Raw genomic sequence first — 144,179 nt, 5'->3', positions numbered from 1 at the left:
GAATCTGCAAGGTCTGGATTCAAATCCCACCTCAGACACTTACTAGCTGTGTGAGCTTGGACTTGTCACTCTCTGAAATTCAGAGGCTCTGCTGGTTCTTCTCTGCCTGAGGATTCAAAGGCACTTGAGAATAAAGGAAGCAGAAAGCATGAAAGAAAATAAGATGAGTTCCAGGGCAAAGTATACAAAAAGAAAAAAGATGAGAGTAAATGACAAACGTGATGAATGATAATAGTTTATGTTTATATAGGAATTTGCGGCTTATCAAGCACATGGTATAATGGATAGACAGCCAGCCCTGGAGTCAGTCAGAAAAACCTGAGTTCAAATTCTGCCTCTAACACACTGATTTGTTCATGTCTGGGACTCAGGGGAATGGCTGCTGTGAAAGATAATGAGTTCTCCATCACTGCTTGTCTTCAAGGGATGTCCGGATGACTTTGTTGAAAATATTTTCAGGGAGAGCCTAGCTCAGCCACAGGTCAGATCAGAAGATCTCAGAGCCCCCTGCCAGCTGGAAGGTGCCACCAATCTGTGCTTCTGTAAATGGAACAAGTTGGCCTCCCTCTTTCCTCCCTCCTTCCCTCCCAGGCCTGAGGTTCTTCTCTGGTGCCAAGAAGGAGGCACAAGTTAAGCGCTCTGGGCGCCGGTTTGTCCGGCAGCTGTTGTCACCGCCAAACCGTCTCCAACATGATTAGCGGGGTTCCAGGAAGGGGCTGAAATGAACAAGCCCATCAATTGAGTCAAGAGTGTGAGGAGGCAGCTAAGAAAGCTAATGAGGGAAATAGGGGCCAGCCCCAGGGAGGTGGGAGTTGCCACGTCCTCTGCATTCCCCTGACTGCTTATGGAAGTCAGGTCTAGGAGAACAAACCAGGACGATGTAGAGCCTGGACAGCATTCCCTGTGAGGATCCATGGATGTTTAGCCTGGAATAGTGTGACAGAGGACTGGACTGGGGATCCCAGAGTCAGGAGTTCAAATCCTGATTCAGATACTTATTTAGTTGTGTGTTCCTGGGAAAGTCACCTAATCTCCTTCAGCCTCAGCTTCCTTGTCTGTAAAATGGGGATAATAATAGCACATACCGCCCAAGGTTGTCAACAGATCAGCAGAGAACAAATGAAATAATATATGTTAAGCAAACAAATATATACAATGCAGCCTCTATGCAGGATAAGTAGGAAATAATTAACAGAGGGAGGGCACTGGAATAAAGAGGGGTTGATGAAGCCTTCCAGTAGGAGGTGGATTATTAATCATTATTATTATCTGCTTCTCTGTAATTTCTACCCATTCATTACTCTGAGTTTTGTTCTCTAATGTCAATCAGAAGAGGCCTCACTCTCATTCATATGACAGTCCTTTAGATCCTTTGAAACAGCTGTCATGTGTGAGATACAAAGGTAGCGAGGTATCTCTGTGGATAGAGAGGAGGGCCCAGAATCAGGAAGACCTGAACTCAAACCTGGCCTCAAACACTTAAATGCTGTGTGACCCTGGGCAAATCACTTCACCTGTGTCTGCCTCAGTTTCCTCATCTGTAAAATGGAGATAATGACCTCACCTGCACCCCAGGATTGTTGTGAAGATTCAACGAGATATTTGAGGTTTTAGAAATAATATTTTATTTTTCCCAATGAATATAAAAACAAGTCATAACATTCTCTTTTTAAAGTTTTGAGTTCCCAATTATCTTCCTTCTTCTTATCTTCCCTCCTTTCCTCTGACTCACCTTTCCTTTATTGTCTCTGAGATGGTCATCAATCTAAAATAGATTTTATATATACAATCATGTGAAACATTTTTCTATATCAATCATTTTGTGGAAGAGATTTCAAATGAAAAAAGAAGAAAGAAAATGAAATTTAGCATGTTTCAGTCTGCATTCAGACTCCATCAGTTCTTTCTTGGAGGGCGCATGGCATTTTTCATGGTGGGTCTCCAGGGTTGTCTTGGATCACAGCATGGCTGAGAATAACTAGATCATTCACAGTTGTTCATTAAAAAATATTGCTAGGGGGCAGCTGGGTGGCTCAGTGGGTTGAGAGCCAGGAACGGGAGGTCCTGGGTTCTAATCTGGTCTCAGACACTTCTTAGCTGTGTGACCCTGGACAAGCCACTTAACCCCCATTGTCTAGCCCTTACCACTCTTCTGCCTTGGAGCCAATACACAGTATTGATTCTAAGATGGAAGGGTTTAAAAATAAAAATATTGCTGCCTTGGTTCTGCTCATTTCACTTGTATCAGTTCATGTAAGTCTACTAAATGAGAATATTTGTAAAGAGCTTAGCAATGTCTGACACATAGTGGGTAGTGTATATTTCTTCTCATAACTACTATTTATACAGCACTTTAAGTTTTTGTAAAGTATCTTACATAAGTTATTGCTTCCCCTCCCCCACTGTAATTTTGTGAAGTATGTTATTATTATTCCCATTTTACAGATTAGGTGACTTGCCCAAAGACATGTATCTGAGACAATTGAGCTTTCTATCCTTCTCCAGTTAAGTTCTGGGCCCAAATTATTGTCCATTTACAGCATCTGCCAGGATTCACATATTGATGGTTGAGCACAAGAGGTTGTCCATCGAGCCACATCTCATAATCTGTATAGGATGCATTCTTCATCCACTTGGTTTTTCCTATGGGGATAGTGAGACCAGATACTTTGCAGTGATTATGGTTCTCCCATTGCAATTTTCCCCTCAGTGGTCTGAGGCTGGATGGATTCAATAGAATGGCATCTGCCATTAGAGGCATCAGGAGGAGCACACTATCTTTAGGAAATCCTTTCAACACAGATCTCCTCTATGACAGTGGTGTTTACCACATAATATGATTATTTGGAGCTCCATGAGAGCAGAGGCCATATCTTATCTCAACTTTGAATCTCACCCAGAACCTAGCATAACGCTAGGCATTTAACAATTATTTGATGACTGGTTGAGCTGGTCCAGAAGTTCACAGGATTTCCATCAATGGGGGGAGGGGCTGATTTTGATTATTGTACAGTAAATTTGTCCATTGAGTATTGAAAGTCCATGAAGAATCAGCTTTGAGGGAGAATAGCGCTTATTGGAGTTAGGAAGAGCGGAGTTCAAATTTAGCCTCAGACCCTTACTAGTTGTGTGACCCTGAGCTTTAAAGGATGGGTCAGTGTGGATAGGTCTGGGAATATTGATCCTAGGGAAAGAACATTTTAGGAAAAGAATATCATGGTAAAAATCCTTTTGGGAGCAGGAGTCGGGTGGCCAGTATCATTACAATGAAAGAACTGTTTTTTCTTCATTCTTGCTTTTTAGTCAAAGCTAGGAATTTTTTGTTCCCTTCCCAGTTAGTGCTAATTTTTTAATGTAGTCAAGGCTCCAGAAAATAGGAGAGACTTTTTCTGAGCTCTCCAGTGGTCACTCCCGCCCCTAGATTCATTGCTATGCACCCTCCCCACCCACCCCATCCCAGGGGGCTCATTTGTACAACCTAAGGGGCTTCCGGCAGCCCGCAGCACTTTGTCCTAGCCAACAAAGGACTTTGGGAATTTATTTTTTCAGGAAACCAGGGCCAAATTTTCAGGGTAAAAAATTCCTCTTCTCTTCTCTTTTTTCCTCTTTTCATTTTTCTCTTCTCACCTTCCTGCTTTTATTTCTTTTTTATCTATCTTTTCCTCCCTTCCTCCCTCCCTCCCCCCTTCCTTCCCAGAAGCTCTTTTCCAACCATCTTTTTAAGGTATGAAATCCTGTGAAATCTGTGAAACTATCTTTAACTCAATCATGAAGCATGATATTGACATCTGTAGGGATTTGTATGCCAAAACTCTACCACCAAGTCACCAGGCATTGCTGACAAAATATAGAGGGAGATTGAAGCCCTAGTCCCCAGCACAATGAAAATCAAGATCATTGTCCCACCTTGAGAGTAAATTCTCCGGATTCAAATTTCCACACTGGCCTTCATCTCTGCCTTTTACCAGTTGTGGATCAGTAAGTGGGAGTATGGCAAATCAGGGTCCTCCATTATCTACCATAAATGCCTCCAAATGGACCGTTTTTTTGTTTTTGTTTTTGTTTTTTGGTCAAAGGGCACTGTGACAGAATAATTACTCTCACACAAAAAAAGAGATGAGATAACCATGGCTCTATCTCTCCATCTATCTCTCTATCTCTCCATCTATCTATCTATCTTTCCATCCCTCTATCTCTCTATCTCTCCATCCCTCTATCTATCTCTCTATCTCTCCATCTATCTATCTATCTATCTATCTATCTATCTATCTATCTATCTATCTATCTATCCATCTATCTATCTCTCCATCTATCCATCTATCTATCTATCTATCTATCCATCTATCCATCTATCTATCTCTCCATCTATCCATCCATCTATCTATCTATCTATCTATCTATCTATCTATCTATCTATCTCTCCATCTATCTATCTATTGGTCTATTTAATTATTTTGGTGCTTGACTCAGGAGCAATCTAGAGGAAGATACACCCAAAATTCTACAGTGGGTCTTTAGGACTCTGATAATACATTTATTTCATTCCAAATATTGTATGATGCATTGTTACAATTACTTGTCTTTATGAAGGCTGTTCTGCTTTACCCAAAGGAACATTTTAACATAAATCTAGACCAGGTGGAAGAGGAGAGAAGGAGAGAGTAGAATTGCTATATGTGTACATTATGTAATCCTTAAAAAATTCAAACTTTTTTGCATCTTCTGCCTAACTACTTGTTCCTTTTTAAAAAAATTGTCAGAGCCATAATTGCCTCTAAATATCCCTTCCTCTTCCCAACGTCGATGTGAATGAAGACTTTATGCCCCCCCCCCCAGAAGCTTTACCTGTAGACTGACAGGACCATTTCAAATAAAATTATTCAAGTTAAAGAAAAACATTTTAAATGGGTCACTAGATTGGTAGGTCATTTTATAGACAGTTTTGCCTAGATTTTAGCAAAGCACTTAACAAAGTTGCTCCTAATACTTTTATAGAAAACATGGAAAAGGTAACCTAGATTATAATATAGTTAAACAGATTCAGAACTGACGGAAAGACTAGACTCAAAGTTCATTGTTAATTGTTTAATGGAAACATGGTGGGAGTTTCCAGGTATCAGGTCTTGACTTGAGAAATGCATGTTTATCCAGTTTGTAGATAACTCAAAGCCGAGTGATAGCTAATAGCATAGATCAGTGATGGCAAACCATTTAGAAATGGATGCCGGGTCCCACTCCCACCCCACTCCTAAAACCAAGTGCTATGTTTGTCCCCCTAGACCAGATGCCATGCCCCCCTCAAGTGCCATGTGTACCCTGACCCTCCCCCTTACCTCACACAGGGGAGGAAGGAAGCACTCCCATTGGGCTATTGGGTGGAGGGGCAGGTGAACTGAGGAATATCCTTAGTGAGTGTAGAGATGGGGAGGAGAGTGGCCCTGCTCTCTTCTCCCCTCCAGCTCTGTCACCTATGAGCTGCCCATCTTACCCCACGCGTAGTCCCATTGGGCTGCTGGACAGAGGGGAGGGGGATGTGAACAAATGTCATCAGGCACAGTGGAGTGGAGGAGGGGAGCAGTTCAGTCAGAGTCCCTCTGCCTTTCTGGTAATAAACTGGGGGTGGGGGGAAGTGGCCACATGCCCACAGAGTGTTCTAGGTGCCATCTTTGGCACACATGCCATAGATTTGTCATCACTGGTATAGATGAATAAATGGATAGATTTGGCTATTTGTTGGGACACCTAGTTAAAAATTTAAATAATTAATATCTTTATATATCTCACACATATATTATATATTAATAATATTAATTATTAATAAAATTAAATGTTAATAATACATATTAACTAATATAATGCAAATGTGTTATATTAATTTAATAGCTTAGAAGTTTATATAGTTAATTGCCTGAGATCAGATATTAATCTGACAGCAGAGGTAAGAACATTCCAAACTTCAAGTCCTTACCTCTGTCTGCAAATTATTCATTTGAAAATCAAGAACTGATAACACATTGCTAACACCTTGATTTGGTACTTAGTACCAACTGAGCGACTCTTCACCATAAGTAATCTGTCCCATGCTGGGTGCCAGTTAGAATATCCTAACTGTAGGGCACACTGTTAGACACGCTAATGTCTCATATTTCATTGAGATGCTAGGAGAGTCTAGCTTCTTAGCTGGTTTGTAGGAAAATAGCATACAGTACTGAAAGGTCCTCCCTCTCTCTCTCTCTCTCCCTCTTTCCTTCCTGCCTTCCTTCCTTCCTTTCATTACTCTCTGCTTGGAATCATCCTAAGTATCAGTTCTTCTCTCAGACCTCTCACATCCAGGTCTGGTTCTCTATCCACTTAGCTATCTTGCTGCTCTTGAAAGGTGCTTTCAAGGTCCTCTAAATCCAATCCCTTCATTTTAAAGATAAAGATAAAGATAAGACCCTCCTCCTCAGACCAGTCATCTCCAGGCTAAACAACCTCAGTTTCTTCAGACAGTTTCCAGATGATATGAAACCAAGGCTTCTCAACATTCTACTTTTCTCTTCTCCGATTTGCCCAAGGTCAGAGAGCTAGCTTGTGATGTGGCCAGTTGGAATGCCCAGGTCTTCAGTCATCCAAGCTACTGTGGCAGTCTCCCAGCTGATATACTCTTCCTACTACACTCCATTCCAACAGACTACCACTACACTGATTTTCCGAAAACCCAGTTTTCCTCATATTACTCCTCTCTCCCCTATTTAGAACCTTTGGTGGCTGCCATCTTCCTACAGGATAAAATCCTCCAACTAATTGCAGTTTGTGCCTTTTGGTCCCACCCTCTATATAGCCCTAGCCTGATGTTTAGTTCCTGATTCAAAGAATTATAGCTCTACAACTGGGAAGCTATCCAGTTCAACCCTCTCATTTAACAGATGAGGAAACTGAGACACACAGAGATCAAGCAATTTGCCCATGTTCACACAGTTAGTAGTATCTGAGGCAGAATTTGAACTCGGATCTTCTTGACTTCAAGTCAAGAAATGTATCTCCATCACTTTTTGAAGTCTCCTCAATGTATGCTTACACTCTCATCATTTTCACTCTACTGGAAATTTGGTTTTTCCTTAACTCCAATAGGCAAGTTTTTTGCCTAATTTTGTTGGGGACCAGGAATCCATCACAATTTTCTGCAGTCTCCTCATCACATCTCTCTCCCCTCTTTCTAATTCCCTTTTAGATATTGTCCTCCTCCATTAGTAAGTTCCTTAATGTCAGGCAGTCTCTCTTGCTAGAATTTGTATCCCTGAGACCCAGCACAGTGCCTACTATACAGTAAGTGCTCAATAAAGGCTTCATCTATCTACCCTAATCTAGTACTCTATCCCTCTATCAACTAGTCAAATTCCTTTATTGTATAGAGGAGGAAAATGAGTAATTGAGAAGTTAGAAGATTGCCTCAAGGATCTGTGGGAATCTATTGTTTTGTTATTTGTTATTCAGTCATTTCAGTTGTGTCCAGCTCTTCATGGCCCCATTTGGGGTTTTTTTTGGCAAAGACCCTGGAGTGGTTTGCCATTTCCTTCTCCAGTTCATTTTATAGATGGACAAACTGAGGCAAACAGGGTTAAGTGACTTGCCTAGGTCACACAGAAAGTAAACATCTGAGATTAGATTTGAACTCAGGAAGATAAGTCTTGCTTCCAGGACTGGCACTCTATTCATTATGCCTCTATGTGGATTTGCTCCCAGGATCCTCAGTGGGAACTAAACCTCATTTTACCATCTTGTCTGTTGAACTTAGCCTTGCCTCAGATCATTTTTTTTTTTTGGAGTGGATGGGTCGAGTTTGTAGGGTCTTCGCAAATCATCCCATTCCTGCTCAGAGCATTTTATACTTCTTTCCTAAAGGTCCCAACTCCAGTGCTTAGCATGGTGCCTGCACATGGTAGGTACTTCATAAATATTTATTGATCTATTTCTCTGGGACAGGTGACATCAGGGTTCCCCTCAGGCTCTGACAGAGCTCATCCTGTTCTATGTATCCCTCCTCTGAAACCTTCCCAGGGCTCACTTTCCACAAAGGATGGGGACCCACCAAAAAACTCCTGTTGGGGAAAAAACTGGTAGTCCCAAGCAGCTGCAGAGCAGCCCTTCTTGAGACTCCCCAACGCATTTCCCCTCCTCCTCCTCTGCCCTCTGTGCCCCCATCCCCCCATTTCTTTAACCCACAAAGATGCTGGTGGAGTTAGTAAGTGATTAGCATTCAGGAGATTGTCCTTAGGCTCCAGTTCACTGCTCTCTTGTTGGCCCATTGTGACTCCCAGCCCATTTGTCCCCATGAACCATTCATTCCCCCCTAATTGGATGGGATTGGATTTCACTGCCATTGTGGGAGGCATTCAAAGCTCCCAGGGGGGATAAGACCAAGGTCGGGGAGGTTTCCCTGGAGCCCAAAGTTTAGATTCTTGTCAAAGAAGCTTGTATCTTTCTACAGAAGCCCCTTACTGTTGGACCCACTTAAACCTCATTTGCAAGTCTGTCCTGCGTCTTGAAGATGCTGAGAAGGCTGCTTGGCCTATGGACTGCTGCTCCAATGGGGAGCTTGCCCTTTGCAGACTTCTGGATAGATGGATGTCTGACTGGTTTTGTCTCACAATAACTCCAGAGTTTATCTGGGTGCCTCTCTGTTCTCTGGTAGCCTTCCCTTAGACAATCTCTTCTTCCATGGCCACCATTCATTCTCTCAAACAAGTACTTACTATGCCCCTGATGTTGACACAACTGGAGGTGTACCTAAGACAGGAGATGAGGGCTTGGCACCAGGGTGCCTGATTTAGTGGGTGCCAGTAGGACTTGCAGATCGTTGGCATACTGGATTCAGTATTTTCTCTGCCTGTCCCTATTCTTTCTACAGCAGTGGCCTCAAGCCAGGGTCCTAGGGTCTCTTTCTCCTTTCTACACAGGGCAGGGTTGCAGCTGGCACTCAGCTGAGAGGGGGGGCTAGGGTTGTGTTGTTTGCCTTCTGTGTAATTTATGGCATTTGCCCCAGCCTCAAAAATTCCCAGTGATAGCCCTGGGAACAGCATTGGATAAGTCCCCCAAAGGGATAGTCACTCAGTTACTGCCTTTGAGTGGCAGAGGTAATCTTTAAGTTTTTTTTTCTTGCTCTCAAAATTCTTTAAAAATTTTTCTTCTTAATTATATGTACCATATTTTTAAACATTTGTTTTTTTAAAATTGTGAGTTCCAAATTTTTTATTTCCCTTCTCTTCCCCCACCTTGAGTAGGCAAGAAATTTGATAGATTATACATGAGAAGTCATATAAAGCATAATTCCATATTAGGCATGTTGCTAAAGAAAATAGACACCCCCAATAAATAAATAAAGTATGCTTCAATCTGCATCAAGTGTGCTTTATTTACTTATCATCATGAGTCCTTTGGAACTGTCTTGAGTCATTGCACTGCTGAGAAGAGCCAAGCCATTCACACTTGATCATTGTACGGTATTGCTGTTGCTGTGTATACAGCCAGGTTCTGCTCACTTCTGTTTGCATCAGTTTCATGGAGGTCTTCCCAGCTTTTATTGAAAGAATCCCGCTTGTCATTCCTTATAGCACAACAGTGTTCCATCACAATCATCTACCACAACTTGTTCAGCCATTCCCCAATTGATGGACATCCCTTCAATTTCCAATTCTTTGCCACTACAGAAAGAACTTCTATTAAGATGTTTGTACATATGGGACCTTTTCCTTTTTCTTTGATCTCTTGGAGATTCCCCTTCTAAATTTTAAAGGCATAGAATCTATCATAGATTACCTAGTTCATTCCTCCCATTTTTACAAACAGATGATGGAAATGAAACCCATTTTCATTGGAAGCCACACAGGTAACACTAACAGCTGATTAAAGGTTTGTAAAGCATATATACATGATCTTATTTCATCTTCACAATAGCCCTTTGAGGTAAGTACCATAGAGCCCATTTATCCCCAATGTACAGATAGTAAAACTGAGGCTGAGAGATTATTGTCTTGCACAGAGTCACAGAGCTAGTGCCTTAAGTGGGAACTGAATCCAATGGGCATTTTCTGAGCTACATCACCTAGGAGGTAGTAGAATATTTTTCTAAACCCTCATCTTTTGTCTAAGAATTAATAAATACTGGTTGCAAAGCAGAAAAGCAGTAGGGACTAGGCAACTGGAGTTAAATAACTTGTCCAGGGGCACACAGCTAGAAATTTTCTGAGGTTAAATTTGAACCCAAGACCTACCTTCACCAGACCTGGCACTCTATCCACTGAGCCACTTAGCTACTTCTGTAGTAGAGTATTTGAATCCCAAGCTTTAGATTTGAAATCCTGGGTTCCTTCCATTATACAGGAGATCTTTTACTATATTATAATACCTCAAAGTCAATTATCATTTTTAATTTTCACCTCTGATACAGTCAGGTACTACACTGTCCTCCTCCCCTTTCTATATCCCATTTTCCCTTGCTCCTAGAAGGCTTTGTCATGTCTGTTCTTAACCTGCTGGCTGAAACTGGGTTTCAGTTTTCTCATCTGCAATTATAAGGAGATTGAAACAAATGTTCACTGAAGTCTCTTCTATTTCTGATCATTCGGATAGTTTAGTATTTTATGATATTAGTCTCCTGACATCTCTCACCTGGACTATAATGTCTCCTAACTGGTCTCTGGGTCTCTCTAGTCTCTCCCCTCTCTATTCCACTTTCCACAGAGCTGCCCAAGTAACCTCCCTCAGGCACAGATCTAACTATGTCATTCTTCTGCTCAAGAAACTTCAAGGGATCCCTATTATCCCTAGGATAAAATGCAAAGCCCAAGCCTGGCATTTCAGGTTATGCCCAGCTTGGCTCTAGCCCTCCTTGCCAATCTGACTTCATATTACTTACTCCCTTTCATCACTCCATGTGCCAGTCAAATTGAGCTGTCAGAAAGTACCTTGAGCTCATCCTGTGTTAGTCATGCATCCCCACAGGCTTTTCTCAGTGCTTACAGTGCTCTTCCTTTTCATCTCTGCTTGGTGAATCCCTCTCCTTCTGGATCCACTTGCTTTTGTCTGGCTGGCCCATCTCTGCCCCACGCTCAAAGGGCCCTCTCATCATATTATCCTTGTCTAGTTTCTGTCTCTTTCTTTGTCCTCAGCACATTCTATTGTAATGGCATGCAGAAAACCATGTTCTGGCTAGCAGGTAGGTTGTTCAACGTTCACTACAGGCAGCTGGAGAATCACTCCTTTTGGGACTGAATTCCAAGATTAATGAGTACTCTGGGCAGCCTGGGATCTTCCTGGGTTCAAATTCAGTCTCAGATACTGTGTGACCATCAGAAAATCAACTTGATCCTTTTTGCCTCAGTTTCTTCATCTGTAAAATGAGCTGAAGAAGGAAATGGCAAACCATTCCAGTATCTTTGCCAAGAAAACCCTAAATGGGGTCATAAAAGGTAGACATGACTGAAATGAGTGAATGACCACAACCATGCAGCACTTTAAGGTTGGCAAAGCACTTTGTGAACCAATAGTATTCTCAAAACAACTCTGGGAGCATTAGTCATATATGTATTAGCTAAATTGCTTCTTTTTCCAATCCTTTTTTATTTTTTATTCCAATTTTTTTATTTTCCTTATTTTTTAAAAAAAGTTTTCTCTTTCTGGAGTGAGCATGGAAAGGTATATATTAATAAATAAAGATAAAGTAAAAACAAAAACCAAAAAAAAAAAGAAAGAAACCAACTCTGGGATCACCATTTCACAGATAAGAAAATTAGAGAAGAAGTTAAGTGACTTGTCTAGGGCCACATAGTTATGTCTCTGAGGGAGGATTTGAATTTAGATTTTGCCTGATTCTAGGTCCAATGCTCTGTCTACTGCACCCACTAGCTAACTTGAATCCTTTCATCTTTTGCCCCTTTCTCCACTTTGCCCATTCCTGAGTAACTGTTACCATATAAATTCCGAGTTATTAGTAGAGAGTCATTACTGAAAAGAAATCCCTTGTCTTCATCGTTGTCCTCCTCCTCCTTCTAGTGATTTCATTGGCATTGGGTGCTCCTGGTGAGAAAACACCCTCAATCAGTGCAACAATTGATGATCTTAGAGAGTTGCCAAGATCCCTGAGAGGCTAAATTACTTGTCCAGGGTAACTGAAGGGCAGGACTTGACCCCAGGACTTCCTACACCCTCAGCTCTTTATTCACTATCTTGGGTCTGAATCCTAGACAATCAGAGTTAAGTGACTTCCCCAGGGTCACAAATATAAGAAGTATCTGAGGTCAAATTTTTAAAAGTTCATAATTAATTCAGACTATTTTTCCATGGTTACATGATTTATGTTCTTTTCCTCCCCTCCTCAAACTCTCCTCCCATAGCCAACATGCACTTCCAATGAGTTTTACACATGTCATTGATCAGGACCCATTTCCATATTATTGATATTTGCACCAGGGTGATCTTTTAGTCTACATCCCCAATCATATCCTCATCGACTCATGTGATCCAGCAGTTGTTTTTCTTCTGTGTTTCTACTCCCACAGTTCTTCCTCTGGATGTGGATAGTGTTCTTTCTTGTAAATCCCTCAGAGTTATTCAGGATCATTGCATTGCTGCTAGTAGAGAAGTCCATTACATTCAATTGTACCACAGTGCATCAGTCTCTGTGTACAAGGTTTTCCTGGTACTGCCCCTCTCACTCTGCATCACTTCCTGGAGGTTGTTCCAGTCTCCATGGAATTCTTCCACTTTATTATTCCTTTGAGCACAGTAGTATTCCATCACCAACATAGACCACAATTTGTTCAGCCATTCCCCAATCGAAGGCATCCCCTCATTTCCCAATTTTTGGCCACCACAAAGAGTGCAGCTATGAATATTCTTGTACAAGTCTTTTTCCTTATTATCTCTTTGGGGTAGAAACCCAGCAGTGCTATAGCTGGGTCAAAGGGCAGACAGGTTTTATCACCCTTTGGGCATAGTTCCAAATTGCCCTCCAGAATGGTTGAATCAATTCACAACTCCACCAGCAATGCATTTGTGTCCCAATTTTGCTACATCCCCTCCAGAATTCATTACTTTCCTTTGCTGTCATGTTAGCCAATCTGCTAGGTGTGAGGTGGTAATGTGAGGTCAAATTTGAAAACACACCCTCCAAATCCAAGGCCTGGTCACTCTACCCATTGATCTACCTAGTTGCCCCTCAATTTCTTCTCTTAAGTTCTGTTCCATTGTTGTGGTGGAGGGACCAACTTAACATAGGAGCTTTGAGTGAAGCTCTCTAAATAGCAAGTGGGAATGGGGAGTAAAATTGCCTTTGGCTGTTCTGCATTCTCAGCAGCATATTCCATCAATTCCCACTGGGAAGGAAGGGTGACTTCTTGCTTTCCAACTTCCATAGTCCACGTCTGATATTTGCTGAATCCTAGATGAAGGAGAAGCTAATTTACAAGCTAATTCTCAGAAGTCTCTAAAAACAAGTTTGCAAAGATGTCACCAAATTGTTGAACTCTTGGACAGAAGCCATTCACCATTTCTGAAGCCTGATATCTCTGTGGCAGGCAGAATTCTTTGGGCAGGAATCTGGGGGCTAAGAGCTATGTAGTGATGGACAATCTAAAAATAGTATGGCTCTTAGTCATCTCTGTTTCCTTTGCCACCATCCTACCTCTGTCACCACAGAAGAAAGAGAGGATTGTATAGCAGGGCTTGGGACACTTCCGTTTTTAGGTTGCCGTGATCAAAGATTTCTCACTGAATGGACAACCTCCTTATGATGAGCTCCCTATATTTGGATATACATAATCTGTGGCTGGGACCTTGGATGAAGCTGTAAATTAATGCTAATCTACAGAGTTTTGGTTTGTTTCAGTGGAACGAATTTCCGCATTGATGAAATGGTGTTGTCTTATTCTTTTGGGAATGCTCTAAGGTTGTGAGTCATGGAATACTATAGTCTCCAAAGGATGAAAAGTGCCGATCATTGAATGTTCTTGTCTCAGACCTTGAGAAGTTTAGCTGCCACATGTGTAAATGCCACTCACCTTCAGATCCTGGATACTCTTTCCACTCTAGGTTTTGTGCGAAGGCTGTTTCTTAGTTCTCTTGAGATCATTCCTCCCTCAACCTCCTTCCTTGGTTGCTCATCCATACTGCATCCTGTAGTCATGCCCTCCAAGGCTCTGTCTTAAATCCCCTTCTATCCTCTCGCTACACTCCTTCTCTTGATGACTTCATCAATTTCTATGGATTTACTAATAATTGCTCTGCAGATGATTCCCTAATCTTTGTATTTAGACCTGGCCTCTTTTTTTTTAGCTCCAGACCCTCAGCATTAACAGACTTTGGGAGATTTTCTTCTAGATGGAGACATCTCAAACTCAACATATCTCAAATAGAACTCATGCCTCCTACTAAACTTTCTTTTCTGAATTTCCCATTACCTTTTGGAGAATAGCAATTTTCCTTATCATCCAGTTTGCCACCTCAGGATCATCCTCAACTTTTCTTTCTCTCACCGCACATATCTTATCATTTGCCAGATCTTCTCACATCTAAGCATGTGTGACCTCTCCTCTCCTATAGCACTCAGACCTCTCATTTAGACTATAGCCTCCTAATTGGAACCCTGCCTACTCCAATTCAATATTCGGATTCATCTTCCACAGAGAGCCCCCAAATAATCTTCTTTGGGCACAATTTTGATTATGTCAATCTCTTGCTTACTCTTCTTTGAAAATATTACTGCCATAGAACATCGAAGATGACAAAATAAGAGAGATTTCACTTGGGGGAGTTGAGTTTTTAAGAAAAATTTAAAACAAGGCACAAGTTACTACCTACATATTTTGTATGGAAATGATGGTCATAATTGAACAATTCAACAAGCATTTATAAAGTGCCTGCAATGTGCAAGGTCTTCTGTTAAATGCTGGGGCTATAAAGACATATGAATCAATCCTTACTCTTAAGGACCTTCCATTCTATTGAGGTTTTCATTCTTTCATCCATCCAACAAGCATTTATTAAGCACCTACTATGTGTCACAGGTCCTTGATGTATTCAAGTTGCTTATCAAACTCAGTTCTCTTCTTTATTGTATCATCTGAGGACTAGACATGTACCCCAGTTCCTCGCTGGGGCATGATCAGGATCTTGGGTCCTGGAGGGCTTTGCTGCTGAAGTGTAAGTCCTTCCAGGCCCCCCCAAGCTGGGAAGAGTCTTGAAGTAAGGACCCAATGATGAATGAAGGACCAGCTCAGCTAAGTATGGACCGTTTTATCACTGGGTTGGCTGTAAGAGAATGGTTTTTATTGATTTTTTGGCAACAGCACAGTCTCCAAGACCATGTACTTGGTCACGGAGAGGCTCTGATGTGCATCTAGGAGAGGTCCTGCAACAATGACATTATAAATCTTCAAAATCATCAGAGCATCATTCTTATTCATTGTCTGAGTCTTAGGATCATGGGAGGATAACTTTTAAAGCTTAGACGCCCTTGAGTCAATGCCTCGATTTTATAGATCAGGAAATGGAGATAACTGAGATTATTTAGTGATGAGATCTAGTCACCCAGCTAATAAATGTCTCCTGTGGACAAGGATGTTTTAAAGTCTACTTGAACTGGCTCATGAGAGTTGACTAGAAATAATAACAAAGGCTATAAAACAGAGGTGCTTTATTGTTCTGCTGATTAATTAAGTTTTTTAAAAAGTGATGGAGAGAATGTTAATAAAGCAAATTAAATTTCAAAGTATGTTGCCTGTCCTATTTTTTGAGGGGGGGGGGGCTGTTTGTTAAACATTTCTTAATCCACTCTTGAAGAAGAGATTAGAACCCAGGTCCTCCTGACTCAAATGCAGCACTCCATCTACTACTTTATTAGACTGTAAACTTAAAGGCAGGTATCCAATCTTATCCTTTTCTGTATTCCCCTGTGGTGCCTAATATAGCAGGTAGGGGTTGGAGTGAATAGAACACTGATTCTGGAGTCAGGAAGTCCTGAGTTTTCAAATCTGGCCAGACACCTTCTAGCTATGTGACCTTGGGCAAATCATTTAACCTCAATTGCCTAGCTCTTATCACACTTATTCCTTGAAATCCATACTTAGTTTTGATTCTAAAACAGAAAATAAGTTTTTTTTTTTTTAAGGAAGACCTGAGTTCAAATTCAGATTTGGAAACAGTATCTGTGTGACCTTTGGCAAGTCATTTAGCTCAATTTGCCTCAGTTTCCTCATATGTAAAATGAGTTGGAGAAGGAAATGGCAAACCACTTCAGCTTCTTTGCTAACAAAACCCCCAAAGGGGTCACAAAGAGTTGGAAAATGAAAAAATGACTAACCAACATTATTCTCCTGGTTATAATTATTGTACTTTGTATTAGTTCATGTGAGCCTTCCCTTGCATCTCTGCATTTGTCCTATCATTTCTTATGCCCCAATAATATTTCATAATACTCATGTGGACCACAATGTGTTTTACCATTCTCCAATTGTTGGGCGATGCCTTGATTTTTATAGAAAGCCTTTAGATAGATACTAATAATAATGTCACATACCTACAGGACTTGGGTTTTTAAAAATCTGAGTTATTCATTTATTATCATGCAAAACATATTTCCATACTGGTCATTGTTATAAAAGAATACTCTTATATAAAAGAAAAACTCCAAAATAAAAATACAAATAAACTAAAGTAAAAAATAGTATGCTTTGATCTGCATTCCAACTCCAACAGTTTTTTCTCTGGAGAAGCATAGCATTCTTTGTCATACATAATTCCCTCAAAACTGTCCTGGATCATTGTATTGCTGAGAAGAACTAAGCCATTTACAGTTGCTTGCTGTATATTTCTGTTCCTGTGTACAGTGTCTTCCTGGTTCTGCTTATTTCACTCTGCATCAGTTCCAGCTTTTTCTAAAGTTCTTCTACTCTTCATTTCTTATAGCATGATAGTATTCCATCACCATCATATACTATAATTTGTTCATTCCCTCATTTTCCAATTCTTTGCCACCACAAGAAAGTTGCTATAAATATATTTGTATAAGTAGGTCCTTTCTTCTCTCTCTCTTTTAAAAAATCTCTTTAGGATACAAATCTAGTAGTGGCATTACTGGATCAAAGGGTATGTAGCTTCATAACCCTTTGGGCATAGTTCCAAATTGCCCTCCAAAATGACTGGACCAGTTCACAGATCCACCAACAATGTATTAATGTTCCAATTTTGCCACATCCTCTCCAACATTTGTCATTTTCGGTGTGTGGTGATACCTCATAGTTGTTTTAATTTGCATTTCTCCAATCAAGAGAGATTTAGACCATTTTTAAATATAATTGATAGCTTTAATTTCTTCATCTGAAAATTGCTTGTTCTTATCCTTTGACCATTTGTCAATTGGAGAAATGGCTTGTATGCTTATAAATTTAACTTATTGAGAAACTAGATATTTATCGGAGAAATTTGTTTTACAAATTTTCCCCAGTTTGTTGTTTTCCTTCTGACCTTGGTTACTTTAGCTTTGCTTGTTCAAAGCCTTTTAAATTTAATATAATAAAAATTATTCATCTTACATATTGTAATGTTCTCTGTCTCTTGTTTGATTATAAATTCTTCTCTTCTCCATAGATCTGTCAGATAAACTATTCTATGTCCCCCTAATTTGCTTATGGCATCACCCTTTATGTCTAATTCATATGCTCATCTTATCTTGGTATAGGGTGTGAAATACTGGTCTAAACCTAATTTCTGCCGTACTGTTTTCTAGTTGTCCCAACAGTTTTTGTTAAATTGTTTTCTTATCCCTGGGATAAGCTGGGATCATTGAGTTTATCAAACACTCGTTTTCTATGGTCATTTACCCCTATATAAGGTGTGTCTCATCTATTCCATTGATCCATCATTCTATTTCTTAGCCAGGTCAAGACTTATTTTGATGATGACTGCTTTATAGTATAGTTTTAGATATGGTGCTGCTAGGTCACCTTCCTTCACATTTCCCCCATTAATTCCCTTCATATTCTTGACCTTTTGTTCTTCCAGATGAATTTTGCTATTATTTTTTCTAGTTCTATAAAATAATTTTTTGGTTATTTCATTAGTATGGCACTGAGTAAGTAAATCAATTTAAAGAGAATTGTCATTTTTATCATATTTAGCTCAGTATACTCATGAGTAATTAATACTTTTCTAGTTATTTAGATCTGACTTTAGTTGTATGCTTTGTAATTGTGTTCCTATAATTCTTGTGTTTGTCTCGGCAAGTAGACTCTCAGAGGATTTGGGAGTTTATAAAGCATCTTTCTTAAAACATCCCTGTGAAGCAAATAGTCGCAGCATCATTATCCCTTTATGGAGGGATAATGGAGTCTCAAGGTGATGGAGGGACTTTCCAGTCACACAGATTTGAAGTGTCAGTTCTGGGAGTTCAAATGCCCCTTGGGGCAGTCAGTTGGATGAAGCCTATACACCCCTTCTAGAAGCATGTTCTTAAACCTATAAAAGAAAACCCATGGGATTATGAAGGAAGTCAAAGGTTGGTAAAAAGAAGAATGTGACTTTTTTTCCTATCTAAATTCATGGGTCTCTTGAAAATTTTCTAAGAATATAATTTCCCCAGAGCAGCTAGATGGCTTAGTGGATTGAGAGTTAGAGACAGGAGGTCCTGGGTTCAAATTTGATCTCAGACCCTTCCTAGCTATATGACCCTGGACAAGTCATTTAACTGCCATTGCCTAGTATAAGGGTTAAAATTAGTTGGACTAAATTTATGAGAAATGTGGTCACCTAAATTAATCACTCAAGTCAGAAGAATTGTTTATGGTGATTTATTTATAAAAAGAGAAGGAGTGAAAGTAAGGGTAATGAGAGAGAGTAGAGTAGATAATTACTCTGGCCCTGTTCAAACTAGGCAGGGCTTCTGAGGCCCCAGCAAAGGGGGAGGGGAGAGGTCCAAAGGTAAACTAAGCAAGGGTTCCAGCCATGAGGCCTTCTCCAAAATAGGGGCCTCTCTGGAGGCTTGTCTCTCCAGAAAGTCAGGAAAGAAGTTAGTCTTTTCACTCACCCACGTGGTAGTTCAAAGGGTGAAATTCAAGAACACCCTCACCAATCCCAGGTCCACAAAGCAGATCCTTCATCAGCCTCCAACTGGAGCTCCAACTGCAACTTGAACTCCGAACTCTGAAGAAGTCCCCCTCACAGGAAGCTGCAACTGCTTTTAAAGACACTTCTTTATGTCACTTCCCTGTGCATTCCTTCCACTTTATGTGGACCAATTGTAGCTTTGGATTTGCTTAGGACTGCCCAGGAAGCAGTCAGTCATTTCTGATTCGTCACCCACTTTAGCACACATGGGTCACAGACCTCTCCAACTTAAGAATAAAATGGGGCATATATACTTCTGGTGATTAAATCTAAAAATAGGTAGGGGAGAGTTAATTTCATCTCCACAATACTCCCTGGGATCCTTTGGGAGACTAGACTCCCCAATGGATCATTTGATATAATCATCTTGTACCCCTAAAAATCTTCTAACTACCAGTGCATACAACATTGTACCTTTTAAGAGGAAACTATAATAGTTAGAGATCAGAGGGAAATAGAAGAGAGAGAGAGCAAAACCAATGTTTGCTAGGTGCATTGACAATCAGGGGGAAGTCCCCTTTGGCATAAGAGATTACATTCAGAATAACTGTGTTCAAACCCCTTTTCAGTTCAATCAATTGCAACCCAAAGTTCGTTCTGGATCTTCTTGATGCAGTGTAAGTTTCTGCAATCATCTTTCTCCAAACAGTTCATTTTCTGGATTCAAGGAGTTAGCAAGCTTCTTTCCCTAAAATTTTTCTCAAACAAAATTTTCAATCTTGGATTTTTATGAAAATATATACACTGACCCTTACTGTTCTTCTGCCTTGGAACCAATACACAGTATTGATTCTAAGATAGAATGTAAGGATTAAAAAGAAAAAGAATATGATGCCCCCTAGATCTCTGACTGAGAATCTCTAGACTAGATGCTATCTATGACCCCTTTCAGTTCTTTATCCTATGAAAGTCTGCTCAGGATTGAATTTTTCCTTTCACATCAGGTGGGGAGCAAATGCCACAGGTGGTTCGCTGTCATCATTCTTCCTGGAAAGGAAGATGGTGCTATTTGGATGGGGAGCCAGAGAAACTACCAGGGAGCCTGCGAGTAGGTGTGGGTTAAGTCCATGGACACTTCTTGTGGGTTTGAGGGTGTAACCAAACTGACTGATGATGTCAGAACCCAAAAGGACCCTTGGTCATCTAGCTTACTCCCACCACCCCACCACCCCCAATTTGATTCACAAAAATGCTAGGTGCCAGGAAAGAAAAGTAACTTGTCCAATGCCATGCTGCAAAGCTAAATCTCCATTCTAGAACTCCTGGATAAGGGCTCCTCATTCCTGATATTCATCCCTAGTGCCCTTATCTCCTCCCAATGACCAACCATCACATTAAGAACACTCGATAGAGTCAAGAAACTGGTGCTCAAATCTCAGCTTTTTCTTCGCATGTGACCTTGGGCAAATGCCTTAACCCCTCTCTAAAATGAAGGGATTGGCCTAGAGGATCTCTAAGCTCTTCTATGTCTAAAATCTTATGAACCTATGAGGGCAGGAAATGTGGGGGAATCAGTTGCCATGTCCTGCCATCACCCACCAGGGCAGCACCCTCTCCATCTCTCTTGCCTCTCCAGCATTGAAGGGGGGGGGGCTGGGCCACTGTCACAGATTTGCCAGGATGGGCTTTTGTTGTCTCCTCTTGGCTGTGAACACCCCCTTCCCCCTGCCCCCACCTTGTCTGCGGTCACTTTTGCTCATTTCTCTTGGGATCTGTCTGGAAAGAGGAGAAGAAAGGCTTCCCCTGTGGGGCCCATCTCTTTTCAGCCAGCCTTTATTGAATTTGACCTCCATTTTCCCCCCCTTCTCCAAACAGGAGAACACCATTTATCTTGGGCTCGAAGTTACAGAGGAGGCCTTGGAGGGGGTTTCCTTTTCTCTTTTCCCAGCTGCATTAGTTGACACACGGTCCATCTGCTTTTGGCCTCCTTGCCGGTCTTCTCCCCCAGCAGGCCATAAAGTATCCACAGCTGTGTCCTTTATTACCCTTCCCATTCTAAGCTCCACAAGAGGAAGCCTGAAATATATTACAGCCATTACCTTTGTCAAAAAGGGGACAATTTTAAAACATTTTAGCTTTTCACTGGGAAAGCCAACAGAACAAAGGACGTGCTATCATTTTATTGTAAATGCTTTTAAAATGTGGGTCACTTGGCCATTATTAGTCCAAAGGATGGAATGGTTCAAAGCCCGAAGATGGGGTTTGGCCAATGGCTGATTTTCTTTTTCTTTTTCGAAGTTCATCTTTTAAAATATGCTAATTGGTCCCAAATTGAAGGACAGAGAAACAACAACCTCCTGAAGCCACTGACCACCAATCAATAGCGACGAAGTTACAAGATAGGAGTAGCAGAACTGGAACTAGGATAGGGCAACTAGGGCTGCATCCCAGGACATGGAAATTTAGAGAGGGTCTGACAGTGCTTGCATTCCTTCAGAAATGGTTGGGACTAGTGTTAAGGTAGGAGGAATGGTCAGTTAAAATAGGAAGCTACCAGATGATGCATTTCCTCTTGGGACAGCTATACTTCAAGTTAGTTCCCTCTTCTGAATTTCCTCAAGTGTCCTTGATCTGGTCTTTCCTCTAACTCACTAAATCAATAAACATTTACTCATTTCATGACAGACCCCAAAGCGTGGTTTTATGGCGTTCGCCCAGGGCAGCAGAACTGATAGGTATGGCTCTGGTCAGCAGCATGCCTGATCAATTCTAGCTTTTACTTAGTAGCTGTATGACCTGGAACAAGTCCCTTCATCCCAGTATTCCAAGCAGCACAATGAGGGGCTTGGACGGGATCATCTCTGAGTTTCTGTCCAGCTCTTCTTCTATCATTCTACTTGGGGATGCATATAGGGGAGCCCTTCACCCTCCACTTAAAACCAGGCACCGGTACCTCCAACTTTCATTGGTTATGGAGCCATAGCTCTGTGGCTACATTAGAGCCCTCCACTTTCTGCTGGTCTTGAGATATAAGGATGACCCTGAGGCACAAGCCCATAGCTTCCTAGGCAAGCAAGAATGGGGCTATCTCCCATTTGAAACTCTTTGGCTTTGTGAGATCTGAAAAGGCTACGGCTATCTTCCCCTCTTCTGGGCACCTGAATGTTAAAGTAGTGGCTACCAGAACACTTAGAGCCATAACAGTGACCTAGGTGGACGGTCCACCGGGGGCAGAGTTGCCCACTGGAAATGAGACCACCCTACTCAAAGAAGAGCCACCTAGCATCAATAGGGCTGTATGGACTTAATGAAGGTGAAATGTAAATGAGCCAATGAGCAACCCTACTGCAAATACTAGCCTTGTGACTGATGCAATCATTCTGTGATTCTTTATTGCTGCCTGTTCTGAACCTGATTTGTGTTTGTGCTCTGGTTATCTCTTTTTCCCTTCTACTGGCTCCCATATTTTTTCCATCCTCATTTGGGAGAACTCCTTATACCAGGGTCAACAAACAGAATTGTTCCTTAGAAATCTGATGAGGAATTGAGGCACCAGTTGCATTGTCAAGGAGACAGGCAACATTTAAAAATTTGGAGTAGCTAGGGAGCTCAATGGATATGGAGCTGGACCTGGAGTTGGGAAATCCAGGGTTCAAATATGGTCTCAGACATTTACTAGTTGTGTGACCCTGGGCAAGTCACTTAACCCCAATTGCCTGCCCCTTATTGCTCTTCTGCCTTGAAACTGATACTTAGTATTGATTATAAGGCAGAAGGCAAGGGTCTTTAAAAATAAGATAAAAATAAAAGCAATAAACCTCAAGGGTAGGTTGAAAAAGGGCAGAGATTGGTAAAAGACACCAGCCCTTATGGCTGGTGATTCTGTGGATAGTGCTGGGCCTGGAGCCAGGAAGACCAGTTCAGATCTAAAATCAGACATTTAGTAGTTGTGTGACCCTGGGCATCTAAACTTCTGTCTGTCTCAGTTTCTTCAACTGCAAAATAGGTTAACAATAGCACCTACAAAAGAGATGTTTGTAAAGTGCTTAGCACAGTCCTTCAAACATAGAAGGCACTTATTAAGTTCTTCCTCCCTCCCTTCTTTCTTTCTTTCCTTACTCCCTCTCTCCCTTCTTTCCTTCCTTCCCTCCTTGTTTCCCTCCTCCCTTCCTTCCTTCCTTCCTTGATGCCTCAGTCCAACATCTGGCCATCCCCCAAACTAGACTAAGAAGTCTTTTTTTCAAAGTCTTCTCTGTGGTTGATGCCGTAGGCTTGCCAGCTTGCATTGAGCTGAGTTTTTAAAGCACATTGTCTAGCACACATTGTCTTGCTTGTGCATTGCCTCATTTACCCACATGAGGTTGAAAGTTCTTAAGTAAGGACAGGAAGTGCTTCTTCTCTTTGTACACCAAGCATCGATCTCAAGTGGGCCAAACTGCCTGCTTAATCAATATTTTATTGAATGGCAAATGGCGATGGATTCATCAACTCGAAGTGAAGAGAGAAAAGCACATAACCAGATTATTTATGGTCTATTCAAGATCTAATAAGTGCATTTTCCCCCTTCCATGAGCCTGGACCACCAACTGTACTTTTTCTTTCTATAAGAAGAGAAATCAAAAGCAACCGAAAGTTCTACTAGGCAGGCTAGACTTTGATCTGACCCAGAATAGAATGTCTTTCTTTTTTTTTTTAAACCCTCACCTTCCATCTTCGAATCAACACTGTGTATTGGTACCGAGGCAGAAGAGTTTAAGAGCTAGGCAAGGGGGTTCAGTGACTTGCACAGGCCAGATTTGAGCCCAAGTTCTCTGTCTTTAGACCTGGCTCTCAAGCCACTGAGTCACCTAGTCGTCCCGTACTTTCTTTTAAAACAAATTTATTTTAGAAAATTTTCAGTTCCCCAAACTCTCCCTCTCCCACCCATTGAGAAGGCACGCAATATAATAACCTATTAGCCACATGAAGTCATGCCAAACATATTTCCATATTCCCTGCATCAGCATGGACTTTCTCATGGTGATTGGTGCTGCCTGAGCAATCATCTAGTATATGTTAAACACCAACCATGTAGCCAGTCAAGCGGTGTAGTGGATAGAGTGCTGGGTCTGGAGTTAGGAAGATAGGAGTTCAAATCCGGCCTCAGACACTCCCTAGCTGTGGGACTGCGGGCAAGTCACTTCACCCTGTTGGCCTCAGTTTCCTTATCTATCAATGAGCTGGAGAAGGAAATGGCAAACCCCTCTAGGATCTTTGCTAAGAAAAAGCCAAAGGGAGTTATGGCTGAAAGGACTTAACTACAGGACGTGCCCTGTCCCAGATGCTGGGAACAGAAAGACAAAAATAAGACTCCCGCCTCCAAAACAACCACCTTTCTTTCTCAGAGGTCCTTCCAGTTTGGACAGCTTAGGCGCGGGTCCAGAAAGGGGTCTCTGTAGCGGCCACCTCTCTGTAAGCTCTGGATTCTCGGCTCTATCAGATTCAACTCTTTCATCTCTAACTTGGATGATGAAATACTCCCCAAATTGGTGGATGACACCTACCTGGGAGGAAGTCAGGACCCTAGACGAGTTTGGATCTAAAAAGCTCATCTCAGTAGGTCAGAACCAACCAGCTGAAACTTTATAGGACTAAATGAATAGTGGTCTATTTTCTCCCGGTGTCTTGAAACTCCTGGCTCCATTCAAACCTGGGTTCAAGTCCAAGCTCCTACCAGAGATCCTGATTCCTGATTCCCCTTGGAATTAGTTCCACTCCCATCGCCACTTTTTAATCTATCAACCAATTAATAGCATATATCGTTAGAGCATATGTCTAATATAATATGTACTCTATATTACGATATATAAAATCATATATATGTAATAGATTGCATATATTAATTTATCTATTTTTTCGATCGATATTGCATACATCCTATATTCACTCATCTCTGAACATGTTTTATGCTCCTTTGGGGCAGGAACCACTTCACTTTTGTCTCTGTATCTCTTGCACCTATTCTAGTTATATTAAGTACACAGAAGGTACTTAAATAAGCTTAAATGCCATTTTCACTTACATGTTAAAAAAAGGAATTACAAAAGGAGAGGCAGGTGATGTGGGCAAACTTTGAGATTTTAGCTGTTAACTCAATATGAATGCATTAAATGGCAGGTCCCTGGCCTTCCCTCTTCTCCCAGAAGGGACGAGGCATTCAGAGAACAGCAACCTTCAGAACAAAGGAAGAGATGGCAGCTCCCCTCTACCCGGCCCTTCAGGCTGGGTTTTCTTGGCGTCGTGTTCCCAGGTTAGAGCTCCTGCAGAGGAAAGTGACCCAGATGCTGATGGATCTTGACAGCATGCCATATGAGGAATGGGGAAAGGAGATTTAACCTGAAAAAGAGAATACTGGGAGGAACATAATGATTTTCTTCAAATATTTGTAGGGCTGCCATGCAGAAGAGGATTAGATTGATACTGGGTTGAACTGGATCCCGCTGGTAGTCAGGAGGTCAATTTCAGCTTGGTACAATCCAATGGGTCTCCATTTTCGAGAAGTCCTCCTTTTCTGTCAAATATTTTTGAGGATACAACAATCTCCAATATGCTTATGTATGCCAATTTATAAATTAAGACTGCGTACTACTGTACTATTAATTGTAATTATAAAATTTGCACAAAAATGGAAAGGATGGTGTGACCTTGGGCAAGTCACTTGTTCCAATTGCACAGCCTTTACCACTCTTCAGTCTTGGAACCTATACTTTGCATTGATTCTAAGACCAAAGGTGAGGGTTTAAATAAAAAGAAAGGAGATGAAGCTGGACTGTTTGACCCTAGAAGCAATAGAGCCCCTGGAGCTTATTGAGGGGATCGACGTGGTCATGGGGGAATGACCAGGCATTTTAGGAGAATCGCTTTGGCAGCTAAGTGGAGGATGGAGTGAGATGGAGGGGAACTAGAAGATTGCAATAGTCTAGAGAGACGATCAGGGTCTGAACTATGGCAATGATCATTAGAGTAGCGAAGGGGACTGAAGCGAGAGGATGGGAAGGGAGAATTGATCAAATTGTTGGCTGACTAGATGAGGTGACGGAGGGCGGCTTGATGACATTGGGGTTGAGAACCTGGGGGTTTGGAGGCTGTGGGGGCAATTGAAGAATTCTGGAGGAGAGGTGACTTGGGGGAAAAGACAATGTAATGAGAACCAAGACCCAGACTACAATCCAACTATCGAGTCATTGTCTCATCCAAAATTAAGGGGGGCTCACTTATTGATCGAGGCAAAACTCTCCAATAGTTATCTATTGCCGTCTTTCATAAGGTGATCTAGACAGAATTTTTCCATTACTATCTGCACTACTCCAATAGCTAACTTAGGTTTGATCAACATCAGGCTTAGGAAGGGGTGGGGGGAGTTTGCACATCAATGGCTGTCAGAGGGTGAGCTTGTATGGCAGTGATGGCAAACCTTTTTGAAGTCCAAGTTCCCAAACTGCAACCCTCACATCCCCTACCTTACTCTAGTCAGGGGAGGGAAGCAGCGCTCCCACTGGGCTGCTGGGCAGAGAGGTAGGTCCTGTGAGAAATGTTCTCAAACATGCCTGGAGAGGGGGAAGGAAGCAGTCCCTCTGGCATGTGTGCTATAGGTTCGTTCACCAACATGGTGGTAAGGGCAGGTGTGGTTGTGTTGGAGACAAGATCTACCTATACTTGGCCAGCAGGACAGAAGTATAGAACATATCACCTTGTAAAATGGGGGGCCCTGTGCATTAGAGGGGTTCAAGCTGGAATGCAAGCCCTTCTGCAGGAGGCTGTAGGTGGGATTCGGGGAGGTGGCAGCAGATAGGACTCCATGATCCCTTGCGGACCCTTCCAAGCTTAAGAACTTTTGGCTTTAGTGCACGAGTACGGACTATAGTTATCCATAAAGAAAAACACCAACGGCCAAGCTGAATCAACCCCAGTATTTTATTTGATTTAAAGTTTTAAAAGGCAGTGGTTAAGCACATTATCTATATATGTATAAAAAGAAAACCAAACTCCATTTGACTTGATCTAAGCAGGCCTCTCATTCTATGACATGATTCATTTTCTACCCTTCAGTCCTAAAATCCCGACACTAAAAATAAAAATGAACATCCCTAATAAAATTAGCAGTAACCAACAACTGTGTGGTCTTATTCTTTTTGTTTTTTAAATATATAAAGTTACCATTAACAACCTGATTATGTACGGTAATGAATGGATCTCTAGACACATAGACACACAGAGGTGGCCCCCAACCGACAAAGATACCATGTAGACCCCGGCCCTTGGCTTCCTCAGTCCCCGAAGTCGGTCTCTTACCCGCCCCACCCCCTTGAGCAGTTGTCATTGCCAGAGACCCCCGCCCTGCAGCCTCCTGATTTGGAACTCAGAATGCACATTCCCCATAGGGGCAATACTATAGATCTCAGCTAGAAACTATTCTATGATTATGTACAATACATCAGGGACACTGTAGGTTAAATAGATTTGGGGGATTAAATAGGGGTTTTTTTAGGCTGATGGAGGAACCTAACCACCATGCATAATGACCAGGCTATGGGAAATTGCATTCTGAGTTACAAACAAAGGGCTTAGAGGAGAATGCACGCTGGGGGCTGTGTCTGTGTGCAAGCTGCGTGCATGTGTGTATACATATATTCATATGATAAGATTTAAATAGAATTGAGACTTGATAAGTGGTGAGATGGGACTGGGGTCATGGAGCAGTTTCTCTGGCTTCGCCTAGTCAGTCATGATCTAACACATGTAACATGATTCAGTCATCTGATGCCATCTTCCAGAGGAGCATGGGAGGTGGAAGGGGGCACTTGTCCAACCGCATGGATGGACGCCACCATCTTTTTTTTTTTTAACTAGGGGGTGTCAGCAGACTGAATGTCCTGGGGCAGCCGTCAGTCCCAGCCTGATGAAACACAATGACTTTTTTTGTCCCTAAACATCAACCCCCACCCCCACCCCCACCCCCACCCCTACCAGCCCCTGGGAAAGCTGCCCTCCATTGACATTCAGTCCCCAAGCCTCAGTTTCAATATTGCAAATTCCCCCAGAATCATCCCTTTTAGTATCCCAACGCTGAAGAAGTAAACCAGTTAATGTGCTTCCAGCCAAAGCAAGGGCCTAGATGTTGGAGAGAAAAGATTCCCCCTGGGGCTACAGAGAAAGATGCTGATAAAAGCGATATTGAGAGTGAAGCAGGTGATTCTTTCAGTCTGAGTCAGAGCAGTCCTCCTCAGTGACGTGGTACTGGCAAAGGGTTTCCTCCAAAGGAGCCATTGTTCCATCTGGCCTCACACCCATTGGTTTAATCACCTCCTCTCTGGAAGAAGGAAAGAAAAGAAAGAGGGGGAAAAAGCATTCACCAGCATCTCCTGCTTGCTTTCGCGTGGGCGCACACCCATACACGCACCCCCCCCCCCAAATCCACATCCTTTCAAAAAAGAAAAAATCTTTAAAACCAAAGTGTTTCCTGAAGCTCTCTCTGTGTGTTTGGAACAAGAAAGATGAAAGGGGAGCTGGAAGGGGGGGAAAGGGGAGGGAGATAAAAGGCTTCATTCACAGAGGCCAAACCTCCTAAGCCAATTAAGAGGCATGAAAAGTCAGGGCCTAAATGGGCTCTGGACAAGGGGCAGGTCTCTTCTATTTGGAGTAAAAAGCCATCTCCATTTTCCCTTTTGTCGTTGTTTTGTTTCAGGGTAGGGGAAAAGGTGGGGGGGTGGGGAGAGCGCTCTTAAAAGTTTCACCTGTCCCTCAAGAACCAAGCACACCATTAAGTGGGGGCAATAGAAACATTTATTCATTCAGTGAGATACATCAGCATTTCCCTCTGTCCAGCCTCTTGTGGTGCTGAAGTACCTGTTGAATTAGCCCCCTTTCCCCTGCTTACTGGGTCTTTTCACCCTCCTCCTCCTTTTTTTTTCCTCCTTTAAACAAGATTGCTTTTATTTGTGGCAGTTTAATTATGGGATTGACAGCCATTTTAATCTCTTCAAAGCTCCCCAGTGGCCTCTTCAGGGCTAATCCAATTATATCTACTCCACAAGTTACAGCCTCATCTAAAGATGATTAATTATTGATTAAGCCAATCAAAAAGTATTAGGAAAGATTTATTTAATCCCTTCATATACTCTTATTTATTACACGGAGATTATGGCAAAGAGAGTGCTGAGCTAACCAATTCAGATTCTTTCTCTACTTAGAAAATCAGTAGCATTTCCTACAATTCCCTTCAAATGCCTGAAAGCTGCTGAACACCCAGCCAAAAACCCCAAATCCCAAACCAACCCAAAAAACCAATCAACCAAAAAACCCCAAACCATGTTTATAACCAGGAACTGCATGGTAGCGGCTGAAATGAGGAGGAAAGATTTAGAATGGAAAGGAAGGAACCTCGCAAGAAGCTTCCCTTGGCCCAATCGTGCTTGTCTTGAGATTGGACAAGAGGAAGGTTCCCACTTGGCTAAGCACTGGCTGGTGGAATGATGTGGTGCAGACACAGCAGGAGCCCAGTCCATCATCAAGTTACCCCCTGCTTGTCAGCTGTCAGCTACCCCAACAGAAATGTCACAAGGCCCAGAGGCTGACTCTATAAATCTGAAAAGCAACTTGACCAATAGCGAAGTCCAGCTAGGTTAGAGGCTCTGACCACATGGGACATTTTAACAACTGCTCAAAACAAGATTCCCGGGGGAGGCAGAGGGACTAGGCAGGAGATGATTAAGGGGGGAGCAAGACGGGACGAGTGCGTCCTAGATCTGGTCTAGTGAGCATTCTTGTTCCGACACTACACTTGATCTTAGCTAAAAGGCCAAGAAGCGATGGACATTCTTATTCAGGGTTTGGCGAGTCTGAAAAGATTTCCCTTTATTCATCCTTGTGGCCACTCATCCACTCTGCCACAGCCAACTGGCGGCCATCCTCTTCTGGCTGCTTCCTCTTCTCTGGGTTCTCAAGATCCTGTTCTGTTTTCCTCGTTGGACTGATCTTTCTCGGGCTCTTTGGAGAATCGCTCTTTCTCTGTACAAGCGTGCCCAAGCACTGTCATGGGCCTTCTCTTCTCACTGCGCTCTCTGAGGGCTACTCTCAGCTTCCATGGAGTCCACTATTAGCTGCGCTGGTGACTCCCAAGCTCCTAAACGCCACTCCTGCGTCTCCAACGATCAGATCAGGGAGGCAGCTCTCCTTCAAAGTCCCAGAGGCACTTCAAACCCAACACACCTAAAATAAAGTTCTTTATTCCCCTTCTTCCAAATGTCCCTATTTCTTTCAAGGGCACCCCCATTCTTCTAGCACTCAGATGCATCCTTTCTTCTCTATTCCCTCTCGGGTGTCTCTTCCACCAAATCCAATCTGTTCTGCTTTCCTCAACATTTCCCCCACACCCATCTCTCCACAGCAAACTGTGACCATCCTAGTTCAGGCCTTCATTGCCTCTGGACTGGACTACTGCAATAGCCTGCCAGCTGGTATCACGGCCTTGTCTTTTCCTATCCCATTTCCTACTCTGTGCTTCCACCAAAGCAACAGGAGCAAGGTGGTGCAGCAGATAATGTGCTGGAACCAGAGTCTAGAAGGCCCAAATTAAAATCATGCCTCACACATACTAGATGTGCGACTGTGAACAAGTTACTTTACTCCACTTGCCTCAGTTCCTCATCTGTAAAATGGGGATAAAAATAGCATCTGCTTCCCATAATTGCCATGAGGTTAACAGATATTTGTAAAATGTTTTACAAATTTTAAATTGCCAAATAAATGCTATAGCTAATACTATTTCCTAAAAGTACTTGTCTGCCCTCTTGCCTCTAGGATAACTACAACTCTTCCATCTGGTATTGGGCATCCTTTCCAATATGGCTCCAGACGAGCTTTCCACAGCCTGACTTTGCACGACTTCCCGCCCCTCTCATTCTAGACTCCAACCAACCTGGCAAATTCCTTGGAGGAAGCAAGTGGTACTTGCTCCCTATCCCCTACCACACACAGGTGCTTGTGCTGGGGCTGGGTCTCCCCTCCTTCTCTTGGAATCTCTTAAGTGCCATCTCTTTGGAGAGGCCTTCTTATTCCTCAAGTCGTCCCCTTCTTTGAAGAGCATTCTTTCTGCACACAAAGGCATGTGACGTGTAGTGGCTGGTCTCAAAAGCAACGAAGTGATGGGATCATGGCCCACCTTTGACACATACTGGCTGTGATGCTGGGCAAGTCACTTCACTGCTCATCGATGAAGGCAGCTGAGACTATAAATTGTAGAACAGGTGCCAACCTAGATTGGCCAATTCCCTTGCCAAGGAAACTGCAGGTCTAACCCCTATCATTCTCCCATATTTGTTCACCCGTGAGCAGGATAGATGCCTCCCTAGTAAAATGTAAGCTTCTTGGGGACAGGAACTGCCTTCCTCTTGGATTTATATTCCTAGCACCTGGCACACAGAAGGTACTTGATCGTCACTGTTTGGTGAATAATGGAACTGCACAGTGATTAGGCAGGAATACGGATTTGCTTTGTGGCACACTAAAAGTCCAGGTACTTAAGCCCGGGTTCCTTCATCAGAACAGGCAGATCCCCAGGAATTGGACCTGGGTTCAAATCGGATCTCAGATATTTTCTAGTTGCATGACCTGGCCAAGTCACTCTTCTGCCTTGGAATTGATACTTAGTACTAGACTGAAGGTCGGGGTTTTAAAAATAAAGAATTCTGCCTATTGGATGACATTCACATGAAGAACAGTCACGTCCTCTCACAGCTGATGATGGTGGGGGCTTGCTCGAGACCAACCCCTCCCACATTGTGAGCATCGGGGCAAGCAAGCATAAGAAACACATTATGGGCAAGGGGCGTCTGACAAGGCTAAATCGCTACTGAGAATACAGCAAAATTTATTCTCATGATTAAGATCTCCACATATTGATAACTGTCTCATCCAATCAATAACTTGCAAGCAAAGTTAAGGGAAGAGCTCTCCCAAGGCCTCCCTTTTATGAATTAATCACAAAGGAAATGCCTGCCATTTGGGTGCTCATTCCTTGAGCTTCCCTCACCTGGCCAGGGGACACAGGAACCAGAGAATGGGATAGAAATGCACAACTGTTCGTATCGTTAGACGGTGTCCTTGACCAGGCTTGGCTGACCGCCTTGGAGGAGAGAAGCCATGGGATCATGGGCTTAAAGCTGGAAGAAACCTTGGAGGCCGTCTAGTCCAACTCTCATTTTACAGAAGAGGAAACGGAGGCAGAGAAGGAAAGGAACATATCCCAAATGGCATCTGAGTTATAAGCGGCAGAGCCAGGGTTGAGCTACTCGTTCCAAAAATCTCTTCTCAGGAATCCTCAGAAAAGTCCAAGAAATGTATTCCTAGCAATCCAGGGCAGGGGAAAAAAGGGACACCTCTTCCATGCTCGTTTTCTGCCCTCAGATTTTGAGATACTTTCCCTTAAGCAACCTTGCCTTTTTAAAAACCCTTACTTTTGGTCTTAGTAACAACTCTAAGATAGAAGGGGCAAGCAACTGGGGTTAAATGACTTGCCTAGGGCCACACAGTTAGGAAGTGTCTGAGGTAAAATCTTAACCCAAGTCCTCTCGACTCCAGGCCTGGCTACTCACTGAACCATCTACCTACCACCCCTTCTCGAGCATCTTCTCCCTAGCCTCGAAGGCCTCTAAGGTCCCCTCCAGCTCTACAGCTACGATCTTGGGATTCTTAGGTCTGATGAGCCCCAGAATTTCTGCCAATCCCGACATTTGGTCTTGAGATCAATGAGAAAGCGGAAGTCATCATCTGGCTGCCATCCATCCAAACCGATTTTAACTTGTAATCATTTCGGTATAAATCAACAGGAGCACGCTGGCTCATCTCGTGCAGATGTGGGGCCCCCCTTTGTTCATCCCAGATCCCGTCCAACAGACAGGCCAGCATCGTGCTTCGCAAACACCTTACTTGACCCAGAGCCAGAGAACAACCTTGCCTGCGGCCCATGTTTTCTGCACCACAAACAAAACAGTCGATTCAAGCACACTTGTTAGAAAACAGGCCACAATGAAGTGGCTGGTAATAGGCATTCCTGGTCCTCACTTGCAGGTCTCCTGAGAGTCCCCTTCGAATTTACCTATCGAAGGCCGAGCTTCTTGCTGGCCATTTAGCTTGATAACGACTCCAAACCGGCTCCCTCGTTTTCAAGGGGGGCTCCTTTCTTGTCTGCACCGTGAACGCCCGGGCAGGATCAACACACAGACTTAATGATGGGGCCATAACGAGCCGGCAGTCATGCAAACACCAGCCTGGGCTTTTGACAAAGAAGCATGTTAGAGACCTATTCACCTCCCTCTAATTGACTGCCGAAGAATAGTTCCGATCCTTTTATGTAACATGATTTTGTTCTATGATTAGAAAAGAAGAAAAGAGAAGGGGTGGGGAGTGGAGGGAGAGAAAACTCCCCGGCACCATCGCTTCCTTCAATCGCCCCCTGATTAATTCTGTGTTTTTAATGAGCAGGGTTGCTATTTAGCCAGGTTCGGTTACATCCTTGTTTTGTTGACTTCTGTTCAATGTCTAACAAAACCTGAGGTGGGATAATTGGGAATCATTTCATTGGCAATGGGATTCTTGCTATTAATATAAGGTTGGCTTGGAAAAAGAGCTCTGACATTTTTAAATTAGGCATTTAATATTTAATTCTTCCTAGCATTTGTAAGACGGGAAGTTAGTATATAAATAAAACATTTTAATTAATGCCGAGCTTCTTTTCAACAACGTCCCATAAAAAAATGAGGCCTCCATTGAATCCAGAAGGAACAGTGTTGTCTATGCTTTGGTTGAAATATGCTCAGGCTTGAGAATGATGAGCTTATTCTGAGAATTGAGTCCGGGGGCCATTTAAAAAATGAGGACTGAAATACGCACATTTACAGAATCACAGGAATACCTTTACCAACCTCTGAGGAATGATGCTACTGGCAACAGCTGGGATGCTGCTTTTCAGTTCCCATCTAGAAATTAAAGAGACTTTGTGACCAATTCATATTTTCTAAAGTCCAACAATCTGTAAAGTACGGTGTTAAGGCAGCTAGTTGGGCCTGGGTGCCACAACATGGTTTTCTAATCAAATCTAATATACATGTATTGAGTGCCTATTATGTACATGTCACTGTGCTAGGAACATGAAACCAAAATCAAAATGGTGCCTGTCCTCAAGAAGCTGACCTTCTGTAGAGGATATAAAACGCCAACAGAACCATCTACTTGGGTGAAAATTCCATCTCAGATGCTCAGTAGTTGGGGGACCCTGGACAAGTTATTCATTGGCCCTCTGTGCACTTCAGTTTTCTCTTCTATAAAATGAGGAGGTTAGACATGAATTCTCCCAGGGTTCTTTCTGGTTCTAAATAGATGACCCTGCCATCTAGAAGGGAAGAGCACTAAGAGTCAAAGAGATCAGGAGAAACTTCTAATGGCTGTGGTCCTCAAGGAAAGATGCTAAGACCAGGGGGTAGGAGAGGGAAAGAGAAGGAGGAGAGAAACCAGTAGCTCCCACTGGCATGCATGGACATTTTCACAGAAGACTTTAAGTTCCAGACTAGCTTCCCTTCCCAGGCTTCAAGTCTCTTCTCTTTCTTGACCATTACTTATCATGGCTTTTAGGAATTCAAATGATCCTTCAAACGTTGACCTTTGTCTTCTTCTTCCTTCTACAGTGGAAAGAGGTGCTACATACTCATGGTGATTTGTCCCACTACAAACCAAGGACACATTTTTTCTCAAGGAGCTGCTGAAGCCATTGTCAGTTCTGCTTTCAGAGGCTGGGAATCTCCATCTGCAGCCAGACTGGTCCTCAGGTGTCAGACACACCATCTGTTGCCTGGCCTCTATTTGAGAGCACACCAGCTTAGTGGGGCTGGTCACCCATTGCACAACTGTCAATGCCTTTCCAGAACCCAGAATCGCTGCCACATGAAGCCTCGATTCTTTGAGTTTGGGTCTCCCTGGAGCTTGGCTCTACACCCTGGGAAGTGAAGAGAGGAATGCAAATACATGCTCAGAGGGAGGTGGGGATACAGAAATGGCTGATGTAACGACATCGATATAACATGAAAAAACAAAAGGGAAAAAATTAAAATCAGCATACCCGTTGGCACCTGGGAATAAGGCAATGGCAGTACTGACCACACTCTTACCCTGATGAGGGAGACTTAGGAGATGAAGAAGGAAAGCAACCAAGTGAGCAAATATCCAGCGCAGATTATCTCCTTTGAAGTTTCTCTACTGCTGAGAGAGCTCTTCCAGTTGAAGAAATCAGAAGCTCATGGCAGCCAGGGAATGCATCGTGGTGGGTGGCACAAAGGGTCCAGGGCACCCAACTTACTGAACTCCAACAACATAGGGTTGGCAGAGACCTTCAAGGTCATCCCATCCAAACCCCTCATTTGACATACAAACAAGGAATGCCTAAAATCACACAGGGAGTAGTGGCAGGGCCAGAACCAGAGGCCCAGGCTTCCAGATTATTATTCCAACACCCTTTCCACCGCACACAATGTCTCAGGGACCCCGGAGATCATCTAGTCCAATTCCCTCATTTTGCAGAGGAGGAAATTTAGAGACCTCTAGTTGGTAGAAATCAATAGCTAAACCAACAAGTCTTTACTAAATACCTACTAGGTGCCAGGCACTGTGTAGGTGGTGAGGATACAGAGATAAAGAATGAGGCAATTCCTATTCTCCAAGCTCACATTCTAAAAGGAAATTATATATTACAAACTAATGACATGCAAAGACCAATTCCCTCTCAAACTAATTCTCCTTCCCAAGCAATCTTCATATCTAAGAAAATTACTCAGCCTATCACTAGCTTTCTCTTTAAAATCTAACTCTGAATTTTTAAAAGTTGCTATAAATATTGTAATCCTTTCTATTATTTTCATCTAAATAAGTTTTTACGGTGAACTTTAAACATATCAAGTAACATGTTTTCATATACAGAAGAGAAAAAAGAGGATTGCCAATGAAACCATGAATCAAATTGCAAGGGCCAGCACTAATCCTGTGTTTCCTCCTTGTCTGTGTTCTTTTTTGAAGTCCCTCAAGGCTCACTTTACAATCTCACATTCTCCTGGCCTGATTTGATGTCATTTGCTGTAATAATTCTGGTCTAGAAGCTCTCCTCTCTAGAATGGATTCCGTTAAGTAAAGAATGTTTAAACCCACTAGATGGATGGGGGGTGGGTGGGGAGGAGGGGGCGTTTCTACATGCACCTGAGAAGTGTTTGCTGCCCCATCTTTGAGTCTGAACATGGTCACAGAGTTGGAAACTGAACCTCAGAAAGATGGAGAAACTTGCCCAAAGTTCCCACAGCTAGTCAGTGTCAGAGCTGGGATACGAACCCAGGCCGTCAGAGTCCAGCGTGATATAGTGCAGAGAGCATCTGTTTTCAACAGAAAGGATAGATTTTACTGAAAGAATAAAATGCTGAAGATCAACCCATACAACCCTCAATAAGTCCTTGACCCGCATGTAAGGAGGAGGGGAGTTTCTGCAGGAATTGGGGGATGGCAGGGAGGGGGGCGTCATTGTCAACGGAGGAAGTTGCCCCCAAACATTACAAGGTGCCTGGCAGAAGAGCTCCAGGAGATGACAGGGTCAGGATGGAGGCAAGCAGGGACGGGAAGCCAATAAATCTCTGTTGGTGGGGATGGTGGGCATTTTGGAACGAAGATTTTGACAGTACAATGTGTTAATGAGTCCACCTTGACTTAACTTTGTGGCTCCTCTAGTTCCCAGGACAGTGTTCTGCACACAGAAGGTGCCTCGTAAATGTCTGTCCTGTTTGGTTCATTTTAATACAATGATTGAAGCATTTATTAAGTGCCTGCTGTGTCCTAGGCACTGTGCCATACACTAGGGCTACAAAGGCCAAATTAAAACAGTCCCTGCCTTTGAGGAGCCTACATTCTACTGGGCTAAAAGCATTTATGTGTAAGGCCCTGGGATTGACACCTCTGATGGGCATACAACATGCACTTACCCAAAATGAAGGCAAAAACAGAGGGGAAAAGGACTATGTGGGGGACAGTTATTATTGCCAGGCCAAATGGTGACCCCTGGCTGGGATGATAAAATGGCACAGCACTTTCAAGATGAAAAAGAGAGAGGGTAAAAAGAAAACACTTAAAAGAGACCCTCAGAAAGGCCAATGGCTTTCCTTTTGGTTCATTTACTTTGGAAGCCCATTGGTCTCACCATTTTTTTTCCTGTAGGAGGTGGACAGGAAGCAGAGTTAAGGGTTGTGGTCAAAGCAAATACAATTAGATTAGCCACACTGGCTTTGCTGTCATCCCACATCAACCTTGTTCCTGATCAAGCTGTAGGTGGCCTTTTAATCGCTTGGCTTTGGAAAGGGCAAGAGTTATTGAGACAGAAGGCCTCCCCTCCCTTTTGTACCTGGACCATCTTAGCTAAGAGAGAAAGCACCTAATGACTTGGTTTGTTGGTGTCTTCTCCTTCAGGCCTTGAGATGGTAAACAGAGTGACTGCAAATCTGTCTAATAAGAGACACGCACGGCAAGGATCAAAGGAGCCATTCATTGGATAAGAGTCTGTAGGCAGAGAAATAGTTTCCCCTTCCCTCCACAAAGAAAACTTATGAGGGCTTTTGGATCTCCAACCTGCCTAGAATGTTTTTATAGGGGAACACCATGATCTCCAACTTGGGGGATTAGCCCATTAATATCCATTAATTCATGGGGTATGTGGCATTCTTGGTGTGATGAGATTTACAGAGTACATGCTAGATCACTGGCTTTCAGGCGTGCCCAGCCCCTCTGCCTTGCCTGACTCCCTATGTCTTAAGATTGATTACCTTGGCACCCAGAAAGTTATGAGAATGGCTAACTTGCAAGGGGAGGGAGGTAAACACGGGCCTTGCTTTCTGCAACATCTTGGGAACTCAGTGGAGGAGGAGACTAAAGCGTCATGAGGGCAGCATCTAGACCTAGGAAGAAAGGCACTATTGCTTATTGCCAACTTTTGCTCTTTCCAGCTTGGAGTCTCCAATCTTTAAACAAGAGGCAGGATCGATAATTCTCTTTGTGCAGAGTCCACAGGAGTTCCGTGGCCATCTTTTTGATCAGTGCTTTAGGAAATACTCAGTGTCCCTGGAAGGCACAACATCCCAGTGAAATCCAACCTTTCTCTGCCTCCCTTTTCCCATCTAGAAAACCAAGATGGCAGTAGCTGGCTCAAAGGGCCAACCTGCTCTAATAGGCCAATGAAAGTAATGAGGATGTCATCAGAACACCTTGGGAGAAAGACACCAGAGTTCAACAGTCAGGGGGCTGCTGATTAGGTAGCAGAAACTCCATTCTACTCAAGCTTGAAATCATTTCTCTATAGCTATACTTGCATTCAGAGCACCAACACTGAAGACCTCTAAACCTAAGGAATACAGCAGAAACTAGCTCCTTGGTGATCTTTCCAAACAATATCCCCTGTAGTTGATCCCACTGTGTGCATGATTATTCCTGGGTTGTTTTTCCCATTGTTCATCTTTTTAGTTCTGAGGGCAACTGATGAATAACTACTCAAAACAGACTCTATATGGATCCTGTGATGAGCCATCAGAGAGTCGGTACACTAGTACTAACCTCTAGGTCACTTCTACCTTTATGTCCCCAACTTTATAGGACCCACCAAGTGATGATGCCTGTGTCCTGGTTCCCACGGGGTGTTCTGAGTTGCAGCACTCTCAGGGCCACTGACTCCATGAATAACCTTATCTGAAATCTCAACCTCATGATGACTCTGGATCCTTCAAGGCTCAGCTCCCCCAGCATAGCCTCTAGAAGGTCCTATGCTAAGGTGCCAAGGCATTGAGTCATAAGCAGGTGACTGTGTGTCTGACACTGGCAGACCAGATTCACTAAGGTGGGAGAAAGTCATCACCAGAAAGCTGTCCACCAGGTCATGGATTTCTTTGGCCACAGCAACTCACAAAAGCTATTTACTAAAGCACAGAAAAGTTGAAATCTGTACAAGTGGAGAAAATGCTGATAAACCCAGAGATCCCTGAAGTATTTAGAGTTAGTATCCTCTAAGGAAGATCCTTTAGTGGTCATAGTCTCAACATCAGATGTAAAAAATGAAAATTAAATGTTATGATTGGAGGGGGGGGAGGGGAACTACTAATTATTAGCAAAAGCATTGGCTCCAACGTTGGCTACTTCTGAAAACTGACAGGCTCAGATCAGTGAATGCTCCATTAAGCCAGTGGCCACCTTCACACATCAAATAAAAGTGGCAAGAAGGTATATCCACTATAGGCAGGGAATGGGAAGCCTTGTCCAATTTCATTAGTTATTTGGGCTCTCTCCCTCTTTTTCCAATGGTTGTGTAAATCAGGGGTTTTTAATATGGGTGGGGGGCTCAGAGGGAATCAGTGAGTTAGCATGGGGAAAAAATGACCTCTTTATTTCAACATCATTGGTTATATTCCTTTGCGTTTTATTTTATGCATTGAAAAACATGGTTCTGAGAAGAGGTCCTTAAGTCTCCACAGACTGACTACCCAAGAGGTTCAGGACCTAAAAAAAGGTTAAGAACTCTAGGTTTCTGATCATCTATTTATGTATGTTGTATCCATGATGTAGAATGTAAGCACCTTGAGGGCAGGGGCTGGTTTTTTTTCCCCCACTTTTAAAAAATAAACCCAATGCACAGCAGGGGCTTAATAAATGCTTGTTGGATCAGCTTGGATCCAGCAATAGCAGGTCTGAAAAGCCACAAGGGCCAAGAGAGACATGGCTACCTTGTTCCCATTCAACATGGAAGACTTTGGGAATCCCAAGGGCACTCTCAAGAGACAAAGAAATAGACGAATTAAAAAACAAAAAAAGCAAAAACAACCCCGGTGGGAAAACAAGCCCAGATGGGAATACAATACCTGGAAAGTTTATCAAGCATGTTGACAAGCTTCATGGCTTCGTATTCCTTTTGTTCTTCCGTCATTTCATCTATGGGGTTTGGCATGGGTTCCTCTAAGTGACCAGTGATAAGATTAATGCTATGAAAAGAAAAAAAGGTTATGCTGTATGCTTCCAAAGAATGCTCTTTCAATACTTTCTCTGGGCCATGTGGTGAAAGTTGAATTTTTATAAGAAAGAGTAATAGCTAAAGAATATGGAAGTGATTCCCATGTCAACTCCAGGAGCCATTTCAGGATGACACTTGAGATAGGGCCATGCTCTCTCTAGGAGAGCTTAAAACAAAACCAAAATACCTCCTGTACAGGAGTTGGCAAGTGAGTTTCCATGACTGGATGAGAAAAATCAAGACTGACTGGTCTCTAAGGGTGGAAATTGTGTGGCTATTTGCTAAGGCACACATTGTGATAGAATTGGGACCATTATAAAATATCATCATGGATGCACAAGTCTTGCTCCTAAGGAGACAATTCATCTCACAGAAGGGAGAAAGGAGGTTGGGTTTTGTGATACAACATAAAATATAAACATTGAGAAGCACACTGGAAATTAGAAGGGAAGCAACAACTTGGGAAAAAAATCTTTAAAACAAAAACCTCTGACAAAGGCCTAATTATTCAACTTTAAAAGGAACTAAATCAATTGTATTAAAAAAAAAAGCAAGCCATTCCCCAATAGGGACATGAATAGGCAATTTTCAGATCAATAAGCACATGAAAAAGTGCTCTAAATCTCTTATAATCAAGAGAAATGCAAATTAAAACAACTCTGAGGTATCACCTCACACTTAGCAGATTGACTAATATGACAGCAAAGGAAAGTAATAAATGTTGGAGGGGATGTGGCAAAGTTGGGACACGAATGCATTGCTGATGGAGTTGGGAAGTGATCCAACTATTCTGGATGGCAATTTGAGGGCTTTAAATGAATGCCTGCCCTTTGATCCAGTCATAGCACTGCTGGGTTTGTACCCCAAAGAGATAATAAGGAAAAAGACTTGTACAAGAATATTCATAGCTGTGCTCTTTCTGATGGTAAAAATTGGAAAATGAGGGGATGCCCTTCAATTGGGGAATGGCTAAACAAACCGTGGTATATGTTGGTGATGGAATACTATTGTGCTCAAAGGAATAATAAAGTGGAGAAATTCCATGTGAACTGGAATGACCTTCAGGAATTGATGCAGAGTGAAAGGAGCAAAACCAGGAGAATATTGTACACAGAGACTGATACACTGTGGTAAAATCCAATGTAATGGACTTATCTACTAGCAGCAATGCAATGACCCAGGATAATTCTGAGGGACTTATGAGAGAGATGCTATCCACATCCAGAGAAAGAACTGTGGGAGCAGAAACACAGAAGAAAAATAACTGCCTCATTACATGGGTCAATGGGGATATTTGGGGATGTAGACTCTATAAACAATCAGGCTCGTGTAAATAGTAATAATAGGAAAATAGGTCCTGATCAATGATACATGTAAAATCCAGTGCAATTGCTTATTGGCTATGGAAGTGGGGTAGGAGGAGGGAAGGGGAAAGAACATGAATCATGTAACCATGGGAAAAATATGCTAAATTAATTAAACTTACACACACACACACACACACACACACACACACACACACACACACACACACACCCTCCCTCCCTCTCTGGAAAATGACAACAGAGTCCACAATCAGGAAATGAGAGAATGCCAACTTGTCACCCCAGAGGATAAATTCATTAACTCTATCACTTCAAAGTAAAGCAGAGAGCAATCAGTATTTAGTACCAGAAAAAAAAAAGCAGTTTTTAGTATGTTTAATTGAAATCAGGGGAAAGAGAATAGCATACACTTTCTCAAGAGGCAGGTCAAATATTCAAGTTTTGGAGGTATCATTTAGGCTTGGATATAGGGATTTTGTAAGGTAGTGTTAGAGAAGCAGTCAACTTCTACAATGGAAAAATGTGACTGCCATCTTCCTAATATCTGCTTAAACATACATGATATCAGCAGAAAAGCTTCTCTCACTGGATGAAAAGTCAAATGGGACAAATAATTCTCTTTAGAACCAGAGAACCTAGAATTGGAAGGGGTCTTCCAGACGATGTAGTTCAATCCCCTCATTTTACAAAGGAAGAAATTGAGGCTCCGAAAGGGGAAGGATCAAGCATATAGAATTATAGGTCTAGAGCAAAGAGGGGCCTTGGAGAAGAGTCAAAAGAATTGACTCAGGAGGACCCTGTCTCTGTCACCATCCCTGAATTCTCTCTGAAGTCCTTTGACTTCAAGTCAAGCTCACTCGGATACAGCCCATTCTCAGGCTGTGCCCAGCAGTGGGTAGGAGAATGAAGAAGTGAGGCCTTATGGAGGAAAAGTAGAGGAGTTGCAATGTATTAAAATAAAAAGAATACACTCCTTTAGATTCATTAAAAAATGGCTGACTCCAAGCTTGGCTTTGAAGAAAGAGAATTGCATTCCAAGCAAAGAAAATCTTGATTTTATAATCAGAAAAGTGATGGATGTTGGAACACAATTATCCCAATAGGGGATGTTGTCCCAGGGAGTCTAATCCAAGAAAAACAAAGGATGAATCATCCAGCTTCAATACTAGTAAACACTATGACACAACAGAGAAGACAGACAATGATGGAGGCTTGAACCAAGATCTATTGTGGGGTTCTGAAGAACAAAAAAGTTGGCTTAGTGGATAGAGAGCTAGGCCTAAAGATGGGAAGTCCTTGGTTCAAATCTGGCTTCAGACACTTCCTAGTTGTGTGACTCTGGGCAAGTCACAACTCCAACTGCTTAACCCATAACACCTTTCTCTTAGAACTGATAGGAAGGCAGAGGGTAAGGGTTAAAAAAAAGGGGGGGGGGGGAGAAAGACTACTGCTTTTCAGCTACTGTGGAAATAATATCTGCCATTTAAATACTACTTTAAATGTTCCAGTAAAAAAAGAATACCTACAATTATGATGTCTGATTAATATAGAATGATAATCTAGTAAATGAAATTATGGAAAGTTCATGGTTCTCACAGCCTGAAGAAACGACTCTAATGCAGAACATCTACCATAGCTGAACACACTAGCATACAAAGCACCAATGGTGACAAAATAGCAAAATTGCAAAAAATTAAAATTCCAGGAGTTAACAAGGGAAGTAGGGGTGAGGGTTATGGGGGGGGAGACTACTGCAAAACCAAAGGCCTGAAAGTAAATGTCTCATGGGCTAGGGGGTAGTTTTATTTTTTAAATAATATTTTGTGTTTTTTCCTCAATTATGTGGGAAAAAACTTTTTTTAAACCATTTTTTAAAAAAGTTTGAGGGAATTTTCATTCTCCCTCCAGCCCTCCCTTGTTAAGGGTTGTTTTGAGTACAAAAATAATTTCATTTTGACCTTGGCCTCATAGGAACCTCAAAAACTTGAGATAATAATTTATTACACTAAATCAGCAGGTTCCTGTATTAAATTTAAATCCCATAACAGCATGCATTGGCACAACCCCAATTGAATATAACAGAAATACTTCTAAACCTCAGAAGATGTGAGTTTTTTGGGAAGTGATAGTCCATAAAGCTAAAAACACAGAATTTGGAGGATTGGCCCCTGCAAGTTTGCTCAGTGGAGCTTACAACGTATAGGTAGCCTAACATAAACATTCTAATTAAAAGAATGGTCTTAACCTAGCTAGGCAACATGGCAGAGAGCTGACCTCGAGACTAAGAAGACCTGGGTTCAAATCCCATCTCAGACACATTCTTTGGGTGACTCTGTATACTTCTCAGTCCTCCAAACTACTCTCTGTTCAAAGTACATTGCAGAAGAGGTACTGACTTGCATGGGTAGATGGGAATTCCCTCATGCAGAAGGTTCTATATCCCCCTGAAATCACAGATCTAGTCCTTATCTGTGGACCGAGTACAGGTTGTCTGAAAGAGTATGAGATAGCAATCTCCAGAATATACACGTTTGATTAGATGGAGCAAGAAAGCATGGAAGGTTTTAACCCAAGATTAACATAGTGAGACAAAGATCAAAGTTATACTGGATCACCTCCACAACATGAGCCAGATCCTCCCAGAAGCCCTTCCAGAACTTCCAGCTTCAGCTAGAATTCAGAATTTGTTGTTTCTTTCTACCACACAACCCAAGGTTTTTAGGGAAAATTTTAGACGATTGGACTGGCCAGACACACACACACACACACACACACACACACACACACACACACACACACACACACACACACAGCCTGTGTGGCATGTTGTTTGAGCATTGATTCTAAGTCTGTGATTTCAGCAAGTGTGCCAACAGCAGAAGGCTGGCTTCCAGTCCATTAAATACATTTATTTTGACACAAAAAGGATTGCTGCTATATTAACTGTCCCCCGTAGCATGAATGTAAGCTTCATACAATTCGGGGTCTCGGATTCCTCTAACGGATTACAGGTTACCTTGGTGCACTAATCAGAATCCACTTACATTTTTGACAACTGGGTTGGGGCCAAATAGAGGGATGGACAGTTTCCCTACCTCTGCTCACACTAGCAATGGTGGGGAATAAATGGACAATATAAGAAAATCAGCAATGTTTGCTCTTGGGAGATCGAGGGAGGAGGGGACAAGGGGCATCTTGTGGGTAGAAGGATAATCGATCCTACCCAAGACTGACTTTATAAGCTTAATTAGGTTGGCAAAGCTCTGTAGGGCATCAGCAAAATTTTCATTTCCCCTAAAAAGTTCTTGATGTCCAGTGGGATCGTTTCCCAGAATATAGCTGCTCTGTTCCCTGGCCAAGCCTTTGCTTAGTAGGCTCTTCTGAATATGAGACTAGTTTAAGAAGCTTTTTTCCATTTTTAAACAATAAATAAACATCTAATCAGTGATTTCCCCCCTCTCAAATAGGGGAAAGAGAATTTAAGATAAAAACAGACATCAACATATTGGAAGAGTAAGAGAAGAGATTTAAGAAATGGATACTTTTTCTAAGAGCTCCTTTTATTAAGATTGGACTGTAAAGATTATTTTGTTTAGACTAAGACACCCATTCTAGTTTTCAAGATAGGTCAAAAGGCTTAAGAAGGTTTCTATTTGGGGATATGAGGACCAGAGTAAAGAGTTTGATCCCCCAAAGGAAGTGAGAGACAATGTAACTACAGTCAGCATCCCATTTCTTGTTTCAAATTGGCTTTCTAAGAAAACTAATATGCCATGAGCCACCATCAGGTTCCCAGTTCTGACCTGAGTTCTCTTCAAATTTTTCATTCCTTTTTAGTTAGGGTACATTCTGGATTCCTCTTTGATATCAACATGCAAAAAATCCCACACAAGATTTTGGCTTCACCTGATGGTGCACAGATTTTGGATGCAAAATTATTCACTGAAATTTTGGTCACATCATCATGATGCTGTTTAGGAGACATTGAGGTTTTAAACTTAGGCTTCCTATCCTGGTTCACTGTGTATACATATATTCCTGGTATATAATACAGGCCTCCAGCAGTTTCTCCTTCATTTTAAATTCCTAAAATTCCCAATTGGTGAATTCTAAGGCCTCACATTCCAATATAGTTTTTGATGAGTTTGGCATGAAAATGCCCTTCTGATGTGAATTGATTAATGGAATCTAAAAAGTAAAAACTAGCAAGGACCGAGATTGATGTGTGCCCAGAAGAAATGAACAAGAATTCTCTTAGGTCTGAATAATTTTTCTACATGGTGCCTAAAAGGAAAACATCCAGAGGAACTATTCTGGTGAACGAAAGGGTCGCCGACGGTTTTATTTGAGCAAGTTTTGTCTTTTGAGTACACACCACACAGGAGTCAGCTGGGACTGACTACATTAGAACTTTGCCAAGAGCCTTTCAATCAACCCACACTTCCATAAGAAGCTTGCCACAAGAATCCTGAACAATTAGAAGCTTAGATGTATTTTCATAGCCTACTTCCACGGTGATGACTGGGGAGTTTGTGCTAGAAGGATTCAATAGAAGATAAAAACATTAGTTTTCGTTTTGTTCTTATTTTAAGAAGAGGAAAAAAAAAACCCATTCTCATTTGGCAGATGTCAATTTTCAATCTCCAGGCTCCCACTGTGTGTCCCCAGTAGTGTTTTAAAGATCATAGGAGGGAACCAGAGACTCTGGGCACCACTGATGATGGCCCCAAAGGAAGAGTATCACCCTCCAACATTATCTGGGTCAGCAAACGCAAAAGACAAGAGTGGAGGTCACTCCTCAGTGATGGAAGCCAAGAACACCACAAGAGAGGAAGGCAGTTTGACTTGGGATAAAATATTGCAGCTGGGCAGTCTCTAAATCTTATCTTCTGACGCCAGTGAGACTCCCTGGGGGCTCTGGTTTTCTTACCCGAGGCACTAATGTCATTTAGGGCATTTGGCAAAGATGATTCCCCAAGTACTAATCTGATTAAAGCTCCTTCCATGGCGACTAGTCGCCATCATTCTATGAGCTTCCCTATTCACAAAGACTTTTACATGGGAGGTTCACGAAAGGCTAGAATTTGAAGGATTCACCAAAGAAAGTTAAACCTGAAATAATCCAATAACTAGACTATACAGTTAGTCTTTCTACTTTACAAGAGCTTAAGGGATGGAAAGGCAACCAGAGAGTGAGAAGAAATAGCTTTCAGTATGTGATTACTGGCATCTTAAATACCCAGGAGCTATATCTGGGACCATTTAGGAAAGGCTAACTCACTGATTGGAAGGGCCATGGCAGTAGCAGAGACTATTCCTTGTTATCCTGCCCTTCCCTAAAATATCACCTAAAACCATCACTTTCATGGAAGATTGGGAAGCTCCATCAGAACATCCTCATGAGAAAGGAACCATTTGGAAGATGAAAGAAAAAGCAAGAGACAGGGAGAGAGACAGACAATAACCCAATGGAGAGAGAGAGAGAGAGGTGGGTCCAAACAAGGAGTAATACCATACTTGGGCTTTGCCGACTTGTACTCTTCCGTGTCTGTGTCTTCGTCGTCCGAGTACCAGTGGTCTCCTCTTCCTCCTGCCAAGAGGCCCCTGGCCGCCAACAGTCCTGCTGCGTTGCCATACCCAGTGTATTTCAGGAGGCTGTCCACTGCAAAGTCACAGAGAGCCAGTCAGTTGTTACAATCGAGTCAACCTGAGTGAGTCCCTGTGCTCATGGCCATCTCTAGCCACATCCTTCCCAGCAAATGTTTCCAGGAGGTGCTACAGTGATGAGGATTGTGCCCTATGTACCCTCTGGAAATAGTATGGCAAGGAAGCACTTATTAAACATCTTCTGAGTGCCAGGCAGTGTGCTTAGCACTTTTAAAACATGATCTCATTTGATTTTCACAACAAACCTAGAAGGTAAGTACTTTTATTATCCTCATTTTACAATTGAGGAAACTGCGGCAAACAGAGGTCCAGGACCATATAGTGTCTGAGATTGGGTCTGAACTCAAGAGGCACTGATGGAAGACACTTACATAAGGAGTGTCTTTAATTCCCTAGGAGAGCCAGCAATAAATGAGTCACCAGCCATTGGGGAACCGATTTCTTTAGTCATAGCTCCTAACACAGAGGGTCCTAGGGCTCAGTGTGAGCCACATGGGGATTTTACCGAATATATAATACTGCAAATGGAATAGATAAAACCTGCTTTACACCTCTTTTCTAGGAAATGGAGAGAAATGTTATCAGGACTAGGAGAATAAATTGAGAGGAGTTAGTAAATAGAACAGGAGAATACAGAATCAAGCTCCCACAATGTCAGGTTGGGAGGGGCTTCAGGTCTCTTCTAAACAGTAACAATCTACAAGAGTTCCTCAGCCTTTGCTTGAAGACCTTTAATGACAGGGAATCTGGGACCTATGTAAAAGGCAGCCCCTACCACTCTGGGACAATACTGTCAGCAAGGTCTACTGAGCTTAAACCCTTTTCTACTGGGGCCTCTGGAGTTAAGCAGAACAAGTCAACTCCGTCTTCCACAGGGTGACAAACTCTCCAAGTACCTAAGGGCTGCCATCTTGTTGGGAAGTGTCATTTCAAGAGCCTGCCCTTTTATAAAGATTTCACATGGGAGGTTCAAGGTTCAGAGAGCTTACACTTTGGAGGATTTACCAAAGAAAAAGTTAAACCTGAAATAATGCAATAACTAGACTATATAATTGGTCTTTCTACTTTATAAGAGCTTAACCGATGGAAAGGAAACCAGAGAGTGAAAAGAAAAAGCGTTCAGGGAAGCATCATTAAATAGATGTCATTAAAAAATTGCTTTATAGCAAAAATGAATAACATGGAAATAGGTATCAAGCGACAATATACAATCCAATGGAATTGCTTGTCAGCTCTGGGAGGGGGGAGGGAAAGAACATGAATCATGGAAACATGGAAAAATCTAAAAAAAAAAATTTTTTTTAAAAAAAGATGTCAAAATCAATCACTTAACCCCCATTGTCTAGCTAGCCCTTACTGCCCCTTCTGCCTTGGAACCAATACACAGTATTAATTCTAAGGCAGAAGGTAAGGGTTTTTTTTAAATGCCAATAGGGCAGCTAGGTAGCTTGGGAGATAGAGAGCCAGGTTTAGAAATGGGAAGTCCTCCGATCGAATTTGGCCTCAGATACTTCCTAGCTATGGGACCCAGGCAAGCCACTTAACCCCAAATGCCTTGCTCTTTCAGCTCTCCTATTTAAACAAATACTTAGTATTAATTCTAAGACAGAAAGCAAGGGTTAAAAAAAAAAGTGCTGAAGACACCCTGGGATCTTCAGCAAAAATCACAGCAAACTGTGGGGACCATCACCAAGGAGGAGGAACGGTAGACAACAGTTATGGAGACCCTTCAAGAGGTTTTGGTGATAGTCTTTGTCAAGAGCCAAGAAAAAGGAGGCAGAGGTCACGGGCACACCATTTGTTAGGGATGGCTAGAGAATGGGTTACGAGAAAGGAGGGACCCCTTTCTGATGGGCTGTTTCAAGAGCAGAGTTACCCAGGAAGTAGTGCTTATGATAGTTGTTCTTTATCATTTGTTATAAACGACCCGGGAGAGGAGGCCAGGAATAAAATGTGTAATCCTGCAGACATCTAACACGAGCCCCAGGAAGCAAGAACTGCTCTACTTCTGTATTTGCACAGACATGGTACACAGTAAGTAATGAATAAGTGCTTTAAAATTCATTCAAACATTCATTCAGACAATAAGTTATAAAGCAGGGTAAAGGAGGACAAAATGCCAGAATTGGACAGGCAAATTGGCAGGTGACTTCACTCTGAGCTCTTGGGAAAAACTCATTCAAACAATGCTTAGAAGAACAATGCTGAGTTAACATTTGTGGCCTCAAAAAGCAATCAAATCATTGGGTGTTCTTTCTGAAGGTGCCAACCCATTAGGCAACCATGACCGAAATGGTGAAGATAATCTCAAAACACACAGGCCAGGAAATGAGACAGAAGGCTTTGTTGGATAAAATCAGTGTTTCTGTCACACAATGGCTGTATACATCTGGCAAATGCACCTTACCAAAAAAAAAAACAAATAGCTGGAGAAGGTACAGAGGAAGGAAACTATAGGCAGTATGTTGAGAGTGGGGAGGGGGAAGAAAAAAGGTGACAGGAAAAAGGAAGGACGGAGGGAGGGAGGGGGAGAGACAAAGAAGGGGGGATGACGGTAGAGACTCCCATATTCCAGAAAGAAAGTCATCAATAAGAGCTTCCTCTGGAAAGGGATAGATCTGAAAAAATCCAAGTCAACAGAGTCAGGAAAGCACCAGGGAGCACAGCCACAAGCCCCGGAGGAGGAATCCTCACACTTACTACTTCAGACTTTAGAAAGCATTCTCTTAAGGACCCTGTGAGGATCAGATAAGGGCTTGTCAAATCTCAAACCAACAAAATTAAAGTGTTTCATTGGAGGCCATGTTTTTGCCAAATAAAAGGGAATATAAATATAAAGTTTATTCTTGAGTCCTCACCTCTGACCCTTGGTCCTTGGAGGCTGGGCCAGTGGAGGGCAGGCTCTGGGGAGTCCTTCTAACCTGGAAGGGCTTTAAGGACCAGCCTGGTGCCAGACTGTATACCTATCAGTCTAGGACCTGAGATTCATCAAATCATTGATTGACAAAAGTATTTTTTAAAGTACCTACTATGTGCCAGGTTTATGGGATAAAAAGATAAATACGACAATCTCTCCCCTTAAGGAGCCCCCATTCTACTAGGGAGATGTGACACTAACAACTAGTGGAATCCAGAAAGGCCTTCTGAAGGAGTCCGAGATTCCAAGGGGTGGAGGGAAGGAGAACACTTTGGGTATGAACTTGGCTCCTTTCATTCCAGGATGACCTTTCATTCAAAGTTTCTCCTCTGGCCCTAAGGAAGAGCATTAGCAGAAAGCAAGGCAAAGTGGTCCCCACCTACCTCTCTCTTTGCAAAGGACAAAAAGGAATTCAGCTGCGATCTGTTTGACCCCAAGGTCAACATGCGTCATGAGGCGCACCAGCTTGTTCCGCACGGTGGAGCCCACCTCGGGGCGGTTGGTCACATCTCTCAGAGGTGGCAGAACCTGATGACACAAATACAATGTTGACTGTGGCCCAAAGTCCTACGGGCATCCTCAGGCACTAGAGGGGAAGAATGAATCTGTCCAAGAGCTGCCATCTTAGATCTAGAGTTGGAAGGGACTGGGGAGCCATCTGTCCAACCCTCTCATTTTACAGAAAATGAAACTGAGGCACAGGGAGCTGATGAGGTGGACCTTGTCCACAGGTTATACATAACAAAGGCAGGATAGAGCCTAGTGGTCTGCCTCCAGTGCTCTTTCTACCTTGGGCAGCCAGAAAGGTAATATGAAACTCAATCATCATCAGAGTGGCAAATATCTCATGGGCTTGGGTGTTGTTTTTTTTTTTAAACAAATAAACAAAAAAACCTTTAGCTTCCATTTTGGAATCAATACTGTGTATTAGTTCTGAAGCAGAAAAGCAGTGAGGGTTAGGCAATGAGGGTTACACAGCTAGGAAGGGTCTGAGGCCAGATTTGAAGCCAGGACCTCCCATCTCTGGGCCTGGCTCTCAATTCACCCATAGGCTTTGTTTTATAAAGACCTCAGGCACCTACTTCCAGGAGGAGAGAAAGAGCACCAGGAAGATTTGCTTTCCTCATGCCCAACAAAATCAAACCCCACACAATGTGCATATCTGTAACAGAACCTAGGGGACACTTTCCCCCTTGAATGGATGTCCTACCAACATAATGAAGAATGCTTAAGGTTGACCATTTGGACAGAAACAACTTCCTAGGTTCCCAGGTCCCTCACCCCCAAAGGCAAACACCCCCCCAATACTCATTCCCCTTTGGCCTTCTTCCATCTTGGTTTATCACAAGCCATGCCTTAAAGGAAGACTAAGTCCTAACTTCAACCAAGAAGGTCTGGCCCTAAGGATCCTAAGGGATCCTCCTTTCTTCTGAATTCCTGTAAAACAGACTGAACCACAGGATTTTTCATTGATACTATGATTTTTTTTAATTGCCTCCCCAAATATACCACAAGTAGGAAACCAAGTTGCTTTTATTTTGGAAACATCATCAATATAAATTCCAAGACACAAGAGTGGCAAGGGTTAAGCAATCAAGGTTAAGTGACTTGCCCAGGATCACTCACAAGGAAGTGTCCAAGGCCAGACCTGAACCAAGATTCTTCCAACTCTAGGCCTAGCGCTCTATCTACTGTGCTACCTAGCTGCCTTGGAAACCACGGTCCAACACTTCTCTCTTCATCTTGTGGGAATGTGCACAGGACTGGGCCTAGAGTACATGCCTGGTAAATACTCATTTAATGAGCCAAACAAAATGGCTCTGGGGCCACCTTCTGACAAAAGAATAGGACCATGTATGTAAGTGTGGATTTGTGGCTCTAGAGGATAAAACCTATTTTGAGTGTCAGTTAAAAAAAAATAAACTAGAAAGTTCTAAGTCATTTGGCATTTGAAAATGGGTTGTTTTTTTTTTTTGAGAAATGGATTTTTATTGGTACCTTTTATTTTTACATGAATTCTATCTCTGCTCAGTTATCCCTTAAAGGAAAGACTTATTAAAAAAAAACAAAAACCCAACCTGTTCTCTCATTATAACATTTATACATTTCTTTATATTATTTACAGATAGTATTTATATGTAATTTGTAGATTTATTATGTAAAATGTTAAAACAATTTACTCACCCCTCAAGCTGAAATAACCTATTTGGAATCACTAGTAGCTTCCAAGATCTTTTGCACCGTAGAACCTCATCCATGACCATCTCCCCTTCTTTGTACCCTTGAAAAACTATCTCGGGAATATTGACTTAAAGTTAGAAGGGAATCAGAATCCAATGCATCCATTTTACAGATGAGGAAACTGAGGTCCTGAGTGGTTAGGTGACTTGCCTAAGTCCTATAGCTAGTGGGTGTCTGAGATAGGATTTGAAGACAGGACCTCCTGACTCCAGGTCCAATGTCAGATCCTTTCCATGTTTCATACTTGTCTTCCACAGATCACAACCCAGTTAAATAACTTTTTTCCTCTTCTTCCATTAGGCTGTCAGATGCTTGGGGGCAGGGGCTGTCTTTGGCCTCTTTTTGTATCTCTGGAGCTCAGGCCAGCACTAGGCACATAGTAGGTGCTTCATAAATATTTATTGATAAAAGTATATTTTGTATAATGATACTTGGATGACCCAGATCAAATGACTTGTGATCTTTGGGAGGGAGGGGAGGAAGATTTGGATCTTACCATTTCAGGAAATGTACACTGAAAATTGTCACAACAATGTAACTGGGAAAATAAGTTTTCAAAAAGTATTTATTGATTGATCATCTAATATAAATTTATTCTGTATTTTTCCCCCTATACTTTCTGACTCCAGCCCATCCCTACCATAAATATTGGAGGCTTGGTTATTTTCCTGATTATAGACATGTCAGCACCCCAACATTTTGGCAGAGTCTGCGCTTGATAAAATAATCAGGAGTACAAAGAAAATGCAAGTAAAAGATGACAGCTTCTAAGCTGCTGGCCTGTAGAGTCAATATAGACATTCAGCTGTTACCTGGTCTTTAATGAATTTCCGGATGTTTCGGTGAGCTCGGGAACATTCGGTTAAGAGACTGAGAACTGGGGTCAGGCCCTCCCGGTAGCAGCTTCCCTAAAAAAGACCCAAAGAAGGTGAGTTAGCTGACAGGATTTCACAAAAGGCACACAAATCACAGAAATCTGCCCTTTGGTTTGAGTGAAAAAGAAAGACAATGTCTCATCTCTTCAAAGAGTTAAAACTTAAAGATCAGTTTAGGGGGAGCATTACTGATTCTCAAGCTTTGTCAGCTCTCCAAAGTGGGGTGTCCCAGAATTTTAGTGCTTCATTCAACTGCTTAATTTTTTTTTAAATCCTTAGCTTCCACCTTAGAACCAATATTATATATTGGTTCCAAGACAGTAGAATGGTAAAGGCTAGGCAATGGGGGTTAAGTGACTTGCCCAGGGTCACACAACTAAGAAATGTCCGAGGACCTCCCTTTTCCAGGCTTGGCTGCCTATCCACTGAGTCACCTAAGTGCTCCCCACTCGCTTTTTGCTATACAAAAAAGGCCTGCTTTGAATATTTTGGTACATATATTCCCCCCCCCCCCCATCTTTTAGCAAACAGGGGTATTTGCCCAGAATTGTAATGAATGGGTCAAAAGTTATGAACACGTTAGTCATTTTTCTTACGTAACTCCAAATTGCATCCCTGAACTTTAGACCAAATTTACTGCTCTACCAACGGTGCTTCATTGGACTTCCTAACTCCACCAATGCTTCCATTTTTAAAAAAATCATCTTTGCCGATTTGAATATCATGGAGTAAAAACCTCAGACTTGTTTTCATTCTCTTCATCTGGTCATTGCCAGCTAGTAATTCTCCTTTTGAAAACCATTTGTCCTATCTTTTGATCACTTTTATTCTATTTAATAAATATTAAGCACTGTATTAAGCAATGGGGATTAAAAAGAAGCAAAAGACATCCCATGTCCTCAAAGAGCTTACAATCTACTAATAACCAATATATTGGAAAATGATCTGTAGTATTCCATTTTGAGTCATTACCCATCCATCTTGGATATCAAATTTTATCAGGGATATTTGATACAAAGTTTGTCCTCATCACTTGTTTAATTCATCTATTCTTCTACATGCATTGGCTTTGTGTGAAAGCTTTTTAATTTTATGTAACTGAAGTTGTCTCTTTTTTCTCCTCACGGCCACTTTGCTTGGTTTCTCCCGTCAAGAATAATTCCTTCCATTATCGCTATGAAAGGTGGTTCTTTTGATTTTAGGAAGTATCAGAGGTCAAATGTGAACCCAGGACCTCCTGTCTTCAGGTCTGGCACTTAATCCACTGAGTCTTTTAGTTGCTCCCTTATTTCCATTTTGACTCAGATTCTAGACCTTTTGATCCAGCATGTGAATTTCATCATAAATTATAATTTTAAAAAATATTTCTCCCCCAATCCCACCTTGGTAGTGTTACTGGAAGTAGCAATATGCCTAAAATTAACTTAGATACTATCATTATCTTTATGATATTGGCACCACTCACTTCGTCCCTGGACCACTACAGTAGCCTACTGGCCGGTCTCCCTCGACTAGCTATCAAAGTGAACTTCCTAAAACCCCGAAGTCTGACTGTGTCTTTCCTAACCCCATGGATTCAAACAACTCTAAAGACTCCTTATCATCACGAGAATTGACTATAAAACCTGCTGTTTGTACTCGGAGCCCATCACAACTTAGCTCTGCCCCACTCTTCCAGCCTCTGACGTTTTATTGCCCCTCAACCCCACCACACTCTGAGCCAGTGACAACTTCTGCCTTGCTGCTCCTTTCACTAGACACTCCATCTGTTGTCTTCCATGCCTAGAATTCTGAGTCCTCCCTCCTCATTTTTGCCTCCTCGCTTCCCTCAAGTCTCTGCTAAAATTCTTCCTTCTATGAGAAGCCTTTTCTGATTGCCCATAATACTCATGCCTTCCCTCTGATAATTATCTCCAATTTATCCTGTCTAGATGTTGAGTTCCTCAAGGGCAAAGACGGGCTTTTGTCTTTCTTACAGCGTCTGGCACATAGTAGAATCTTAATAAGGCTTTACTGACTGACCACTTGGCAATAAACAGTATCTATCTCTCTAGTTATTCAAATCATTTTTCAAAGAAAAAAAGTTTTAATAGTTGTATTTGTGTAAATCCCATGTTAACTCCCAGAGAGTCTGTCGATTTTGTCATTTTTAAAAAATCAAACTTCTTTCACTTCCTTTTGATTTTTTAGTTCTCTATAGCATGTGAAGACTGCTTCGGCTGAACAAATGGAAGAAACCAATAAGAAGGTTCAACGGCTGAGAGGGCGATGCAGCAAGGCACTGTGGAGTGCTTAGGGCGTGTTGGAGCACAAAATACAACACGGCCATCCAATGCAGCTGAGGAAGTCTCCAGGCGTAACGACTTTTCGTGCCACTGGACCCAGGCTTCCAACGCCAAGAGAGTGGGACTGTCTCTGTGCATCGACTTTTCCACTTAAATCTCATTCATGCACAAGTGTCTTTGTGCACAAAAACACACAAAGACAATCGTCATCCTCGGTTACCGAGAGACTACTACTATAGAAATGTTGATATCAGGGGCAGCTGGGTAGCTCAGTGGATTGAGAGCTAGCCCTAGAGATGGGAGGTCCTAGGTTCGGATCTGACCTCAGACACTTCCCAGCTGTGTGACCCTGGGCAAGTCACTTAACCCCCATTGCCTAGCCCTTACCACTCTTCTGCCTTGGAGTCCTTGGAGTCAATACACAGTATTGACTCCAAGACGGAAGGTAAGGGTTTAAAAAAAAAATGCTGATATCTTGTGGACATAGTTTGTATCCCGCTAAAGCTATTCATCACCTCAGTTTATTTGCTGATTCATTTAAGTTTTTCAAACAAATGATCATCTTGTCTGCAAATTTTTCTCCTCTCTGTCAATGTTTAGGTTTTCAGTTCTCTCTAGTATCTTTCTGTTAGAGAACATTTTAGAACTTTGTCAAAGACAAAGGATCTTTGCATGTCCTTGTTGGTACATGGGAAGCTTCTAGTTTGGGTTTTTCTATCTCACTTGGTTCCAGATAAATGATTTTTATCATATCTAAGTATGATCCTTCCAAACCTATGCTTTTCTAGGTTTTAAACACAAATGAGTGAAGTGTTTTTGTCAAAAGGCTTTGTCTGCACTTACTGATACAATGATGAGGTTTGGTTTATGTGCATAATTGTTCTCATGATTTTCCTAATGCTAAACCATTCTTGAACTCCTGGCATGAATCAGAATCAGTCATGATGAATCATTTGTTTGCAGTAGTTTCCTTGCTGGATTTTTATTTTAAAATTGCTTGACCAATATTTATTGTTGAAACTGATTTAAACTTTTCTTTCTCTGCTTGGCTTGTCTCTGGTTTCCGCAGGAGGACCATATTTATCTCAAGAAAAGGGTGGTAGAATGCCTCCTTTCTCCATTTTAAAGGTGTAAGTATAAGCTATTCTTTAGCTATTTGAATTTAAATAGTGAATTTAAGCAGTTGAAGTCACATGGAAAAATCCTTCTAGATCAGTGGCTTCTCTTTCAGTTTATGCTTACACAATTTCTTTTTCTAGAATTGCCTTGGAGCCCTACACCCTGTTTTGTTAATTTGGGTACTTCATATCTCAGCTTTGAAATTCTCACGTTCTATTGATAACATATTTAGGTAAAGACAGTTTTTATAATTCTCCTTGTCTCTCATAAAATGGAAATTCACACCTTTTAAAAATTTTGGCAATTTGATATTTCTATGAAAACATTTAAATAACATTTCATTGATTTTGTTAGTCTTTTTCTTCAGTCTTTTTGAATTGATCATTTTATTATGGCCTAGCACATGATCAGTTTGTGTAAAGGTAGTATACACGGGATAAGTAGGATGCTTATCCCAAGTAGGATACATGGGATAAAATTTTTGAAGCAGTATTTGGGATGCTAAGACATATGAATTCTTTATTGCCAATAGTAAGTCATCAGAGGTCATTCATATTTCCTTTTCCCAACAATCTCTGCAGCTCTACCCCCCTCCCCCCCATTTATCTTTCTGTACTAGTTTCTTCCTCTTTAAAAATGAAGTAATTGGGGGAAATAAGGGAAAGAGACAAGAGGGAAACAGGGAGTAGCTTGGTGGCTCCATGGACAGATAGCCAGGCCTAGAGATGGGAGGTCCTGCATTCAAGTCTGGACTCAGATTACTTCCTGGCTGTGAGACCCTGGGCAAATCACTTAACCACCCAATACCCAATACCCCTCTTTTACCTTGGAATCAATATTTAGTGTTGATTTTTAGAAAGAAGGGAAAGGTTTTTAAAAAATGTTATTGGCCCAGTTCATTACTAAGGTCCCTTCCAGATCAAAAGCTGGAGTTTTAAGATTCATTTCCAAGGCCTCTGCTAGTTCAAATTCCTCAGGAAGCAGCTAATTTGGGGGCACCTCTCAAAGTAACCCGGCCATTGGTGTTACCTTGTCTATTCTCTTCTCCATAAAATCAAGAAGAACACGGATAGCCTCCATGTTCATGCCATTGTACACCATGGTATTGTACTTCAAATTGGCTTCCTCTTCCCTTGATTCATCTTGGCCCGTTTCAGCTTCTTGGGGCGGCTCATCCAGAGTTGTTGCCTCCTGGGCAATTTCATCCTGGGCTAATGGACTAATGAGGACGTCCAAGCATGAGACTGGAACATTGCTTAAAAGGTTGACTGCATTGCTGAGAAGGAAAAAAAACATTTGAAAATGTTTTATTCTAAATATTTGTGAATAGCACTTATAAAAAAGAGAGGATAACAGTTTCTAAGTGGCTCTAAGGAAGCAAATTTTTAAAAAACAACAAAAACCTTTTAAAAAGGTGCCATTATATTTGATAGTAAGTTACACAAGAGAGAGGGAATAAATTCTCTCCTGACCCAATAAATAACTGAAAAGAAAAAATAAGGAAGGTAAAAGAGACGAATAAGCTAATACAACTAGATGGGTCACTTGCTGGATCTAGAAAATAGGAATGAATAGGTTCTCATACATACTTTTCATTGTACTCTTTATGAGCAAAATAATTTTCTCATTTCTCTTTCATCCAGTTTGTAAGAGAAGCCAACATGGCTGCTGCAGACCTGTTTCCCTATCATCTTTCCTTAAGAGAACAACAGACATGAGCTTGAGCCCTCCATACACCAGCAGGGGGAACTCACACACAGTTTTTGAGCGATTGATGCAATGTTAGGCTGATTCATTGTACAACAAATCCATTACAAGGATGGTGTAAGCTACTTTTAAATTTGGCCTGTTCTCCAATTACAGGGTATCCTTCCCACCAGAAAGAGAAACCATTCTAGAGGCTGTTTTAATCTTCTGAAAAGCAGTAACTTCACAACTAGTTGACAAAGAACTCAGTGCTGAAAAAAAAAATCACATTTCTGGCTTCAATGCTTCAGGCAATGTTCTGAAAGTCTTAAATCCTGATTTTAAAAGGTCCTCTCCTCTTCCCTTCTTTGGGTTTAAAGTTCTACGAGTCCAGTGTAGTTTAGGACACGTCCCAGTGGCACCTTTGTAGAATCCCCCTCCCAACAACAAAACCTTTGTGAAATGCTTTTCTTGCTCTTCTGAAGCTCAATCTTTCCCTTTCCTTCAAGTATGAGTTTTTCAAAGACTTCATTTTTTAGTTTATTTTGAAAAGGAAAAAAAAAATTTTCTAGTTGCTTCATTGCAGATGGCTGGAAAATAACATGTAGCAGGGGTTTTTTTTTGGGGGGGGGCAGGGAGAACCTTTAAACACCCCCATTCAAATAAGCAAACAAATACTGCTCTCATTCTGATTTCCCTAATACAAACCTGTTTGATGAAAGGTCTTTATAAGTAAAGAAAATCTACTATGAAGGAAAGTGTGTATATATATATATATATATTTAAAACCATTACTTTCTGTATTAGAATCAATACTAAGTATTGGTTCTGAGACAGAAAAGTGGTAAGGGCTGGGCAGTGGGATTAAGTGACTTGCCCAGGGTCACATAGCTAGGAAGTCTGAGGTCACATTTGAACCCAGGACCCCATCTCTAGGCTTAGCTCTCAATCCACTCACTCAGCCACTTAGCTACCTTGTGTCCGTCCTCCCCCCCCCCATGGTTACATCATTCTTGTTGTCTCCCTTTCCCCTCCTAGAGTTGATAAGCAATTCCACGGTGTTATACATGCATTATCACTCAAAACCTATTTCCATATTATTAATTTTTGTAAAAGAATAATCCTTTAAAACCAAACCCCAAATCAAACACCCATCTAAACAAGTGATAAATCATCTGTTTTCTTCTGCATTTCTGCTCCCAGAGTCCTTTCTCACAAGTTCCTCTAAATTGTCCTAGATCATTGCATTGCTATTAGTAGCAAAGTCCATCACATTTCATCATCCCATAATGTTCCAGTTATTCTGTACAGTGTTCTCCTGGTTCTGCTTGTTTCACTCTGTATCAGTTCATGGAGGTCTTTCTAGTTCTTACAGAAATCAATCAATTCCTCACTTTATAGCACAAATAGTATTCCATCACCATCATATACTACAATTTGTTCAGTCATTCCCCAATTGAGGGACATCCTGCCATTTAAGGAACACATTTTAAAAAATTCTTTTCCCACCCTTTAATTTTACAAATGCTTGAGGTTCTTTTTTTAAAATAAATGTATCTCTAACATCTTTCCTAATTTAAATTTTTTCTTTTTAATTAAGATCGACAAGTATTTTCATACACAAGAGAAAAAGATGATTGTGTGTAAAACTGAATCCTTATTATGTCTAGCTTGTTTTTTAAGTATATCACTTAAACAACACTGCCTGACTGATCTGTGTCTTGCTCTGACCTTCCTTCTGCTTTTTACTGGGTATTTTCTACATATTTCATAGATTCTTTTTTAAAACAGAATTTAATTATCACTACCTCCTTTACTCCCCTGATAAGTCTTCCTGCTCCAAAAGTTCCTTCCCTTGCATCAGATATGTGTAGTCAAGTAGAACAAATTTAGATGTTGACCATATCTGAAACTGGACCTCTCAGCCTCTGCCTCTGGGTCTGCTTCTCTGCTAATAGGTAAAACTCTCCAAATGGCTTTTTCCTCCTAGATTAATTGGGTGGCAGCTGGGATTGAATTTTGTATTTCCAAAGGAGATAAACAGAAGGGGGGGGGGATCCCCTTAAATAACAAACTAAGGGAAATCTCCAGTTATCCTCTAATAACGTCCCTGAAATTTCACATCTGCCATTCTGCTTCAATATTAAGGTGCTTGGGGTACCAGGAATGAGGCTGGGATCCCAGAACTCTAACCAATCCCCAAATTTTCAAATGTTGTTCTCTTCCTTGACTTCATTTTAGAGGACTATGTCCCTTTTTGAGGGCTGTCAAGTAACCAGGTTACAGAAACTGAACAATGGTAAGGAACCAAATTTGGCATTCAATTCAACAAATATTTGGTGCTTTTTAGGCTTCTCAAGGAAAAGCCCCCCCCCCCTTTGCTGGTTTCTTATTAAACCACCAAGTTCCCGAACAACTACAAAATTAATTTTCTGGATCACTGTGTCTGAGCTATTCTTTTCAGGGCACGAAGTGTGGCTTTCTGATCTCTGTCACTTTGCTGATGGTTTCATTTGTGGTCAGAGAGTGTATGAAATTCTCTGGCTACCAGGAAGTCGGGGGTATGCAGAGTTGTGCATAATGGGGTTGGAATGCATGCTGCAGGGGGGAGAAATCTTGAGTAGGCTACTCTCCTCTTTCTGGCTGAGGGGAGATCATTAATCACCGGGACAGGCCATTCTCCCCCTTCAGCTCCAAACCCCTCCTGATATGCAGATTTCAAAGCAAAGCCCATTTAGAAAGATCCTCAGTGCCTGGGGTAAGTGGGCCCTTGTTGGTGGAGGGGTGGAGAATGGCCCTCTCAGGCAGAGCCTAGGAAAGAAGGCTAAGGATAGCTTACTAACCCGGAAGGATGAATATTACAGGGAAAAACACAACAATGGGAGAGTCCCAAATCAGGGGCTCTTTTTTCTCTACTAATTCTACACAATTTGGGTATATTCTTCCTAAAACTTGTAGTTAGGGGGCAGCAAAATGGCTCAGTGGATGGAGAGCCAGGCCTAGAGATGGAGGTCCCAGGTTCAAATATGGTCTTCTAAGTTATATGACTCTGGAAAAGTCACTTAACCCCCATTACCTAGCCTAACTTGTGACCTGACTTCTCCACAGAAGACAAAGTGATTTTTTAAAAAATGCTCACTTTGTCTTAGACTCCATACTAAGTGTTGATTCCCAGGCAGAATAATGGTAAGGACTAGGCAATTGGGGTTAAGTGACTTGCCCAGGGTCACACAGCTAGGAAGTGTCTGAGGCCAGATTTGGACCAAGGATCTCCTGTCTCCAGGTCTGGCTCTCAATCCACTGAGACATCCAGCTGCCCCAGACACTGATTTTTACCGAGTAGAATAGATGTCCAGAGATGCTGTCTCCAGGATGCACCTGGAGTTTTTGTTCAGATGTTTTTGCCCATCTGCAATTCATTTCCCCTCCCCCAAATCAACACCTTCTATCAAGTGGAAAAATAGCTTTGGGAGCCCAGAGAACCAGGCTGGAGTTTCAGATATGCCATTTACTAGTTGGGTGACCATGGACAAGTCCCTTAATTTGTCCGAGCTTTTGTTTCTGCATTTAAAAGGCCTCCTTCAATTTCTATTCAATTTGACAACTCTTCATCAAGTGCTAGAAGCCGAGATTGTAAAACCTGCAGAGACCAAAACCATGCTCTCATGGGGTTTATAGTCTAATAGGGGAGAAACTGCATGGACAGAATACGTGACCTTACCATGCATTGCACAGAGTTGTTTGACCATTTCCGTCATGTCTGATTCTTCATGATGCCATTTGGGTTTTCTTGGCAAAGATACTTGGAGCAGTTTGCCATTTCCTTCTCGAAACTGAGGCAAACAGGGCTAAATGACTCGCCATGGGAAATATAGCTAGTACATTTTTGAGGCAAGATTTAAACTCAGTCACTATGGCTTAGTTCTTACTCTTCTGCAAAGGTAAAGTTTTTTTTTTTATCTTAAAAGAATACTTTCCTAAACCAAAGTAGAAAAGGATTATGATAAAGAATCTCTATTACACAATCTTGATTTTTTAAAATAGTTGCATTTAACAAATTCAACTTGTTACTTTCAAAGCTTTCCTATTTGTCTTGTTTTCTTCTGACTTTCCTTAAGTTTCTGTCTCTGTATTAAAAAAATGTCTCCATGAGCCTCTCTTCTTTCTTTTTGCCCCCAAATTCATTTCCCAAAATGAGAGAGATGCAATCTTGTTGCAAATCAGCAGTTAAGTAAAACCGTATATTGTCATTTAACTTCTAATCAATCTCTCACAAATCTCCAAGAGACAAACTCCTTGAGTTTTGCATCCTATTCCTTCTTATGTCATTGTGGCACTTGAGGGTTTACTGAGAGCTTCCTTTGTGGTAGTGCTGTGACATAAGGCAGGAGAACCGGATTACTCCCATTTTACAGTTGAGAAATGGAGGCTGAGGGAGTCTTAGACTAACCTAAGATCAAACATGGGAGACACAACCTCAGATTCTCCGGGCTTCAGATCCAGAATTCTTTCTAGGGTGCTCACTTCCATAAAGCAGTAACATCTAAATTTAAAATCTCTCTCTGTGTGTGTATGTGTGTGAGAGACCCTCTTTCTATTACAGAATCTCAGACTTGAAAGAGGCCAATTGCCCAACCCAAAACTGTGAAAGGGAATTCTACTCTCTCCCTACACACACCTGTAACATGCTAGACATATGCTCACTTAGACCTCACCCACCCTGGCTCCCCATCTGTGGGTGGTCTCTAGCTAAACAATGCCCTTGCTAAAAAGCGATGTCCAGAATTCTTCTACTTTTTTTTTTAATAAACTCTTATCTTTTGCCTTAGAATCAATACTATGTATTGGTTCCAAGGCAGAAAAGTGGTGATGGTTGGGCAATAGGAGTTAAGTGACTTGCCCAGGGTCACCCAGCTGGGAAGTGTCTGATGTCAAATTTGAACCCAGGCCCTCCATCACTAGTCTTCGCTCTCTATGCACTGAGCCACCCAGCTGCCCCCTGAACATAATATTCTCACTCTGGTCTGACCAAGGCAGAATAGAGTGGGACTTATTTCCTTGAGTTTCCCCAGAATGGAATACTATTTTCATCATGTACCCATCGGGTTGTTTCAAAGGGAAGTTTGCTATCAAACCTGAAAATGCTACTTGTGGATTGTTGTTATAATTATTTCCAAAAGATTTCACCAAACCATCCTTCTGACAAAAGATCATATGTTTTCTAATGGCAAGCTTGAGAGTTTAGGAGCCCCAAATTTAGTAGTAGTACTAGTACTAGTAGCAGTAGCAGTAGTAATAAAAATATACATCACTTTCAGGATTGCAAAGGGCTTTATGTATCCCATCTCATTTGGCCCTCACAACCCTAGGAGATGGGTGCTATTATGACCCTTATTTTACAGATGAGAAAACTGAGGCAGAGATCAAGTGACTTGCCCACGGTCACATAACCACTCAGTGTCTGAGGCAAGATTCTAACCCAGGTCTTATTTATTCCAAGTCTAGGGCTCTCTACCAGTCAGATTATGAATGGAAGGCTGGTAACTGAGAAGCAGGAATTCATTTTAATTTGCTTAACTCTTTTATGCTGATAAATTTCATTATACACTAAGAAAAAAAAATCCTGGAAAACAATTCACAGAAAATCAATGTGTTTCCAGTGGTGACTTGATCCTTTTAAAAGCATTTTTTTAAGTCCTGATGCTCAAACACCCTGGTAGAGAATTCTTCTGCTTAAAAAAAAAAACAGAAAAAGAATTTTTAGGCTGTCACCAGCCCAGTTCTCTGGATGATGACTTTGGAAGCAGCAAACAAACTCATCCTTCCCTACTTGGTGGTGGTCACCATGGTTACTAATCAAGGAGCCGGGCTGAAGCAGCTCTTTTCCATTTTCCATTGGGCCATGGTAATGACTTCTAGCCTGCTGGTGACCTTGTGTTTATTCACAAGGCGGAGGATTAACTCCTTGTTGTTCAGACTTGTTTAAAAAAGAAAAAAAGCAATTCCATCTAGACCCCTCCGAGCCTCCCCAAAGGAAGGCGGCCTCTGAACCAGGAGCTCACCCACCTGTGAAGCTCCTCTGTTTTGTCTTCAGTCGGACCCATGGTCAGCAAGCAGTAGCGGAGGACCGCAGCCATGACACGGAACTGGTGAGAGTCGCTCTGTGGCAAACACAACACAAGAAGGAGAAAAGAGAAGTTCAAACGTTTACTTGGAAGGCCTGAAGGAAGGACTTTCCTTTTTTAATCTTCTTGGGCTTAGACCACTACTCAGGGTTGATTCCAAGGCAGAAGAGCAGCAAGAGCTGGGCCCTGGGATAGGTGCCCTGCCCAGGGTCACCCCACTAGGAAGCATCCACGGCCACATTTGGACTCAGAGCCTCCCATGTCCACCCACTGCTGCCCTAAGGGAGGCTTTAAGAAAGCTGCAGAGGGAGCCACCTGGCCGACTTTCTGCCCTTTGCCCCTAAATAATGCAGGCAGAGCGTCCCCAGCACGGCTGGTCAAACAAGCCGCAGTCAAGAGGATGTGACCCCCAGGCCTGCCTTTGAGTGGCCGACAGGCAGGGAATGAGAGAGCCAGAAGGGGCCAACCCCAGGCCTGCCACTAGAGCTCACACATCGCTCCCAACGGCCGGCCGGCGGCGGTGAGAGACAGCAGAGACAGCCAGGGCGTTTGAAACAAGGCAGGGCCACCAGCATTTGGCTTCTAGGCGTTCAGACACACGCGGCGATTCTCTCCGGAGTGAAAGAACCAGAGGGCAGCCAGCAGAGGGGGCTGGGGGCCACACAAGCAATCGAGGGTCCCGCCACCCAGAACGTCGGGGATGTTCACCTTCAATGACGGGTGGAAGTGAACAGCCTCTGACAGGGGGTGACTCGTCATCACGGAATGGGATGGGGTGACTCGAGCCCTTCTGGGAGGTGCTGCCATCAGGCCAGACCTCCCAACTGAGTGGCAGTGAGAAGGGCTAGCCTAAATCATGAACACGCACAGGAAATCCCCACTCACTCTAGCCAATGACCTCAACCTGCTTCTCTCCCCCAAAGCTGGAAGAGAAGGTGTTTTTAGACCAAGTGTGGGGGAGGCCAAAGGCTCAGCTCATCAAGCAGGTCTGCCTGCTTGCTACGAAATATCAAAGGGCCCTCCAGTACCCCAAATTTAGTTTTGAAGACTTGGGCCATCATTCATCTCCGGTCAGAATATCACAATTCTTTTATTCTTTTTTTTTAACCCTTTCCTTCCATCTTAGAATCAATAGTGTGTGATTCCAAGGCAGAAGAGCAGTAAGAGCCAGGCAGTGGGAGTTAAGTGACTTGCCCAGGGCCACACAGCTAGGAACACTCTTCCTTTGTTTCTTTCTTACCCTTATCTTCTATTTTAGAATTGATACAAAGTATTGGCTCCAAGGCAGAAGAGTGGAGAAGGTTAGGCAAGGGGTTAGACAAGGTGGGGGTTAAGTGACTTACCAAGAGTTACAGACAGGACATATCTGAGTGTGATTTGAATCCAGGACCCTCCATCTCTAGGCCTGGCTCTCAATCCACTGAGCCACCTAGCTGGATGCTCCCCTGCTCCTTTATTCCTTTTGATCAAGGTACAAACATTGCCTCTGTTGATTTGTGGCTAAAAGCTTTCAGAGACTATATTAGAAGCACCCAGTGCAGCCTGATGATCACAAAGATAAAGCATTTTGGAGCTGGGGGGTGCTGTGGAGGCTATCTAGTGGAGGGAGCTGAGGCTGAGAGAGGCAATATCCTGGCCTCCAAGAGCATGGACTCCCAAGTTAAGGGCCCTGGGCTATACCAGATATCTGGAGGTCAGGATGTGAACAGAGAGCAGGGACAGAAAGGAAAAAAAGGACAGAATTTAAATGATCAGGGAGTTCCCCCTTCTTATGATGTGTTTCTTAGGGGGCCTTAAATAAAGGTCTCTAAAGTGATTGATTCCTATATCTAGAGTATGTGGATATCCTTCTAAGCCCTGGTCCAGGACCCCCCCATGACACAATAACCTCCATAGGGTAGCCGGAAGCACTCGTAACCCGACAGTCTAATGCCCCTTTGCTTGATTTTAATGGAGCAACCATGGAATATTATTTCTCTTAAACCAGATGTCCCTTTCCCTCTGGAAATTACCAGGAAAAAAGTGGTCTTTCCCTGTCCCTTTGGCCGATTCTGTACATGGAAGCCACTTGCAAAACACAGCAATTTGGCTTTCCCCCACTTGGCAAAGTGGATTTGACATCTAATTTTCCCCTCCACCCGCCATTCCCAATCTCCAGTCTATTTCCAACATGTCCTCAAAGCACAAGGAGCTCCACGTGAGTATTATTTACTCATTAAGCCTTCCCCTTATTTGAAAGGACTCAACATCCCACTAGTTGTCCAATACGTGCTCTTGAAAGTCTTCTCCAACAACTTTGTAAATAGGGTGATAATTCCTCAGGAAATCATAAGGCTTGTGGCCTCTCTCTCCATCCACCATTCCAGCAGATGGATTCTACCATCTTCATCATGCCATCCCCTTGTTAGACAACATGTGGTGGGGGGATGGGGGTGGCTGGGTGGCTAGGTGGCTCAGTGGATGGAGTCAGACCAAGTGACTGGGTTCAAATCTGGCCCCAGATACTTCCTAGCTGTGTGAGCCTGAGCAAGTCACTTAACCTTCATTGCCTAACCCTTGGAACCAATAGATAGCATTAATCCTAAAATGGAAGATAAGGGTTAAAAAAAAAAACAAAAAAAACCGACTAAACAAAGAAAAAGAAAAAGGAATGACAGTCTTCCCACTGGAGGAAGGATTTAATCTTCTTTCTGTACTGCTTGCAAGAAAAATTAGGGTCAAATCCATAACTTTTATAATTTTGTAGAAGATGGGAAGGGATCTCCAGGTTTTTGATTCACCAGCATACAGAATCTGGAAAATCAATCCCTAAACCAAGAGTGAGCATTGACCACATTAAACTGGACACAAAATTGGGACTTCCATTTTGCTTCTTTGCTGAGCTAGAAGCAAAACACTGGAAATCAAACTAATGAATATTGACCAAGTGCATCTAAACTGGAGTCAAATCTGTTTCCTACCCCTAAAATGGAGTAAAAAGGAACCATGCATAATGGAAAAGGACTGGATTTTGAGTTGGAAGACCACAGATGGAATTCTAGCTCTGATACTTAGCAGATGTATTTCCTATATGACTATAGCCAAATAATTTAACCCTTTGGGACCTCTATTTCCTTCTCTGTAAAATGGGGGTTGTGGCCTAAACTCCTTCCAGCTCTACATCTTATATACCTATAATCAGATTGAACTACAGAAGTCAGGTATGGTATATGTAAAAGAACAGTAATGAGACCACTACCTTCCCTTTTCCCTCCTAGATATGCTCACGTCACTGAGTTCTTAACAACACTGCTCTCTCCAGGTTCTCCTCCTTAAGTTTCTTTTGCTACATCACCATATTTGTTCCATCACCATATTTGTTCCATCCTGCATGTATCCTAGGGCTCTCCTGGGTCCTCTTTTCCTCTCTCTGAATGTTCATGATCTTCCATGAGTTCAACTATCAATGCCATAGAGATGACTCCCAGATCTACATATCATGCCCCAACTCTTTCTCCTGAACTCCAGGCTCACATCACCAAGTGCCTGTTAAGACTTCTCATACCAAACAAACTCAATATGATTAAAACAGAACTCATTATCTTGGCTTCCAAATTCACCCCTTTCCCCAATTTTCATCACATAGTTCCAGCTTCCCAAGGCTAGGGATAAATGCCTTACTCTCTTTTGGAACTTTCACCTCTCATAATAACCCACCACTTAAACATTTTCAGAGTTTTGATAACCTCAAGGTAATATAAGGGAGGGGGGGAAAAGAAAGAAGAATGGTAGGTCCTCTCCTGGCATTACAATCTTTGTGCCCTCTTACATTGCCAAACTAGAGATGGGTCAACCATCTAGCATTCCTTATAACTTTTAAGAAATGAACACTCCTGAAATTTAAAGGTTTTTATCAACTCTCCCACGAGATTCTTTTTAGCCAGAACAATTGGCTAAAGAAGACAGAACTTACATTTCTGAAAACTCTCCCTACACTAAGATGACTTCTGTTTAGACTGCACTGGGTGATTCCTCTGGAGTTCATTTTCTCCAGCTGTAAAATGAGGAAGTGAGATTGCAAAGTGGAGAAGAGCTCAAAGTCTGATCTGCCATAGGGGTGTTGGTGGAGGCAGAAGGTGAGTAAGAACTCATGGAAATTCTCTTGTGGTAATGAAATGAAAGCTGAGTCCCCAATCCCATATTCATTCAACGTTCTTGGTTATCTGATCTAAAAGGACAAACTGGCCAGACTTTTCTGCACCACCAGACTCTGACTGCTCCTCTAACAGGTAGCTGATCTTAAGAGCTTGGTGAACATGCCTTAATTCAGCCACAACCCATCTCCCAAATTTAGCATGAGAAAGGTAACAGGAGCTGAAACCAAATCCCCAAGCTCTCTCCCAGATCATCTCTCCAACCAGTTATTTCTGGAGCATCACCGTACCCAGAACTGTGTTAGATTATGCTGAGCTGATTATGTGGTGAAGATGGAAAGGTTAAGCATACTGAAGAAAAACTATATGGACTATAGCCTATAAACAATGTAGACTGGGAATGGAAAGTATCGAAGGCAGAAGTTTTAAAAGGCACAACAAGAAAGATCTTTTTAGAGTTACCATGAGAATTTCTCATCTTGTTCCATAAACAAAGTTGTAAAGGATGTTCCCAACTAAGGTAGTTTTAAGTGTTCAAAGAGCAGATATCTCATGTCATAATGTAGCCCCTGGAGATCAGATTTTCACAGGGAGTAAGAAGAAGGGCTCTACCAATTGAGGGAAAAGGATACCTGGAGATTTCAAGTCTCATTGGGCTGGTGAAGAAACAAATTAACAAAATAACTAGCAACAGCAGTTCTTTCAAAGTCTAACTCATTGTTCCCAGAAGGAGTAGGAGAATGGCAAAGCAAGGGAATGCTACTCAGAGTGATATGGAAGCTTTATGTGCCCTGAGACCAATATGGTGGCTCTGGAGGCAAAGCAGGTATCCTGAAATATTGACTAATGGAGTTCTGAGGGGCACCACCAATGGGGTTAGCATCAATCATGATCAATGTGAAGTAGTTTCACACTCCCTTCTGTCCACAGAATTTTCAGCTCTAAGTTTTATAACAACAATGTTTTGCTGACTGGTACAAGCCAATCATAAAAATTAACTACAGTCCTGAGCTGAGATTAGATAAGACTAGGGAAGAAATTGAGGAGTTATTAAAATCTGATGGAAGAAAAGTTGAATAACCTTGGGTCATTTAAACATGTCATTTAATACAGCCTCTAGAAATTATATCTAATAATGAAAGAAAGGACACACCCCCAAATTAAGTTATACCTAAATAAAATAATTTTTAAAACTCTTTATCTTCCATCTTAGAATCAATACTGTATATTGGTTCCAAGACAAAAGAGTGATAAAGGCTAGGCAAGGGGGGGTTAAGTGACTTGCCCAGTCACATAGCTAGGAGGTGTCTGAGGCCAGTTTTGAACCCAGACCTCCCATCTCTAGGTCTTGTTCTCGATCTGCTGAGCCACCTAGATCCCAAGGGTAATTATTAAAAGCTGGTATTTCTGCCTCTGCCTGATGAAATTTCACCACATCTAGGCACCCCTAGAGATATCAGACTACTCTGGCCATCTCCTGGACATGCTACTACTGGATATATCCACCTTTTCCTCTTCTTCCAACCAGAACCCAATGTTCCAGCTGGCATTCATTCGGGGTCCCTGAATTCCTAACTTGTGAGTTTTCTACATCTAGGCATCTTCAAACCCACTCACAATGCACTTTGGCCATCTCCCTTGCTGTTAGTGTGCAGAAATTACCCCCACTCCCAATTCAAAACATACCACCAAGATAACAATGTCAAGAACAACTCATGCAAAATGTGACATTTTTCAGGAAGATAGTTTAAAGCCATAGTGACTCAGACTAGCCTTGGCCTATTAGCATTTATCCTAAACAGAATTTAACATGGCTTCCAAAAGAAAGGAGCTGAGTCAGAACATCTTATTAACCAATGTGATGTATAGAGGTAACATCAAACTATGTGGCTCCACTAGACACAGATGAAACAGTTCTTTCATCTCCTGAAATCCCTCTCTAATGATATCAAAATGTCATTCGTACTCGATAAGTATAAAAATTCTAAACTTATTGCAAGGAAAGGGAAGAGACTAAAGGCTTAAACCTGGAGGTCACAGTGAACTAATGGATCAAAGTAATACCTACGAATACCTTGGGTCTCTTTAAGACAGAACAGATTATGAATAAAGCTATTGGGACAGCTAGATGGCTCAATAGATAGAGAACCAGACTTAGAGATGGGAGATCCTGGGTTCAAATCTGCCCTTAGATACTTCTTAAGATACTTCCAAGTTTTGGAACCCTGAATAAATCACTTAACTCCCATCACCCAGTCCTTATTGCTCTTCTGCCTTGGAACTGACCCTTAGTATCAATTCTAAGGCAGAAGATAAGGGTTAAAAAAAAAAAAAGAAGAAAATCATCAAGGAGAAGACTGCAGCTGAGCATATTAAAAGCCTTACTGGTATCTTGAAATCAAAGCTATGTAAATCTTTGGAATTTTATGATGGGTCTGGAAAGCATCATAACAAAATTTAAGATGCATCACCCAAAGTCTACTATTAAAAAATGAATATTTCCACTTCTAAAAAGGAGGAAGATAAGTGAAAGGCACTCACAGAATAAGAGGAGCTTCTTTGTGTTCTGGTACCTCACGAAGACAAGATACCAGCACAAATCAGTCATAGTAAATGTACTGTCTTCTGGAAATTCTTTGGAGTAGAGCAAAAGTCCACAATTATCAAGTGAAAAAACTACAGAAATATTTTGGGAACAAGCAGACACCATGACACAAAGCAATAATAAAGGAGGATAAACAGGTATAGACTACCCAATTCATCCAATGAAACTACAAGAAGCTTACCTCTGAAGAAAGCTGACAAATTGATTGTGATGCAAGATCAGAATCAAAAAGGTCTATGGGTGACATCTGCATGGATTCAGCCCAAACTATGTTGATAAAAAAACACTGAACAAATGGCTGAATGGGGCAGATTTGTTTGTGGAAAAAGAGAGGATTATGACAGCAATTTAGGATGTCTCTGCCATTACATCCTACAGCAGGATCATCCTCAAGTAACTCAGAATAATGGACAATATGGAAATATGTTTTACATGATAATATGTGTAAAACCCAGATAAAATTGCTTACCACCTCTGGGAGAGGTGAGGGAAGGAGACAATCTGGATCTTATAACTTCCAGAAAATGTATGTGGAAAATTGTTATTACATGTTATTTGGGAAAATAAAATACCTTAGGAAAAAACCCTTACCTGCCACCTTAAAATCAATATTGTGTACTGATTCGAAGGCAGAAGAATGGTAAAGGTTAGGCAATGGAGATTAAGTGACTTGCCCACGGTCATACTTGGTCCCAGGACCTCCTATCTCCAGGCTTGCCTCTCTATCCACTAAGTCACATTATTGTCCTCTCCATGATCAATTTTATATTTTTATTTTTACCAATTACATGTAATAACAAATTTCCACACAAGTTTTCCTAAGTGATATGATTGAACTTACCTCTCTCCCTTCCCTTTCCCCCTCTCAGTGCTGGTAGGCAATTTCATCTGGGTTATGCATGTATTATCATGCAAAACATATTTCCATGTTGCTCATGTTTGTGAGTGAATAATCTTATAAAACCTAAACCCCAAAACATAAACCCAAATAAACTACTGAAAAATCATCTGCTTTCGTCTGCATTCTGATTTCAACAGTTCTTTTTCTGAAGGTGAGTAACATTCTTTGTCCTAAGTCCCTCAAAATTGTCCTGGATCACTGTACTGCTGATAATAGTTAAGTCTATCATTCCACAATACAATATCACTGTAACTAGATACAATGTTTTCCTGGTTCTGCTTATTTTACTCTGCATCAGTTCATGAAGGACTTTCCAGCTCTTTCTGAACTCTTCCCATTCATCGTTTCTTGTAACACAATAGTATTCCATCACCATCATATACCACAACTTGTTCAGCCATTCTCCAATTGATGGACATTCCTTTTAATTTCCAATCCATTGCCACCACAAAAAGAGCAGCTATAAATATTTTTGTGCCAGTAGGTCCTTTCTCCTTTTTTTTTTTCTCTCTGGGATACAGACCTAGTAGTGATATTACTGAATCAAAGGGTATGCATTATTTCATAGTCCTTTGGGCTTGGTTCCAAATTGCTCTCCAGAATGGTTGCGTCAGTTCACAACTCTACCAGCAATGCATCAGTGTCCCAATTTTGCCATATTCCCTCCAGTATTTACGACTTTCCTTTACTGTCATACTGGCCAATCTGATGAATGTGAGGAGGTACTTCAGAGTTGCCTTAATTTGTATTTCTCCAAGAATGATTTAGAACATTTTTTTCATAGGATTATTGATAGCTTTGATTTCTTCTTCTGAAAACTGCTTATTCATATCCTCTGACCATTTGTCAATTGAGGAAAACCTTGTATTCTTATAAATTTGATTTAGTTCTTTGTATGTTTGAGAAATGAGACCTTTGTCAGGGTATTTGTTATAAATTTTTTTCTCAGTTTATTGTTTCCCTCCTAATCTTGTTTACATTGGTTTTATCTGTATAAAACCTTTTAAATTTAATATAATCAAAATTATTCATTTTGTATCTTATAATGTTCTCTATCTCTTATTTGGTCACAAATTCTTCTCCATAGATCTGATAGGAAAACTATTCTATGTTCCCCTAATTTACTTATATTACCTTTTATGTCTAAGTCATATATCTATTTTGACCGTATCTTAGTATAGGGTATGAGATATTGATCTAAATCCAATTTTTGTCATACTGCCTTCTAATTTTCCCAACAGTTTTTGTCAAATAGTGAGTTCTTATCCCAAAATATGGGATCTTTGGGTTTATCAAACACTAAATTGTTGAGGTGATTTATCCCTAATCTATTCCATTAATCACCATCCTATTTCTTAGCCAGGGTTTTGATGATTACTGCTTTAGAGTAGTTTAAGATCTGATAGTGCTAAGTCACCTTCCTACACATTTTTTTGTTAGTTCCCTTCATATTCTTGACCTTTTGTTCTTCCAGATGAATTCTGGTATTATTTTTTCTAGATTCATAAAATAGTTTTTGAAAGCTTGATAGGTATGGCACTGACTAAGTAAATTAATTTAGGAAGGATTGGCATTTTTATTATATTAGCTCAACCTACTCATGAACAACTAATGTTTTTCCAATTATTTAGATCTAACTTTGCAATGATCAGTTTTTAAAAATTATTCTGACCTCAGTCAACAACTAAATATACATAACAGAAGGGGGAAAAGGGAGATTGCACAGAAAATTACAAACCTCCACCATGTACAAGCCGGATCAATGTAAATTATGCAAGGAAATGGTGGAGCCTGCAGATCATGGAAAGTTTAGGATCTATTAAATACTTAAGAAAAGTTGTCCTGGTAGCTAGAATTATACATCAAAATCTCACTATATTTCATGGACTAACAGATGAAAAAATCCCAATCCTACAAACCCAGACCTCAAACATCAGCTAGAGGTACCAGTAAAACAATAAACCAACATAACCATCATCAAAGACTAAACTCTTGCCTAGAATCTCCTGAACATCACACTGATACATAAAAACTTAAGAACAGTATTTTTTAATAGATGATACAATCCTAAATATCCATAATCTCTAAGTTCAATGGAATAAAAAAGTTATCAAAATACAGAGACCTGCCCCCCCCCAAAAATGGCCCCTCAGTGCCTCCCCCTCAATCTACTTTACCTATTTAGACACCTCCTGTATGTTATTATTTAGTCACTTCCTATTTATGCTGTATACCTTCAATATTGTGCATTGGTTCCAAGACAGAAGAGTGGTAAGGGCTAGGCATTGTGAGTTAAATGACTTGCCCAGGCTCATACAGTTAGCAAGTATCTGAAATTTGAACCTAGGACCTCCTATCTCCAGGTGTGGTTCTCAATCCAATGAGCTACCTAGCTACTCCCTGCTAGATAGATTTTTCTAAGTGCTTGCCATCTATCCTATTAAAATGGAAGCTTCTTAGGAACAGAGATCATTTTGTTCTTTGCTCTCTTGTATTCTTCTCAGAGCTGGCCATTGAGCAGAACAATAAACACCTGTTGATTCAAATATAAAAATCGTTTACTTTATCCTCAGTGAATATAAGGGAATGATATCAAAAGAGTAACTTGACCAGGACCATTTCTATTGGAATCCTGTTTTAAAAATAAAGAGAAAAAGAGAGAGAAGCCTGAGATAATAAATAATAACAATAATAAGGAGAAAGGAAGGGTCTGGAATTGCATTCTCAGTGCTTCTTGAAAAGGAAATTCTTTCTACAAAGGCTGGTCAGAACCTTCTTTGCAACTAACAGTCCTAGAGACTTTCTGTAGCACTGAGATTATGTGACTCTCCCCCCCTAGGTTGAAGGGGTGCTTTGGACCCACATCTTTTTGGTTTTGAGGCCACCTCTAACACGAGACAGGCCATGCTGCCAATCTAACAGCAATAAGTCATCGACTGGCATTCCCTTTGGCAACAGTAGTAAATTTTATGCAAGATCCTTGCAGGAAGGTGGAGAGATCTAGCCAAATCTGGTGATGGAGCCTGGACCAGTGGAAAGGACACTCTTTGGAGTCAGAAGACAGGAGTTCAAACAACCCTTCCATGAACTATCTGGGTCATCCTGGGCAAGTAACTTGACCTCTTTTGGTCTCAGTCACTTATCTATAAAAGGAGAGGGTTGGACTAATTGATTTCCAAGGTCCCTGTCAGCTCCAAATCCAGGACCCTGTGAACTGGTCCTCTGGCAGAGCTAAAGTATCCAGACAGCTAAAGTTTTTTTCCTATACGTGCCCTTTTAACATTTAGGAATGGGCATCTTCCTAAAATAGAACATAGGGGGCAGGTAGGTGGATTGAGAGCCAGGTTCGGAGAAGAGGTCCTGGATTCAAATTTGACCTTAGATACTTCCTACCTGGGTGATCCTGAGCAAGTCATTAAGACCAGAAGGTAAGGGTTTAAAAAAAAATAAAAAAGATCATTACCTTTCCTTCCTGATTATGCCAACACCATTGAACTGAATTTCCTATTTTCCCCAGGACTCAAGGTCTTCAAGAATATCAATGATCACACAGTGATGCTCTTAGGGTCCTACTGTGAGCCCAAAGCCTCTTCCTCTCTACAGCAGACACAAAAGCTCATTGGATGTCTTCTGAGTGCCTACAACTTCTTTCCAGTTCTTCTCTTTGTTCTTAGGCATGGTTCTGCCTACCCCAGCCCATCTCCTGTTCACCTGCTATTTCTCATCTGCTTGACAGGCAGGGAGATGCATTTCTTAGGACCTGACAGATAGAGAATCTAAAGATGCTCCTAAAGAGGGAGGTGCTGGAGGTCTCACCCTGTAGCCTGTCCCAGCTGGCTCTCAAGCACAGTTCTTGGGGTCTCCTGAAGGATAGGTGCACCCAATCTTATTTGATCCTTGCAACAAGCCTGGGAAGCAGGCAGTCACAGGCATCGCTATCCCTATTTCAGGAGGGCTTGGAGATCTCAGTTGAATTGTGTCTGTTATAATCTCCCCCTTATTATGACCACCTTGCAATTCTCACCTCCGTATTTCATTATTATTTTTTAAAATACTTACTCCTTCTGTCTTAGAATTAATACTGTGTATTGGCTCCAAGGCAGAAGAGCAGTAAGGGCTAGTCAATGGGGGTTTAGAGACTTGCCCAGGGTCACACAGCTAGGAAGTGTCTGAGATCAAATCTGAACCCAGGACCTTTCATCGCTAGATCTGGTTCTCTATCCATTGAGCCACCCAGCTGCCCCCTCTCTCATACCCTTATAATGCATTATTCTATATCAAAGCATCTACAGACATGCTTCCTCCTCCATAGGAATGACAGACTGAGAGCTTCCAGAGGGGTCTGCCCTTTCTCCAGTGCTATGTATGCAGCAGGTACTTAACAACATGCGGCACATGAGGGCTTGGAGCCAGGCCTTTGCTGACTTGAAGTTTAAGAGTCTTTTCCTTATGTAAGGCAGTCAAGGTAGTCAAATGCTTTGTGGTCTTGGGGATGTTTATTTGGCCCTCCCCAAAGGTTTTGTGGCTGCCTTTCTAGTTCTTTGCTGTGTTTTAGAGACAAGACATCGCTCAGTAGCTCAATGTTATAGCTGCAGGTTGGTGGCAAAAGGGCTAGATTTGGAGCTCCTCTCAGTTTTGAGATCGAATTCTGCCTCAAACATCCACTGGCTATGTGACCCTGGGCAAGTCACTCATCTAGTTGTAAGGATCAAATCAGGTAACCTCTATAGCACTATTATTGTTATTAGTCATATGCTTTTCTAAATGAAAGAACTTATTTACTTTCTAATATTTTATTTTCTCTCAATTATATGAAAAAACAATTTTGAATCTTTTTTGTTTTTTGAGTTTGAGTCAAACTGTCACTCTCCCTTTCCTCCCTTGATACAGATTTTACAGGTATACTAGTGTAAAACATCTTCATGAAAGAAGAATTAAAAGGAACAAAAGAAGCTGGAAATATGCTCCACACTTCTCCACTCCCATTAAAATCTGATTAGAGGTAAAATATATTCATTATGACGACTGTTTCCACAAGTAGCTGTGAAGCTGTCCTTGTACGGCAGCCTGAGGGGCAGCGTGGTGTGGTGTGGTGTGGTGTGGTGTGGAGAGCTGGCTTCCCTGGATACCAGCCCTGCCACGTCCTGGCTCTGTGGCCCCGGACAAGGCATTTAAGCTTTCTCAGTGCTCCGGGAACCCCTCAAAGACCCTCAATTTCAGAATAGGGGCCACTCCACGCTGGGAGAAGGAACTTCTTAAGCCTGTGAAAGCCCAGAGCCAATTCAATCCTGCTACTTCCTCCGCCAGCGGATGGACTCTGCTCTTGGACTGGGGCCAGATGGGCAGCTCTGGAGAACTCTGGTCGCTAGGACGCACCTGCATGGCTTTGGGCAAACCACAAGGGCCTTCCTGTTTTGCATGCCAAGCTAAAACACCAGGCTTATGACAGCAATCCCCAAGGATACCGCACAACTGCAGGAGAGCAACAGCAATGACAAATGATGCAGAAAGAAAGTAACTAGAGAGTGCCAAGTGCACATGGGTGCTTATTGCTCGACCCTTCAAATCCTGTCAACGGAATGTGTAGGATTCCCAGGCAAGGCTGGGCATGACTGGCAGGGCCATCGTCATCCTTGGTTGGGAGGAGGGACTTTCAGATAGGTGGTTGCATGACACAAACCTATTTCCACCCTCTGAGACAGTCTCCAGCTGGGGTGAATCTTCCCAAAGTAGCCTTTACTCATGGGCAAGAAGGCTACAACTGGACTCTAGAGGAACACATGAGGGCAATTCCTAAACTTTTTGTTTCTTAAATCCTTTCCTTCCGTCTTAGACTCAATAGTTCCAAGGCAGAAGAATGATGAGGGCTGGGCAGTTGCAGTTAAATGACTTGCCCAGGTTGACATTGCTGGGAGGTGTCTGATGCCCAATTTGAATCCAGGACTCCCAGTCTCTAGGCCTGGTTCTTTATCCACTGAGTCACCCAGTTGCCCTGAATTTCTAAACTGTGAAGGAACTGCCCCATGTTACTTAAGGCCAAGATCCCAAAGTTTTGGATTCCCATTGCTCCTGGTGTGGGGGAGAAGGGTTTAAATAGTTTGTTCATTTTTTGTTTCTAGATCATTTACCATCCATTCAGGATTATTTTAATCCCAGCAGTTTAATTCCTTTCTCTGTTTAGCTGTTAATGCTGTTATAAAACATTTAGTTCTATAAGCTTCCCTGTTTCTTTTTTGTTTGGGGTTTGGGGTTGGAGGGGAGGGCACATGATTTTTTGTTTGTTTGTTTTTTGGTCACTGAAATGCTAAGAGTGGAATGTTATTAATACATTTCAGTTTAGTTCTGTAATGTCATATATATATTTAATTAAAAGATGGCCTGGAAACTTTTCCTTGTGAATAGGAAAAGAAAGAGCACAAGTATGGGGGAAAAAAAGCAAGGTGGAAATGGATGACTCCAGAAATGACTGTGGGGAGAGCTAGGCGGTTCAGTGGATTGAAAGCCAGGCCTAGAGTCAGAAGATCCTGGGTTCAAATGTGGCCTCCAACATAGCTGTGTGACCCTGAACAAGTCACTTAACCTCCACTGCCTAGCCCTTACCTTCTTCTGCTTTGGAACTAATACTCAGTTTGGAGTCAAAGCCAGAAGGTAAGGAGTTTAAAAAAAAAGACAGTGAATGAAGTTAATGAGAGAAAGAAGAATGAGGAAACACCCTGTTACCTCAGGTCACAAGACTATCTACGATAAGATACTGAAGCAGATCTGAGGGCTTAACATTCCCTACTTTCTAGTAATTGTATTCAGTGTCTGACAAACATCAACCTGGAAATGTCAGCCTAGCTTTGCTCTGTGAACACAGGGATGGAATGATAGTGTAATCATTGCCTTGAATGAGATCCCAGTGGCCAGTGGCGTCCAGTAAGCTGAAAGATAATGAGCCTATCAGGTCCTGGCATAATTCATGAAGCGCCCAGCCCAGGTCACTCCTCTGGAAAGAAAAGATCAGAGCCCAGAAAGGGTGAACTTCAGTCCTAGGCTCAATCAGAAGTGACACAGAGCCCCATTCTAGAACTGATGAGAACAGATGGCCACTTTGAGCACCACCAGGAAGGGGCCCTCCTGTAGCAGCTCAGCCTGCTCCTGGAGGGAATCCACCTGGCTGTACCTTGGCCCCACTGCTCCCGACTCCAGGGCTGGGCAGAACAGGGCCCAGAGTCCAGGGATTTGTCACCTTATATAGGTCCTTGTCACCCCTGGCCTACCTCTTTGTGCCAGTCTCCTATCTGGACTTCCTGTCTCAGTCTCCCTACTCCAGCACAGTCTCTAGATATTGATGTCAAAATCATTTTCCTTAAACACTAATCTGTAACTTCTCTAACACCTCTGGCTCCCAGGATAAAATCTAAACTCCTGTTTAGCTCTCCCACCCCCCCTCCCTTAAAATAAAGAAAAAGCCTTTTCATTTCAGTCTAAGTATTCAGAATGATAAGTGATAGGTCATTGGGAATAAGTGACTTGCCCAGGGTCACACAGTGAGGACATGTCTGAGGCTAGATTTGAACCCAGGACCTCCTGGGTTTCTATTCACTGAGCCACTTCCACTGCTCCTGTTTAGTTTTTAAAACTCTACACAACTTGCCTGCAGCCTAGTTTCCCCACTTTACTAGACATCATTCGCCCTAATACACTCTAAAGATTCAGACCAACTAACTTTCTTTTTTTCTCTGTTCTTCACACAGGACACTCCATCTCTAGTATTCAATTCTTTGTACTGGCCATTTCCTCTGCCTGGAACCCATGCCCTCTTCTCCTCTGACTCATAGAATCCTTCTCAACTGGGGTTAAGTGACTTGTTCAATGTCATTCAGCTATGAAGTATCTGAGGCCAAATTTGAGCGCAGGACCTTCAGAATGCAGACCTGGTGCTCCTCTTGATTTATATTCCTTCCTTTTACATTTGTGTTGTATAGATGTATATATATATGTATTTGTTGTCTCCCCCATCAAAACAGAAGTTCCCTGTGCCTCGTATTGTCAGCACAGAGCCCAGCACATACCCCTATTAATAAATGCTCACTGGTTCGCTGATTGATCATGTCCCCCGTCCCCCCCCAAGTCTTCTCTTCTTAAAATTAAGTGTGGGGTAGGTAGGTGGCTCAGTGGATCAAGAGCCAGGCCTGGGGATAGGAAGTCCTGGGTTCAAAACTGGCCTCAAATACTTCCTAGCAGCATGATCCTGGGTAAATCATTTAACCCTCACTTTGGAACCAATACACAATATTAATGCTAAGATTTTGGAAGATAAGGGATTTAAAACAACCAAACTAAGCACCCTTCGCTTACCAACGGACCCCCACATGCCAGGCGCCCATGGATCACCCCCTTAAGTCTAATGGATTGTCTTCCTTCAAATTAGGTGTTCTGGCTTTTCTTTCCCTCAAAGATAACATTCTTGTCACTTCAAAACTGAACCCTCAACTGGGAGGTTTTCTGTCTAAAGTCTGATCGCTTTCAAAAGATGCAGGAGACAAACCATATTTAAAGTAAAAAAAAAAGTAAGTAAAAAAGTAAAAAAAAAGGCCTACTGGTGGTCAACAAGCCACACCAGCCCCTACAGAAGGATGCCTGGCCTTCAGAGGAGCAGGATTGGTGAAGTTAGGAAGCTGTCTGTGGCCTCGGGGCAGCCCTTGGTCCCAGCAACCTCCCCGGCTTGGGCAGACCCGCCTAAGAGCCATCCTTTCTCCCTCCTACCTCACTGTGGACGTTCCAGCTGTCCACGGTGACGTTGAAGAGGGCTTTAAGGGCCTCGATGGCACAATCTGTCTCCTGGGGGGACAGGGGTGGCCCGTTATGGTCGATGGCGGCTTCGTACTCATCAGCCCACTTGATACTGAAGGCGCTCTCCAGGGCCTGGGTGAGCAAGGGCAGCCCTTGGAGCTCATAGCGGAGCTGGGACCTGATATCGGTCTGCAGGAGGGACAGGAGGAAGAGGAGACGCAGGTCGAAGCACTTAATGTCGCTGATGACCTGCTGGTCCTTGCATTTCCGCAGCAAGTTACACAGCATGGCAGCCAGGTTGAGCTCCAGGCTGAGCTTCTGGGCCATCTGGCTGTTGAACACTATGTTACACAGGCATTTCAGGGACTCCACGATGACCGGGAAATCCGCCACATCCTCCAGAATGTCCTCCGAATTATCCAGCTTGGCCAGCCGGATCAGCATCTGCATGTTCTCCTTGGTGGTGACAGGAACCAGAATCTTTTTGTCACGGGAAAGGATGCGGAGGGCTTCCAGGCAGGTAACTTGGCAGGAGGTTGTGATGTCTTTCTCAAGGACCTTAAAGATCCCTTCGCACAGTTTCTGAAAAGACAAGGGAGAAAAAACAAAAATAAAGCCAGGATTTCAGAGAAAGAATTTCCGAACAGAATTTTCATTTGCTGGAGTTAAAATCAGCAGCAAAGGCTTGTACTGTCACAGTTCCTCGTCACAAACTTGCTTTCAATTTATTTCAGATCTCTCAAACTCTCTTGGAAAACAAACAAACAAAAAACCCTTACTGTATGTCTTAGAATTAATATCACATATCAGTTCTAAGACAGAAGAGAGGCAAGGAGGCAATTGGGGTTAAGTAATTTGCTTTGGATCACACAGCTAAGAAATGTTTGAGACTAGCCTTGAAACCAGAATCTCCTGACTCTAAAGCCTGGATCTCTATTCACTGAGCCACCTAGCTCCTCCACAGACCCATTTCTCTTGATTTTATCTGTGGAAAGTTAATATTAATCTGAACCCCTTTTTTGACACTCCAAGACAACTTTTGGATTTTAAAGGGGAAAAAAAGTTTGATCTGAAGAATGAAGCCACAAAAAACAGGATGGAAAAAGTGCTTTGTTTATCTGTGAACAAGTTTCTTGGGTGTTAAAAGAACTGAATGAACTAGGCAGAGTGAGGTGGAGGAAAACACATGTGCCATACAGCCACTCTCAACTTCCCATGGTGGGTGCAAACTCCTGGCCTCCAGAAGACCCACCTGTGATCCGGCCTGAGGTCAGAGTCCTCCAATGAAAGAGGCTCCCTTGGGAAAGGGACATCACAAAGAATATACACTGGCAGAGGGAAGAGGAAATTGCTCTTTCCTTGGAATAGAGAACTGAGGAGGCCTATGGTCTGGAGGCTCAGGAGTGGCCAGCCATAGGTGACTGGCACCTTTTCTTTCTGTGCCCTGCTTTTTATTATTTAATAAATTATCACAATTTAAGATTCAGTCTTAACATATTCCTGGGTGAACACTTCAGAAGGGAGGTTGAAGACTGAGGGAGAATGGGTGATGAGGGAAAACTGGGAGAGGGAAACCAGAAAGGAAGAAAGACTCAGAGCTTAAGGACTCAAGAACCTGAGCTCCGGCATGCATGCTCCTCTGATGGTGGTAAGAGAGAGCAACACAATGAAGACTGGGAGACCAGAGAATAGTAGTCCTTACAGCAATTAGGCTCTGGTGGTCAAGAGCTTCCTGAGTAGGGGCTTACAAAAAGGAAGGGGGAAGGACAGAGGTGGCCTGACCAGTCAGGAGATCTTCACGAGAAGCTCCCTGAGGATCCTGAAACAATAGAGATAGCTATCACCCAAATCAAGTAAGCACTGGAACTCCTTTGATACAGATGTTAAGTGATCGGTATTAGCAAAACAAAGGAGCTGAGAAATGTGGCCAGTCTTCCCCAGAGTGTAGCCTCAGGAGTGGGTTAGGAATGTGACATGGTTAAGGTTACAGAACCCGCTCATTAGAAATGAGCCAGCTTTTTGAGTACCCCCAAAGTATCATCAAGATGAGTATCTGCCTGGACTCCAACAGTTTCCAGAGAATTTGATGCTAACAAACCAAGAAGGACAATTACGCGCAGAGCAAGTTCATTTAGAGTAGATGGGCTCAGGGGAGGACAGTCCCCTGCTATTCTCCCAAACCTCCCCAGTAGAGATGGCGGATCATGAGTGAGAAATGAATTTCTACACCCAAACGGGCCTCATGTGACATTGTATCAATGAAAGCTGCTTCCAAATAAAGCTGTTAATACATGAGAACCAATGCCGACCTCAACACTGGGACACAGTTTCATCTTCTGCCACGTTTCCATGGGCCAATAACAATAATCAGGTTGGGGAAGGCTGTAGAGGGATTTTAGAAGCCATCGAGGTCAACGTCTTCACTTGACAGAGGAGGAAAAGGGGGTCCCTGGAGGTGAGGTGACTTCTCTCTTGAAAGTCACACAGGCAGTAAGCATTTGAACCTAGGGCTTCTCATCCCAGAGGCAGTGCTCCACACATTAATAAAGGGAGGAGGAGGATTCTTAACCGTATGAAAAAACTTCCAGAATTGAAGGTTGCAGAAGCCCTCCGAGACCAATTAGTCCAGTTCCTTCAGTCTTACAAAGGAGAAATATGGGCCTCACAGGTAACAGAGAATCTTTTACATTAGAGGCATTTAAAAAAAATCTGTAGTCTACTTTAGCCTGAAGGAAGCTCGGGAGTCCTTTTCCTCTCTGCATAGTAGAAAATCATCATCTTTACTGACTAGAGCTATAGAAATGAAAATCGGTGTCTACTTAACAGCTCATCTATCTTTCTCTCCTCTCCAAGTTAAAAACATTTCGGGCACTGCGTCCTTGTCCCTGGCTCTCCCCCCACCCTCTTCCCTACCAGTCTCAGACTGGAGAAGCAAAGGCAGGAACCTGACTGAGGATGGCAAGGCTCTCGAACAGAATGAAGATACCAGAAAGAGATCAGAGAATCTTCATGACACCCACAAAAGTGACTGTCAAGGCCAGCCCGGTCTCTGAGCTTTCACTTAGGAGGTTACCCAGCAACCAAAGGCAAGAGGTCAGACTGTCTCCAAGCAGCCACTAAGCACTGCTCTTACTTTACCATGCACTCTCCCAGAACTTAGAAAGGATCCCAAAGGCTGGGACCAGAAGAGGAAGAAAACTGGGCAGAACCCCTCCCCAAGGTTCAGAGCAGAGGCTCCTGACTGTAGTAAGAGCTACCCTGCTGGCCCCCTGCTGATTCACCCCAAGTTAGGACTGCTGAGTACTGACATCTATGATGGAGGCAGTCCACTCCCGGTGTGGGAGGAAATGAGCAAGAGAGGTTTCTTCAGGGGAGGTGGGTGGCTTCTGGCTAGCATTGCTTTCCTAAAGCCTGTACCTGCTGTCAACGTGGAAATCTAGAAATCCCCAGTTTATTTAGTTGGGAGGTAGAAACCCCAGGTTTTGACCTCCTGATAGGAGTTTCCCCCTGAGGGAAGGTCCCTCTTCACCAGACAATGGACATCCATTTCAGGTGGGAGATAAACCCAATCTTAAGTCAAGGGACTCTTTGTCCCCAGAAGCCTTTCCCAGTAGATCACACCCTCCCCTTCTGAGGAGAGAATGATGTGCAATCTACTGAGCCAAAGAGTCACTTGACTTCAGATTGGGTTTAGGTCAAACAAAATTCTGCAACTGTTATCTCATTTGTTTCTTACAACAACCCTGGGAGTGGGTGCTGATGTAGTGGGGTGTTAGAGGTGTAGCCCCCAGGGGGGTATCGGAAGGATACCCTTTGCAAGAACGCAAGACTCCAAAACTTAGCTTAAAAGTAAAAATAAACATTTATTAATTTAGAAAGTAATGTTGAATCTGGCCAAGAGGATAGCAAGGTGGAACAGCAAGATGAAAGGCTGCTCCTTGGGAGGACAGCATAGAAGGAAAAGCAGCTCCCTCCCCCCCCCCCCCCCCCCAAGCCGGCAATTCAGGGGATTTTATATTCTTTTTTAACTGTGAGGGCTTTCTGCAGCCAGGGGTTGGGTGGGGTGTGGAGGTTTGCCTGAAGGCATGGGGGTGGTTCTGGAGATTTGGAGGGCAGATGAATGAGGTGTCTCCTTGCCCATCTCAAATCAATGTGACTATCAAAGGAGGGTAATCCTCAAGGTCAGATAGTTTGGGGTTGGAAGTCAGGAGGGAGGGCATAAGGGAACAAAGGAATTTCCCTGATAATAGTTGGCCAGTTTCTGGGAGTTGCCCAAACCACCATTATTATCCCAATTTAAAGATGAGGAAACTAAAGCAAAAGGAGGTTAAGTGACATGTCCAGGGTCATAGAGCTAGGAGGTGTCTGGGATTGGATTTGACCTCAGATTTTCAAGTCTCCAGGCTTAGTGGTCTAACCAGGCCAGACTCTGCAGGTGATCCATGAAATCTGATCAACTAGATGGAGAACTCTGGCCTCTAGGAGAATGTTCCAAGCTTTGGGTCAGAAGTCAGACTTCTGAAGGTGGCCTACCAGTACCAGATCTAAAACTGTACTATAAAGCAGTGGTCATCAAAACAATATGGAACTGGCTAAAAGACAGAAGGGAGGATCAATGGAATAGACTTGGGGTAAATGACTCCAACAAGACAGTCTATGATAAGCGCAAAGATCCCAGTTTGGGGGACCAAAACCCACTATTTGACAGAAACTGCTGGGAAAATTGGAAAACAATATGGGAGAGATAAGGTTTAGATCAACATCTCACACCCTACACCAAGATAAACTGAGAATGGGTGAATGACCTGAATATAAAGAAGGAAACTATAAGCAAATTAGGTGAACACAGAATAGTATACTTGTCAGATCTTTGGGAAAGGAAAGACTTTAAAACCAAGGAAGAGCTAGAAAAAAATCACAAAATTTAAAACCAATAATTTTGATTACATAAAATTAAAAAGTTTTTGTACAAACAAAATTAATACATCCAAAATTAGAAGGGAAGTAACAAATTGGGAAACAATCTTCATTACAAAAACCTCTGACAAAGGTCTAATTACTCAAGTTTATAAAGAGCTAAACCAGTTGTACAAAAAAATCAAGTCATTCTCCAATTGAAAAATGGGCAAGGGACATGAATAGGCAATTTTCAGTTAAAGAAATCAAAACTATTAATAAGCACATGTAGAAGTGTTCTAAATGGCTGAACACACTGGGGTCTTGGAATCTGGTACAACACTATCGTGCTATAGGGAAGGACCAAAGTGAGAGTTTCCAAGAACACTTGCTTACATGAACTGATGAAAAGAGAAGCAAGCAGAACCAGGAGAATAAATTATAAAATAATAAACACCCTGCGATGCAGGCAACTATGAAAAACCTGAAAACTCTGATCAACACCATGCTCAGCCATGATGCCAGAGCACTGTGGATGAAATGTCCTGGTAGGAGACTATAACCTCATGGGGCAGATTGAGACACACATCTGGAGGCAGAGCCAATGTGGAAATTCAGTTTTGCTTAACTACGCATTCTTGTTATAAGGATTTGTTTTCTCCAATTGGGGTTAGAGCCAGGAGCTAAGGGGAAAAAGTCTGGGGAAAAAAAAGAAAGAAAGACTGCAATTTGTCATTGCAAACAATATTTCTATTTACATAAGAGCTTTACACCCACTATCTCATTTGAGTCTCACAACAACCTTACTGAGGCAGGTTCTACAGGTATTATTTCCATCACATAGAAAAGGAAACGGAGGTTTAGCAAGGCAGAGTAATTAATTAAAAAACAACAACAACAACCTAGAAGCAGGATTTGAAGCCAGGTCTCTTCAGTCTCCAAGGCTAGCCCTCACTGCACTCTTCCAAACCACTGCTCTGGATACCAGACATATAATTACATCCTTATCTAAATGTTACTCATTCTAAGGCTCTCAGCCATCAGTAAATAAACACGAAAAGCTTCCTGAGCAGTCCAAAGAGATGTCCCGAAGTCCTTTCACTGAAGCTCTCCATGCACAGAGCCTATTTGTTCTTATTACACACAACTCTACCCAACTTGGTCATGTGGCTTTCTAGAGCCCTACAGATCCAAGCAGGCATCTGGAGATGAACTTTTAGAGTTACAAGGCCCACAATGACAGCTGATAGTCACAGGTGACACCACTGAGGAGAAGCCTGGAAATCATCAAAAAACAACCCAAGAGCCTAAAAAAAACTGCAGCCTGGTTCCATGAAGTATTATTATTTTTAAATGCTAAGAGTCATCCATGAAGCATGGTGGGAGAACATACAGTGGAGGAGGGTGCAGGGCTTATGGTAACAAATTTTGCAAGTTTCTCAGTCCATAAAGCCTTTCCCCTTCTGGTCCTTTTCCCCTCCACCTTAACTTTACAGGGCCAAGTGCATTAATGACAGTGGATTCAACAGTAGTTCGGAGGCCTCAGGAATCTGCCCATATTCCTTCTTTTTTCATTCACATCCCAAACCCTAAGAAAATCTCAGATCTGGGAAGACCTGACAGTTGATTCTGGCTCTGGACTGGGAAGGCCCCTTCCAAGAGCTTTGAGGGATAAATGCCTCCTCCTCATTTGGGGTCAGTTAGTGTCTGGGGAAAGAGTCCTCTCCATACTTCTTCCTACCCCAAGCCCTGACTGTATTTCAGCACAGTGAGAGAAAGCATTCAGGAATGCTCAGCACCAAAGAGAGCAATTGTGGTGTTGATCATAACCTCATGTCATTAAAGATTAAATTATGCCAGGTTAAACAAACAAATATAAAATATACAAATAAATGTATATATAAAATGTATAAATGTGAAATATTTCATATCAAATACATTTATAAAATAAATATATAAAACTATAGACAGAAATATTTATATGTAAATAATTTATTTGTAGGAATAGATTTGTATGTGACTATATTTATAAAAAATATAAATGTATTTACAAATATGTACTTATAGATAAATAAAGGTTAAATTATATCTCTCATCTATTTAGAACTCTACTAAAAGGCTGCTCTGAAGTTTTCTCTGTGGAGACAACCCTGAATTCCCTAAAGCTGGATCAGACACCAGGCACAAGAGGCTGCAAACACAAGCTTAGTCACATTTTTAAACTCCAGAGGTTACAGTCTAAGAAGCAGTGGAATAAAAGCTGGCCAATGAACAAAGAATTGTTTTGATCAGAACTCCCTAGTTCTAGTTCCCACCTCCTGCCAGGCAGTCTAGTTCTAGACCTGGACTAGTCTTTACATCTAGCCCAACAGCTAGCTCTACACTACTCTCTGGCCATTTTCTTTTTTTAAAGCCTTACTTTCTATCTTAGAATTGATAATAATTATTAGTTCCAAGGCAGAGGAAGAAGCCACAGGTATCTGCAAAGTTAAGGTCTAAGTAACAACCCAAAGGTTCTGGTTAAATGAAGTGTTCCTAGGAAGTGGCAGCAGAATCTGACTACCTCTCCATATACTGCTTGTTGGTATGGCAACATCTCATGCCAGATAATTGGAGTTTTGATAAGACATATAATAGCACAATTCATCTTCTAGGAGGTCTGTAAGTCTGAAGATGGATAGCTCTCTATCAAGGGCAACACTATGTTGGTGGCCTGTTTTCCTCGTTCAAATAAGCCCACTGGGTAAGACTCATTGTCTATTTTTATGTTCTAGATCACAGGTGCACCTTGAATGTTTTAATTAGCTGAGATTCTTCCCCCCTCACTTTATTATTAGTCTCAGTGGTCCTAGGAGATTCCTGTAAAGGATTACAAAGGTTAACTGCAGAACAAAAATGGGCCAAGGGTCAAATGGAACCACCACATGGTGGATGAAGAAAGCAAATATGACAGAGGATACCACGAAGGAAGCAGGCTTTATTTGCACCCAAGAGAGGACAATTACCCAAACCAGAGAGGGGGACAAGGCCCACTCATGTCAGGAAGACAGTGGGATGGTTGCATAGCAAGGTAACATGGCTTACTAATCAAGTAAGTTCAGTTCAGTACCCAACTGGAGTTGGGCACTTTGGTGGAGAGAAGAGTAACAAATAGTTCTGGGGCTCAAGATGCTTAGGACACTCAGTGAGAAATTATTGACTTATGAAACAATCAGTACAGGAAAAAAACACTGCATATAGGTAGATAAACCTATAAAACCAATGGATTTGTTTTAAGGCACCAAGATGGAATGGCAGAGAGTGCTGGGTTTGAACTCATGTTCACAGTTAGCTGGTGTGGTCTTGGGCAAGTCATATATCCTCCCTCTGCTTCAATTTTCCCATCTGTGAGATGAGAATAAAAAGGGCACCTACACCTACTTTACAGGGCTGTTACAAGGAGCATAAGCTAACAAACTAAGGCTGGTAAAGCTATTAACCAATCTTCAAGGCCACAGAAATGTTAGCTGTTGCCATTGTTATATTTTTGATCATGCATGAAGTGTGCGTAGCAAGGATAAAGAATTTCAAGATCAAAAAGACAACTTCTCATTAGTGCAGATTCAGAAATGAATCATATTAATGCCTGACACATGACCACATAGATGATCCCGACCTCTTGCTCCTCTAATTTTCCCATAGTGATTCATCTGGATCTCTCCTTTGGTCCTATTACTTCCTGTCCTGTCATAGATGTAACCACCCAGGCACCATAACTTCTCCACCAAAACCAAACCAATATCTTTAAGACCAGAGATGCCGCCTTTAAAAAAAATCTATATCCAGCACCTTTCGTAGTACCATAAGCACCTTCAAACAAACATCTGTTAAAATATCCATTTGTCTTAGCAGACTATTCAATAATCTATGTCTATGGTGTGTGTAATATACAGAAATACACAGACAAATGGATGTGTTCCTAACATCATTAAAAGTAGTTGAGTGAAACCAAGAAATCTGAAAACAAGAGCCAAAATATTAATAACTCAGACTCCAGAAGTATATCGAACACAAAACTCCCAGCACTGGAGAAATAGAAGAAAAAGAGAAGAGAGGAGGAAAAGCCTGAACGCAACAATCTTCTTTTATAATAAAGTTTGATGTAAGTTCTCTTAATTAACTGAAAGACATGTTGTATCAACAAGTGTCTCTTAAACAGATGGCACATGCAGTTTACAGAGGGATGAAACACACACACACACACACCCCTAATCCCCAGCTCATCCTCTCCTGTCCTAAAAATGGACCAGTTTCATTGTTTCCCTTCTGTCCCCCCTGCAGCTCCACTGCTCCTACTGTTGCTGGAGCCCTGAGCACAGCTGATAACAAATGGTCAAATCCAGAAGTACCTTGCCTTCTGACAGGGGAATCCTGGACATTTGGGTCCACACAAATGAGTGACAGTCTATGACTCTCTGAACCTTGATTTCCTCATATCTAAAGTGCTTCCCTCATATAGGATTGCAGGGAAATGTGAACATATGCTGCCTCATTAGAGATAATATGTGTAAAGTATTTGGCAACCTTTGGAGCATGATAGAATTGTCAGAAATCACTATGACAAAAATCACATGATTGTCTCAATAGATGCAGACAAAATACAACACCCATTCCTGTTGAAAACACTAGAAAGTATAGGAATAGAAGGGCCTTTCCTAAAAATAAACAGTATATATATCTAAAACCATCAGCAAACATCATCTACAATGGGGATAAACTAGAAGCCTTCCCAATAAGATCAGAAGTGAAACAAGGATGCCCAGTATCACCTCTATTATTTAACATTGACTAGAAACATTAGCTGTAGCCATTAGAGAAGAAAAAGAAATTGAAGGTATTAACACAGGCAATGAGGAGACCAAGCTATCACTCTTTGCAGATATGATGGTCTACTTAAAGAGTCCTAGAGAATCAACCAAAAAGTCCGTTGAATAAGTCATCAGCTTTTCTATATACCTCCAACCCATCTCAGCAGCAAGAATTAGAAAGAGAAATTCCATTTAAAATCACCCCAGACAACATAAAATACTTAGGAATTTATCTGCTGAGACAAACACAGGAACTATACGAACACAACTACAAAACACTCTCCACATGATTAAAACTAGATCTAAACAATTGGAAAAACACTGATTGCTTACGGGTGGGATGAGCTCACATGATAAAAATGACAATCCTACCCAAATTAATTTACTTATTTAGTGCCATACCCACTGAACTACCAAAAAACTTTTTTACTGAATTAGAAAAAAATGTTCATTTGGAAGAACAAAAGATCAAGGATATCCAGGGAAATCATGAGAAAAAAAAAATGCAAAAGAAGGAGGACTTGCAGTCTCAGATCTCAAACTATACTAAAAGGCAGTGGTCATCAAAACAGTTTGGTACTGGCTATGAGACAGAAAGGAGGATCAGTGGAATAGACTTGGCGTAAATGACCTCAGCAAGATAGTCTATGATAAGCCCAAAGATCCCAGCTTTTGGGACCAAAATCCACCATTTAATAAAAACTGCTGGGAAAATTGGAAGACAGTGTGGGAGAGATTAGGTTTGGATCAACATCTACATCTAACCCTACACCAAGATAAACTGAGAATGGGTGAATGACCTGAATATAAAGAAGGAAACTATAAGCAAATTAGGTGAACACAGAATAGTATGCATGTCAAATCTTTGGGAAAGGAAAGACTTTAAAACCAAGTAAGAGCTAGAAAAAAAAATCACAAAATGTAAAATAAAAAAGTTTTTGTATAAACAAAACCAATGTAAGCAAAATCAGAAGGGAAATAACAAACTGGGAAACAATCTTCATAACAAAAACCTCTGACAAAGGTCTAATTACTCAAAATTACAAAGAGCTAATTCAATTGTACAAAAAAATCAAGCCATTCTCCAATTGATAAATGGGCAAGGGACATGAATAGGCAATTTTCAGTCAAAGAAATCAAAACCATTAATAAACACATGAAAAAGTGCTCTAAATCTCTTATAATCAGAGAGATTCAAATCAAAACAACTCTGAGGTATCACCTCACACCTAGCAGATTGGATAACATAACAGCAGAGGAAAGTAATGAATGCTGGAGGGGATGTGGCAAAGTTGGGACATTAATGCATTGCTGGTGGAGTTGTGAATTGATCAACCATTCTGGAGAGCAATTTGGAACTATGCCCAAAGGGTGATAAAAGAATGTCTGCTGGGTTTGTACCCCAAAGAGATAAGGAAAAAGACTTGTACAAGAATATTCATAGCTGCACTCTTTGTGGAGGCAAAAAAATGGAAAATGAGGGGATGCCCTTCAATTGGGGAATGGCTGAACAAATTGTGGTATATGTTGGTGATGGAATACTATTGTGCTCAAAGGAATAATAAAGTGGAGGGATTCCATGTGAACTAGAACGACCTCCAGGAATTGATGCAGAGTGAGAGGAGCAGAACCAGAACACTATACACAGAGACTGATACACTGTGGCACAATCGAAGGTAATGGACTTTTCCATTAGTTGCAATTCAGTGATCCTGAACAACGTGGAGGAATCTACAAGAAAAACCACTATCCACATCCAGAGGAAACACCGTGGGAGTAAAAACACCAAAGAAAAACAACTGTTTTAATACATGGGTCGAGGGGAGGTAGACTCTAAATGAACATCCCAGTGCAAACACCAACAACATGGAAATAGGTTCTGATCAAGGATATAAGTAATGCCCAATGAAATTGTGCATCAGCTGCGGGAAGGGTGAGGGGAAGAGGAGGGAGGGAAATAATGTTATTGTAACCAAGGAATAATGTTCTAAATTGACTAAATAAATTAATTCAAATTTTAAAAATCACTATGAACAGAAGATTTCAACCTAAGTTCATTTTATTGAAGCTCTTTCTCGTCCTTGGGGGTGATGGCCAAGAGTAGTGGATGGGGAGCTGGTGTCAGCTCCAGGCCCACCTCTGACACATGGTGACTGTGTGATCTGGGGCAAGAGCAACTCTCAAAGATCCTAAATTGCTAAGAAGGTGCTGCCCTGCTCTGCCAAAGGGCATCCCTGACCCCAGGAGTTCCTTACACTAACAGAATCACAGTTCCTATCTGCATCCAGTCCCTCATTTAACCATCTAGAATTAGCTTGTTCATACCAGAGTTCATCCTGGCCAGTATTTCATCACCATCCTTATGTCCTGGGCTCCTCTGGCCAGCGAAGCCTATGGACTCCCTTTCAGAATCATGTTTCTAAAGGCAAAAAATAAAATCTATAGGATTACATAGGAGACCAAATACATTATATATGTGTGTGCATGTATGTACACACATACACACATACTCTTATCTTCTTTCTTAGAACCAATTCTAGCCTAGTATCAGTTCCAAGGCAGAAGAACAGTAAGGGCTAGAAAATGGGGGTTAAGTGACTTGCCCAGGAATACATAGCTAGGAAGTGTCTGAAGCCACATTTGAACTCAGGACCTCCTGTCTCCTGGCCTGGCTCTCTCCACTGAACCACCTACCTTCCCCTTCACATTAGCTTTTCAAGCAGCTGTGGCCCCACTCTGAGGGCTAGTCCTGAGCTAGTGAAATTGACAAAAATCATTCCAAATCTTTTCAAAATGAATTGCAGTTAAGTATGAAAAAAAAAGTAAAAAACAAACAAAACTAGATTCAAGTCAGTTATTTCCTATCTTATACATATGCAATTGGTTAAAAAAAAATCCAAAATTTTCTGTTTATCTGTAGTTAACTTCCTTGCATTGTGGCCCATTGTTCCAGTCTGGTAAAGTCTCTTTGGATCCTGCCGGTGTGGTTCTGTGCCACCTACAATTTGTTTTCATTCCACTTAATAATAAAAAGCCAATGCCAAAAGGTCAAAGACCAAACCCTGAAGCAACCAACAGAGTTCCCTTCAAAAGGCAACTTAGGACAAATTTGTCCAATTCACCATCCAGCCCACTTGTTAGCATTATCTACTCCAGATTTCTTCATTCTATCAGAAGGGTTTAGTGAGAGATTGTGACAGATATTTTTCTTAAATCCAGGTATAATGTGACTGTGACATTAGAGGATTTATCAGTCATGGCTTTTTTTTTTTAAATCAGACTTGTCATCTCACCTGTGGGGGAGCTGATAGAAATTCTCTTTATCAGAGCAAACAGTGCCTTTTCTGCAACTTGCAAACTTAGGGAGTTTCTTAGGACACTGAGAGGTACTTGCTCAGTCTCACAGTCATGATGTGTCAGAGGCAGGATTTGAACTTCCAGCCTCTGAGAACCAGCTCTCTATCTACCATACTTGGCTTCTCAACAAGCTATTAATCCTATTTAAAAAGGAAATGAGGCTAATTTGGCTTCTTAGTAAGCCCTTCCTGGGCTCTAGTGATCATAAATTTATTTTTTGAGGACTCACAAGCAATCTGTCTATTAATATGCTTTGGAATTTTGCTAGTGAGTAGCACCCATGCTTACTGATCAAATCAATTTCTGGAATACATGTTTAGCCTGATTTAGAATCACAAAATTTCAAAATTGGAAGAGATTTTTGAGACCAGCTGGCACAAGCCAAACTGGAACATTTTATTATATACCCAAGTGGTCATCCTGCCTTTATCTGGAATCAGGGGATTCCACTGGCTCCTGAAGTAGCATTATACTTTGGGGCAGTTCTAATTGTCAGGAATTTCTCCCTGAAATCAAGCAGGAGTGTGGCTCTTTGCTAAATACACCCCCACTGCTTCTAGTTCTGCCCTCTGATAATAAATCACATTCCCTTTAAATCTTTGAGAAGAGGCATCATATCTAAATGTTCCCGGTTCCTTCCTCCACTTCTCATAAAGAATGATCTATTTTTTCCCTAATTAACAAACATTTATTTTCTCTCTCCCACTCCTCTCCAATCTGAATAGCAATTAAAAAAGAGAGAAAACCTTTCATCACATGCCATGAACTTGATCACCTGGTGGCCTTGCTCCTGGGAGATAGGATGGATCTATCCATCCATTTCTCTGATTTCTCAGAACTCCCCAACAGTTTCCCAGATCATACCCAAATCCTCCGGCAGGGAAAAAGGGATGGGGGAGTGGTTACCATCAGGAATTGGGCATTTAAGCTCATGTAAAGAGGAGGATCTGCTCACTTATCTGAGCCTTTTAAGTCTCTCTTAATGATGCTTCCTCTACCCATATTTTTTTAAAAGAATTATTTCTTAAGCCCCTACCTTTTGACTTAGAATCAATATTGTGCATTGATTCCAAGGCAGAAGAGTACTAAGGTCTAGGCAATAAAGGTTAAGTGATTTGCCCATGGTTAGTGTCTTATACCAAATCTGAACCTAGAATCTCCTGTCTTTAGACTTGGCATTTTATCCACTGAGCTACCTACCTACCCCACTCAACCCATTTCTTTTGGAAGAAGACAGAATGCATAGAATGACAGTTTAGCTCACTTTGTCTTTTTGTACATTATATCACTTTCCCTAAACAATGGTCCTTCTTTCCTCCTTTTTTCCCCTCATCCAAAGCTCAGCTCCTTCAGGCCTTGGTCTTTTTTGGCCTTAACCTTTATAACAATATTCTTGCAGGCCATGGAATACTTTTCTATATTTAGCCTTTAACCTCTTATCTGCATTCTTTGACTAAGTGATCTCAAAAAAAAAAAAAGCCCTCAATGAAGGCAAATTAGTTTAAGGAGACACTCGGATTTTGTTTATCAAGCCTATTCATCTCCAAATTGTTTTATTCATGCCTCTGATCCATTTTTAGCATGTTTCCTAAATATTATCCCTATATTTTTCCTTTTCTATGAATTTGTGGAAATTTTATCTAAAGTGTAATTAGTAGCTCCTAACTGAGATTTTGAGTAAGTCACTTAACTCCAACTGCCTAGCCCTTGCCATTCTTCTGTCTTAGAAATGATACTTAAAGTGTAAGCCTAAAAATTCCCTTCCTTTACTATTAGAAACTCATGACAACAGACATTTTCTCTCAAAGTTCCTATCATTTCTACATCACTAACCAACCTTTCCTTGTTAGCATCTCTTTCTATGATTAACCTAGTTGTAAAATAAACTAATAATGAATTTAATAGTAGTTATTAATGTGAATTACACAATATGATTGATAATATTGGTGATAAAATTAGTTATCTACTGAATTACAAACTTTTGCATGACATGTCAAGAAATGTATAAATTACTCTATATTTTTTTTATTTTGTTTTTCCCTTGGGCAAACTAGTCTTTCTTTTCCTTTTTTAAAAATGCTCTGCTTTAGAGAAAATGAGACTTCTACCAGCTATCCAAACACCTACAATCTTTATATTACTATTATCTGCCAGTTTTATAATCTAAACTTTGTATTAAGAAAGCAATATCCATATCCTTCTTCTGACCAGTGGGCTGTAGCAAACTCCCATGACTACACCCAAAAGCTTAAAACCATGCTTTTACACTTAGGTTTGTGGATTTCTATGATAGCAGACACGGACGGGTATGACTCTCTCTTCCACACATATCATTTAACATGACTCTTTCCTTCTATTACATCTGCTTCGTGCCTTATTCCAGTCACTAGTCCATGTCCCAACAAGTTCTAGGAGATTGTATTTACCTCTTTGTATGAAAATCAGGTTACTGTCATTATCTATGCTCTGTGCATTGGTGTATAGGCCCCCGAGGCCATCAATATTATTCCTTGCCTCTTCTCTGTCTCTTCTTGGTAGAGGCTTAGCACTGGCCCTATCTATCATAGTAGGTAGTGGTAGTTTCATCCCCCACCCCTGCAATTTTATACAACGGTGGTAGAAATATCATATACCTTTCTTACTTGCAAGAAGTCCTAAAATGTCAAGATTCCCTTTTTACTAGGATGACACATTATTGAAGTTCTTTAGAAATAATGAAATAACTAGCCAGATTCAAGAAATATTCAGTGCCCTGGGGTTTTACAGACCACACATTTGAGTCCCCATGGGGAGAATTAAAGTCTGACCTTAGGACTTTTCTCCACTGATAATTTATTTAATAGCTTGCACTATCCTTCCTATTGGACAGTCAGGTCATCTGCATCACCATTAACGTGGGTACCCAGTTTGGCATCTGAGAGACTCTTTCTGCTCTGCATCAATAGGCTCAAAGCTTTGATGTCTAAAACTGGAATCTGCCTAGATTCCCTGAACTCTCTAGATCAATCCAATTACTCTACAGGAATATTCTATTTAAAAAGTCAGCTTGGGCCTTGGAGACTCCAGAAACACTGGCATTTAAGCAGATGTCACAGCAAAACAACATGGGCCTTCTGATGACAAAACAAGAGGCAGACGACAGCATTAAGCCTCCTATCTGGGCTCATCCGTGACCATGCTAAGTCATCCCCAGCAAATAACTTGAATCTCTGAATTCAAGGCTTTTAGGAAAAAGGAGGGGATTGTGACCTACCTAATGGACAGGATTATTATGAGAAATAGCCAGGTGGTTAGCATAAAAACCTGAAAATCTGTAAAGTAAAATGACAAAATGCTAACTACTGTTTTAAAGTGCAGAAGAATTAAGAGAATTGTAAACTATAGTTGAACAAATAATTTATCTAGGCTTCCTTTAGGTGAATCATAAAAGTCACCCTCCTCCTCCAATCTATGTCTTATTGAAGAATCTGCCAAGAAAAGTACTGCTTCAAGGATAAATATCATAACCACTTTAATTTTGGGGGGACTCTTGGTCCTCAGATGAAGAAATAAGGGTTGAAAGTAGTGAGGAAGAGTTGATGAAATGGCTTCCTCACTACCCCCTCCCAGAGTCCCTGGATTACTTGAGAGGAAACACAATGGAGATCTCCCCTTGCCCCCTTGATGGCCGTGCCAGCCCTCAAAGATGGTGGGGAAGTCTCCTCTACAAGGAGGGGTATGTGGGACCCCAATCCATATATGAGTTACTTTGGTGTGCTCAAAAGCCTCCCCCCTCAAGTCTTCTTGAAAGCTGGCAGCAAGATGGAGTCTGGCAATGAACTTACTCTCTAGATATAAATAAACAAGATTAAATTCCCTATCTGACTGCTCAATGTAATTTGTGAATTGGGGGTCAAAGAGAAGCAGGTAAAGGTTAGGGGGTTGTAGGTCACCCTAATTTCTAACTAGTTGTCCCTGTCAGTTGCTGTTAATCCTGTAGGCAGGGGAGAGAGCACTGCTCACCTAATTGAGTCCAGTATCTCAACAGTTCATGGAATGAAGGTCTTCATAGAAGTTAGGGATTGTTCACAGGAACCAGAGATGTTAAGATTTATCAGACAGAAATCTCCAAAGGTGTCTTGAAAAAAATGACACAGAGAAACAGCTCCTCCTTCCAATCCCTTCTGTGTCTCAGCACTCAAGACCCCCTCCTCAGGAGAATTTCCCAGAAGTACTTGTCCAGTTTCCCACTGCTGTTCCTACCTCATGCACTGTAGAGCTCTCAACATTCCATTCCCCCCTTTACCCCCCTCCCGCAATGGTTCTTTTTTTTTTTTACTCCCCATCATTACACCACCTCTCTTATAACCTATTATCATATTGGATCAGCTGGTGATAAAATAAAAAGAGGGTATATCTATCTTCTAGTAGCTTCTTTATTTTTTTAAACCCTCACCTTCCATCTGAGAATCAGAACTGTGCATTGGTTCCAAGGAAGAAGTGTGGTAAGGGCTAGGCAATGGGGGTTAAGTGACTTGCCCAGGATCACACAGGTAGGAAGGGTTGGCTGTCACATTTGAACCCAGAACCTCCCATTTCTAGGCCTGACTCTTAGTCCACTGAGCCACCCAGTTCCCCCTCCATTAGCCTCTGAATTTGCCATATCTGATCCAGTCCGGACTAGGAGAATAAGCACTGACACTGGCAGATGGGGAGTCTCCAAGAGTGGTTTTACACCTCTATTACTGGAGAAAGGAAGAGGTAGGTAATCTGGTCTTGGTTACAGAAGCTCACAGAGATAGAGTGAGCTGTCCAAGGTCCCCTAAGGGGTGAGGGACAGAGGCAGAGCCCAAACTTGGGTCATCCCAAACCCAAGGTCCTTTCCACTACATTGTACTGCACCACAGCAGGCAGGGAAAGGAAGCCTTTTTGATGAGAAAATTACAACCCAGTCAGAAGTAAAGTTGTTTAGAACAATTACAGAACAAGTGAATAGTATGTTAACCAGTGTGACTGAAGACAAATTAAATACTTCAATAGGCTAAGTGTGGCGCTGCTTTAGTTGCAAGAAAAAGATGCTTCCAGGAAGATACATCTTCTGTTCAATATCTCTTTCCATGGTCTTTTATCTTCTGAAAATAATAAACCCAGAACACTGGATTTGGAGTCAAATGAGGCTAAATCTTGGCTCTGTCCAAATCAAATTGCTTCCCACTGCTGGGTCATCATTTACTTGGGTGTAAAATAAAGACAGCTGGCCTCAATGATGGTCCCTTCTAGCTCTAAGTCCTGTGATCGCTAAATAAGGGGAGATCCCAGCATGCTGTCCACTGAAAGAACTTTTCCTCAAGTCTTTGCTGTATGACTATCTCATTCACAAACCTTTGGTTTAAGATGCAATGGGATACCATGTAGGTTATTGGCCTGAATTTTTTCAAAGTAATGTTCTATCTACTAGTCATCCAGGACCATTGAGCATTAAAGACCTCACCAAAGAGATTTTGGGAAGATGGCTTTTGGAAGAAAGGTGAGCAGCACACAGATGCAACAGTGGTTTGTACCAACGAGATGGAGAAAATTATTTCAGTGAACTCAGCAGCTTCTAACGTGTAGAAAAAAATATAAAAGGAAATGTGCCAATGCAAAGCAATCTTAGGCTGAATCATGTCAGAAATAGTCGGAAGGCAGCTATGGCTAGATGACTCAGTGGATAGAGCTCTAGGCCTGGAGTTGGGAGGACCTGGGTTCAAATCTGACGTCAGACACTTCTTAGCTATATCAACATGGAATCTAGAAACCCCATACTTGTGTAAAAATGGATTTGAACTCTGGACTTCAATCCCCAGAAGCCCTTGCTCCACTTCCCCAGAATGCTTTGTAACCTCACCTGGGCCGAGAAAGAGATGGAGTATTTAACCTGATTGCAAAGGCTTTTGGCGCTCTTTACTTCCTGTCTCAGCTGGCAAACAGATGCGTCTCATGATGTGAGTGAAATTCTGGGTGGGCCTCATGGCCCACCTGGCACGTGCCTTTTCTTACTTGTATATTTTTAAATCCTTAACCTTTAGTAAACCTCTAAAAAATATAATACTCCTTGCAGAGAGAAACTAATTCCTACCTGCCTCAGTTTCCCTAATTTTAACTATTATACTTGTAACCTTAGTAAAATCTGATGAACCCCAAAGCTTATACTTATTCCCTATTCCCCAGAGAATCCACCCTGAAGTGAATCTCTGGCTAGTAGTTTCAGACTGAATAATGAACCCCAAGGTAAAAGACAATCCCAGTTAGATGAGGCTCTTTGTTTTAGTTAGTCTTCCCATTGTTTCAGAGACCATTTCCCAAGAAGCCCCATACCAGGTCAGGGACCATCCTCCTAAACATCCATAGTAAGTAGCTCCTTTTCTTACAGCCTAGCCTCTGGCTATGATTCCTTTCCCAAGCTTGATAGAATCCTGTTTGTATAGTTGGAACACTCCCCCATTTTCTTTGTAGGTAAGGTAAAGTCAATAGTCTTTCCTGGTCCCTGGATCTCCCCAAATGGCAAATAGGTCCCCCAAATCTTCCCCCCCCAGTCGTCATCTAGCAAGGTGGTACTCCCAAGGATAATGTCCCCGGAGTCCAGGGTGTAGACCTTGTAAAAGTTGTGGAACCAGGCTGAGTAAAGGGCCAAATACTGGACTTGGTGGTTCTGTATTATTTCCAAGTTAACAGCTATGTGACCCTTGGCAAGTCATTTCACCCCTTTCTGTCAGAGTTGTTCCGGAGACAGAAAGCAAGGATTGTTAAAAATCAAAACTACCATATTTGGAAAGTCTCCTCGAAGCAGATTGAAGCCTACTAAGGGACAGCTAAATGAAGCCTTGCCGATTCCACTTTAGTGTTCCTCATGAGTAGAACACATGGGGGGGGGGGGGGTCTAGGGACTGAGTGAATATGGGTGAAGGGCCAAAGTTTAGAGGACAAGGCTGTAGGTTCCAGCAGAAAAGTAAGTCAGATGGCTTTGAGTTAGCTCTTAGCCCAACATATAGATTTTTTATTGGGGTAACTCCAGGAAAGGGGGAAGGGAGACTGATAATCAAAGGAGTGGTCAGGCAAATTAGCATTAGGAGGATGATACACCCGCCTGATCGCCTGATGGCCTGATGGCCTGATGGCCTGATGGCCTGATGGCCTGATGGCCTGATGGCCTGATGGCCTGATGGCCTGATCCTAAAGCAGTAGGCGTAGCTAGGGCCCAGACCAGGAGTTCATGGGCCCATGGGTATCTAAACTCTTCGGATACCATGTTAAAGGCTTGTTAGGGGCAAAACAAAGTCTGAGATAGCTGGTCAGTGTGCACAGCCTCAGGGATGGCTGGTAATTTCACTCAGTTAGTCTTAATTTGAACTCCAGGGCAAAGAAATTAGCCTAGGGAAAGGAGCACACTGCTCATGTGATTTTTCTGAGTGTCTCTATAGTATTCTGTTTTCAAGATTTGTACCGCCTGGACTGCTACACTAAACAACTGTCATAGATTCTAGTAATGGAATATAATTGAGTTGTAACAAATGGATATGATGAATATATTGGACACAGAGAAGCCTGGGGAGCCCTCTATGAACTGATACAGTGTATAAGAAAACAACAGGCACAATGACTGCAACCATGTAAAGGGAAAGAAAATAATGGAGAACTTGATACTACAAGGGGGCGGCGGGGTGTCATTCTAATGACCAAGCTTGGGACTAGGAGAAGGCCCTAGCCAATGCCTCTAGGCAGAGATGGGGGTCTGTGGGCATGGAAGGTTTTCTGACACGTTGTTTCATTTCGCTTTGTGGAGTTTTCTCTCTACCCCTTCTGCTCTCCAGTTCTTTGGTGGGACCATTAGTCTAAAGTTTTGTGACAAGTACTTGCTGAGTCACAGATGAAAGCGAAAAGGGATGGGGGGGAGGGGCAGGAGGAAGAGAAAGATTTCCTGTCTGGAGGCATACCACAGTGCCTATGTTGGGGCTTCCTGATCAGTACCTGCATTGAGCTGGGAAGGATCTCCCTGGGGTGCAGGCAAGGAACAGATTCTGAGGAGAGATGGTGAGGTACAAGAAAAAGGCATTTGTTTTGGTGGTAAATGGAGCCGTGTCTCACATTAGCCCAGAAGGATTTGAAAGCAAGCAGCCATCTCTTGGGCTCTACCTTGTTAGATTCTCAGTGGACCTGGAGCAGAAAGTTCCCCATTTCCCATGGTCCCCAAATGGAAATCTGTAGCACCTGTGTGCACCTGGAAGTGCACAGGGACAAGAGCACACTTCCAAACACAATAGGGGAACCGTCACTTCAGTAAACAAGGACTGAAACACAGCAGGCATTTAACAAATGTGCTGATTAACTGATGAAAGGAGGAAACCTGAAGTGAGGGGCAGAGAATGAGGGAGGAGGAATCTTTGGTCAAGTTCATACAAATTGGCTTCACTGAATTAAAAAAGGATGTATGAAGTCCCCACGATGTATAAGAAGTGATCTGTACTAAATAAAATACAGTCTCTTTCCTCAAAGAGCTTACATTTTCCTGGGAGAAGAGTGTGTAAAATCTGCAGCTGGGAGAGCCAAGGAACATCTATATGAGAAAATAAGTATGTCCTTTCATGCCCAGGGACAGTAAATTCAAATAGAAACCTATCACTGTGAACCACATACTGACTAAAAAAAAAACCACAAATTACCATTATCTATGCTGTGTTGTGCTTGAAAAAAAATCTGTTAAACATCAAACAGCGCATTTTACTGGTTCAGGTCAGCTTGCTGACCGCCTGCCTAAGGGGCAGGAGTTTAACATCTCTGCCCTAATATGTACATTATCAGGGCAGCAAAAGATAAGGAATACAGAAGACAGGATAGAAAGGACAGGACAATCCAAGATATGGAGATTTCCCCCCAACTATTTAAAGAATAGACTAGAATAACTATGGACTCCAAGGTGTGTGCACACCTGGCTACCAGGCACTATGTCTTCTGCCATTTCAGGCTGGTTCTAGAGAGGATGACATGCCATCAGTAATACTTATGTCTCCACTAACACACACAAAGCCAGGAGGACACCTGCAGATTGGTATTTTGGGAAGTTAGCTCTTCTGCAGAAAACTAATAAATGCACAAATAAAAGAAGCCTTGCCCAGCCAGGCAGCTGCTCCCCTGCAGGAGTTCTCAGCCTTCAGTGAGGGAGGCCCGTGCTCCCATCCTATTCTGAAATAAACACCTCCCACATTCTTAGTCCTTCCATGAACCACTCATGTCACAGCAGTTCTAACTGGGATTCTTTTAGGTCTGTGGCTGTTTGGGATTAATAATGGAATTCTGTGCTCATTTCTTCAATTTAATTTTTCAGCTGGGATTTGTTTTGTTTTTGATGATCCCACTAGTTCTTTGGGCTTTCCTGGGAGCCCTGACCACTGTACACACACTATACTGGTCCCCCCACCTCCCCCATGCCTCCATCAGCATCAATCACCCAGGCAGATCTGATGGAGAAAAGCCAGGGCAGCTAGATAAGCATAGATAAGCACATGAAGATGACAATTTGTGCCTTGAGCAATCCATGCCCAAAGCAAAAACTACTGCCCATTCAGATACATCCAAGCACACCACACCAGGGTAATTCTCTGATATTTTCCAACCTGGGTCTCACTACTTCAACACCATCAAATGTATCATTCAGTATAAAAGGCATCTGTGAGCATGGTGGGGGCACAGTGGATAGAGCACCAGGCCTGGAGTTGGGAGTTCCTGGAATTAAATCTGACCTCAGCACTTTCTACCTGTGTGATCCTGGGCAAGTCACTTGACCCTATTTGCCTAACCTTTGCCCTTCTATCTCAGAGTTGTTATTAAAACAGGAAGTATGGGTTTAAAAAAAAAAGGGCATCAGTATCTATGCTCTAGCCCCTTCTAGATTAGAAACTCCAAGAGGGACTGCAACAAATAGCAGTTAATCTTAATCTCTTCCTTGGTGCCTAGCACAAGTGCCCTCTGCACATTGTAGGTGTTGAAAGTTTGTTAATATTGATGTTAGAGGGGAGTTCTATAATTCACATATTCAAACACTGTTCCCTTTGGGAGCACTGATTTATGCCACAACAACTCACAACATATCCCTGGGCAGGTCCTTTCTCTTTTTTAGAGGCTGACATATCCCTTTATAAATACTTCACCACGTGAATGTCTCTCTCATTAGAATGGAAGCTCTTTGAAGGCAGGGGTTGTTTTGGTTCCTTCTTTGTAGCCCTTCCTCCCCCCAAAACCTATTAGAGTACCTAGCATCATAGCTGGGATTTAATGAATGTTTATTGATGGATTGATTGCCTCTTCCTAGTCCACAGATGCCTCATTAGGTTTCTCTTAGAATGAGAAGTGATGAATAGGAGGAAGTATGGGGAGGCCTGAAATTGGAAGACTTGAGTTTAGATCCTACTTCTCACACATGCTATCACCTCACTTCCTGGGCTTTGATTTCCTCATTTATAATTAAGGATAGATTCAGCTGATCCTTGAGGTGCCGTCCAGTCCAGTCCAGTCCAGTCCAGTCCAGATTTGCTATTGTGGATAGATGAGATTCATGCTTTACACATTGGGATTTGGACCAAAGGATGGCCAATGACCCTTCCACAATTTCTGGAACTCTTTAAAAAAGGCTCAACTGATCAAATTTGTGATTTTTCAAACTAGCACTACAGTAGACATATTTCCAAGTCAGCATAAAGATTTTGTAGTCCTGAGTAAAAGGTTATGTTAGCTTTCTTGGGGAACAGAGTGAGAGGGAGAGCCAGAGGCTGTCTACAGGGAGTGTGGTTGCTGTTACCAGGGTTATCACTGGCAGAAGACCCAAGGGAGAGGCTTCCAAAATGCCAGAGAACAAGGATGGCAAAAGCAATTTGGATGTTTTGAGTTTCTCATATGTCCAAGTTGAGTTTCTAATAAATGCTTTTTGGTTGATTGATTGCTAGGGAGGCCAGGAGAAAAAATGCAGCAGTTGTTTTAAGGGTGGATAAAAGCTCAGTAAGTTAAAAAAAAACCTCAAAAAGAATAAGGACAGAGATGAGACCATAAGAGTTGGTAATTACAGGTAAATATGAGGAGAGCAATTTCAGCTGAATGATGAGGGGAGAAGTCAGACTGCAATGGCTGAGGGAAGAGTGAAAGCAAAGAGGAAAAGAAATGGAGGCAATGGGTATGGAGAACTTTTTCTAGGGATTTGGCTGATAAATGGAAGGGAGATATAGGATGATAGCTTGAGGGGAAGGAGGGAGATGGGTGTTTCTGAATATAATAGGTAAAAAGATCAGGAGATTGGAAGAAAATGAAAATTCAACTGAGGGGGATGATTTAGGTTGCCAATCTAAGGAAGACAGAAGAGGAGGAGATAAAGAGGGCAAATAAAGGGGTTGGCCTTGGCAAGAAGGGTCATCTTATTGTCAGAAACTAAGGAAAAGATGGAGAGTTAGAGGAGGAGTTGATATCAAGGGATTTTAAGATGAAGAGAAGAGGGAAAGGAGTTTACATCAAATGGTGAAATAAGAAACAGTTCCTTCCCCTAGGGCGTTTACATTTAGTTGGGGAATGAGACATGTAGAAACATTGTTGTCAGGCAAAACAGAATGTGCCAAATGCTTAAAAAAAAAAAAGTCCAAAGGATGATGGGATATCTATGAAGGGAAGCAATCTCTTTTGGCTTGAGGTAGGGGCATCAGGGAAGTAGCAATGACTTTGGACTTTGGCAAAAGAAAAGGATTTCATCTGGATCTGGAAAGGGAAGAGGGGAAAGAAGAGTGCATCCTGGGAACTGATGTCATGAACAAAGGCAGGAAGAGACATGGAAGCCTCATGAGGATTCCAGTCTGGCTGGAGCTTAGAGGACACTAAGGGGGAATGAGAAATTAAATGAAACTCACCACAGGCAGACTGAGAAGGGCCTTGAATGAGAAGGTAGAATTTATACATTTGTCCATGAAACAGCTACTTACTGCTGCCTAATATACCACAAGAGGAAGCAGGATTGGGGAGGGGATAAACTAGGGGGTAATGAGCTACCAAATGCACTATACTCAGCTGCTGGCCCTCGATGGTTACAACCCTCCCCCAGTATGACCAAGGACATTATGAGAAGCTGGAGGATTCCCCAAATGTACAAAAAAAAAAGATTCAAACTCTTCATTAACAAATTTATGACTTGCATCCTTCCAGCTCTTTAGGACTTCCAAAAGTGCTTTCTTTCCTCATGCCAGCCCCATAAAGCAAAGCTATGCCAGGATTGCCCTCTAAACGATGACCTGAGATGTTTGCAGGTATAGGGAACACCTCACAGCTCATCAAGATCTGACTTAGCAAGGAAGTCCCAGGGTCACCTGAAGGACAGAGAGATTAAGTGACTTGCCCCAAGGAACACAATCAGTCAGGAAGCAGTGGCAAGAAACTGAGTCTTCCCAAGTCCAAGCCTAGCAGTAAATCCACTACACCGGCACCCCATAATCTCTTGGTGGAAGTGGCTCAGGTGGACATCACCTCCTATTTTAAAGATGATCTTATGTGTCAGGGATGTTCCCAGGGGGAGTTCTTTTGGCAGAGGTTGGAGTACACACACACACACACACACACATACAAGATGAAGTTAATTGCTTACCTTTCTCTTCTCTTCATCCTCAAGTTCGAATTTGAAAGTAGCTCTGTGCTGTGGGGAAAAGAAACCATGCATTATTATGAGGACAGAATTCACTTCTGATGCTGCTATAAAAAAAAAAAAAGATACATAAGGTAATGCCACTGGGTAAGAGCTACCTTTCTTTTTCCTCTTAGGAGAATTAGGAAAACTCTAGGACCTTTTTTTTTTGAAAATTTTTTTCTCATAAGTGCAGCTATGATATAAGTAGATAAGAGTGCCAGGTCTAGTCAGGAAAATGCCTGCCTCTTCATGAGTTCAAAGCCAGCTTCAGACACTTCCTAGCTGTTTGACCCTAGGCAAGTCATGTCACCCTGTTTGCCTCAGTTTCCTCATCTATCAAATGAGCTGGAGAAAGAAATGGCAAACTACTCTAGATCTTTGCAAAACAAACAAACAAAACAAACCCAAATAGGGGCACGGTGGATAGAGTTCCAGGCCTCTACTCCGGAGGACCTGGGTTAAAATATGACCTCAAGCACCTCCTAGCTGTCTGACCCCAGAAAGACCAGTTACATTAATCTGTTTGCCTAGCCCTTGCTCTTCTATCTTGAAGTAGTTAGTAGGACAGAAAGTAAGGGTTTAAAAAAAGAGGGGAAAGCCCCAAACAGAATCACAAAGAGCCAGGAAGGAATCTAGGCAATTTAAAAACAAAAGATAGCAATAAAATCCATTGTTGCTGGGTTATTTTTTTTTTAAGGTAGAAGGCCAGAAAAGCAGGGACCTTCTTTTTAAAGAAAGGTACAGAGGACTGATAAAGCTAGCAAATGATATTTAGAAAATGCCTCCCTCTTTACAAAAGGGCTTTCCCTGCCATTTTCTCTTTTGAGTTTTACCCAAATCCTCTGATGCAGAAACAAAGGTTTCAGATCTGGAGCTAGAATCCAGGACATCTTGCCCAGCCCCTCCATTTTATAAAAGAAGATACCCATAGAGGTGAAGTGATTTGTGCAAGGTCACACATGGCAGCTAGTAAGGAGAGAGATAAGATATGAACTCAGTTCCTCAGACTCCAGCTGTATATTATTATCCCTATTTTAGATAAGTTAGGAAACTGAGTGAAGGGGCAGTGAGAGAAAGACTTTTGTTCTATGTGACAAAGCAAGTTAGGGACAGAACCAAATACTTGCAAGTCAGTGTTGTTTCCATTATAGTTTGTACATATTATTCTCTTTGAATTTAAAGATATTGCTTTAATACATTTAATCATAAAATATTACTGTTTATATATATTTTAATATATTAAAATTAAGTTATTTTAAATTTCAATTATTTTATTTCCCCCAATTATATGTAAAAACAATTTTTAGAATTATTTTTTAAAACCTCCCCTCCATGTTCTGTCAGGAAGATAGACCCCTACCCCCTTACACTTGATTGGATTTTAGTAATAGTGATAAGTGGATAAATTGGAAATAATCAATATTGTGAGTTTAGAGTGATTGGTGTGATACTCATTATGATATAATCAGTAGAGTTTATGATTTATGGATTTTATAGGATTAGATTTTATAAGATAAGATTTTAGAAGATTTAGAGTTTTATAGAAATATAGGGTTTATAAGGATTATTTACTCAAGTATAAAAACTGCTTCTAAGGGGATTTTCAACACCTCCCTATGCTGTACTTGTTGTCCATATATTGCCAACACTCTAAATCAAAACTTGTGATAAACATCCTGTGCCTCTCCTGATTTGGAAATACCCCTCTTGATTCAAAGGTAGTGGTCAGCGCCCACCCAATAAGGATATTATGGTATTGTCTTGTGACTTGACCGTAAGACATATGTGGGCATTGCTAGGCAAAGTTGACCAATCATCCTTGTAGTTGGGCAAGTTTCTAAAAAAGGCATGCATGATGCTACATCTTGTGATGTCATCCTTGTACGGAAATTATTCATTTTGTTATGATTTGGGTATATAAACCAGGTCTCCTCCTGGCATTGTCTCTTGCTGGGGTCTGTTTATGTAATCCATGCAAGAGAACGCTTTTATTGGAGGACTTGGCCCTCTTCCAATAAACTCTAACTTTCTACCTTGACTTGGAAAAATTTGGCTCTTTGACTTTATTTACCCAAATTGTCGATATCAGGGTGGTGGGCTTCTTCTGCTCAACAGTTCCAAGCAATCTGTTATTCCATTGCTATATTATTTCTTAAGTACATACTGTGTGCCCAGTCCTGTACCAAGGTTTCTGCCTTCAAAGTTCTAAAAAGTGACGATGACAAGTCCAAAAAATTTCAATCCTGAGTCTGAGATCCCTCCCACCATCCTGCCCTTTAGGGGTTATTCCCAAAGGACAAGATGGAAGTTAGGAACAGTTTGTGACAATGAATGGCCTTTCTTCTCAGCCCCATACAGCATTCCACAGCTCACCAGGAAGGGGAGGGGGCACTGAAAAAGTGTGTTGGATCTGAAGTCAAGGAAGAGTTGGGTTGGAATACTGCCATCACCACCAATGATTAATGTGACCTGGGGCAAATCATTCCACAGATAATTCCTTATCTATAAACAAGGGGGTTATACTGGATGTCTTCCCAGGATCTTCTTGTCCTAAATCTCTGGCCATATCATCTCTTCATGCTTCCACAACAGCTCCTTATCCATCCTATGTTTGGAGGAACACGAAGGACCAGTGCTAGATGGGGATGCTAACCCAGTGAGCTCACAATGTGCGATAATACAGAAAAGAGGCTAGGGGACTCCCAATGCCAGGCCAAGGGCTTTCTCTATAAAACCCCCAAACGAGGAATTCTCAAGCACTTTAAGCTTTCCATTGGTTCCATTTCTAAATATTAAGTATTTGCTGGCACCATCTTGGAAGTCAGGCACTCAGCGGACTGCAGATATTGTCAAGTCGGGTTAAGAATCACTTATTAGGGGATAACTGGGTGGCTCAGGGGATTGAGAGCCAAGCCTAGAGACAAGAAGTCTTAGGTTCAAATCTGGCCTCAGACATGTCCTAGCAGTGTGACCCTGGGCAAGCCAATTAACTCCAACTGCCTATCCCTAAATGCTCTTCTGCCTTGGAACCAAAATACAGTATTGATTCTAAGACAGAAGGGGAAGGTTTAAAAAAAAAAAGTCATTTTAGTGTCAGGCTAGGGATAGATAGTAAGGCCCATAGTTCCTGCCCTCAGAGAGCTTACATTCTAATAGAGCAAACAACAATGTACAAGTTGTACCAATACAAATAAATACAGCAATTGGAGATCATCGACAAGAGAGAAGGCTCACATTAAGGTGGGCTGGGAAAGGTATTGGAAGGGAAAAGTCCTGGAGTTATGTGAGGTACTATAGTAACAACTCCTTGGAAAACAGCTTTTAAACAAATGTTCCAGATTCAAATCACCTTTCTAAGACTTACTGTGTGATCTTGACAGTCATTTCCATTTCCTTGCCTTAGTTTCTTCACTTGTAAAACAAAGGGTCTGGCTCCTATAAGCCCCTGGTTCTCCCCTAGCTCTAAGACTATGACTAGAGATAGAATGCAACAGTGTGGCACCAAGGCTGGCACCAGAATGAGACATCATCGAAGGATGTTTGGAGGTAGGAGATAAAGACCGTGTGTGTGGGAATCCTAGACGACATGCCCTAGCAGAAAGAGCTTCCAAAGAGTCATGATTTTCTGGGATGTAGGTGCACCTTGTGTCAGCATGGATTGGTCACAAACCCCACATCTTAGTCAAACTGTTTTTGTGAGCTGCTAAAGCCAAAGAAAGAGAAGTTGTCCAACTTTCTGATGATGAGTCTGTCTGAGCTTAGACAACACACAGTCTGGCATCTCTAAATGGGTCCCCCCCCCCCCTTGTTTAGGGCCTGTCACAGTTGGCACTCTCTTGGCAAAGCCTTTGAAATCCACAAGTAGGCACCAGAGGGGCCTTCAACAGAGAAGTAGAAGCACATGGCAGAAATGGGTATGGCCAACTAGAAGAACAGGCTCTCTTGTTTTAGTCACCCTCTGCCCTCTCTCTTTTTAGACTCTTTCTCTCCACTCTCAACCTAACTCCAAGAAGATAAAAGAATGAGAAGTGAAGAGAGTGGAAAAGGAAATCCCCAAAGAGCTTTTCTCCCTTTGAGAGCTGGAGGGAGGGGGTAGTCCTCTAATCAATAACAAGCAATCACATGCCCTCCATATTTTTAAAAAGCTTGCTGTGGGGGGCAGCTGGATAGCTCAGTGGATTGAGAGCTAAACCTAGAGATGGGAAGTCCTGGGTTCAAACATGGCCTCAGACACTTCCCAGCTGTGTGCCCCTGGGCAATTCACTTAACCCCCATTGCCTAGCCCTTACCACTCTTCTGCCTTGGAACCAATACACAGTATTGATTCTAAGACTGAAAGTAAGGTTGTTGTTTTTTTAAAAAAAGCTTTCTGTGCTTTGAGATGAAAGGAAGGGGTCACAAGGAGAAAAAACAGGCACTCAGGACCTAATCACTGCCTAAGCGGGATGGTTCAAGATGAGATGGAACCTGCCTAGAGGGAGACCCTGCTGCATCGATTGCCACTAATCCCCACTAGAGTTCCCAGAAGCCAAAAACGAAGCCCTCTCCTGACCTGATGGACTCTGCCATCTACAAAATAGAAGAGAACTATTCCTTAGCATTTGTAAGAAGCACCCAAGGCAGAGCTCTGTCTGATTTCACTAATTTCCCAATTTTCTGAGTTAGCAGCCTGTTTAAAGATGTCAGGTAAGACCAGCTTTTGTCATCACATGCATACATGCACCCTCCCCTAGGGATTTTCTTCCAGTTTGGAGCCTTTACCCAGGTCACACCAATAAACACTAACCCAGCCTTCTGAGCTGTGAGTCAGGGGGCTTCATGCTAATCCATTTCCCAAGAGGAGATAAGAGCCACTCACTGAGTTTTTAGGACCCACAAAAGAAAAAAAAAATAGGACAAAAGGACTTGGGTTCAAAGATGGCCCCAGATACTTCCTTAGCTGTGTAACCCTTGGCAAGTCACTTATCTCCATTTGCCTAGTTCTTGCAGCTCTTCTGGCTTAGAATTGATACTAAGGTAGAAGAAAGGATGGGAGAGAGGGAAGAAAGAGAGGGAGGAGGCAAGCAGAATGAGCAGCCCACTAAGCTTGCCCTTGTGGAGCAACCTTTTAGCTTCCACTAAAGCTTCCCCTCTGAATTCAATACTAGAGCTGGAAAGCAGATGCCCTTTGAGGTAGTTCTCTGTATCCAGGTTGCTCTGTCCTAAATCGGGGACTGGGTTTCCAGGGCTAATCCCTAGATTAGTATTTTTCAAACAGTGAGTCAGATGCAGCAGTATATTACAAGAAAGGAGGGTTTCCTCTGTGGCCTGGCATCTTCTTCAAGATTGACCCCTAGGCCCACTCCTGCCCCCAAGTATTTTTATCACCCTTGTTCCTCCAGACCAGACATCTCTTCTTCCTTTTCCTCACTTGAAATGGGAGACTTGGGTTCAAATTGTGCCTCTGATGCTTACTAACAATATGACCCTGGTTGGGGAGTTGTATAATTAGAACCTGCTCCCCAGGACTCTAAATCCCAGCATCCCACTTTTGTTCTCACCTTACATCCTTATGTTTTGAAGATAAAGTTTGTGTGTAACCCTGCCCCCTCTCTCTTTTCCCCAAGAATGTGGCTGGGAAAACTTTTCTTTACTCAGGTTTTTATTTTTGTCCTTTTGTTTCATTTACTTCAAATAATTATTAATAAATCTTATAAAATATAATACTTGGAGTTATTGGATATTAATTTTAATCTTATAGAGGTAAGTATGCATATCCAGGTAAGGAAAGTGGGATGCTGGGATTTAGAGTCCTAGAGAGCAGATTCCAAGTATACAGAGTCACTGCCTTCATGGGCTGATTTCTGATTATAAAACAAGGGAGTTTTGAAGCAAATGGCTTTGCAGGACTTTTCCAACTCTAAATCTCTGATCTTATAAGCGCTGCTGAGGAGATCCAGGGGGCAATCAACAATACACCCCTCAGATGCTACCAAAGTATCTCCAAGAGATGGACTTAAAATGAATGAATGTCAACACACATACACACATGAATCTCTTATTAGGTGTAACCTCTAAGGGGACAAAGAGGAAAAACAAAAAAGGCAGTTTCATCCCTCAAGGAACTCACTTCTAATTGAGGTAGATGACAATGTAGAAGGGTTCAGCTGCAGAGCAGATGTAAAGGCCCAGAGGTCCCTAGGGTGTAGCATGTAGGTAGGTGCAAAGGCCCAAGAGAACTTGAGTCCTCCTTGTCCCAAACTCCTTCCTAAAAGGTTTTTATTCTTTTCTCCTGCTGTATCAGCACCCACCCAGTTCCTGAGATAACACAAGTGATGCCCTTTCTTCATGGTCTGGGTTGATAAGTGACCTTTTTTATTTCAACACATATACTCAGGATTTAAAAAAAAAGAAAAAAAGACCAATACATGCTACTGAGAAAGGGGTGAGGTGGGGTTTAAGGCATCGACTTTAGGTGACTTTAAAGGGGCCCTTCCAACTCTGAGACCTTGTAAGAACTGGAAATATGGTCAAGCATATTCCATTCCTTCTAGAACATTCCTACCTCATTTAGGGGCAGTAACACATCCAGGGCCAAAGACTAAAGTCAGATGCCCTGGAAACTAAAGATGCAATATGTGTAGCACCAGTGACATCCATCATTTGGAGCCCAAACCCCTCATTAGCAAACAGATCTGCCCACCATTCATAAGCTCACATTAGTTGGCCAAAATTCCCGGGCTCTGGGTAGAGTTGGGAGCCCTGGCAAACAAATTCATTAGGTTGTTCTCAAAGGTTTAGGGATATAATGCCATTCCGTGTTCTTTTTTGCAGGTGAGAAAACTAAGGCACAAGAACACTACCTACCATGGAAGTCAAGGGTGAAAACATCAATACTCCTTAGAGCTGAGACTAACCTCCCCCACAACTGATCCCAACATACCTTTCCCTACTCCTGATCATTATCTTCACTCTTTCTGCCTTTCCTCAAGCTTCCAAGTCTCTTATCTAAAGGACAAAACACCTTCAGGGCAGCATGATATGGGTACAATTTGTCTCCCCAATAGAAGGTAAGTATCATGAAGAAAGGGCTCATTTTACTTGTCTTTGAATCCCTAGCATTCTGCACAGTGTCTGGCATATAAACATTTAAAAAAAAATCCTTGCCTTATTATCAAAATTTTTTAAAATCCTTAACTTTTGTCTTAGAATCAATACTGTGGATTGGTTCCAAAGTAGAGCAGTAAAGGCTTGACAATGAGAGTTAAGTGACTTGCCCAGGGTCACACAGCGCCAGATTTGAATCTAGGCCCTCACACTTTAGGTCTAGAGATCTATCCACTATGCTACATAGCTGTCCCATTAAAAAAAAAAAAACCAACCAATTAATACATGCTTACTGATTGGGTAGTTCCTTGGTAGTTAGACCCCACTGCAACCAATATTCAATATGGTGGGAAGGGCTCTGCATTCCCTAACTGCTCCATCATTGGTGTTTGACCCTGAACCAACTCTAAGAATCTTCATGCTTAGTCCATGGAAGACCATCGATGTAGACAATCTCCATGTGTGTTTCACAGGCACCTAATGCCAGAGAGGGGGCAGATATGCTACTCATCCTGCCTGTTCTTCCAACAACTTTAATGTTAAACTTCAAGAATAATTCCAAAGGAGAGGCAGTTAGGTAGCACAGAGGCCAGGAGGCCAGGCCTGGAGGTCCTGGGTTCAAATTTGCCCTGAGATACTTCCTAACAGTGTGACTCTGGGCAAGTCACTTAACCCCCATTTGGCTTAACCCTTACCTCTCTTCTGCCTTAGAACCAATACATAGTATTGCTTCTAAGACAGAAAGGGTTTTTTTTAAAAATGTAATGGAAATGTTTAATAAAATAAAAAGATAATGCCACACACATAATGTTAATTTGTGGTTTTCTAAGTTTATAGGCAGCCTCTAGGGATCATTTCTATTTGAATTTGACACCATAGAGCAGGCTTACTTTTCTTTTCCTTTCTTTTTTTGAATTACTTTCTGTCTTAGAAATAATACTAAGTATCAGTTCCAAGGAAGTAAGGCTCAGGCAATTGGGGCGAAGTGATTTGCCCAGGATCCACACAGATAAAAAGTATCTGAAGTCATGTTTGCCCTCCGCTTTCTTAATCAGAAGTCCACAGACCTTCAAGGGTTCTGTAGATAGATTTCAGAGGGTCTTTTATTTTGGATGAAAAAGAAAGTGTTACTTTTGTATTTCATTAAGTTGGTTTCCTTTGTAATCAGATGTATTTTATAGACCTAAAACATTATTCATGGGGGCAAACTGCATGGCTCAGTGAATTGAGAGTCAGGCCCAGAGACAGGAGGTCCTGGGTTTAAATCTGGGCTCTGACACTTCCTAGCTGTGTGATCCTAGGCAAGTCACTTAACCCCCATTACCTAGCCCTGACCCCTCTTCTGCCTTGGAACCAATATTGATTCTAAGATGAAATGTAAAGTTAAATAAAGACCAAAAAAAAGCCTAACATAATTCAGAGAAGGGTACCATAGACTTCACTGGACCATTACAAAAAAAAAAAAAAGAAAGAAAAGAAAGAAAAAAGCTCCAAACTCCCAGTTTAGACAATAAGCACTCTTTGGTCCCTCAGTTCCAGGGATGCTAGGCAGGCCATGCTCTTTGAGTGATTCTGGATCTCAGGGCACCCTCTGAGGGGCCCAAGTTCCTCCCAGGACAGGAGTCTTGGAGGCACCTCAGAAGCTAGAGGGACATAATGCTGTATCTCTGATACCTGCAAAACTCCCCTCTGGCAAGTTTGTATCTCCCTGTTTCTTGAAGCCTCTCTTGGTATTAAGGAGAAGAAAGCTGGGAAACAAAGTTATCTCTGGTTAGAGCTTTCAAAGACAACTGCTGACCTATGCATGGGAGGAACCTTGTTGGAGGGCAGCCCTGAAGGTGGTGCTTTGCTCCAAACAAATCAAAATGTTTTTAATCATCAGCAAACCACAAACCCAGTAGGATTTCCTATTTGCTACATTCTCCAGTCAAATGTATGATGGGAAAAAAGTGTTTAACTGCAGTCCCTGGCTTGTGAAAGACTGGCTGTTCTAAAGCCTTCATTACGGATACCCTCAACATTTGTGCAGTTTATTCTTAGGAAAACTGTATAGCAGGTGCATGTGTGTGTGTGTATGCCATTCTCCAAAAAGAGTAGAAATAGATGGGGAAAAAAAATCAAACCAAACTTACCCTCCAATACTGTGTATTGGTTCCTAGGCAGAAGAGTGGTGAGGGCTAGGCAATGGGGGTTAAGAGACTTGTCCAGAGTCACACAGCTAGGAAGTGTCTGAGGCCAGATTGGAACCCAGGACCTCCCCATCTCTAGGTCTGGCTCTCAACCCACCAAACTGCTCTTTGGAAAAAGATTCTTAAAAACGAAGTGGTATCCTCAAAAAGCAAAAATCAGCCATGGAAGAGAAGGGGGGTGGGGGGGATCAGCCTTTAACCAATTCAAGAAGACAGAATGGAGAAAGATTTGACAACCAAGGTGTGGGAGTCTATGTTTTCACACAAAATTAGATATATGTCTAATAAAGAAAAACAAAAAAGGCATTAAATTATCCTGGGCAATCTAGTCCCAGGAGAATGCTAGGTCTGGACTCACAGACAGGTTCAAATTCTGCTCTGCTATTCTTATTACTTGTGTGACCTTGGACAAGTCACTTCGCTGGGATTCATTTTCCTCCTCTGGAAAATGACTACATGATCTTTAGGATCCCTCCCAATTCTAAATCTGGGTTCTAGTCTGTGCTTTGACATCTACTAGTCAAGCTTTCCTCAAGTTCTCTCATCTGACTGATCTTCAGATTGAATTTAAAGATAATTTTGTTTTTACTGATACCTGTCCCACCTAGAAGCTTCCTTGGGTTCTAGTGAGTCTCAAAGGAAAGATATACAGAGGAAAACCATAAAATTAAGATGTGACTATACTGGTGCATATATATATAATGCTCTTACTTTCTGGCCTAGAGTCAATACTGTGTATTGGCTCCAAGGCAGAAGAGTGGTAAGGCAATGGGGGTCAAGTGACTTGCCCAGGGTCACACAGCTGGGAAGTGTCTGAGGCCAGATTTGAACCTAGGACCTCCATCTCTAAGCCTGGCTCTCAATCCACTGAGCTACCCAGCTGCCCCCCCAATATAATTTAAGGGTGTCAAAGGTCCAATTTCGATTCTATTGAATATTTCCTTGGTTTCTACTATATAGGAGGCTCAGGGCAACAAGGCAGACCCTAGGGGCATAGAGATAAACAACATATAATCCTTGCTTTGAAGGAAAAAGTAAGAGGGGGAAATAGCAAAACTTCAGGAAGTTCAAGATGACAGGGCAATAAGAAAGCTTCAAACAAAATTGGGGGGGGGGTGTGGACTCCTGGAGGGAAGGAGGAGATTTTATCTGGGGAAAGGGTAAGGCAAAAGGAATGATTCCAAGAGGAGATCTAGGTCCTGAAGGGTAGTATTCTCACAGGTAAAGCTTCCAGGAAAAGGAAGAGGCCTTTGGGAGAGTACTGAAAAGCATCCCAGGAAAAAAGAAATAACCCAAATAGCCAGAAAATAGTAAAACCCTGGGGAGGTTTGGTGAAGGACCAGAAGGCCAGTTTGAATGATAGAGGGTACAATTAATGTCTTCCCGTCTCATCTTACTTGACTTATCTCTTGTATATACTTGGCTTTTTTCTTCCTCCTTGAAAGAATGATTTTTGCCTTTTTTGTAGGCCCAGCTCTTAGCACAGTGCCTGGTACATAGTGAATGCTTAATAAATGTTGACAACTGGCTGCCTGTCTATTACACAAGAGCCTGGAATTTGTTGCTAAGAGGACCGGAGTTCAAATCCCAGCTCTACTACTAACCATGTGTGGGATTCTGGATAACTCACTTAACCTTTCTAGGTCTTGGTTTGGCCATCTACAAAATAAGGTGTGGGGGTGAGTTTGGACAGATTAGGGTTCTTAACTTGTTGTCCAGAAATTAAAAAAATATTTTGATAATCATGTTGCAAGTTAATTATTTCCTTTGTGATTTTATGCCTTAAAACATGATTATAGGGAGGGTTTCATAGGCTTCCCTAGACTGACTGTCAAAGGAGTCCGGGACACCCCTGGACTATAAGGTATTTGGTCCTTATTTCCCATCCTAATAGAGCCTAGGGTCCTATCCTAGTGAAATTAGGTTTGAAGGATAGGTTAGGGTCACAGGAAGAAGTGTCAACACTGAATTTGCAGACACCCCAGCTTGGCTCGGTTATTCACTCTCTAAGTGACCTTGGGCAAGCCCCTACTCTCCTGGGCTCAGTTTCTTCATCTGTAAAATAGTGGAGGAGAGAAAGGGCTGAACCAGCTGATCCCAAAGGTTCTAAATCGCTCAGGTTCAATAAATGCTTGTTGATTGTATGATCCCACTCGGAGCCTGGAGTTTGGGCTCGATTTCAGGGAGCAGCAGGGAGCCGTTGAAGGTTTCTGAGTAAGGCAGCTGCTCCCTGAAGCTGTGATTGGGGAAGATTGATTTCAGCAGGAGAGAGTGTCCAGGGCAAGGAAAGGCTGGGGGAGTGGGGGAGCTGTGCCATCCTGGCTGAGAGAGGTGAAGACGGCCTGCACTAGGGTGGTGGCGGGGGAGGGGGGGAATGGATGGAGAGATGGAGGGATGGATGAAGGGAGGGAGGGGTGCAAAGGGCTGGGGCTTGCAACATCAATCAAGGAGAGAGAAGGAATGGGAGGGAAAGCCTTTATACCAAGCATGGGGGACAGCTGGGGGGACATGCACAGGAGAAGGCTGGAGGGCACAGAGGTGGGTCTGGAGGGGGGAGGCGGGGTCGCGTGCATGCCGAAGGAGGGTTCAATTGCACGGGTGGGTACACCTCGGCGTACCCCGGCATGCCGGCTCTAAGACCCCTCCACCTCGGAGCTAGGGGTAGAAGGGCCTGGGGAGGGGGCGCTGCGCCACGGCCCAGTCCTTTCGGGGAGGGGGGGCCCGCGAGGGCTTTACCTCTTCGCTGTACTCCCGCAGGACCCTCTCGATGGCTCCCGCGTCGCCCCCCCGCAGGGTGTTCAGCGCCCCCTCTGCATCCATCGCCGCAGGTGTGGGGCGGCCGCGTGCTGCTCTGGGCTCTGGGTCAACGCCTCGCGCCCCCTCCCTCTCGGGCCGCTAGCTAGCCCGCTCTCTCCCCCTCCCTCCCACCAGCCAGCCTCCGCCTGGCTCAGCCTGACGTCACCGCCCCTCACCTTTCACCCCGTGACGTCAACGTCCCCATGGCAACCGCCGCGCCGCGCTGTGCCCGCCCACCGAGGGAAGGAGAGCGGTTTTTGTCGCGTGGATTGGCTGCGCTCCGGGGGTGGAGCCCTGGGTGAGGCATATCCCTTGGCGGGGTGGATGGAAAGAGGTACCGCAGACACGAACGCAGAAAGTGGAGTCCACGATTCGGCGCGTCTCCTCCGAGGCTACGTTCTTTCTCAGCGGGTCTGCGTACCCCAATACATATCTTCCGTGGCCGCGGCTACGCTGGACTACATCTCCCAGCATGCAGCGGGGCAGGTCTGAAGCTCCCTGTCGCCCCGCCCACTCATCAGCTGATAGATGTGGAACTGCATGCTGGGAGTAGTAGTCTTGTTCCTGGGAGAAGCTTTGCCGTCTTGCTACAGGGCATGAAGGGAGTTGTAGTCTTGTTGGGGGCCTGGGGACCAACCGGGCAGAGGGAACTCGGGACACTTCGGGTTCGGAAGAGGCTGGGAATAGTGCCTCAGGAAGGGACCTCTACCCTTCACAACTTTAATCCTTACCGGGAAGCTGCTGCCCAGGAACAGCCCTGGGCTGTGCTTCTTAGGCCCAGGGTGGACGATAACAGGGAACTGTGAGAGCTGGGCACTTGGGACTGGTCCGAACTGGTTTCTCCCTCCCATCCCCTCCCTTTTTAAATCGCCTTTCCCTCCATTTTATTGCCTTATCCAGAGTTTTGAATTTGGGGTCCGTAGCCAACTGGGCTGGAAGCCCAGCTTAAATACTGTGTGACCTCGGAGGAGTTGGCTAACCCCATCTGGGTATCCCAAGGCCTTGGGGCTCTCAAGTCTCTCTGGGTCTCACTTTCTTCCTATATAAAATGAGCGAGATCAGAATAGGTGATCTACCCAGTCACTTTCAAATCCAGTCATTTCCCTATTCCAGAAGCTTCCTTTTCTTCTAGAATAAAATGCAAACAACCTATATTTCCAGGCGATTTTCTAATGACCCCCTTTCCCCCTCCTCCCCATTTCAGCTGTTGACTTTGAAAAAACACAGAACTATTATAGTCAGAAAATCACTCTTTAATCCAGGAAAAGAGGTTCAGTGTGATAGCAGGCCTCCACGGAGAGTTGAGGATTGAACTCTGGATGCTCTGGCCACTGAAGGAAGTGTTCAAACTATACTGACAGAATACAATCAATTTTGGGAAAAGAATCATAGCTAGAGGCTAGAGTCTAAGGGAAGGGGCAGCTTACAATGGATACTAAAGGATGGTCTCTGCCCCGAGGGGATATCCTGGGGAAAGGGTCTCTGATAGAATTGGGGAGACAATCTAAGACAAAGAGGGTACCTAGCATATGTTTAGTCCCAGCAAACTAGGATTGTCATTCACTTTAGGGTCCATTATTCAGTCTGAAACTGCTAGCCTGAGATTCCTTTCAGGGTGGATTCTCACAGGAATGGGGAACCAGTACAAGCTTTGGGGTCTCCAACTTACAAGGTAGTCCTAAAACTTGGGGTTCATCAGATCTTACTAGGCTACAAGTTTGGGGTTTCTAAATTCCATGTTGACACAGCCTGCTGCTGCTGCCCCATTCAGATAATCCCACCTCCCCTCTCTGTGCCCTGAATGTTGTCTCTCTTCACTCTCCACCCTCTCCTGGAATCCCCAGCTATCTTAAAGGCTCAGCACCTACATCCTAACCTTCAAAAATCTTTCCTACCATCCCTATAGTTATGGGTATGCTTGCCTTCCCTGGATGTAACTTTGTATCTATCTGTATCCATGTATCTCTGTGTTTCCCTTCTCCCTCCTAGTGTGGGAAAGATAACTAGGTCAGAGAACCTGGGCTTAAGCTTTTCCAGAGTTATTTCCCTACTCTGGCCCTCAGTTTCCTTATCTGTAAGATGAGGGAATTGACTAGGGTCCTTTCTAGCTGTGAACCCAGGATAACATGAAGCTCCTTAAAGGTGGAGGGTTTTGGATTTTTGTCTTTGTATTCCCAGAGCTTCCTATGCTATCTGGCACACAATAGGTGTTTAATGAAAATTCTCTTTGATTTGGATTGACTAGAACTGAATTTCTCTTCTAATAGTCCTTGATCCTATAGGTTGCCCCAAAAGATAGCAAGTTTCCATCACTGAAGGTGTTCAAATAGGGCCTTGATGGTAACTTGTTAGGGTGTTGGATTCATTCATCAGGAGTCCAAGGGGAAGGAGCAGAGAATGCTCCCCCAGGGCTCCTTACCAATTCTGAGATTCTAGGCCCTGCCCAAAAGTAGTCCTAGCCAGGGCCACCTTGCCCTTTGAGTCTCTGAGATGGGTCTTTCTACTACACACTGCAAATCCAACTCTGCTCACCACCTCACACTCCCTCCCGATTATCTGGTCATTAAGAGGGCAAAAAAAGAATGTTTTTTGACCCAGGGGTTTCACATGAGCATGCAGATTGGAGAGAGATTAAGTTTCTCTCCCCTGGCCATACTTCATTTAGGAGGAAGGTTAGAGTGAATTGCTTGTTAATCAATCTTTTCTAGTTTTCCAAAGATACATTTCATGCAGCAATGACTGTCCTTTCCCACCTGTGATGCTAATTTAATGTTGGGCTACACATGAGTAAGAGAGAACAAATTCCCTCTTTCTCCCTCTGTCCCTCTGTCCCTCTCCCCCTCCCTCTCTTTCTCCTCCAATTTCCCTCCTTGTCTCTCTTCTCTCTTTCTGTTCTTCTCCCTCTCCCTCTTCCTTTTCCTCTCCTTTCTCTTTTCCCTTCTGACATGGGCATTGTACCTCCAGAAACTTAGGCAAACTATTATCAGGGAAATTCCTTTGCTCCCTACATCCTTGGGACTCCTAACCCAAAACATCTGATAACTCCTATAAAACCCTGAGAGGATAATCCTCCTTTGATTTAAGATAGACAGAGAGATGCACCTCCAGGCTACATAGATACTATCTGGTGGTATCTTAGACATCTGTCTGTTCCCTAAAACTAAGGAATCTTTTATGAGGGTCATTCCCTATGTCTCCAGGCAGACCCCAGTCAGATGATCAACCACCCCCCACCGAATGCCTCAGTGGCTACCACTCTAGAGTCACATCCACACAATGACACAGCATCTGTGGCAAAGAGTATAAAATCCTCAGAATTGATGTCGTCTGGGGGACAGCTTTTCCATCCACGCTGTCCTCCCAAGGAGCAACCTTCCCTCTTGCTGTTCCACCTGTATTATCCTCCTGGCCATTCTCAACATTATCTTCTAAATTAATAAATTTCTCTTTATGTTTTTAAGCTAAGTTTTGGAGTCTTGCATTCTTACAAAAGGTATCCTTCCCAAACCCCTGGGGTTCACCTCTTCACCCCCATAACATTTCCACTTCTCTCATTATCTCCTCTTCTCTTCTTTTTGATTCAGTATTATTTAGAGTTGTAATTCCTTCCCTTTCCACACACACTTTTTAGAAGAGGAAACTGAAGCCATGAGATGAACTTGCCCAAAGACATATATGAAATAATCAACAAAATTGGAATAAAGACTCAGCTCTTATGACTAGTAATTGGTTTCTGGAGTGAAAAAGATGGGAACTTTGGGTGGAGACAACTCCCTTCTCCCCAGAGTATGTGGCTGAGGAGAGGAAGGCTGGGGATTCCTGTTGGACTCTTCCTGGGTCACAACACACCTAAAGTGTGAGATTTCACTCCAGTTGCCTAACATAAAAAAGACAAATATGCTGGGCATTACTAGAAAAGGACAACCCAATGGTGAAAGGCCTTGAGTCCTGGACCTCTAATGTTCTGTTCAGAACTTCAATATTTAGCCAGGGGAAGGGAAGAAGCATTGGAGGAGATCAGTGCCCCCAGAGTCTACCTGTAGGGTGAGTTAGAGTCCTTAAGAGAAGGAGAAGTCTCTTTAGTCTTTTTGAGTTTTTTCTGGCTTCCAGCTTTGGTAGAGAAGATAAAGGGTACTAATGTCCAGTTTATTTTATAGATGAGGAAACTGAGGCAATCAGGGTTAAATTACTTGTTCAGAAGTCACACAGGTAGTAAGTGTCTGAGGCTACGATTTGAACTTGGGAACATAAATCTTCCTAATCCCTGGCCCAGTGTTGCCCCTAGAAGTAGACTGACTGTAATTCTTGGGGTCCAGTAATTATATTTTTAAAAGAGCTTTTAAAATGCAAAAGTATTATAAATTGTTACTGCATAAAGTGACTACTTTTTAAAAAATGATTTATAGGATCATAGTCTAGAACTGGAAAAGATCTAAGAGGTCAACATCCTCATTTTAGAGATGAGGAAACCAAGACCCAGAAAGATTAAGCAAATATCTTTACAAAGTCTCTCATATACTTCCTTCTTTTTTTTCCTGAATCCCATATCTATTAAGTTGAGTCATCACCCTCACCACCTCTCATCTGAACTGTTGCAATAACCAACCATCTGGTGACCCTACCTCTAACCCGACCCACTCCATTCCATCCTCCAGAAAGCTAACAGTGATTTTCCCAAGTGAAGGTCTGACCATGTCACTACCTTCAGGTTCCCTTCCCCAATAAATGTCAATGGCTCCTTAATGCTTCCGGGATCAAATACAAACTCCTGTCAGCCATTTAAAGGCCTTCATGGCCTGAATCCAGCTGACCTTTCCAGGCTTATTGAACACTCTTACCTTTCAAGGATCTAGGCATATCCAAAATGGCCTTGCTATTCCTCCCACAAGGCAGTCCAACTCCACTTGTCCCTCATGCTGGAATACCTTCTGTCCTCACCTCTACTTCTTTGGGGTTTGTTTACGATTCAGTTCAAACATTATCTTCTCCCAACACCTCTCCCCTACCTTTCTCATGTCTGTTGTAGATGTGTCTTGTATTTGCCTCTTGGTGTGCGTATGTCTCTGCCCTGGAATGTAAGCTCCCTGACTCACTAGGATCTCTGTACAACCCCTTCCCCCATCTAACACAATGTCTGAATCATAGGAGGTGACCATGGGGTGACAGAGCCTGGACCCAAAGGGCATCTTGGATTCTCTGGCTAGTGATATTTACGTGCTGTCACATCATATCCTTCATACACATTTCAGTGACTGTTTTCTTGACTGTATTGGTTGTGTGTGTATGTGGCAGGGTGGGTCATACTCACTGGAGCACCCAGCAACAGGACCAATCGCACAATCTTCAGAAGGCACATACTGAAGATTTGCAATGATCTATAAGGGACTGAGGCAAAGACCTCATCTCTACCCTAGTTGTGGTTCTTTCTGCCTTATTATACCCCACACTAAGTCTTCCTTCCTACCTCTCCCCCTCTTGCTCCCCCCTCTCTCCCCCTTTCTTCCTCCCTATGTCTTTCTTTCTTTCCCTCTGTTGTTCTCCCTCCCTTTCTCTCCCATTCTCTCTCTCCATATATACACACACATATATTCATGATATATACATGTCTATGTGTAAAATACATATGTGTGGATATATATAAAATATCTGTTTAAATGCAATTCTTAGGTTCTAGAAAATATGAATGCATCTTTGTAAATTAAAATTTTTAAATAACATTAAACATGAATGGAAGCAACCAGATTTACTCAAGAACTATTCACATTTTAAATAATGAATTCTAATACAAAATAACAGGAATGAACTTTTTAAGAAAGCATTGTAGTAAGTGCTTCCTAACCGTTGGAGATGCAGCTAGAAAAGCCTCCAGGAGTTCACCTTCTTCTACCTGGGATACATAACACGACCAGGAGGGTTCAGCTGCTTGGCTGGGTGGGAAAACCTGGTGATCTTAGTGGCAAATAATGTGGTTTGACTGGAAGATAGCAAGGTATAATGCAAGTACAAGCCCAGGTCATTTGGTTTGACAGAACTATACCAAGGACTTTGGTGGTGACATGGCCCTTTCTTTTCCAGGTTTTCAGTAGCAGTGATTGCCAAGAGGCTTAGGGGCTGAATCACTGCCCCTAGGAGAGCAGCTCCCTAGTGTGGTGGTAACCAGACTGGCCATAGGACCAAGGGTCTGGAAGGGCATTAGTACCCTTGGCTTCAGGGTCCTGGCCCTCTCCCAGGATGGTGAAAGGGTTTAGGGGAAGTGATAGTCATGGTAGTATCTCCCCTTTGATCATGCCATCTCATTACTAGGACATCTTGAGGTTTCCTGCTGGTGGCAGGTAGTGTGGGCAGTGGCAGTGATGGTGGGGCCTCTTGTCTCCTGGAGTCACTCTCTCCAGTCCTTATAATATCTTCATAACTGCTCTGGGAGGAACACAAGGGCTTTTCCTGCCTCTACAAAGCTTCTTCCCCTTGAGGGGAAGAAAGAATTCTCAGAAGACAAGACTGTAAATCTAGAAGTAGCTGTAAGCTATTGATACCATTCTGTTCCCCTCTAGGCCCTTGACCTGTCTGGGCAAACCCTGCCTCCCAGGCCCAAAGGGTCCAGGACAGCTAGACATACCACAAGCCTCCCATACACAAGGACTAGGCATGGTGGAGGAGTCCTCTGGGGAGGATGGGAGTAGTAGGGTATGTGTGTGTATAGACAGGGCTTGGGAGCCCAGGAAGAGAAACCAATATGTGGGGCAGGGAGAGGAGGGGGGGGAGTCTTAAGCACATGCTAGAAGGGCCTCAATTTCTACCAATTGATCAGTCAGGGAAAGTGCCAGCCCTCACACCATTACATGTAATTGAAAGAACTAGGAAGCAACTTAAATTTCCAACAATAGGAAAAGGGTCAAATCAATTGTGGTATTGTCATGGAATGAATGAAATACTCTACAAAGATGGAGACCACAAAAATACTGTATGGGGAAAGACCAAAGACCTGAGAGAAGTCAAGGCAGGCAAAGCAGAAGCACCAGAGAGTGTATCCACACTCACCGTGGTCACATAAGGAACAGTGAGGAAAAGGACTGGGCAAAGCCTCCTTTTGGTGCTGGAGTGGGAGTGGGGGGGGACTGAATCTCCCTGCTGGCCTTCCTCTTTCCCAGAATGTATTGCTTCTCTGTAGGCTATGGAGCTACTGGGGCTCACTCATCACTGACTGCCTGCTGAAGCTGTGTTGTGGGCAGTGACGGGGGGACAGACAAGTCCTAAATGTATGGGAGTTCCCCACCTTCTAAATGAGGTTCACTAGGCTTCACACAAAAGAGAAAACAGCCATGCCCAGCCCACCTTTTTACCCTCCTGGCAGCTGAGTACTAATTTACTTACCACTATTTGATTAAAGTCCCAAGATTGCAGCCTAGATGGAAGTGGAGGTGACAAAAGATTATGGCCATTCATCACAGCCATGTGTTCATCTCCCTGTTGGGGAGCATATGAAGGATTGGAGTTGTGGCGAAAGGAGGAAGGAATAAATGGCAGCCGGGCGGCCGGGGAGCTTCTGGCATGTTAGTCAGCTGGAGCTCAACCTTCTGGCCAGGACCTGCATGGGAATTCCATGGGCGGCAGGGTCAGGCCCTGCTGACCTGGAAGGTTTGCTGGGGGTCAGAGGCCATAGCTGTCAAAGGGTAGTGACCCTCTCTGCAACAGGGAGTCTGTTAGAAAAGGGACTTCACTCCAGTGAAGGTGCTGACCACCGCGACCTCCTACTGGGTCTTTTTCTACCTGTTAATAGAGAAAATCTATGTCATATTCTATTGTATCTAATTATAGGTACACATATGCTATTACATTGTTATGCTATGTTAAACTATACTATGTTACATTAAGTTATAGTTATTCTTTTGCTCCTGTCTCTTGTTATAATGGTTAGATCTTGCTCTTTAAAAAGAACTTTGTAGCATTCTCTGGACAATGATAAATGAGCCCACAAAAGGGAACTCGTCAGGCAGCTGTTGCAGAATATTGTGGAATTCCAAATCAGGAGAAGGGAGGAGATCATGAAGTATTCAGCACAGTAATGGCCTCTTTCCAGTACACAGGACATTTCTCTGATTTCTGCAACTCTCCATGTCCCTATCTTGTCTCTGTCAAGGAGATTTGGAAGTAGAAAAATAATTTAGAAGGATGAAGGGTTGGATAGAGGGGAGAGGTGAAGAGAAAGAGACCGCATGGCATAGAGAAAAGAATGCTGGACTTGGAGTCAGGGAGATCTGTATTTGAATCTTGCCGCAGAAGCTGAGTGGGTTACTTAGCCTCTATGAGCCCCATCTGTAAAAATGAGGGTATTGGATTTGATGACCTCTGCAGTCTGTTTCTGCTCTAAATCTGTGACCCTAAGATTAGGGTGGGAGTAGCAAGAGATAATACGGAGGAGGCAGATCTTTCTCTCCAGAGAGTCTGGTCCCAGGCAGAGCCAGGGCCTTGGGGAAGGAGGTTTCTCAGTTCAAAGATTTTCCATTTGCCTTTAATACGTTTCAATTCCGTCAAAAAGAAATTTTGCATTCTGGCTTTTGCCCCTACAGAGGTTCACTATGTTCTAGTATTCCTTGGATTTCATCCTCATTCTCATAGGCACAGCTTGGCAGTTCCTTCAGAATGTGTCCTGCCAACCCCTCATAGGATGGCCTTTTTCTTTCATTAGAGGAATGTCCTCACAGCAAAGAATCACAGAAATCTAATCTAAGCCCCTTATTTTATAGTTGAGGAAACTAAGGCCCAGAGAAAAGATATAACCTGCCAGTCAGATGCGGCTTCAAGCTTCTGTACAGTCCATTATATTTTTTGTGGAGGTAGGGCTACAGTTGACATTGAAAGTTCATCTTCTACCTATATATTCAAGTCAAAACCTGTTCATTATTCATGTGACCCTTATGTCACCAAATATATTTTGAGGGACTTTTACCAGGAATGTTGCCATTTGACACCAGCCAGTATATTGTCACCAAGTCCCTTTGCAAACATAAAGGTCACAAGGATCAGCAAATAAACAGATTTGCTTGTAGTTCAAATTAAGCAGACAAGGATCACAACATTGCTATTGGAAAATAACCATAATTCCCCAGGACTACTTTCCCTAGAGACTTGTATAGCCATGGTCAATCACAATCATAATTTTGGTAGGTTCTCATCAGATAACACCTGTAGTGTGACTTCTCAGTATATGTCTCTGACTGAGACTCTTAAGGTCTCTCCATGATAGTGTTCTCATACTCTATGTTTTTGCTTGATGTTGGTGCTATAGGTTGTTCTTTCTGGAACTCTCAGCTCTGAGTACATGGAAGTGTCATGGCTACCTGCCCTGTTCTGTTACAGTTACTCCCATTGTCTTGAGTGGCATTTGCTTGGTCCCTAATTCTCCAGTAGATGGCATTAGTCCTCTTTTACCCCTTATCCCAAATAGAGGTCAATAGTTTTGTTTTGTTTTTTGCTATTTCAAAATTCCCTTCTGATGGAGATATGTGGCTTCCCTGCAACTAATTTTGAATGTGGGGCCCTAAGGAACCTTGCTCCTGAATTCCATCTTCTATTTTAGTTCTTCTGATCTGACTCCAAAGGAGTATGCCCAGAATTATGAGGAACATAGTACCCTTCAGACCTTCCAAGTAGTTTTCTATCTCTGGTATCAGGTTGGGCTATGGTTCTTTTTTAAATCCTTACCTTCTGTCATAGAATCAATACTAAGTATCTGTTCCAAGGAAGAAGAGCAATAAGGGCTAGGCAATTGGGATTGAGTGATTTGTCCAGGATTCACAGCTAGGAAGTGTGTGAGGTTAAATTCGAACCCAGGACTTGACTTTCTAACCATTGAGAAAAGTAGCTTCACCCAGGTTGGGTTATATTGATGATACAGTCTGATATCCTTTCTCCCTATTAGAATAGTCAACCTCCTGCCCACTTCACCACCTTCTCCAGATCAAGAGATTTAGCAAAGCTTCTAATTCAACATGTCCTTAAGTTTCCTCTCTTGAGCTTCAAAAGGAACCAACTGAACAATTTATTCACAATGCTCTAGGGTTGCTCACTCGCCAGTCAGGGAAAAGAGATGGGCTCTGAGAAGCTAGGAACTGCCTTGATCTTGTCACATATACCAGGTAAAGTAAAATTATATTGCCCTGCTATGTAACATCTATTAAGCAACCATAGTTTTATTAGCACTTTAAGAATTTAAAATAATGAAAGGAGGAAAAGACTGGAGTCTTAATTCTTTTAATCATTCCTTCTCCAGAATCTCATGCTCTTTCCCTAACAGCTACCAATCTATCTAATCCCCTCTTTTCCACCTACATCACCAGCAACAAAAACTGGCAAGTGTTTGGGAGTAATAAAATTGGAGAGGGGCTGTAGGAGAAGAGATGCTCAGTGAGCAGACAAAGCACAAAAGGTGGTGACCTTGGAAGGGGAACAAGCTCTAGGGAGCTTGGCCAAGCTGCTTATTCTAAAGATACAATATAGCCAAGGAACTAGAGCAGAGAAGAGACAGGCCAGATAAAGAGCATGAGGGATGGAGGAAGAGTAGATTACAATGCAAACATAACCAGGAGATGAAGGATAGGGAGGGTTGAAGGAGCTGAAAAGCAAATGAAATAATGTTTTACTAGTCCTAGAAAGGGAGTAAGAACCCTCAGAGAGGATCCCTCTAAAAAAGGGGGGATCCCTCTTAAAATTATATATATTACATTATATATACACAAATGTATACATTACATATATGTACATACATACCTGTGCAAATATACCTATTTACAGGTACCTCTATACAGATACACACATAACATACACATTTATAACACACACAATATACCTATGTATCAATATGTATATGTATTTATGTATATATACACATATATGTAGCCAGATAGACAGACAGACAGACAGACAGATAGATAGATAGATAGATAGATAGATAGATAGATAGATAGATAGATAGATAGATAGAAGGATAGATGAAGAGTTGGATAGATGGACAGATGGATGGATGGATGGATGGATACATACATACATACATACATACATAGATGGATGGATAGATTAATAGATATATACACGTTTCAAGGAAGCCAAACAAATCACTGAATCATGAGGATTTCTTTGTGGAACCAGAGGTATTTTATGGTGGCAATTCAGGATCAAGTATGGCCACAAAAAATAACTGAAGAGTTATCTTTAAGGAGTTTGGACTTTTAGATTGATGTTGATTATTGAAGAAAATGGTAGAAACTATGCTACACATATCATTAAAAGCTGTAAAAATTTATTCTTTAACATGGAAATGGGTTTTGAGTGGTAATATATGTATAACCCAGTGGAACCGCTTGCCAAATCTGGAAGGGGGAAAGGAAGAGGGAGGGAGACAAGAAGAATCATGTAACCATGGAAAAAAATTTTTAATAAAAAAATAAATTTATTTGTATTGAATACCTAGACAAGAATAATCTGGTAGTTAGAATTGTGTATTAAAAGCTACAATTTAAACTTTATCATTTACTTACTTTAAATATAATCCTCAAAATATCCTAGAGAACTCAGCCAATAAACTATTGAACTGAAGAATTATCACAGAACAAATGATTGCACCTGATCTTTAAATTAATTTAGACCTTATTGTCATTTTTATTATTTTAGGACAGCCCAACCATGGGTACTGAATTCCCTTCCAATTATCTATCTTCTTTTGTTTCTGTAAAGAACGATTTGTAGTCATATTCATTTAATTTCTATGTGCATTTTTCTTGGTAAATGAATTTCTAGGTATTTATACATTCTGTAGAAATTGTGAGTGGAATTTCTTTGTATTTGTTGAGTTTTATTGGCAATGAGCAGAAAGCTTGATGACTATGTGAGTTTGTTTAATATCCTCTTACTTTCCCAAAGTTATTAATTATTTTATGAATGTTTAGTTCAATCTCTAGGATTCTCTAAGTGAACCATTAATCATCTGCAAAAATGAAAACTTTCTTTCTTTCTTTCTTTGAAATAGCAACCTACAGACTATAGGGGCCTTTCCATCTGACTTGCAGCTAAAACCTTTAAGTCTCATCTCCTCCTGTTGGAATATAATCTTAAGAGCAGGGATTGTCTCGTTTTTCTGTTCTGTACATGATGTTTTATATGTAGTAAGTAAATCAGGTAGTCAAAACAAGCATTTATTTTGCACTTATGTGTTAGTCCCTATGCTAAGTACTAGAGTACAAAGAAAGGTAAAAACACAGTTCCTGCTTTCAAGGAGCTCATATTGTCATATCACAGACAACATTCTATTCAGAGTGGATGAAAATCAATATCATAGGGAAGATATTGGGAGTCAAGATTGGAGGTGAAGGGAAACTTTCTAGTTTCTAGTAGAAATTGAGATTTTAAATAAATCTTGAAAGACTCAAGATAACTAAGAGAGAGAGCAGAGAAGGGAGAACATTCCAGGTATGGGGAATGCTGTAGGCAATGACAGAGTTGGGAGATGGTTGAATCACTGAGATTGTTAAGGGAGTAAGGGGCCAGGCATTTGATCCTGTTGGTTATAGGGAGCCACCACTTTAGCAAACAAGTCAAGTCTGACTTAGAATGGAGAAGGATTTGGAACAGGAATGCCAATGAAAGAAAGGGTTATTGCAATAAGCCAGCCAAGAGGTGAGGAGGATTTGAATTAGGGTAGTGGTTGTGTAAGTAGGGAGAAAGGGACAAAGGACATGACAACAGATTGGATACATGAAGTGAGTGCAAGTAAGGAATAGAAAATGATACCAAATTGCAAGCCTGGGTGAGCCTGGGAGAATGATGATGCCTTAGAAAATATTAGGAAGGCTGTAAAGAAGGAAGAGTTGGGGGAAAGGTAGTGAGTTATGTTTTGGACATAATGTGTTTGGGGTGCCTAAGGGACATTCAATTCAAGATGTCCAAAAGGCAATTGATGATGCAGGTCAGTAGCTCAGGAGGGATCTTGAGGTTGTATATATCAACTTATAAATCAAACGCATAAGAATGATCATTAAGCCCACAGGAGGTGAGGAGATGATGGTGCAAGATAGTATAGAGGAAGAAGAGAAAAGGATCTGGGTCAGAGCTCAGAGCTGTAGGCAAATTTGAGTGGGAAGAAAAGAGAACAACCCATGCATAGTGGGTACGTTATGGAAGAATATCCAGGAGAAAAATGTTGAGGGATGATCAAAGAAGCAGGAGAACCAGGAGAGAACACTGTCACAAAAACTTAGAGATAGTTTCCAGAAAGAGATGGGAGTTAACTATATCAAAGGTTTCAGAGAGGTCAAGAAGAATGAAGACTGACAAAAATCACTAAACTTGGCATTTAAGAGATCACAGGACAAGAAAGTTCTAAATTTATACACATACGTATTCATAAATATATATACATGTGCATATTATGTATATTTTTTTCAGGGCAATTAGTTAGATCAGTGACTAGAGAATCAGGTCTAGAGATAGGAGATCCTGGGTTCAAATTTGACCACAGATACTTCCTAGCTATATGACCCTGGGCAAGTCATTTACCCCAACTGCCTACCCCTAACTTAGTATCTTGATACTATGATACTTAGTATCACTTCTAAGACAGAAGTATCTATACATTTTTTTAATTCCTTCATTTCCTATCGGGGTGTATGGGGTGTTCAGGGAGGGGTAGTATCTCTGGTATGGAGGGCTTGTCGTGCCCTCCTAGGGCAGCTCTCCAGCCTCTGACCCCCACCTGACACCCAGCTCTCACTTGTGGCTCCCAGTAGCTGCTAGCATGCGGCAGCAGCCACACCCTGGGCAACCGCTTCGACAGGCCGGCTAAACCTTATGAGGGTAGCCATCAGGTCGACGTCGACCCCTGGTGAACCAGGGCTTTGCTCACCCAGCATGTGAAAACTGCTTCAGCGGAACAGGCGTAAGAAACCAACAAGAAGGTTCAATGGCTGAGAGGGCGACGCAGCAAAGCACTGTGGAGTGCTTAGGGCGTGTTGGAGCACAAAAGACAACACGGCCATCCAATGCAGCTGAGGAAGTCTCCAGGTGTAACGACTTTTCATGCCACTGGACCCAGGCTTCCAATGCCGAGAGAGTGGGACTGTCTCTGTGCAAGGACTTTTCCACTTAAATCTCCTTCATGCACAAGTGTTTTTGTGCACACTCATCTATCATAGATGAAAACGCACAAAGACAATCGTCATCCTCGGTTACCTAGAGACTACTACTACATTCCCCATCTATATTTAATATTTTAATTTCTTTTCCTTTTTGCTCTAGCTAGCATTTTTTAGAATTATGTCAGATAACTGTGATGACACTGGACATCCTTACTTTGCCACTGATTTTACTGGAAAGAACTCTAATATAAAAATTAAATCTAATAGAGAGAGCAGAAACCAAATTGTGGGGAGAGAAGAGAAAGACCTGTAGTGTTTCTTGATTATACACCATGCCAGCTCTTGGTTTTACATGGATGCTAATTACCATATTAATGAAAGATCCACTTATTCCTACACTTTCTGGTGTTTTAAATTTCAGAGGGTATTGTATTTTGTCAGAAGTCTTTTCTGCATCTTATTTATAGGCTCATAATATTTAATATTTTTATTAATATGTTCTGTTAAGTTTTTAGCTTTCCTATTAATGAGCCAACCCCATACCTGATATAAAACCAATCTGGACATTGTGCATGTTCTTTAATATGTTGCTGTATCTTTGCTAACATTTTATTCAATATAGTTGTATAGACAAATATTCAAGATTTTTATCTATAGTTTTCTTTCTCTGACTTCTCTTTCTGTTTTAGGTGGCAGGACCATATTTGTTACATAGAAAGAGTTTGCTGGATAGCATCTTTCTCTTTTAAAAAACAAACTAATATAAAATTAAAGTGAATTGTTCTTTGTATGCTTGCTGGAATTCACTTGTAAATCTGTTTCTGGTGTCTTTTTCTTTGAGAGTTCATTTATGGCTTATTCAATTTCCTTTTTCTGAAATTATATTACTTCAGTTCTCTATTAATTAGCCTTGTAGTCCAAGTGCATTATTTTTTGTAAATATTAATCCATTTAAGAGAATATTTTTTCCAGAATATAATTAGGCATCATTTCTGTCAACTTCCTAAATTTCATCTTCATTTGTTGTTTTTGTTGTTCAGTCATTTTCCAAGTCATGTTGGATTCTTTGTGATCTCATTTACGGTTTTCTTGGCAAAGAAATAAAGTAGCTTGCCATTTCCTTCTCCAGCTCATTTTACAGATGAAGAAATTGAGGCAAATAGGGATAAGTGACTTGCCCAGAGTCACATAGCTACCAAGTATCCAAGGTTGGATTTGAACTCAGATCTTCCTTACATCAATTCCAGCACTCCACCTGGCCACCTTGCTGCCCAGTCATTTATTTTTAGTTCTTTTTTATTTTTGACATTGGCAACTTGGATTCAATCTCTCTCTCTCCAGATTATCTAAGCTTGTCCCTTTTCTTTCTTTTTTTTCCCAGAAGATTAGTTCCAAGATTTATTAATCAGTTCAAAATGTTTTTTTCTTCGATTTGGTTTGTCTTGTCTGATTTTCAAAATTTCTATTTTGTGTTTAGTTTTTTAAAAATTTGTTCCTTTTCCACTTTTTTCTTTTTTAGTATTTATTTGTGTGTGTGTGTATGTTTGATTCTATTGATATAATGTCAACTCCTTGAAGTCAAGAACTTCCTGTCTTTGTATCCCTGGTGTTGGCCATAGTTCCTAATGCATAGTAGCTCTTAATGCAAGATTGTCAGTTGATTGGTTTATTGATATGCCTGGAGAAAGTCATTCTAAACCAGAGGTTTCTACATTTGGTAAAGGTCACTGCATGATCCCAGCATTTAGATCTGGGGAAGCCCTTTGAAAGGATCTAGTCCAAACCCCTCATTTTGCAGAGAAGGAAACCAAGGCTCAGGGAAGTTGTTACTTTTTAGGATTATTCAGAGGCAAGATTCTAACTCAGGTTCCCAGACTCTATCTAGGCCTTGTTCCCATAGATATGCCATGTGGGTGAATCACCCCAGCTAGAATTCCTCATGCTTCCATGAGGTGGTGTGCTCTTCAAGGGTAGGGACTGTCTTTGGACTTTCTTTGTACCTCTGCCTGGGAGAGTGTAGCACATAGCACAATGCTCATTCATTGGCTGCCTGGTAGGGGTCCCTACCTTTTCAGGAACAGCTCCTGACTTGCCTGTAGCCCAGGGCTTACCTCTACTGCCAGAACTCAACAGCTCTTCTTTTAATGAGTGGTTAGCCTTAAACCTAAAGTTTGCCATTCCTATTGATTCTAAGTGATGAGAAGGAGAGAGAGAAGGGTAGCTAGCTGCGGGGGATTTCTCTGCTACCAGTGACCAACTCTCCTTACGTAGACGCCATCCTTTTCCCAAAGTCAAAAGCTTTTCATTATTGGTGGTGATTAACTCTGGCTGCTTCCTCAGGCTCTGATGGCCACTGACGTCTTCCACTGAGCTGAGGTTGGATTTTCCACCTTTGGGGAAAGTGATTGACTTAGAGATATTTCTTTTTAAACATATTACAAAAAATTGATTATAGGACGAGTGATAGCTAACTAAAATACTCTCAGTATTCTGTCATGTTTGCACATTGGTTCGGAATAAGCAAGAGGGTATCTCTTTCCCTGCCATTAGTGTTCTTTTCTAATGCCTCATCATGGCCTGGATGAAGAGCCACCCTGGGGGTTCTTGAAGGTTATGGTAGCAGTGCCAATGCTACTAGGTCCTACCAAGTTGGGAAGGCTTTGAGGCCAGGCCTGACTCCAGACTCGTTTTCTGTCATCCTATGGCCAACCTAGCTAATGATAAAAGGACTCAGTAGCAGAAGTTTGCTTCCAGGTGATGCATTTTCAGAAGTATGGAAGAGATTATGAATTGCCTGGTGGGAAGAGGACTTCTACCAATAAAATCTAAACTCTCAGAAATGTTAATGTGTCCTGCTATCTTCCACCAGGACTGGGCCATTCCTGGGTTTCAGATCTCTTGATTTAAAGCAAAGTTTTAGGAAGTAGAGTCTCCTTTGAAGCCATAAATCACAAATATTCCTAAACCTAACTGTTAGTGGGGAATGAATACCAAGGTCATTCGTTAAAATAAGAAATTGAGGCAGGCATTCTCACTTCATCATCCACAGGTATATGGCTAAATATCTTAAAGCAGGTTCTATGTGCAAATCTCAAAATGTAATTTAGAGTTGATTTTTAAAAAACGAATTCCTATTGAAATGGAAACCTTTAAAAAAGTTTCATGTTAATATCTCTCATAATGGGTTTCAGAATTCATATTCTTTTTGTCTAGCTCCCAGGGTTATTTTGAGGATATAAAGAGATGATATTTATAAAGCACTTATGTGGTCGGCATGTAGTAGGAGCCTAATAAATGCTTATTTCCTTTCCTTCCAGTGATTTTTGACAGTTTTAAAATGGATTTTTTTTAAACCCTCATCTTCCATTTTAGAAGAAATACTGGGTATTTCCAAGTTCCATAGTTCCAAGGCAGAAGAGTGATAAGGCTTAGAAAATGGAGACCAAGTGACTTGCCCAGGGTCACCCAGCTAGGAAGAGTCTGAGACCAGATTTGAACCCAGGACCTCCAGGCTCTAGGCCTGGCTCTCTATACACTGAGGCACCCAGCTGCCCCCTAAAATGGATTTCTTGCTCTAGATCTGTCCAAGGTACCATCTGCAATTTTCAGTAAATCACTTAATCATTTTACTTCGGTGACTTCCCATATTCCTTTTCCAAGTCCCACTCCACACTCAGTAACTGAAGAACTTCAGATCATAGAGCTGCTCACATGGACCCCGTGAGGGACTCAAAGGTTCTTCATATTACAGTTAAGGAAACCAAGGGCAGAGAGGTTGTGACCTAACTAGAATCACATACCCATTATGTTTTAGAGGCAAGACTAGAACCCAGGTCTGACAGATTTTGAGGCCAGCTTTTAAAATACTAGAGTTATTGTTCTTCTCTTGAACCTTATGGATGTTTTAAGATTGAAGTTTTTTACACTTCTCAATTATTCTAATTTTAAAAATAAATGGGCTTTAGAAACTGAACAATGGTATACTGGTTCATTGATTGTTAAGACAAAGTATACTAAGAACAGAGGAAGCACATTATGATGCCCTACGGTTGAAGAATGAGATTAACATGCATCTAACAGGTAAACAATATAATGTCAGGCTTTGGGTATGTGGGTAGCAAAGAATGTTTCTGGGGTCATCCCAGCATAGGTGCCAGTGCCTGATCTTTGTAGTAATTAGTGTGGTGACACGCATGATCTAGCAGTGCTCTGAGCTCTTGACAAAACAGAAGCATTTCTTGGGGACTTTTTTCCTTTTTTTCTTTTTTTTTTAAACCCTTACCTTACATCTTGGAGTCAATATTGTGTATTGGCTCCAAGGCAGAAGAGTGGTAAGGGCTAGGCAATGGGGGTCAAGTGACTTGCCCAGGGTCACACAGCTGGGAAGTATCTGAGGCCAGATTTGAACCTAGGACCTCCCCTCTCTAGTTTTTTTTTTTCTTTATTTACAATTTGAACTGCTCCAGCAAAATTCATGCCTCATATAGGAGGAAGAATGAAGAAGCTATTTAATCTTAGGGGTTCTTTTTATTTGAGTGTGAAACCCTTGAACTTTTACACAAATAAAACCAATTCCCTGAGTTCAAATTGACCTCAGCTACTTTCTAGCTGTGTGACCCTGAGCACATTACTTAATTCCCATCGACTAGCCCTTACTGCTTTTTTGTCTTGGAATTGATACTTAGATTTGATTCTAAGACAGAAGATAAGGACTTTAATTAAAAGATAACAATAATAAAAAATAAAAAACAATGATAGTCTTGGATTTTAGACACACATACACAAGAATGTCACAATGGGTGGTGCTATCAAAGATTTTATTTACACAACAATTGCTACAACAGCCGGTGTCATATTTCCATTTATGTGTTTCTTACCCATAGGGTAATAGGTCCACCATAATTGTTCGGTACATTTTATAATACAGAAGTAAAGTCTATGTTAATAACCACTAACAAAGTTCACAGATTACTACCAATTGGACAGAAAGAAAATGTCTACAGAAAGTTTTCCCAGGAGTATGATATGCTTTGTTTCCACACATACACATATACAGTAGGGGCTCAAAGGCACATCTTTGAAATATTTTTTTTCCTATCAAAGTGTCAGAAATTGTTATAGTCTCGTGAAGGAACAAGAAGAGCCTTTGTCACCCTTGGTGCTTGGCCAGGCTGAGTTGGCTTCATTTCATTTGCAACATGAACCTGGCATAGCTGGCATGTGACGTTCAATGCCAAACATCCACGATCTCAAAAAACATCAAAGATCCCTCTTCTTCCCTTCTTTCCCTGACTGACAATAGCAGTTGTGCAAACTTAGGACCAACACACATAGAAGAATCTCCTCCAACTTAAGGTAGGATAGAGCAGGCTTCTCTCTCTCTCTCTCTCTCTCTCTCTCTCTCTCTCTCTCTCTCTCTCTCTCTCTCTCTCTCTCTCTCTCTCTCTCCTTCTTTCTCCCTCTCTCTCTCCCCCTCCCTCCCTTTCTCTCTCTCTCTCTCTCTCCCACCTTCTCCCCCTCTCTCTGCCATGTGCAAACCCTCCCCTCCCTTCCCCACCCCATCCCCCCACAAACAAGACAATGCTTACAATGAACGATAATGCAGGTGCTATCACAAATAATGCTGTTTAGGAGAATATGAAGGTTCCAAATAATGCAGTTCTATCCAGGTGTAGCAGAAAGGAGAACACCACAGAACTCTGCAGAACACCTCTCTCGAGTGCTCACTGGACAATAAGTAAAGCGAAGGACGAATGTCAAGACCTCTCTTCTTGATGGACTGAGCACGCGCCAAATAAAAGAAAACTCCATTCTGTGTCCAGCATCCATCCCTCAAGACTAAAGAGTGTTTGTCAACACGGAACGGAAGGCTTACTGGGCCAGGCACCACACAAGACATAGTCTTGGAACAGAGGGAGAAGGCATGGGTTAGCCTCCCGAAGACAGCACTCCACAGAAATAGTCCAAGTTGGCTGACCTACAGAAATACTGCCATGCTGGAGTTTAGTGAGTTCTGTTTCTGAACTATGGTTTACTCATTGACAGTTCTAACCCAGCTTCATGTTTATTAGGAAAGCAGATATCTAGATATAGACCCATGAGCTCTAAAAGGTGAAAGAGATCAAGCCTTCTGGTGTTGGTTGGTTGGGTTTTTAATTATTATTATTAATTATTATTATTAATATTAAATATGGGTTCATACTATACCAGTCATTTTCATTTTGCCCAGCCTGTTGAAGCTTCTCCGTTGATATAGGCAAAGCCAGGAAAGTGTTGCATGTGCTCGTACTCAGAATTCCTGCGGGTGGCCAGGGGGGTGTACATGTCACTAGAGCCCCCATACCTTGCAGAGTGCACAGGTGGGCTTGGGTAGCACGTGTTGGCTGAGGGTACTTCTGGCCATCGAGGAGTAACTGGCGTAGGGTGGAGTCTAGGGGCAGAGCTCATCAAACAAGGCTCCATCCGAGAGGTGGGGCTGTTGAATGGGTACTTGGGAGAAGAGAAGAAAGAAATTCATGAAGGTTAAAACCAGAAGCTATGCATTAATAACCAGGTTAGCCATAGTCGCTATCTGTTGAAAATTTGATTTTTAAGGATGCTGCAGTGAAAACAAAAAATCATGGGGAGTGGCAAGTAGGTGGCTCAGTGGATAGTCAGGCTGGAGATGGGAGGTCCTGGGTTCAAATCTGCCCTCAGACACCTCCTAGCTATATGACCCCAATTGCCTACCCCTTACCACTCTTCTGCCTTGGAACCATACTTAATATTGATTCCAAGAAGGAAGATAAAGGTTTAAAAAAATAAAAAATAATTTTTTAAAATGCATGGGGAAATCAATGCTCTCTCTCTCTTTTTTTAAAGATAAACCCTTACCTTCCATCTTGGAGTCATTACTGTGTATTGGCTCCAAGGCAGAAGAGTGGTAAGGGCTAGGCAATGGGGGTCAAGTGACTTGCCCAGGGTCACACAGCTGGGAAGTATCTGAGGCCAGATTTGAACCTAGGACCTCCTGTCTCTAGGGTTGGCTCTCAATCCACTGAGCCACCCAGCTGCCCCCAATGCTCTTTAAAAGACACATCTTTGTCTGGAGGAATCCATTAAAGATAGGCATAGGAGGGAATTCACAACCTGAGAAATCCTGGTGTCTTTGTTCTCCTAAGGAATAAGGCCCTGCTCCCTTCTCCTAGCCCAGCAAATTTGGAGTCCTGCCCTCAGGGAAGAGAGAAAAGTCTTGGGAGCTAAAGGAAGGCATAGAGATAAAGTAAGTCTCCTAAGTTATGGAGCAGATGACCTTCCATCTACCTCCCAAGAACAAAAGGCTTCCAAATAAAATACAGTGACTCTCTTTAAGACCCCATTTTTCATTTGAACTCAGCTACTGCATGAAGTGGTGCTGAAAGGGAAGATTAAAGAAGATAGGAATCAACAAGCCAGGCAGTTTTTGTTGGTGTTTTTGACTAGAGATCACTGGTACTTTGGCTTAAAGTCACAGGAGTCCTCGGTGGCCCTCCGAGTAATGGATGATAACATTAGGGCTGGCTGTTAAGATGAGTGAAGTGGATTCCAAAGAAAAGGGGAGAATTCAGGGGTTGAGAGAAGATAAATCATGGGAGTTTTGGGAAGACTGGATGCACAGGTAAAATGGCTCCAAGGAGAGAAGGCTCCTAAGATTAGAGATTTGTTCTAATGACAGTAGACACTGCTGGGCTATGTTCCCATTCATTCTCCTAGGCTGCCACAACAGCTATGCAAATCAGCCCCTTTTTAGCACTAGCAAAGGAGAGGAGAGGGAGGAGGTGGAGGCTCCCCTGGAAGACTCTTCTGCCAGTTGAAACTACCCTAAGTCTTGCTGTGCTAAGGGCCACTCCAGTATGGAGGAGAGCCAATCCTTTGGGGCTGGAGAGAAGGCAGGGAGTAAAGGAAAGTGTTGGTGTGTGGATTCTTCTGCTCCCCATCTGTCTTTCCTGACAGTTGGAAAGTAGGGACCAGAGAGATTAGGTAGGGGTCTGCCTCCTGTAGGGGAGACAGACAGGCTGAAGCCTGGACAGCAGGGAAGGAAGGGAAGATGACAACAATGACTGCCCCTTCCAATCAAGGCAGCCAAAAGGAATCAAGTCTTTCTCCTGTGAGAGAAACCCAAGGTTGGAAAAAACCTGAAAAGCAGAGAGAAGAGCTGTTAGGGCCAAAGATGGTGGACAGAAAACTGGCCACTTGTGGCTCAACCTTGAAAGGGGGATCTCAGCCTCTAGGATGGATTCCCTAATGGGGCTAGGCCCACCTGACCCAGCAGCCATGCTGTCAAATGAACAGCTGGGTAGGAGGAAGGGCGTGGGTGGTGACTAGGAGCACCAGGAGAAAGAATCAGGGGCTGTTGCCAAGGAGACTGGAGAAGAGCAAACCCTATTTTGTGGATCTCTCTATCAGATCTTTAGCCCTGTGGGAGAAAGCTGGATCTTTTTTTTTTCTTCTGCTCTATGCTGTGACAGCAATATTAATGTGTTATGGCTTTTAGGGAGCCACTACAACAGACCACTAAGAATGCAGACAGGTAAGCCTCCTAATCTAAAAGGGTGATCTTCTATCTTGGGCTTTCAGGGCAGCTAGGTAGTGCAGTGGCTAGAGCATTGGGCCTGGAGTCAGGAAGACTCATCTTCTTGAGTTCAAATCTAGCCTCAGGTGTTTATTAGCTCTGTGACCCTGGACAAGTCTCTTCAATCAGCTTGCCTCAGTTTCCTCATCTGGAAAATGTGCTAGAGAATGAAATGGAAAACCACTTAGGTATCTGCATCAAGAAAACCCCAAATGGAGTCATGAAGAGTCAGACATGACTGAAATGACTGAATCAAAACAAGGGAGTCTAATTAGAGCAGCCTTTGCAAGGTGGACTTTACTTTCAGAAAACAAAACTCCAAATGAGAAAGTGAAAAATTGGGGTCAGGATAATGGTTCATATTACAGATGGATACTTCACTTTGCATAGAGGATCCTTCCATGATACTTCCTTAGTGCTCTGCCAGTAGGGTCTCTCTTTCTGCTTCCTGGTCAGTCCCCTGCCCCTGATAGAGTGAGGTGACCCCATCCTGCATTTAAACAAAGAGGGGGAGCACAGTAGGTGGGGCTCCTTCATCAAGTCATTGTAGCAGCCCTTACTGTTGCCCTACCCAGCCTCAGAGCCTGAACAGGGGATTCCCTTAGCCAGTTGGCACATCTCTTATGGGCTGGCATGCCTGCAAATTCTGCCTGGGTCTGTCCCTGACAATGGGTGCTCATTTGTCCTCACCCTTGGGTACCTCAGTGGACTTGGAAATTCATCCATGTGGGTACTTCCCCCACCAATGTAGATCACAAAAATGCTTCTATCGACCTGTAACAGTTGCTGTGGCCAAAAACTTCATCCCCCTTGAGGCAATTCAACTGAATAGAAATATATTCAAATAATCTACTATAATCCAGGCACTGTGCTACATCCTAGGCATACAAAGACAAAAAATAAAATGTGTCTGTCTTTGCCTTCAGAGAAGCTTGCACTCTCTCTGTCTGTGGCAGACACAGACTGTCTCTGGTGTGGTGGGCATCATGGTAGCATCACCTTCAAGCAGTGATTTAATCAGCCTTAGTGGCAGTATCAGAAAGGGAAGGAAAGAGAAAGGCCAACTTTGGAGGTGATATGGACCTTCAAAATCACATAGTCCAATCCCCTTAGAAATGCAGAAAGGTTAAGTGACATCTAATAAAATATAAGTACGTTGCAGGCAGGGACTCCTTCATTTCTTTTTTTCTTAAATCCTTCCCTTCCATTGTAGAATCAATGTGTGTTGGTTCCAAGACAGAAGAGTGGTAAAGGCTAGATAATGGGGGTCAAGTGACTTGCCCAGGGTCACACAGCTAGGAAGTGTCTGAGGTCAGATTTGAACCTAGGACCTCCTGTTTCTAGACCTGGCTCTCAACCCACTAAGCCACCCAGCTGCCTTCATTTCTCCTTCATTTCTGCTTTTACATCCAGTGCCTGACACATAGTAGGCACTTGATGAATGCTTATGGGTTGATTCCTCATCTGTAATGAAGTAGGTAGTACAGAGCAGAGCCAGCGTTCAACCAAGGTCATCTTATGGTATTTTCCCATCAAGCTGCTCTGTCTCTCACTGATAACATACCTGGTTATAATGTTAAATAGTGTCTGATGCTCTGGAAGACCTGCCAGAGCTCTCATTCTGCTGGCATCACCCTGAAGGGCTAAGGATTACTCACTCCCCTTGGTGGCTTGTTGATTTGACCTCTGCCTTTGTCCAGAACCCCTAGCATTCCTCAAGACTCAGCTCAAACACTCACCTTGTTCAGAAGGCTCTTCTCTGCACCCATAGCTGCTGAAGCCTTCTCCTCTAAAACTACCATATACCAACCCAACAAGTATTTCTGTGCCATCTCCCCCATTAGAATGTAAGCTCCTTGAGGGCAGAGACTGGCTTTTGCTTTGTATTTGTATTCATAGCACTTGTGGCACTGCCTGGTGCCTGGTGAGCAACTGCTCCTTGATTAACTAAATGATTGATGGCACAGCATCAGAGTAGGGCCCTAAAAGATTTACCCATGTAGGCTGCTTGCCAGCAGATGGAGTATTTTCCTTCAAGGGAACATGGCACCAAAATTTGTGCCTTTTGTGCTTGACCAAGTACCCCATATACAGCTGTGCCCAGGGGATGGGTCATGAGCTCAAAGAAGCAAAAAACAGCGAAGCTTTAAATATCTCCTACGCAACAATCAAATTCTGTTATGGCTACTTCTGACATGGAAAGTTTTGTCCTGGTAGGTCAGCTAATTGCAAATGAGTCAGTGACTTATTTTCCCCAGAGTGAAGAGACCATTGAAAGACAATATTTGTAAAGTGCCCACTGGCCCCTGCCTGGCCATTAACTCAACCAAGGAAGCTTCTATTCAGCCTTGTTAGAATGTCTGAAGCAAAGCCATCTGCACCAATGCTGACCCAGGCACCCTACATCACCTCTCACACTTTGCTTCCGGCTTTCATGAAGGGTTCTGTAGCTTGCAAAATCCGAAACACTGGGGCCTGGAGATTGGGGCTGGGCATAAAGGCCATGCTTGTTGGAGTGCTCTTGACAGGAAATTACCATTTTTCTGGGTCAAATCCCACTTGTTGCTGGGACTATGGTTAAATTCAGATGAGCTTCCTAACCCTTGTAAGGGGAAGAGGGTGGAGGGAGAGGGAGAGACAGAGAGAGAGAGGGAAAAAGAGACACACACACACAGACACAGACAGACCGACAGAGATAGATAGACAGTGACAGAAACAGAGACACAGGAAAAGGAGAGGAGAGGGAGAGAGAGACAGAAACAGAGACAGACAGAGAGAG

General features: G+C 42.3%; 2 protein-coding genes across 4 annotated transcripts in view; both read right to left on the bottom strand.

Annotated features, from left to right (window-relative positions):
- Positions 1–27,015: 27,015 nt before the first annotated feature.
- On the bottom strand, positions 27,016–118,974 carry RIC8B (RIC8 guanine nucleotide exchange factor B). 3 transcript variants are annotated; one of them, XM_007503366.3, is made up of 11 exons: positions 118,625–118,974; positions 106,575–106,622; positions 80,820–81,428; positions 64,371–64,465; positions 57,648–57,894; positions 53,152–53,247; positions 50,482–50,626; positions 47,032–47,176; positions 40,041–40,160; positions 36,487–36,527; positions 27,016–28,429 (listed from the first exon to the last, which is right to left on the bottom strand). In XM_007503366.3, exons 1-11 carry the CDS (start codon positions 118,706–118,708, stop codon positions 28,419–28,421), a joined length of 1,641 nt encoding a protein of 546 aa, XP_007503428.1. In that variant the 5' UTR covers positions 118,709–118,974; the 3' UTR covers positions 27,016–28,418. The 3 variants fall into 3 exon arrangements, with proteins under 3 accessions (XP_007503428.1, XP_007503426.1, XP_007503427.1); XM_007503364.3 differs by lacking the exon at positions 36,487–36,527 and having other exon boundaries at positions 118,625–118,894; XM_007503365.3 differs by lacking the exon at positions 27,016–28,429 and having other exon boundaries at positions 36,443–36,527; positions 118,625–118,894.
- Positions 118,975–137,613: 18,639 nt separating this feature from the next.
- RFX4 (regulatory factor X4) overlaps positions 137,614–144,179 on the bottom strand; it is a 134,497-nt gene continuing 127,931 nt past the window's right edge. The window contains 1 exon segment of the mRNA XM_056800637.1: positions 137,614–139,299. Coding sequence (XP_056656615.1) covers positions 139,027–139,299 — 273 coding nt within the window. The 3' untranslated portion in view covers positions 137,614–139,026.

The sequence above is a fragment of the Monodelphis domestica genome, chromosome 5 (genome assembly GCF_027887165.1).
Source record: "Monodelphis domestica isolate mMonDom1 chromosome 5, mMonDom1.pri, whole genome shotgun sequence".
NCBI lineage: Eukaryota > Metazoa > Chordata > Mammalia > Didelphimorphia > Didelphidae > Monodelphis > Monodelphis domestica.
This window is presented reverse-complemented; position numbering and strand designations above follow the sequence as displayed.

What these genes read in the sequence shown, in the direction of transcription:
- RIC8B (XM_007503364.3), bottom strand. Translation starts at nt 118,708, where the DNA reads ATGGATGCAGAGGGGGCGCTGAACACCCTGCGGGGGGGCGACGCGGGA. An exon ending in GCTGGAACGTCCACAGTGAG is followed by an intron (nt 64,466 to 80,819) that starts GTAGGAGGGAGA and finishes TGTTTGCCACAG; the next exon opens with AGCGACTCTCACCAGTTCCG. An exon ending in AAAACAGAGGAGCTTCACAG is followed by an intron (nt 57,895 to 64,370) that starts GTGGGTGAGCTC and finishes TTTCCTTCTCAG; the next exon opens with CAATGCAGTCAACCTTTTAA.